At 46.3% G+C, this 141,114-nt stretch overlaps 4 protein-coding genes and 2 long non-coding RNA genes across 19 annotated transcripts; 2 read left to right on the top strand and 4 right to left on the bottom strand.

Moving 5' to 3' along the window:
• Positions 1-2,685: 2,685 nt before the first annotated feature.
• Positions 2,686-29,509, bottom strand: Pcdh1 (protocadherin 1). 3 transcript variants are annotated; one of them, XM_004854306.4, is made up of 6 exons: positions 29,340-29,509; positions 20,215-21,077; positions 15,116-17,311; positions 8,845-9,064; positions 7,829-7,867; positions 6,546-6,711 (listed from the first exon to the last, which is right to left on the bottom strand). In XM_004854306.4, exons 1-5 carry the CDS (start codon positions 29,377-29,379, stop codon positions 7,842-7,844), a joined length of 3,345 nt encoding a protein of 1,114 aa, XP_004854363.2. In that variant the 5' UTR covers positions 29,380-29,509; the 3' UTR covers positions 6,546-6,711; positions 7,829-7,841. The 3 variants fall into 3 exon arrangements, with proteins under 3 accessions (XP_004854362.2, XP_004854363.2, XP_087036762.1); XM_004854305.3 differs by lacking the exon at positions 7,829-7,867 and having other exon boundaries at positions 2,686-6,711; XM_087180636.1 differs by lacking the exons at positions 6,546-6,711; positions 7,829-7,867; positions 8,845-9,064 and having other exon boundaries at positions 14,500-17,311.
• Positions 29,510-57,247: 27,738 nt separating this feature from the next.
• Positions 57,248-66,744, bottom strand: LOC106010174 (uncharacterized). The gene is made up of 2 exons (XR_015438867.1): positions 66,614-66,744; positions 57,248-57,363 (listed from the first exon to the last, which is right to left on the bottom strand). It is a non-coding gene; the product is annotated as an uncharacterized LOC106010174 (long non-coding RNA).
• Positions 66,745-66,807: 63 nt separating this feature from the next.
• Dele1 (DAP3 binding cell death enhancer 1) lies at positions 66,808-85,750 on the top strand. 4 transcript variants are annotated; one of them, XM_013075724.3, is made up of 13 exons: positions 66,808-66,979; positions 67,864-67,978; positions 68,061-68,178; positions 70,959-71,106; positions 73,176-73,361; positions 73,603-73,691; positions 73,785-73,881; positions 77,133-77,275; positions 77,996-78,154; positions 78,245-78,337; positions 80,843-81,002; positions 81,518-81,745; positions 83,073-85,750. In XM_013075724.3, the coding sequence occupies exons 1-12, from the start codon at positions 66,949-66,951 to the stop codon at positions 81,742-81,744; spliced, it is 1,566 nt and encodes a 521-aa protein (XP_012931178.2). In that variant the 5' UTR covers positions 66,808-66,948; the 3' UTR covers position 81,745; positions 83,073-85,750. The 4 variants fall into 4 exon arrangements, with proteins under 4 accessions (XP_012931178.2, XP_087036758.1, XP_087036760.1 ...); XM_087180632.1 differs by having other exon boundaries at positions 73,588-73,691; XM_087180633.1 differs by lacking the exons at positions 66,808-66,979; positions 67,864-67,978 and adding an exon at positions 69,752-69,831 and having other exon boundaries at positions 73,588-73,691.
• Positions 85,751-87,889: 2,139 nt separating this feature from the next.
• Positions 87,890-102,123, bottom strand: Pcdh12 (protocadherin 12). 2 transcript variants are annotated; one of them, XM_087180631.1, is made up of 4 exons: positions 98,932-102,123; positions 95,344-95,441; positions 92,380-92,531; positions 87,890-88,652 (listed from the first exon to the last, which is right to left on the bottom strand). In XM_087180631.1, the coding sequence occupies exons 1-4, from the start codon at positions 101,800-101,802 to the stop codon at positions 88,330-88,332; spliced, it is 3,444 nt and encodes a 1,147-aa protein (XP_087036757.1). In that variant the 5' UTR covers positions 101,803-102,123; the 3' UTR covers positions 87,890-88,329. The 2 variants fall into 2 exon arrangements, with proteins under 2 accessions (XP_087036757.1, XP_004854364.2); XM_004854307.4 differs by having other exon boundaries at positions 87,890-88,751; positions 98,932-102,121.
• Positions 102,124-104,953: 2,830 nt separating this feature from the next.
• LOC110351091 (uncharacterized) lies at positions 104,954-114,530 on the bottom strand. 3 transcript variants are annotated; one of them, XR_002398125.2, is made up of 4 exons: positions 114,357-114,530; positions 108,574-108,625; positions 106,479-106,595; positions 104,954-106,290 (listed from the first exon to the last, which is right to left on the bottom strand). It is a non-coding gene; the product is annotated as an uncharacterized LOC110351091 (long non-coding RNA). The 3 variants fall into 3 exon arrangements; XR_002398126.2 differs by lacking the exon at positions 114,357-114,530 and adding an exon at positions 113,482-113,665; XR_015438866.1 differs by lacking the exon at positions 106,479-106,595.
• Positions 113,733-140,348, top strand: Rnf14 (ring finger protein 14). 6 transcript variants are annotated; one of them, XM_004921124.4, is made up of 9 exons: positions 113,733-113,912; positions 117,216-117,374; positions 118,546-118,707; positions 119,688-119,839; positions 125,422-125,949; positions 126,986-127,214; positions 128,849-129,021; positions 136,530-136,660; positions 138,713-140,348. In XM_004921124.4, the coding sequence occupies exons 3-9, from the start codon at positions 118,554-118,556 to the stop codon at positions 138,747-138,749; spliced, it is 1,404 nt and encodes a 467-aa protein (XP_004921181.2). In that variant the 5' UTR covers positions 113,733-113,912; positions 117,216-117,374; positions 118,546-118,553; the 3' UTR covers positions 138,750-140,348. The 6 variants fall into 6 exon arrangements, with proteins under 6 accessions (XP_004921181.2, XP_021121788.1, XP_021121789.1 ...); XM_013075759.3 differs by having other exon boundaries at positions 113,804-114,149; XM_021266129.2 differs by lacking the exons at positions 136,530-136,660; positions 138,713-140,348 and adding an exon at positions 132,923-133,211.
• Positions 140,349-141,114: the final 766 nt, after the last annotated feature.

The following is a 141,114-nucleotide window of genomic DNA, read 5'->3' as shown; positions in this document are numbered from 1 at the left end:
ATCCTCCTTCAAGTCCCACTGTTCCCTTTCCTTCACAGCACTTTAACACCACCTATAATTATCTCATTTGTTTGTTTGTTTATTGTCTTGTCTTTGCCACTGAAATGTAAGTTCTGAGAGAGAGAGAGAGAGAGAGAGAGAAACTGCATTCTCGTGCTCTCCCCTGGCTAAAAAAAAGAGAGAGAGATGGGGCAAATCCTGTCTTATTAAGTGCCTTAAGGCTAGTACTTGGCACAGGGCTTGCCACATGGTGTTAGTTTTTTTGGGTTTTTTTTTGGTACCGGGGATCGAACTTGGGACCTTGCACTTTCAAGGCAGGCATAGTGCCACTGAGCTACATCCCCAGCCCTCCACATGGTGTTAAATAATGTAAGAGTGAACTGACAGTTTCATTGTAGTCTCACAATAACTTTTACTAGTACAACCATTTTACAGATGTAGAAACTGAGTCTCAGTAACCTGCCCAAGGTCATGGCACAAGATGTGGTAGAGCTAGGTTTTCTTTTTCTTTTCTTTTCTTTCTTTTTCTGGTTTTTGTTTTTTGAGTCTCCCTTTGCAGGACATGCTGGCCTCAAACTCACTGCCTCAGCCTCCCAAGTGCTAAGCCCGGTTTCTGATGCAGGCCTCTGTGACTCCAGATGTGATGGAAAGCGACAGGGCACATCCTAACTAACCAGCAGCGTTCCTGGTTCCTCTTTCTGTCTACCTGTGTATGTCTCCACCACCAGCCCAGGCATAGCCAGGGAAACAGAAACAGGGGGCAGGGAAGGGACAAGACAGAAATCTGTAAAGGATGTAAATTCTTTTCTTTTAGAGGCTTGGGACCCACCCAATCCTTTGGTTAACCAGTAGGTTCCCTTAGTTCTGGACCCTGCCTTCCTCTCCAAATTTCTTGCCCTCCTGAACCTCCCCTCCTGAACCTCCCCTCCTCCCCCTCCTCCCCCTTGCACACAGCAGACTCTCCATCTGCACTGTTGATCTCTTACTCTGTGATTTTTTTTCCTCCGTGTTGTGCCCTCGAAACTCAACTCCGGCACCACCCCTTCCAGGAAGCCTTCTGGACTCTTCAGCCTGAATTTCCGGTGGCTCAAGGCAGGGCAGAACACAGGATGTGGTCACTGTTTACCTGTCTGCCTTTCCCTTAGACATTATGTGTCATTCTTGAGGTGTCCCTGTGCTGGCATGGCATGAGGGAGGGGCTCAGGAAATGTTTGCAGAATGAGGAAATGATCCAAGGTTAGGATTCTTTTTTTTTTTTTTTTTTTTCGTACGGGGAATTGAACTCTGGTCCTTGCGCCTGCGCAGCAGGCGGAGAAACCACTGAGCTAAATCCCGGGCCCTCAAGGTTAGGATTCTAGTACCCAGCGGGCCACCCCCTTCCCCCCAACTCTCTTGACACCTGACATATTTCCTGGACTCGCCTCAACAGGAGGGGCTCCTCATCCTCCACTGCCTGATCAAGTCTGGAGTGGGATGATGTGGACTCTCCCTGCTGATTCACCACCTCCCATTAAGGAGGTAAAAGGCAGCTAGGCCTCAGGGTTAGTCCATGATTTGTGACTTTTGATAGCGGACTGGTGTGTGTGTGGGGGGGTGTTACAGATTAAGCCAAGGTGCTCATCTAACACTTGTGGATTCAGAGGCTTCCACAGGCCTTTGTCCTTCCTTCCCTCCACCTTCCTCCCAATGCCAAGGTGTGCCTGACCCCGCAGTGCCTTCTTCACCACCCCTCCACCCCGCTCGTTCCCCGCTGCAACCCAACCACACTTTCCTCCAAATGTACCAAGGAGATCTAGGGTGGGCTCCAGGCCCCGCGAAGCCTCAAGTCGGGGAATGGATGAAGGGGCGCCAGCGACCCTCACAGTCCCAGCAGTCTATCCGGGTTTACATGGAAGCTCATCCGAGATTAGTCCTGCGCTTCGCTAATCCCAGAGGCTGGATCGACCCCGCAGGCCGGGAGGAGAGCGCGCGGCCTGGCGGAAGCTCGCCGGGAGCGGGCGGGGCTCGGGGCGGAGGAGCGCGGGGGGAGGAGGGGCACCGGGGAAGGCGGGGCCCGGGCCCGGCTAATCCGGTCTCCCTTCTTCGACCTCTCCCGGAGCTGGTGTTTATCCCAGAGCCGAGCGGAGGAGGTAGAAGCCGCTCGAGCGCAGTCGGAGACCCGGACTGAGACCTTTTCGGTCCCCTTCCCCGAAGTCGACTTCCAACCCACGCTCCTGAGCGTGGGAGGAAGCGACAGACAGACAGATGTCTCCCGCGCCTTCTCCTATCCTAGTTCGCAGCTCTACTTGTTGCCAAAGGAGCAGGGAGTGATACACCAGGCAAGAACAGCAGCGCCCTGGTTCCCTCCAGAACGTCCTGGGGGGCGCCCGGTGGAAAGGCAGCAGCGCAGCGTAATCCTTGCGGCGCCCACCCAATCCATCCCCGGCTGGCACCTGAACTCCATGCGGGTAGGGTGCACAGAGCGGGCCGGGCCCAGCACACCCGGCGGGCTACTCCTTGAGCTGTACGGAGTAGGCGTCTGTTAGTCTGTGTTCTCTCCCCCATCCCCCTGAGTCACCCATCACTCCGTGTGGGTCAGTTTCTCCTTTCTCTCACGGCCCCCAGTCCTCTCCAAGGTTGCCACCCAAGACTCTGCTCCATTCTCCTCGGTACGCAGACCCGGGGCTTGGAAGAAGCGGAGTGGGGTCCGGTTTTCACACTTTTATTGTAAAGCTCGGGAATAATTACACGGGTCTTTCATTGACAGCTCAGCAAACAAACCGGAAACGAACCGAACCGGAGGGGTTAGGGGCGGTGCCTGCGCATGCTCGCGGCGAGGGGGGAGGTCAGAGAAAGAGAAAGACAGAAAGAGACAGAAATCATTACAAATCAACGGGATTGTGCTCGCAGCGCCAGGGATGGGGATGGAGCGGGGGTGGGGTGGGGCCCTTCCCGGGAGGAGCGAGGCGGTGGGAAGTGGCACGAACCAAGAGAAACACGACCCCAAAGTGGGCACGACGCGCCCAAAAACCCCCTCCCCGACCCCACCCCCCGACACACGAGAGAGACACGGCCCCCCTCCCCACTCAGATAACCCGAGGAGACCCAGTCTCCTCTTCCCCATGGGCAGACATACGCCTCGCCTCGGAGGCGAGACACAGTCCCCCCTCCCAGAGAAGGCCCTTACGGAGATGCCCCCAAGAGACCTTCTCTCGGCCAACACAAGCCCTCCCCAGCACCCGGAGACAGCCCCCATCTAGGGAAGAAATGGCTCCGGAGGCCCTGCCCTCAGGAGAGAGGGATCCCAGAGCCCCTAGGAGAAAAGACAACTCAAGAGACCCCAGCCTCATCCCAAAGTGCTTCAGGGAAGACACCACCGGTAGGAGAGATGGGGGAGGGCCAGAAACATCCCTTCCAGGACAGCTTCAGAGATAGCCCCTTCCCTGGGAAGAGAGATGGCCCAAGACTGACTTGTCTTAGGTACTCCCAGGAATCCTGGGAGGAAAACAGGCTCCCCAGAGAGCCTGGGTAGGGAGGGGAGACATGCTCCCATGGTTCCCTATCGGGAATACATGTTCCCCAGAGATTCCCAAGAGGAGACATAGGGGCTAGAGAGCCCCCAGAGGTCACGGATGCCCAGAGACACCCCCAGGTGAGGAGGTGCTTCTGGGACCCTAGGAGAAAAATATGTCCCCATACACCCTCCACCTATCAAGAGACATGCTCTAAAGTAGGGGGATTGGGGCGAACAAGGTCCCCTCTAGGAAGACACTGACTGGGTCAGGCTGGGTTTGGGGGGGTCTCCTCTGGCCAAATGTCGCCTATTGGTACATAAAACTGTACGCGACACAAGGCATTGGGAAGGGGCTTCACAGACCTAGGACCAACAGGGGTAGTCCCCAGTGCTGTCACCAATCCCCTGCCCACCTTTGGTTTCACCTCACGAGTGCCCAGGTGGTGACAGACTCAGCACCCTGACCCCAACCAGGGGGCCAGGGGGGGCTCTGCCTTTGTCTGGGGGAAGGACTTCTGCTCTGTGCTTCTCAGCCCTCCCAGCCACCTGGGCTACCCCCTTCCCTCTGGCTTCTCCATTGTGCAAAATGCTCCTCTGCCCTTCCACTCAGTGCTCAGGAGTCTCCAAGGCCAGGGCAGGGTACCCAGGCCATCAGAGGCTTCCTGCAGGGGTCCACCAACCCCAGGGATGCCTCTCATCCGGACCACCTTCACCAAGCAAACGGGCCTCATACAATCTTTTTACCCCAATCCTGACCTCCAGGACCCAGGACAGCTCTCGAGGCCACTGCCCCACCAGCTGGGCACCTTATGCTACCAACTCCACCACTATTGCACCTGCCCTGTAAGTGCGGGGTGGGAGGGGGCTGTCTCTTTAACAGGCCCCCAGCCCACTTCTTGGGCTTCCCGCAGGGAAAGGAGCCTTTGGCCAACCCCCTGACCTGGCTGCTGCCACCCAGCCCACTCTGCCTACTGCCCATTATGGAAGGGCTGTGGGTGCTGGGGCCACCAACCTAACAATGCTCTCCTTCCCAGCACTGTTACCCCAAACCAAATCAGGGGTAAGGGAGCAGAGACTAGAGTGATTCTACAGCACCCCCTGGCTTTTCTAGGGTGGGGATGGGGGTCTCTGGGGTTACAGGAGACAAAACCCCATCAGCACAGCTCCCAAAGGCACCAGACAACCCAGCAGCCTGTACCCCCCCTCCCACACTTGGGCCACTCCCCCCCAAGCTTAGACTAAGTCAAGCAAGGGCCATACCCTGAGTCTCCAGCCTCCTAGCCTGGGCCCTTGGGGAGCTGGAGAGGTATGGGCCAAGGCAATGGGGGTTTCTGGAAGGAAGAGAGGCTGAGGCTTTGCGATGGCCACAGTGGGAGATGGAGGCTCAGCAGGATGCCCCTCACACCCTGGCCCCCTGAGGTGAATGAAAGAACTTCACCTCATCATGGCTGACTGGGCTTCTCTGCCCCCAATCTCCCTCCCCCCTCCCCCATCGGACCCCTGACCCTGGCAAAGGGAAGCCCAACTGGAAGAAGGGGACCTGGAGCCCAGGGTGCCCTGAGGCAGCCCTTCCCACCCCCTGAGATCAAGGCAATGGTGGTTTTACAGGCTGAAGGGTCAGTCATGGCAGGGGTTGGGGGCTGGGGGGCAGGGAGGGGGAAGGGTGCCGTCCCCCATACCGGAGGCAGCCACCAGCCACCCCCTGAGCAAACCTTCCTGCTCCCAACTCACCCAACCAGGCCAGAGGCACAGTCATCCCACCCCTGTCCAGCTGCCCCCCACAGCCTCAGGGCCCCTCTGTGATGCTCATGTGGATGTGGGAGGCCAGCCTGAGCTGAGCGGGGATCCCCCCCCCCCCAGGGCACAGCGCAACAGTTCCAAAAAAATAGAGATTTGTATTTTTAAAAAAAATTAAATAAAAGCCCAGCTCTGCTGATAGGCGAATGTTACCCCATCCCCACCCCACCCACCCACTGTTTCCCTGGCCTGCACCCTCATCCCACCGCGGCCCCAGGGTTATTTACAACATGGAACAATAGAGGCCTGGGGTGGGGGGCACTGCAGCAGGGCAGAGGGGCACAGGGCAGGTCCCCCCCAGAGGGGTCCTCCAAGACAACACAACATCAACGAGAAAAGTTGCAAATCAGGCAGAAATGGGGACATCATTCCAAGGTCCTTATATACAGACACTGCATGACCAGCAGGGAAGGGGCAGCCCAGATGGGACCGAGCATGGGCCTGTGGCAGGCAGGTGGGCCAGCCAGGGAGCAGTATGGAAGACAAGGCCTCCGCCCCACTCCCACCCCATCCCCACCCCACCTTTGGTAACAAAAGCCCTTCAGGGAGCCCCCGGTGGTCAAGAGTTTCCTCTGGGAGTTCCCAGGGAGAGGGGCTCCCCAGTTCAGCCCTGCTTCCGGACTGAAATGGGGCACGCTATCCCCACCCTGGTCGGCCATGCGGAAAACAATGAGTTGAGAGTGTGCTGTCCACCCTGACTCCGCCATCTGCCCAAAGTGAGGGGTGCTCCCTGGAAGCTGACAGAAGGGAGCCCAGTCATTGTAGAGGAGCCCTCTTGGGCATCAGCTGGGAGGAGCCCTATAAAGGGGAAGAAGGGGCTCCTGGGAGCTGGGGGGTGGAAACAGGGAGAGGACCTGGACCCTGCATGGGGGAAGGGCCAGCGTGGCTGTGAGGCCAGTACTCCCCCCACTCGGGAGCCTGGCCACAGAGTCCACACTGGACGGTCAAGAGTTGGGCCCTGGAATGGGCCCATTTGGGAGCCGGCCGGAGGCTGGGGAAAGGAGTGGCCAGTGGCCAGGAGGGGGCTCACAGGTAGATCTCGCGCTTGGCCGTCTGGGCAGATGCCGGTGTGGCTGCAGGTGGGAAGTCCGAGGTCTGGGTCAGGGGGATTTCCTCCAAGGTGGCCGAGTCCTTGCAGGAATCATGGCTACTGTGGGAGAAGGCACTGTAGGAGGGCAGGAGGCGCACGGGGGCCGTTTTGGTGTTCCGGTCTTCCGGGGGGCTGGGGCTGCCGGCGCCCGCAGGCTCCTGCCCTCCTCGGTCCTGGTAAGGCACGAAGGTGGAGAGTTTGAGGGCGTTGCTCTTGGTCCGGCGACTGGGAGACGACTGGCCAGGCATCCAGCATGTGTCAGAGTGGCCAAACTCACTGCACTCCCGGGTACATGTGCCCGTCATAGCGACATCAGGCAAAGGGCGGAGGTCTGCAGAAGAGAGCAGGAGGACAGTCATCAAGAATGGCAGCCTCGAAAAGTTCTGCTCCATGGCCTCCCACTGGCATCTGCATCCTGACTCAGAACAGGTGCACAGCTGTCCTGCCCAATAGACCTGGACCCTCCTACCACCCACCCACTGGCCCACTGTGCTCTCTCTCCCTCTCTCCTTAAATGGACACTTTCCTTCAAGCCCCACCCACTCTCTAGCACTGTTCTACACACACACACACCCACAAAATCTGCCATCCGACAGGTGCACAGACACACAACTCATCCACACAATCCGTAGTCTGTCTTAACAGGCTTAAACATGCAATTCCACCCTCAGATAAGGCTGAGAAAACTCCCATCCTCCTTGAAGGACCCAACTGGCTCTGTTTCTGTCACACACACACACACTCACACACACACACACAGACACACAGACACACAGATTGGTGTGGACACATGAGCTCACTTCACTGGGCAACAAAGATGGGCACGTACCTTACTTCTACACCCCTCAAACCTCACATGCTTGCAGCTGTCCTGAACCGTGACACAGTACAGCAACACCTTGCTTCAAAGCCAGGGTGAGGGGCAAGCATCTATGCGGGTGTTCGCACACGAGTACACTCACATTCATGCACCCCCTGCCCACCTCACTCCAGCCCCCTCACCAGCCACCACTTCTGGCCTTGCCCCGGCTCCCTGCCCAGAATACCCCCGGGAACAGGAGTTGGCCCCCCGACACCAGCAGTAGCCGATATGGTTGCTGGGCAGCAGGGGTCTCCATGGGAACAGCTGGGTCATGAACGCTTCCTGTCACAGCTGTCCCTGTCCCGCCCTCGCTCAGGGACAGCACCCGGCGGTGACCCCCCTTCAGGGACATGATGGAGCAGCACTGCCTGGGGCAGGGGCTCCCCTGGCACCACCCACCCTGGATTGGCCTCCTGCCAGTGCAAGGTGAGGAGGGGACAGCTCTGTTGTTAACCCTCAAAATGCCAAGGCTCTTCAGCTCAGGGCAGAATTGGGGGACCCAGTGTGGCACGGAGCACTGGGTGGCTGGGGCTGGGTGCTGGGCTGAGTCCCACAGACCCCAGACCCCAGAGCAGTTCCCACATACCTGGCACTCCGCCTCAGGGCCTGCTCCGGCCAGCCGGCTCTGCGCGGGCACAAAAAGGACGAGATGGGCATGAGATCACAGGTGGAGGGGCAGGGGTGGGGGCAGAGGGCACGCTGAGACCTAGGGCCTGGGAGTTTAAACAGGGCCTCCTCTGACTGAGGGGTGGGGAGCGGAGCTTCTCGTCTTTTAGGGATAGGACACCTGGACAGAGGAAGGAGTGAGACCCCAGGGTAGTGCCAAGTCAGTTTTTCCACCCCAAGGACTAGCTGACTCAGGCCCCCTCTCTCCACAGGCTGCCATGGACACCTTCTTGCCTATACACACACACACACACACACACACACACACACACACACGTACATCCTGACAGTACACCTCACCATCCATTCACATGCTGACCTCTGCTCCAGCTCAGACTTCCATCATTCCATCACCCTCAAACTCCTCCCAGCCAGGCCTTCCCCTTCCAGACCTCCCCACAGCACCTCCCTGGCACGTCTTCCCCCACTCTCTCCCCGCAGGTCACCACACCCTTCTCTGAGCTCCTCAGAGAAGGGCCCCAGTCTCTATTTACAAGGCCCTCCTGCCCCACTAGGGGACCACCATCCACCTCTCAAGGTTTCCTCAGCATTACCTGAGCCTCTGGCCACCATTCTCAGGGCCCTGTTCCCAGGAAGGCAGTCTAAGATCATGCTGAATGCAAGGGCTCTGGACTCAGAGAAACCTGCGTTGGAACCTCTCCCAAGTCTGTAGCTTCCTCGATGTGCGACTTTGGGCTAGTGACTTTACCTCTCTGAGCCTCAGTCTCCTCTACTTTAAAGAGGCACAATAAAGTTCTCAGATCAGAGAGTGGTTGTGAGGAATAAACAAATATATATACCTGAAGACTCAGCATGGTAATTACTACCAAACACACAAGAAGAACTCAATAAATGGAGGATATTTTTAAGGTCTTGTCACTGTTCTCAGGCTTTTACACATTCCTGGGTTGCCTGAACCATGCTGACACTCCTCACCATTCTCGGGGTGCTCCATCTCTCCTATGCTGCCATCAGGGGTGGTGCGTTCATAATGATCTTCAGGCAGGGCCAAAGGACCAAGTCGGGGTCCCGAGGATGACTTGCTGGATGGTGTCTCAGACTCCTCCAGACCGCTATCATAGTAACTGTGCTGGGATGGGTCCTGCAGCTCCTGGGCCTGGCTAGTGGCCGAAAAGGTGACACGGCGGTGAGGTAACTGCAGGGAGAGAGAGTGTCACTGTTGGCTGGCCAGCTTGCTGAACTGGGCCCAGCACCATCCCAGGCCCAGCCCCAGCAAGGACCCCCCAGCTCTTAGCAACAACCAAGAAGAGGCCCAGCCTGCTAGCACTGCATAGACTCCCAAAAGTACAAGCTCCAATAGAGAACTCCCCCTTAATCCTAGGACAGCTCCCAGTACAGCTAAGTCCACACGCTGAAAGTTCCAACATGGCACAGGCCCCAGTGTTATTACAGCCCCCAGGCCACCACAGTAATCTGAATTCAGCACAACCATGTGTTAGAGCATAGCCCTTCCAGTTCTAGCCCAGCTTTCCCTCTCTCCCTTTAATTTCAGAACAGCCCCTGATACAGAGTAGAGCCCAGCACCAAAATAGTACAATACTAGCTAACCCCAAGCGCCAGCATGGCCTCTAAACACCAGTACAGCCTCCAATTTCTAGAATAGCTTCCTAAAAGCAGCACAGTCCTAACTCCCAAACAGCTCTCCAATGCCAGTCCCCTAATTTCCCAAAAGAATCCTCCAAACTCCAGCTCCTCACCTGCTCACTGCTCTGTAACTTCCCATGGCCTCCATCCAATGAAGTGGTAACCTCTTTCTCATCCTGTTTCTCATCCCTGGTTTGCAGCACTGAGATAGCCTCAGGACTCCCTGCTGAATGCCCTCCCACCCAGCCCCCAGTCCCACTCATTGCCCTCCAGAGAGGGCTCCAAGTAGAAAAAGATGGGACAAGCCAGGACACCTGGGATTGGGGAACAGAACAATGAAAACTCCGCAGTCCTCCAGATCAGGAAACAGAACACTGATTGTAGAGGGCAGGGTCCTGGATGAGCCAGGCATGGCATCCACCAAGGATTAGGAAAGCTGGCCTCAAAGGAGACTCCTTCTAGGAAATAGGAAGGAGCTTTTAGGAGGGCCCGACAACTTGGTGGAGCCAGACTTGAAGCTTAGATTGGGTGGCAGGGGTCAGGAGAGTGGAACAGTGATGGGCTCAGGGCTGGGGATTTAGCTCAGTGGTTCTGGCGCCTGCCTCGCAAGCACAAGGTCCCGAGTTCGATTCCCGGTCCCCCCCCAAAAAAACCCCAATGATGGGCTCTTCCAGCCAGCAGCCCTGTCTTGACTGCCATGGGTTAATGATCAGTGCAGGAACCTGGCAACCTCAGCTTGGCACTTGGCACAATCAACCAGCCACCCAAACACCCACCTGGGACTGCCACTGGTTTTCCTGCCAACCAGAAATTAGGAGTTATTGAGGGTGCAGACCCAGGGCCCCTGGAGGCCAGAGGTGGGAGCAGCAAGGCCCAAGCCCTGCTGATGAGTCCCCAGGCTCCTCTAACTCTCCATGCCTTTGCCAGTGCTTTGTCTTTACAAACCTTGATAAGAAGTTATGACAATGAATGGCCAAGGAGGTGGTCCCAGATTTGTAGACCATCCCCTGGTACCCCTCCCCTCACAATCTCTGCCCACCACAGGGAGCTGGGGTAGCTCCAAAGCTCTAAGCACAGGGTTTTGAGCTCATGGAAGGCAACCTAGACCCACCTCCCCACAGCTTCAGGAGTCACGTTGTGATCCCAAACACTGAAGAGTCTGGATGATAAAAAAAAGGTCCCCAGAGCTGACGTGTATGTTTGGGGTTGAGAGGTTACAAAGGAAAATAGTCCATCTGGAATTGGGGTAAACAAGCTCCAGGAGGGTTGTGGAAGGCACAGGGCAGCAGGGCTGTTGGTGCTTTGCTTTTCAGTTTTGGGGTTTTTTTTTGGTATCGACAATTGAACTCAGGACCTTATGCTAGCGAGGCAGATGCTGGAACCACTGAGCTAAATCCCCAGCCCTTGGTTTTCTTTTAAGACTTTTTAGCAGCCCTCCTTCCCTACAGAACCCACACCTAGCAACAGAGGGCTTGCCCCCAGGGAAGTCACCTAGGCTCTTTGCCTATGATTCTTTTCTGTGAAATGGAGCATTGGGTTATACTTGATGTTCCCCATTATTGTATGACTATCAAATCTTAAAAGCCAAGATCCAAATCACTGTTAGACCCTACTCCTGAAGTTCTAAGCACTTGCTGAATATTTCAAATTGGCTGCCCCTACTGATTTTCATTCTTTTTTTTTTTTTTTGTACCAGGGATCCAACTCAGGTCTTTCCACTTGCAAGGCAGGCGGCGGAAGCACTGAGCTAAATACCTGGCTCCTACTGATTTTTCAGAAGCAACATGTCTGAAACCAAATTCTTTTTTTTTTTTTTCTTTTTGGTACCTGGGATCGAAATCGGGTCTTTGCGCTTGCGAGGCAGGTGGCGGAACCACTGAGCCAAATTCCTGGCTGAGACCAAATTCTTTCCTGTGCATCAACTTCTCATAAGCAATGATCTTATCAATATCCCATCACCCATATTCAGAAGGCTGATGCCTACCTGGGAATCTTCCGAGCTCTCCTTTCCTTCCCCATACTCAATTACCCTTTGATCCAGTAGGTCCTTTCTCCCTAAAGTCAGCCAAAGCTTCCACCTATTATCTATCCCCTTTGCTACCTTCTTTTAATTTTTTATAACTTTTTGGTACTGGGGAGTGAACCCAGGGCTTCATGCACGCTAGTCAAGTACTCTATCACTGAGATACATTTCCATCCCTTTTTAAGACAGGGTCTCATTAAATTGCTCAGGCTGGCCTTGCACTTATAATCTCCTCCTGCCTCATCATTACATCTTGTTAGTCCTAACCTTAGAGGTTCAGTCTTTTTTGTTGTTGTTACCAGGGATCGAACTCGGGTCTTTCCGCTTGCAAGGCAGGCGTCGGAACCACTGAGCTACATCCCTGGCCCAGTCTTTTTTTTTTTTTTTTTGAGACACTACATAGTCCAGGCTGCCCTTGAACTCTCCATGTTATATGTCCCATGCTAGTCTTGAATTTGTGATCCTTCTGCCGAAGGCTTCAGAGAGCTGGGATTACAGGCATGCACCACTATGCCTGGCCCTGGGGATTCAATCTCGTAACTTTATCTTCAACCCCCCCCCCCCCCGCCACCGCTTTTGTTTGGTACCAGGGATTGAACTCAGAACCTTACGCTTTTGAGGCAGGCGACAGTGGAACCATTGAGCTAAATCCCCGGCCCGATCCTCACCCCTTTTTAAGTCTACCATACAGTCCAGTGAACTTTCTAAAACTCAGTTCATCTAAAAAAACTCCTAAGCTTTCAGGGACTTCCATTTCCTCTTGAGCTTTTGGCACAGCATCTGAGTCCTCTAAAACCTACAGTTCGAGGGCCGGGGATTTAGCTCAGTGGTTTCGCCACCTGCTGCGCAAGCACAAGGACCCAAGTTCGATCCCCAGTACCAGAAAAAAAATAAAACCTACAGTTCCTCTAATCTCACTGCTCACCTCACTCCTATACCTTCCATGCCATCCAGGAAACTCCCATTTCTGCCCTTTTCCTGTCTCCAGTGCACTCACAAGGTGACCCCAGGCAAGAATACTCAAGTCAGCTCAAACTTCATATTCTCCTCCCAGAAGCCATTCCCATGTCACATGCACATTTCCCCACACTGTGTTCCTCCAAGAAAGGGAGGGGCACTATGGTCAAATAAATTTGGAGACTCAAGAGTTATACAAGTTTAATAAGGTCCCCCTTTCTTGCAGGGCTTTGCAGAACCTTTAATAGGCAAATATCATAGTGACTCTTACTACTATTACTAACTTAATCGTGGAACCCTTTAAAAAATAGCATAATGGATAATGGCAGACTCTGGAAATGAGATTTCCTAATGCTTTGTGTTCAGATTCTGGCTCTATCATTAACTATTTTTCCCTTCTGTGAAATGAGTAAAATGACCCGTATCACAAAGTGTTATGATCAACGAAGGAACTAAAAGTACTTGGCATGGTACCTTGCATTTAGCAAAGACTTAAAAAAAGAAATGAGTAGCAGCAATAGCAGTTTCACGGAACAAGCTGGGAAAAACTTTCCTTTGGCACTTTTCACTTGACTTGTAAGATTCATTTCACTTGTGTCTTGGACAAATATGACCATTCTTTCATTAGGATTGGTACTATGCTGAGCTTGCAGTAAGAAAGTAGCCAATGTGTTTTAATGATAATACATGATATTGTATTGGTCGGTTGTATCCAAATGTTGGCAAAGTATTCAGTGCAGCTTCATGCGGGGTTGGATTGTACTACAACCAAGTAAGGGACAATTCCTTGGATGCTGCTGGGGGGTGGCGTGAAGAGGTAAAGGAATAGGAGAATGGAAGGCTGTAAGCATAGAAACGGAAGAGAATGGAAGGTCAATACGGGTTCCATGGTGTCACAGTGAGCACTCTGAGAGGTCAGAAGTTAGTAGAGGTCACCCTACAGATACTTGATTTGTCCAGGAGAAATGAGAAGTAACTACATCTTACTTCCCCATGCCCTACTCTTCCAAAGCCCCCAGGAACTTGCACTTTGGGGTTGTCCAGGGCGCTGGGGAGTTTCGGATCAAAGAGAGCTGGCGCCTTGGACCTCTTGGGAGTGTCTCAGGACTCTCTGGTCACCATGGAGATAGGTTGCCTCTGGCCTCAGAGACTCCTTCAGGACTTGAGGCCCCTTATCCACACTTTAGCCTCCCTCAGGCACAACTAGACACAGGGCAGACCCAGGAGAGTGAGAAGTGAGAGACGGAGAGAGAGAGAGTGAAAGCCAGTAGCCCCGTGCTGGCCAGAGCAGGAGCTGAAGAAAGGGGAGGGAGGTGGCCTTACAGGAAGGAAACAGAGCTTGGAAGTCTGTGAGCATGAGACCCCCAGGAGCCAGGGAGCACAGCAAGTCACTGCAGAAGGCTGGAGAAGCCCCTCACCTCTCCTCAGGTCCTCCCTCCCTGTATCGCCAGGACAGAGATCCCAGTGGGGAGAGACAGGCAGGGTTGGCTAATTGCCGGGTGTTGGCAGGTGTTGCAGGGCCTTGGTGAAAGATCTTATCTTGAGGGAAGGTGGCTGGTGTAATCTAAAGGCTCTTGTGGCTTCACCTGAGGCAGACAGGATAATTCCCACCCCATACAGGTGTTTTGGTCTGAGGTCGTCAGGGGCTACTCAATTTGGGCGACCTGGATAGGCTGTCTCAGGCCATGGACTCAGGGAAGAACTTGAGTGCATCTCTACATACCCTTTCTTGTTGAAGGGTGTCATTAATAAGAAGGCCTTGCAACATGCAGGAGGCTGTCAGGATGTCAGGTCAGGAGGAAACTTTCTCCAGACATGGATATGGGCGTGGGGGTGGACGGGGAGGTAGTGTGCTGAGATAGGGTTGGAGTAGAGCAGGTGGGTCTAGAATGTAGGAAGGGGCAAAGAGTAGGGATGGGAAAACTGAGGCAGGATCTGAGGACAAAGGGCGGCTTCCAGTCTCTCTCCCTTCTTCTCTCAGTTCCCGAAAAATAAGAAACCAAAACTCCAAAAATAGAGAACTTTATTGTCAGGGACAAGGATATAGGGAGGGGTATGGGATGTGGGGCCCAGCCCCAGGAGCCTGGGGGTGAGGAAGAGGTTAATGTACAGTATATATAGAAGGCACAAGTGGGGAGCCCCTCCTCCCTGGCAGATTCCCGAGGTCTCCCTGTTTCCCCTCCAGAGAAGTATCTATGGCTGGTCTCAGATAGAGACCCAGGTCTGGAATAAACTTCTTCCCAATTTCCCCACCTGCTTTGGTCTCCAAACACTCTGCTCCCCTGGCCATCAGTCCCCACCTGCAAGACTCAGCAGCTGGTTCAGCATTCCGGGATCTGTCAAGTCACAGGCCTCTCCCCAGTGACGAGGGGTCAGGGGGAAGATCACAGAACATACCTTCTCTCAGTTTCCGCTCTGCCTAACTCCCATGCCTGGCAAGGGTCATTACCAAGGCCTCAGCAGCCCCAGATCCATGCCTCCCCTCCCACTGCTTGGGGTGGCCCCCGAATGGGCTGATGTGACAGGAATCCTGCTCTGTCACTCCCACACCTCAGTCCAGATGGCCCCTTGGTAGGGGTGGGAAGGGGGCTTGGGTGTGCTGAGCCGAAAGGGCTGGCCTACCTGCTTGCTGGGGTATTTTGGGGGGTTGGTGCGGTAGCTGTAGTCGGAGTACTGCTCGGAGCCCGTGGACGTGGTGTCCCCGGTGCCCACAAATGTGTTTGCAGGCGGCAGGTCCTGTACCACCTGGTGCTTCTTGGAGGCTGAGGGTGACTGGGGCTGCAGCTGGATGGAAGGCAGAGGGGAGTTAGAGCGGTAGTGGCGGCCCAGGTCCGGGCTGCCGGGTGGGTAGTTGAGGGGCAGGTGGATTCGGGGACTGTCCCCAGGTGCATCACTCATCAGGTTGAACTTGAGGGACTTCTGCAGCCCAGCCTCATCTTCATCCTCCACTGGCTTCACTGGCTTCGGGGACTTGCTCTTCTTGCCCTTGCTTTTGTTTCCCTTGGAGGCTTTGCCACTGGGCTTGGGGGCATACAGGTCCTTGGTCTCCTTCTTGCCAGCCTGGTAGCCGCTCTTGGCCTCCCGCTGCCGGCAGTAGCGCACAAGTACTGCTAGGGCGATGAGCAAGGCCACAGCCACAACACCAGCCACTACACCGAAGAGGATGTTACCACGCTGCTTGGAGCGCTCGTATTCTGGGTCCCCAGCAATGTCGATATCCAGGGGCGTGTCCAGGCTGTGGCCCAGGAGGGTCTCCAGCAGTGTGCGGTTGGCTAGCGTCTCATTGACATAAAGGTGGACCAGGGCTGTGCCATAGCGTGGTGGTTTGCCACGGTCACTGACCTTCACCACAAGGCGGTGTAGCCCATGGTGGCGCCGCTCAATCTCCTTCTCCAGGGTGATGGCACCTGAATGTGACCCAATCTGAAAGAGTCCATAAGGGTTGCCACCAGCAATGCTATAGATCAGCTCAGCATTAACACCAGAGTCAATGTCCTCAGCTGTCACCTGGCTCACTGTCTCACCAAGACGTGTCTGGGGGGTCAGCAGCCGGTGGGACGTGTTGGATGGGGCAGTGATAAAAGGTGCATTGTCGTTCTCATCCAGGACATTGATGGTGACACCAACATAAGCTGAGCGAGGTGGGACACCACCATCGACTGCCTTCAGCTGAAAGGTGTAGGTGCTCTGTTGCTCTCGATCAAAGCTCAGGCTGGACAGGATGGTGCCTGTGCCATTCTGGATAACAAAGTCACCATTGTCCTGTTCAACCGAGAGCTGCACCCGGGCATTCTCCCCCTTGTCCCCATCAATGACAGTCACCATGCCCACTGGACTCAGCGCAGGCATGTTCTCCATCACTGAGAAGTTGTAGCCACTCAGCATAAATTTGGGGTCATTGTCATTGCAGTCTAGCACATTGATGAGGACAGTGGCTGTGCCCTTGAGGCTGGGGCTGCCCCGGTCAGCTGCTACCACCTTCAACTCGTAACTGTCCCTCTGTTCCCGATCAAGGGATGTCTTCACCCGGATCTCTCCATTTTCAGGTGAGATACTAAAGAGACCCTGGGCAGCCGGCTCAGGCTCCAGAGAGTACACCAGCTCTGCATTAGAGCCAGAGTCAGCATCAGTGGCAGTGACCTCTGCCACCACTTCACCTGGCTTGTTGTTTTCTGGGAAGGCGACCTCAGTGATGCTCTGGGTAAAGACGGGCGCATTGTCATTGATGTCCACCACCTGCACCTTAAGGGAGTTGGTGCTGGAGAGTGGGGGGTTGCCAGAGTCCACAGCCACAATCTCAATAGTGTAGTCTTTGACCTTCTCGTAGTCCAGCGGGGTGGTGGTCTGCAGGAAGTACTTCTTCTTGCTGTCACTGCCTGTCTCGCTGGCTTGGCGTAGCTGGAAGGGCACATCACCTGCTACCACACAGGTGACAGCTGCATTTTCTCCCTCATCTCGGTCAGATACCTGTACCAGGGCCACAGCTGTCTCCTCTGCCACATCCTCTGAAATGTTAGCCATCCCATCTTGATGGGTCACAAGCCCTATGCCTCGGATCTCAATGGTTGGGGCATTGTCATTCATGTCCTTCACAGTCACGACCACCTGGGCACGGGCACTCTTCGGGTTGGCACCTCGGTCCTTGGCGAGAACTGAGAAGCGGAGGGTGCTTAGGTCCTCACGGTCCACGGGACCCTGGACAGTGATAAGTCCAGTGTTTCTGTCCAGTCGCAAAAGACGCCTCACCACTTCGGGTGCCTGGTGGAACGTGTAGTCGATCTCAGCATTGGCACCTTGGTCTGAGTCATTGGCCTTCACCTAAAGGGTAGGAGGGAGAAACAAGGAGAACAAGGAAGAGTTAGACCAGGGATAGCAAGTGAAAAGGTGCATGTGCTTTCCAACAAGCATGTCAGACACAACACATCCAACTTACACCCTTTCCAAAAGCAAAACATGTACTGTCTTTTCCTCAGTCTGGACACTCTAGCAGGCCTTCCTAACCTATTTTCCTGGACAGCCCAGATGCAGCTTGCAAATCCTCAGCAGTGATACAGAGATGGGACAGAGCAGGGTTAAAGTCCACATCACATGGCTGTACTAGTCCAACCAAGCATGGGGATGAGGCTACAACTAGCAACTAGGTAAACTCTCATTCAATCAAACTGGCCTTCAACCCTCTAATGGTGGACACTAGTGCAAGCAGTAGAGATGGTGCGTATGTGCACATATACATATGTGTATGGCTGTGTCTTTAGGTATTTGCGTGCATGCATGGAGACCCACAGCTGAGGGGATTTCTTTTGAAAGCAGCCAGGTAGGGATATGGGTCAGAGGGAGCACTCCCAGTCAGGCCCAGCCATTGCTCTGTCAAACTGGGGAAACCTGTTTTAGCAGCTCCTTCAACTGCTGGCTGGCAGAGACACCAGTGTGAAGAATCTGGCCTGAGCCTGAGGCCAGGAGGGAGGAGTTGGTGCAGGCCACAGAGACTGCTGGCAGCAGGCTGGGCTCTCAGTATCAAACAATGAACTGTCTGTCCCTTTGCAGTGGGCACGCCCTCCCACGCTAATGCCAACGAGCACTGGCCCTAGTCTATACAAACATGGGTGGTATAGGGCAACAGGAACCAGGTGCAACCAGCCATAAGCTACAATAGGTCAGAAAGAAATGTAAAGGTTGGAGTGAGGTAGCTGCCAGAAAGAATGTCTTGCAGGGTAAGGGTGAAAGATAGGCATAATTTGGCAGTCTTTGGGGAACAAAACAGAATCTTGGGTCCAAATGCCAGCTCAATGACCACGTGACCTTGGGTCAAGTATTTAACCCAAGCCTCAGTTTATAAATGTATAAAAAAGAGATTAATAATAGAATTTATTTCACAGGATTATGGTGAAGATTAAATGGGATTAATACATGGAAAAATGCCTACCACTGCCTGGCACACGGAAAAGTGCTCCCTTTCTCTTTTTGTCTGTTCATCCACCTGTCCCTTCCATCTACCTACCCATCCATCCATATATACATTGTCCTGTATGAAAAATCCGAGCTGGGCACAGTGGCTAGTTGTCCCATAAACCAAAGCTTGTCTTCTTTCCTTCCTCTTGCCAGGAATTTCTTCTACTCGCTAGGGCTTTTTCCACAGAGGAGACTCCTGGGCAGGGTCTCCCAGGTACCAATGCCGGTGTTCACTCACATCTGTGAGGGCCAAACCCTCACTATTTCTCCTACCCAACTTCAATTTCTGTCACTAGCTATACGGCTGCAACCCACTGTCTTTGTCTCTAGATTGCCTTCTTATCTGCCTCTTGCCATCTGTCTTTGTCTCTTTTTCTCTATGACTCTTGGTTTCTGTTTGTCTATTTCCCATCCTTGCTCAATTCTGATCCTGCTTCTTTCCCACTGCCAGTTCTCTCCTATCCTTTCTTTTCAGCCCTGTTCACCTCTCAACCTATTCTCCACCTTCTTCTGCTGCATCTCCCTGGAGAATATAGTCATTTCATGCACAGGCTCTGAAGTCAGGCTGTGGGATATGTGCAAAGGTAGACTCTGAGCCTATAGGTATGGAATCAGGCAAATTTCTTAATCTCTATGGGCTCAGATTCTCATCTGTAAGTGGGGATAATACATACTTACCTTGTACTGCAGGGACTAAATGATATAATACACATAGTGTGTTTAGAACAGTGCCTGGCACCTAGGTTATTATTATTCATCATCCTTGACTATCTGTCTCCCTTTCCTTTCTCAGCTTCTTTTCCAGATTCCAATCCACCAACTTCTAAAAAAGATAGAAACACCCACCCACCTTTGCCCCAGGACCCAGGACAAAAGGGTCTCCCAGGCAGAGCGAAGGAGTCCAAGGCTGCTTAGCTCTTCTCAGCTCCCTCACATCAAAGACAGAGGCAGCTTCAGCCCATGGGGAAGGAGAAAGGAGTGGGGCTGGCCTGAGGCCAGGGCTGAGATGACAGTGGGAGATACACCTACTTGTCTGCAAGGATGCTTTCTCTGCTCCCTCCCAGGCCCCAGCCCCATCAAGATGTCCAGCCCCTAGGGCAGTTCCCATGAAGATAGGTGCTGAGAATTCCTCAGAACCAAGTGATCCCTCTCCCCCCACCCCCGCACTGTGCCAAGCACCCCACACCCATGGGTTCCCCATGCCTAGTGGAGGAGGGAGGCGCCAACACCCTAGTGTGGCTTTTTAGAACTTGGAGGGCTCACCTGGCTAAAATGATCTCATTTGACTCTGGTGGTGAGGAACAGTGTGAACCTATGCCCCCAGTGCCAGGAAAATCCATCTGATAGAGGGAGCCCGCCACTTGTCGGGAGGATATTACATCTCAGGAGAGCTCTACCAGACAAAAAGGTAGCTCTCTTGCTCCACCTCAGCTTCCCTGGCTGGGGGAGAAGGTGCTCCTTGGACTTGGGCAGGGGCATGTTTTCACTCAGAGGTTTCCCTGCCATGAGTTGGCTGGAGTATAGTATGGCGGGATACTTATTCAGGAGCTATGTCACTGTCACTTAAGTAGCTTGATAGAGGAAAATAATATCACCTATTAGGGGGGAGGTGGTAGGAAGGTCTCACCTGGCTGGGGCTGGGGAGAAGGGTGTCTTACCACAGTATTCTGGCATTTTCTCCCCTAAGTGAAAGGAACTCACGCTTGTTTGGGCTGGGATCCTGTTTCTAAATTTGGGTCACCCTGACAGATAGATAGAGGGGGATCTCTCACCTGGATGACTGAGTGGCCTATGGGACTGTTCTCAGACAGCTCGGCCTCATAAGAGGGCCGCTCGAACTTGGGAGCGTTGTCATTGGTGTCGAGCACAGTGACACGCAGCAGGGCACTGCTGGCTCGTGGGGGGCTGCCGCCATCCTGCACCTTGATGTTGAGGTCATAGGAATCCCGGCGCTCTCGGTCCAGGTTGCCCATCACAATGAGCTGTGGCTGCTTCTCTTCCTGGTCCTCAGCTACCTGCAGCCCAAATAGCTCCTGGGCCTCAGGTTTGGCTTGCAGTTCATATGATGCCACACCGTTGGGGCCAGCATCACGATCTGTAGCCAGTGGGATTGGGAAGAGCGAGCCGATGTTCGTATTCTCGGGGATGGACAGAGTGATGACTGGTGAGGAGAAGTTGGGCGTGTTGTCATTGATGTCCTGTACCTCTATCTGGCCCTCTAGCAACCGGGGGCTGCCATTCTGCATAAGGTCTGTGATAGACACCTCAAACTCCAGGATGCAGGGCTCACCAGGCAGCTGGTTTTGGCATTCACGGAGCCCCTCACGGTCAATGGAGGTCTCAGTGGTGAAAATGTCACCTGTCTTGCCTTCCACTCGAAGATATGGGGCACCTACCTCTAGTTTGTACAGGTGGCCCACGTCTGGAAAACCATAGTCAGCTGCGAGGCTCCCAATGAGGGTGTTGGGTGGCTGTTCCTCAGGCACCTTGTATACCACCCGAGTGGCCTGGCCTGCAGATGGAGCCAACAGGAGCACCAGGGCCAGCATCAAGGGGGGCAGCAGCAAACGCTGGCCCCCAGGGCCTGGGCTGGGCCTCAGGAGCCCCATCCTGGCAGGTTTCAGAATCAGGAGGGCTGGAAGGAGAAGAAGCAGAACAGAAACCATCAGCTAGAAGGAGGAAGCTGGCCCTAAGCTAGTCCCTCACTTTCCCTCTACCACCTATACACTATTATTCCACAAAGAGAGTCAATCTCAGTCCAGAAACCAATTCCAGAACCCAAAGCCCAGCTCCCCAAGTCTCACTGCAGGGTGTAGCAGCTGTGTCTGGCCCAGCTGGAGGAGCTGGTAGGAGGCCTGTCAGGTCTAGAGCAGCTCCCGCCCATGGAACGCCCTTAGCCACCTGACTTTCCTGGGTCCAGCCCTTCCTCTTTCCCTCCCTCTTCTCTCAGCTCTGTGCTTCACCCAACACCTCCTTCTCACCAGCATCCTGCCTTAGTCACTCATGGTAATTACCCCGATACTGAGATAGAGAGAGGGAGCAAGGGAAGGGTTAGGCCTTTCATATCCCCGACAGGAGCCCCTGTCATCCCATCATAGTAGGAAAAGAGGGGCAGGTATCCGTAGATGTCCCAGACCCACACTGTCATTACTGCTCACACTGGGTCCACTCAGATCGGCTGGACAGAGAAGGTATCATTTCTTTCTCTCCCTGCCTTCTGTTTTTCTTTTGAGAGAAGGTCTCAATATGTAGTCCAGGCTGGTCCTGAACTCATTAGGTGGCTCAGGCTGGCTTCCAACTAGTGGTGATCTTCTTGCTTCAGCCTCCCGAGTGCTGGGATTACAGGCGTGTGCTACCACTCCTGGCTTTCTTCCTCTTCTGAGATGACAAGGCAGTGTATGTAGATGAGGTATGGCATCTCAAATCCCCTCTTTCTGACAATAATCACCCTTAGTGTCCCATGTTCCCTACCCCCATGAAGAGCCAGCTTGAACTGGACACCAGTCAAGGCTTATGAAAATGGCTGGGGTTGAGGAGTAGGTGTCAGCCCTCCCCAACTTCCCCCACAAAAACGTGTCTCAGAGCACATGTGGCCATGCGCGTGCACACACATGCACATGGACAGTTCCCAGGGCTCCTCTCTTCTCTGCCTGTTGCCGTGGGCAGGTGCATGGAAGAAGGGAGCAGAGGTCAAGACTGGGGTCAGGACCGTGGTCAGGGCTGGCTCTCAAACTGGCTTTGGGAACTGCCCTGGCCCGTCCTTAGCAACTAGGAACCCAACAGGTCTAACTAGGACACAGCTGGGATGACACCACCAGCCTTTCCCTGACCCCTCCCCAAACCCCACACACAGGTCTGCTGGTCTCTGGATGATCATCTGGCCCCCGTTTGACCTCTATCCCTACATACAGCCCCTCCTCCTGCACTCCTGCTTCTCCCTTCCCACCCCTAAATTCTCCCAGGTAGAGCTCTGCATGACTGAACTACCCACAAGATGCGCCCACAATAACCCTCTTCATCCACCCCTTCTTCAGGCTGCCTACTTGCTAGCCCTAGCCAGACCTGTCACCTATGTCCCAGTAGTGGCTACCCCTCCTCTCCCACAAAACCACAGTCAGCCCTTCCTCTATTCAGATCCAAAGTCTCTGGCCCAGCATTTCCTGTGGAGGGCTCAGGTTCAGCCTCCTTTCCATACTTCCCCTCGGTGGACCTGAAATACCTGCCCCACCCCAGGAATTTCCACACAAGACCTGCCACCGACCACACCCATCCCACTAAAGGGAGGTTCTGCTCCCTCCCCAAAGTCTCCCCAGCCTCTCCAGCCCACAGTGACCTCTCCTTTCTCCAACTCACAGCCACTTATTGTCTGCTCCAAACCTAAGGCAATGAATCATGGGCTGCCTGGGACACCACCCACCCGTGTTGTTCAGCTCACCTACTCTGTCTCTCCAGGCAGATGCTGAGCATCTTGATGGAAGAGGCAGGACTTTGTAAACACACTCACTCCCCTCCCATGCAGCTTCACAAAGCCAGGCACATAGTAGGTGCTCACTCATGCATTCAATGAATGCTTACTAGGCACTAACAATGTGCCAGGCTCTGTCCTGAGCACCAGGACACAGCAGTAAAGACTGGCCCCATCTGTCATGACAATGGCTTTAGCTCAATGGCCAGCTGTCAAGTTTTGTTGGGTCGCCTCCGGAACCTATTTGGTACATGTAAGGCAGTAGAGTGGAGAAAAGCGAGGGTTGCAGCTTTACACCATCTGAGGCAAAACTCAACTGTCCACTTCCTGGCTGCATGATTGGAGCAAATGGTTTAGAGCCTCAGTTTTCCTATCTGTAAAGTGGAGATAATACTATCTATGTCCTAGAAGGCTTAAGATAATTTAGGCTAAACAACTAACACAATTCAGGCATTTAACAAATATTCCCTCAAAGCACTCAGCACAATTACAGCTAGAGACCTGATTGGAAAATTTGCTGTTTATCTTTTTTACAAGACAGCAAGCAAAGAGTGGAAGGACTTCTACTTTGTTGGCATTTTCAGGATCTAACACTGGACCTGGCACACAGTAGTCAGTCAATAAATTTTCTTTTTTCTTTTGGGACATGGTCTTGCTATGTAGTTTAGGCTGGCCTTGAGCTCTTGGTAATCCTCCTTCCTCAGCCTCCCAAGTGCTGGGATTACAAGTGTGAACCACCAGGCCCAACAATAAATAGTCCTTGAATAACTGTGATTTTAGCTCCCTGAGGTTAGCCCACTTGGCATTTGCTGTGCCTTAATTGCTTGTTTACTTATCTACTTCTCCAACTCCACTAGAACTAGCTGGGTAAAGTGTAAGCCATCACTGGGTGTGTGGTGCATGCCTGTTATCCCAGCACTCAGGAGGCTGAGGCAAGAGGATTGGTGAAGTTCAAGGCCAGCCTGGGCTATATAGTGAATTCAAAGCCATCCTGAACTACATAGCAGGACCCTGTCTCAACAGCTCCCACCCCTAGACAAAAGTAAGCTTTCTCCATTTAGGCTGCAGAGTAGACCCTCAGCAAATGCTCATTGAACGTGGAGAATCCTTATACAAACTAAATACTTCACCTTCTCTGGGGAGCCTTCTCCAAGACCAGGCTCCTCCCTGGCCACTCCTCGGCACTATAGTACTCAGTGTGTATGTGGCCCTTATCAGATTAGTGAGTGTGTTTATTCTCAGCCACTGCCCTCATCTCTTTAAAGGAAGAATTTATCTGATGTTCCATTTGGATCCCTCCTCCAGCCACCTCCCCTCCTCTGCAGGGGCCTGGCAGGGCACATCTCACCACTCCAACCCCAAACTCAAACACATCCCAAGGGACTGTCTCTAAAGAACCGCATTTCCTTCTGGACACCTGATAAGCCACTACCCTCCTCTACACACACGTGAGGTCATTGTGCACCCCAAATCTCTGCATAAAGTTTTGCAGGGTAAAAGTTACACGGGAAGATAATGGGATTACCCCAAACTTGGCAAAAAAAGGAGAAATACAGCGGTAACTGCTGCCCTCCAGTAACTACTTCCCCCTTCTAGATCAAGGATAGTTTTGCTTTTGGGGGCACATTTTTGTTGAAGAAATTTACAAAACTATTGTGCGGATTTTTCCCAGAAAAAAGGTCTGCTCACAAATTTTGGCTTTGAATTTAGGGTTCATGGTCTGGCAAAGTCAAGATGACTTTGATTTTTGTTGCCACTCCAAGAGCTACAGATGAAACCCTCACGTTGGGGTTTCAACCCCATCTCAGGGTCACAACCTGAGATTCTAACCCCTCAGATCTCCTAGGCACCAACCCCCCGCCCCTATCTCCCCACAGACACACCAGCACCCTTTCCTAGTCACCCTTAGGCAGGCCTTACCTCCAGCCAGCAAAGTCATGAAGGATTATGGTATTCAGCTTCTAAATTGGAAGGACCAAAGGGTAAAATTCAAGACAAAAAGATATGGCAGTGGAGGGGGTGTTCGTGGGGGATAAGAGGAGTAGGGAGATAGGGCTGTGCAAAGTGAAGACAAGAGTTGAGGAAGGGTTAGGGCCTTCGAGCACCAGGAGAACTCCTTCCAAAGAAGGATTATCTTACATCTTAATCGCACACAAAGAAGGATTATCTGGCCCCACCCTTAGGATGTTTGATGGGAAAGAGGAATCCCCAGGTCAATTGTGACACAAAGGTCCCAGTCAATCTGGGAAAGAATTTAAAATAAACCAGGTCCACTGTGGTAAGGGCCTGAGGCCCTGCAAACCATCATCACCTTCACCACCATCACTACTCATTGCTATCCCCATCACTTTCCCGGCAAAGGTTTTACCTACATACCAGTTTTACATGCATGATCTCATTTAATCCTTCTGAGCCTCTGAAACAGATGCTATTTATTACTACAGCCCCTCCTCATATTATAGATGATCAAATTGATAAATGCATTTATCGGCTTAGGTCAAAGAGGTAGTATGAAGATGAGCCAGGATCTCAGAAATGGAGTGCCCCTTCCTATTCAGGAAGGGAATCCAGTGGAAATCCCTCGGGCTGGCCAGGAAAGAAAGAGAAGGCCTTGGCTTCCAGGGCTAAACTGGGGCATCCCAGACTGCTGCAGCTCACCCAGAGGCCCATGGAAAGCCATGTGGCCAGGAGGCAGGAGCAGCAGTAAAGGGGCCCCTCCTCATCCCTGCCCCCACATTTCTGAACTTTGTCCCCAGCAGTTGGTACTGGGAGTTGTTAGTCTCAGGCAGCTGCCTGCCTTTGAGAGATCACAAACCTTATCTGCTCTTCTCCAGGTAACGCTACCTTCTTGGGCAAAGGTGCTTTACCTCCACCCAGTGACATGGGTTCCTACACCCTGAAAAGCGAGAGCCTACCCTGAGAGGCACAACCACCCATCTCCCTTGGTCCAAGGAGCAAAAGAACCATCAGGGGTAGAGGAGTGAGAGATGAAGGGGACAGAGTTCAAGGGAAGAGATGAGGACAGAAGTGAGGGTTTGCCTGGAACCTTCATTTCCCGACTGCGTGTGTGCGTGTGTGTGTGTGTGTGCGTGTGTGTGTCAAGGTCCACTTCTTGCTGACTGCCATTTCAGGAGAGCTCCCACTGTCCTAGTGACCAGGTCTATTTTGATGCCCCACCCTCACCCCAGCACTAGTACACAACAGCCACTGCTGCCAGGGGACAGAACACCAAGGGACAAAGGGACTGTCTGGTTTCTGAGCCTGAGAATGGAGGGGAAGTCGGTGGGGCTGTGGACGGGGTGGAGCTGTTCAGAGGCCTCCAGAGCAGAAGGGCGAAGTCCTCAGCTCCCCTTCCTTCTCTTCCACAACCCTCTATTTGCCTCCATCCGCTTCTAGGAACTGTATTTTTGAGCCAGATTGCTCTCTCCATCAGTCCCTAGCTGTATGACTTTAGTCACGTTAATTCATTTTTCTGAACCTATTTCCCCACTACAAAATGGAAATAAAAAATCCTGCTTAAAGTTATTTGGGACAATTAAATGAGGTCTGATGCATCTAAGGTTTACACTTTACATGGTAAAGTATATGTTTAAGAGTCTTCCAACCCTGGAATAGAGCACTTTATTTAGCACATAGTAGGTGCTGGTTGGTTTAATGATCAAATGAACTAATCCCCTGGCAGTTAGAAAGTCCCATGAAGGCAAAGATGGTATGTACCTTACTACTGCATTCTCACCACCCACCATGAGTCCTGGCAGCCAGAAGCTGCTCAATACCCTGTTGAACAGAATCCTTCTCTGCAGCACCAACTGTCCTTGCTCACTGTAGGGGCAGCACTCACCCCATACCATAGGGGCCCTCCTTCCCCATCTCCCCTCACTCTGCCTTGATCTCCTCTCTGAGGAAGCTCCTCCTCATCCTGGTAGGCCCCTCTACCCCATTCTTCCCCCCAGGGCTCACGGTCTCTTGCTCAGCTCTCTGAAGAAGTACCTACAGCAGCAACCCCTCTGCTAGGAGGACAGCAAGACAACCCTTCCCAGCTAAAGTCCCTCCTGGAATTGGGAATTAGGGGGAGGAGGGGGATGGGGGAGGACTCAATCCAGCCAGACTGGAGGCCTCTTCTCACACCTCTCCCCGGATTCTGCCCCGTGCCCTACTCTAGTTATTTTATTACACGTTTCAATTCCCTCAGACTCCAACGTCAAGAAACCGTCACTTTTGGGTGGCTCCTTTCCTGGCCGCTCCAGAGGGCTGACCCAGAGCAGGTGCTGGAAGGCACCCTGCGTCTTCTGGCACGAAGTCCTGGCTACTGCCGGCACACTCAGCCCCAGTCTGCACCGCCTTGGTCAGCGGGCGCTCCCCAGCACACACCCAGCGCACAGTCTCCTTCGAGAGGACGCCGAGAGTGTGTGTATGGTGGGGGACCACGGCCGCTCCTAAGGCTTGGCTGGCGCCACCCCCACTCCAGTCGCGTCCAGGAGCCCCAGGCAAGGCTAGACTAACGCTAAGCGCAGTAAGAAAGCGCCTAGGCCAGCCGGCTACTTGCGTCCCCCGCCTCCCGGACCGCCGCGGGGAATCCCTGCTCCTCAGCCTCTCCAGTCCGGCCGAGGGTCCTCCTCGAGCCGGCGCCAGCGAGAGCCACGCAGCGGGCGCCGGGAGGGGGTTGGGGAGGAAGTCGGCGCCGGATTCACAAAGCCGCGAGCCCGGCCGGGCGGGGACGTTCTCTTAAAACCGATCCTCCCGCGGCCAGAGGAAAGGGGTCCTTGCCCTGTACTCAATCCTCATTGGCCACGGCGTCGCCCCCAAGCTCTCCGGCAAAAAGGCACAGTCGCCGGCCACTGCTGGGGAAACTGAGACCAGAAGTCTGATCCACGAGAGGGCAGGTGGGGAAAGGGGTGCGAGTCCAGCTCACCCACAAATTTTGCTTCTGCGAACGCCACTAACCCTTCTCTGGCCCCGGGGCCTTGTCCGCGCACGAGACTGGCCTGCGGTAGGGACCGGGCCCCCAGGTCTGAGACGGACCCAGGTGTGCAAGGGATCTAGCTGTCTAGGGAAACTCAGCTAAATGGCCCAAACAAGGGTCGCAAACACCGGCCTAGGCTCGCACTCTGCAAAGGACCTAGGGCTCGGAAGCCCGGGGAGGCGGTATGGCGCGGCCTGCCGGGTCCAGCTAGTTCCCGGAATACCCGGCCAGTACGGCCCCGGAGTGAAGGTGGGGGAGGCGCAGGCCGGGAAGCCGGTCCGGCCGGCCCGGGGCTCCCGCTGAGCGTATTATTTACAATAACAGTGTGGCCGATTAGGGTGACCCGGCACTTGGGAGCTCGCTAGTTCGGCGACCCGGCGGCTTCCCCCAACTGAATCTGGGAGAGAGGCAATGTATTTGTGCGAATGCTCCTCAGGGTGTAATGTGACATTGTTGGTGTAAGGTGTGTGACACCCAATGTTAATATGTGTGAAGCAGTGGATTCTGTTTGTGACCGTAAGGCGCTGCTGTAGGTGTGTATTACTGTGTTAGGGTGTGTGCCATCAATGCTTGTGCTCAGACACTAGGTTGTGTGTCTGTGCCTGTGCAGTCCAGGAGAGCAAGCAAGACCCCTGCTGTGTTCTGGCCAAGGAGTGGGCAACATAATTTATGTCAGGGTGTGTTACTTAAAGGAGTATGTGCAGGGGGCTAGGTTTTGAATGTTCTTTTGGCAACTGTGGCCGTGACACTTGTATACGAGGACACAAGATTGTTTTTGTGGGTCTACATTGCCTAGTGTCACACCCGGTTGTGTTGCTGCTCTTTATGGCCATGAGTTGTGGGTCCCTGCTGCTGATTGTGCAGACGCTGAAGCAGATTCTGAGCTGGTGACGGAGCCCCAGTGGGCGCTGGTGTGCGGGAGGTATGTCTGTCTTCACACATGTACGGATGTATGTATGTGTGTGCATCTGTCGGTGGGGCGGCCCTCCAGGTGCCCGTGGAGAGCTGGAAGCGCCTGAGTGAGCTGAGCTATTCGCCCAACAAGTGTGTGTGTGTGTGTGTGTGTGTGTGTGTGTGTTGGTGTGGGTAAGGTTCCTTGCTTGCTTCGCCCTCGGGGAGCCCCCACTAAACTGAGGGCCACGCTTCCCCCAAATCATCTCCCTTCCGCGCGCTCCTGGGGTCTCCTCATCTCCGCTGCTCCGGGCGCGCTCCGGTGCACGACACGGGGGCTAGGGTCCGGCTCGGCACCCCCTCCCCTCGGGGCTTCTTGCCGTGGACCTTGGAGGCCAGCGTGCCCCGGTCACAGCCCCCACTTGGTATCCCAGAGGCCCCCACCTCAGTCCCCACGCACCGGGCACGGGCTGGGCCCCCGCGGCCTCGCTCCACTGAGCGCCCCTCCCTCAGCTCCCGCCGGCCATGGCCGCTCAGGGCCCCGAGCCGCTGCAGCCTCCACCGCCACCGATCCTTACCCGCCTCGGGGCTGCACCGGCCGCCGGCCTCGCTGTCCATGAGCCACCGCTGGCCCCGGCCCGGGCTGCGGCTCGGCGCGGCTGGGGCTGGCGCTGCGGTTCGGCTCCGGCGGCTCTAGGCGCAGCAGCCCGGCGGCTTAGCGTCCGCGCCGCGCTCCCGCTCCCCGAGTGTGTGAGGCGGCGGCGGCGGAGCCAGCAGCGAGCGGAGCGCACAGCCCGGCCCGCCCCCTCCCTCTCCCTCCCCCTCCCTCCTGGCCCGCACGCCCGCCTCCCGCCCGCCTCCCCGCCCCCTCCGGCCGGGAGGTGGAGCTCGGGACCGCTCGGGTCCCGCGGGGAGGGGACCCTGGGCACAGCTCCCCAAGCCGGGACCCCTCCCTTCTGCCGTCTTCCCAGGGCACGAGGCCGGAATACGCAGACCCTCTCCTCTGCTCGTCACCTTACACTAATCCCCCACCAGCCTCCATCTAGCACCCCTCCCGAATCCCCTCTTGCTCCACTCAAACACCTGTCCCCCCTCTGCCCCCCGGAAAGTGGAGGCCAGGGAAGTGTCCCCCTTACAGCGTTCTTCCTTGCCCACCTAGCCCTCGGATCCACCCTCTTCCCGCCCAAACCCTCGAGTCCCCCGGTGCGGCCCTCCCTCCGCCCTGCGCTCAGGGGGAAGTCACCCCTCCCCCCACCCCCGGCCGAAGCCGCAGAGCGGTCAGCCTCGGTGGCCGCAGCGAGCCTTGGGGGTGGGGTCTGTGGGAGAAGGAGAGTGATGGAACCCAGGGGCTCTAGAGTAAGATGGGAAGATATACAAGTATGAGGATGAAGTGACGGCGACTGAGCTCAGGCTTCTCCAGGGTCCCCTCATCACCTGTCCTCAGGCTGATGTAGTGCTGTGGCCACCCACATTTACCGGTGACATACACGCATTCACACAGGGCCACACGAGTCCCTGCCCCGCGAGGCCGCGCAGTGTCACGGCCTGTGTCACACACCCTCCCAATGCCACACGCTCCCAGTCACACTCACACTCAGCGAGTCACACACGGTGTCACACGCAGTGTCTCACACTCCAGCACTCGGTTTCTCTCCCTCAGCTCTGGCTCTCTGGCACCATCTAGAGGTAGCTGAGCAGCTTGGGAACTTCCTCCTGCGCTCTGGGTTTGGTACCGCAGGCTGTCAAGTGCCCTAGTTCAGTAGGACCCCCTGCCTGCTGTCTATGGGCCCAGGGGGTGTTCTAGGTCAGAAGAATGAGGAAAATTGTCTGTAGCAAGGCCTGGTGCTGGGTAGGGGAAAGCCGTCATTACAGATGACTGCCGTGGCCTCTGACTTCTCCTCCCTGTTCTCCATTTCCTCATTCCTGCCACTCCTTTCTTCCCCTTTGCTTTTCTTCTGCTTCCTCCTCTTCCCAGCCCTGGTATCTCCTCATGGGGCACTCTTCAGGGTAAGAGTGAGATTTGTGTCCAGCTAAGGGGAACTGCCCAAGATCTCTCCCAAAGCAGTACCCCCCTCCCCAACCTGGACTCCTTTTCTGGCCTGGACCTTGTTCTGGCCCTCAACACCAGGAGCCCAAGTGAGAGGGCTCTGGCTGGGAGACCAAACAAGCTGGTCAAAGGAGAATGTGACCTATAAGTGGCTTCCCACTGTCCTCTGCAACGCTCATACTTGCCCCATCATGGAGCACAGCTCCAAGAAGGGAATGAATCAGTGGTCCAGAGAGAGGAAATCTTCCACATAGGAGCTGGCCCAGTCTCCCTGCCCCCAGTTTGTGCCTGCTGCCCACTGCAGCAAACCCTCCCCAGGCTGCTTGCTGGGAGCCATTCAAAGGCTCCTCTGTTCTCTCTTCCCTTGCTCAGGGCTGAGCAAGATCGGCAGCCAGCCGCAGAGCTGGGCAGGAAATGCTAATCTCCCAGATGTTCTCCTCCATCCTCCCTGCTCCACGACCATCAAATTCTACACCAAGTGGTCGGAGCAGAACTGGGCCAGGGCAGCAACACCAGTGTGCCTACCCTTCCTCCATGCTTCCCATCCCTTCCTACCCCAGCTGCCAGGCTGGGCTCTATGGCGACCTGAGTTGGGGCAATGTAGGTATGGGTGTTGGGGCCTGTTTTCCTTAGGAAAGAGAGCAAGCAAAAGGGCTGGAACTGGGAGGATGGTTGGGGATTAAGGGAGATGGCAAATAAAGAGGAGAGAAGCCAGGCTCTTGGTCCTGTACTAAACTAGAAGGAGAACCAGTTGGCAACTGGAACATTGGGGGAGGCTCGTGAAACTGACAGTGACTAAGATTCCAGCTGAGACTGTGTCTAGAGAATGGAGCCCGGGAGATGATAGGTATGGGAGTTGTGGGGATGATGCTTGCTGTGATATGTTGTAATTAAGATGGACTGTAGGCAAGAGGACTGGGATACTGTAGGGCCTGGAACTGTAACAGAAAGGCTGTTGCTTCAGATTGCATCTGGGACACGGGTTGTGATGCTGTGTGGCTGGTATGCGGAGGATATAGCTGGATAATCTGATTACCTAAGACACTGTTGCCAAGCCATGAATTGTGTGCACATATATGTGTATGTGCATGTGAACATGTTAAGGCGGGGCTTAACTGAAATACCACTGAGCCTGAAGCTATGGGTATAAGGCTGGCACACTTGAGGTTGCTTATAGCTGAGAAGCTATACTCTGTTATGATGTAGTCGGGGCTGTAGCTGAATCTGTTGCTTAGGTCCTAGGAGATAAGAAGCTGTTGCCAGGAGCCTGTACCTGGGAAGCAGGCTGTTACCTGGCATAAGAGTGGAGCTACTGTTGCATTTTGGACTGTAGCTGGACTGCTATTGGTCCTGAAGCTATAGCTGTGATGACAGCATACTGGGGATTGGCTATAGCTAAGATGCTATTGCCCAGGATTGTGGCCGGGCTGTTCTGATGTGCAGGACTCTGACTGGGATGCTGTTACGCCTGCAGCTATGGCTCTGAAGCTCTGGTGTAGCTGGGAAGCCATTTCCTGGTAATATAGCTGGACCACTGTTGTATGGGGGTGTAGCTGAGACTCTGTTGTCTAGGAGATGAGAAGCTGTTCTCTGAGATGCTGTTCTGGGAGGCAGGATGTTACCTGAGATAGGCACTGATCTGCTGTTGGAGCTGATCTACAGTTGTGCTTAGGATGGTCCCTGAGTGGCTGCTGCTGGGTCTGTGACTGGCTGGGTGGGGGAAAGCAAGTGAGTCCTGCCTTGAGGTCTGGGAGATGCCAGGAGCCCCAGGCTGGGCGGGGGCTGCTGCACTGGGGAGACCTCAGCAGCTGCTGTGCTGTGGAGCTGGGAAGCCTGTTTTCATTACTGTTTTAACTCTTTTTTTAACCTTGTTTTTCTCTCGGCTGCACTTTCGCTCACTCATTAATTTTGGTATTTTTCTCACGGTGCCTCAGCCCCTGTCACGGCTGCCATGGTAACAGGAGGCAGTGTGCACAGTGCCAAAATATCTGATCAAAAAATAACCAAAATAAGCAAACACCAAGACGGCAGTGCTGGGGGCTATGGCTGAAGGAGAGCCAATGGCTCAGATCCAAGAAAACCTAGGCTCCCAGGGGACCCCTTTATTCCCCTTCTCCCAGGGAAGCTTTGCTGAACCTTTTCTAATAACCTGGAAGGCCCCTTCCCAAGGGACCCCCACAGCAGATTCTCCCAGGACTCTGACATTTTCACTAGTCCCCGGCCAAGAGGCAGCTTTGCCTAAGGTGGAAGCATGAGGAGGGGCTTGATGGCTAGGGCTCACTTCCCAGGAGCTGACAGCTGAAGCTTCTGAGAAATTCCCCAACTGCTTTAGCCATACACATCTGCACTCATCCACCCCCCCACCCCATCCCCCACCCCATCTGGAATTTGTTCCCCTGTCTCTGCCCCAACCCCCACTTGGCCACCTCCGTTTCCTTCTTTTCAAAGCCCAGCATCCTTGATGCGGTGGACAGAGGGGAAGAAGGTGCCAACCTCCAGCCCTCCCGGCCTCCACTCCTCATGGAGATGTGAGGGAGGGATGCCGTAAGAGTACTTGGTACTCCTAGGCCTCTGGCCACCTCTAATTCCACCTGCCCAAGGAGACTCCCAAACATCCCCAACACCCACCCCTCCTCACTTCCCCTCCCATTTCTTACACACGCACATCCTGGTTCCCTGGAGGCCTCTCATGTGGCATGTCCCCAGGAGGGGTGAGAGGAATAGTGCCTCATGTGAGGAAGGGTCAGAGGTCTTGGCACCGCCTATTCCTTTCCTTCTTCACCCACTAATTTCCCCTCTGAGGGATGTTTGGGGCCCTGGGAATTGGGGAAATACGAAGGAACCCCTCAACTGTCTCAGCCATAACACTTGGTTACACCTCTGTTCCCGGCACCATCTGCCTCCCTTCCCCCCCAGCAGTGAAAATCTCACTCCCAACACACCTCCAACCCCTTTTGGAATTGCTAGAACCCACCTTCTGGTCCTCGCTTTCAATTCCTACCGCCCCCCCCCCCCAGCAGTCTTGGCCTTGGCCTCTTGGCAGAGCCTTCCTTGCTGGTTTCCATAGAAACCTATTAGGCTGGGCAGTGCAGGAAGGGGAGGGAGACAGAGCAGGAGAAGGAGACCAGGCCTCAGGGGTAGCCCCAGATAAAGGGACTTGGGCCCTGAGAGTAGGGTGAGGGGAGCTGCTCTATCCAAACGGAAGGTGGGAAGTGATTTGGAGAGGGGAGAACAGAGGTAGCAAAGCTCTCCCCATGCTGTTTGTTCTCCTGCTTCTGGAGGAGAGGACACAGAACTGTTCCTTCCCTGGCAAGGCAGGGGAGTTTGCTCCCTTCCCACCCCCTTAAGATGCCTCTTTATGCAGAACTGCCTGATGGGGCTGAATTTCTTTCCAGAACCCACGAGCCTACGCCTGGGACCATGCAACACCTTCTTTGCCCAACAAGTTCCCCGCCCTCTTCAACCCCGGAGAGCCTGGGCAGCCCCAGGATCTGGTGGCCGCCACTGACCCCGTGGCGTGCAGCTCTCAAAGGCCCCATTCATTTCTGGGGGCTGAAGGCACCATTGTCCCCCATGGGGGTGGTGTGAGGAATGAGGGGGTCTCGACTCAGAAGGAAGGAATGCGTCTGGAGAAGTTGCCCCCGGGCTCCAGTCTCAAGGTCCCCACCAGATCTCCATTGGGACCCTTTTAGGACCCGGAGCCCTTTCCCCAGTAGCTCCCAGCAGCCTTCGCGCTTCTCCTGAGGGTGTGTGTTGCGGGGAAGCCTCGCCCCAGCCTCCGTTGCAAACGGGAGAACCTTCACGGAGCCGGGAGCTGTCCAGCACCTTGAGTCCTGAAAGACCACTGCTTTGCTTAGTTGCTATAGGACAAGGGGGCGCCCACGGGCAATCCTGGTGGTTAAAAAACTCTTCCCCACCCAGGCTAACACCTCAAACCACACCTGGCTTGGGTGGGCTTGAATGCAGCTCTGAGGAAATCCATCGGTGCCAAGAACTCCCCAGGGAGCACTCTGTCCTCTGCCCCATATGAGCAAAACAGAAAGATCAAGAGCACCAGACCACTCCCCTGGAGCCTGCCTCAGACCCGGCAGGGAAAAGAATCCTGAGAGGTCAGGCTCTGCCTCTTCCCCCTGCCCCTGTCTCTCTTTGTGCCTCTGTGTCTGTTTCCCTCACTCTCTCCTCCCTCCTTCTCCTCTCTTTCCCTCCCTGCTGGGTTGGGGGCTGCTGAATTATCATTTCTCAGCTCTGCTAATGTGCTCCCTGCTGCGGGGAGGGATCATAATTCTGGGAGATGATTAAGTTTCAAATTGTTTTTCTTTGTGTTGTTGAAGATGAGGCTTTAATATGGTCCCTCCTCAGTTGGGGGGCCTTACCCCATCCCTCCTCTCTTAATACTCTCCTCATTGATAAGGCCTAGCCGAGACCATATCTCCTGGGTTCTTCTCTAAACTTCCATGAGTATAGGGTTATAAGGGAGGCAGGGGCCATACTCCCCTTGACTCAAAGGGGAATACATACAATGCATTGGTGAGAAACACTGGTTTTGAAGTCAGACAAGTCAGAATTCAAATCTTGACTCTGACTATCTGAGTTACTTACACTGTCTGAGCTTCAGCTTCTTCATCTGTTAAATGGGGACACTAATGATTATCTCACAGAATATTGTTGAGGTTTCAAAATGATAATACACTTTAAATGCCCAGCAGAGTGTTGGGTTTATGGTAAAACTCAGTAAATTCGAGTGGCTATTACCACACACATTTCTCACCCTGTGTCATCCTGCCTCCCCTATCCTCCCTGACATTGTTCTTCAGTTCAATAAATGTGTATCTAATGTCTACTATTTTCTGACCACAGAGATTAAGTTATCCAAGAGTGTGGAAGTTGGCTTTGTTGCTTACCTGCCCCTCAAACACCTCCTTATTTACCTCCTTTCCTCCTTTCAATTTAAATTCATTCCTATTCTACACACCCGTCTACTCTCAGCTCTCCTTTATTATTCCTGCTCCATTCTCCCTGCTTTCACCAAGGCTTATCATTTCGCCTTGATTCTTATCCTCCTAACCCACATGCATTTTTTTACCTTCTATGTCATTCTGTAATCCCTTTGGGGCCAGTGAAAAAAGGCCAGTTTTCAAACTGAGAGAGACTTCTAAGTCATTCTGTGTCTATAGGTAATACACACATGGATTTACACTCAACATTGCATGTATAGCAGAATTATGAACTCTCATGTTTGAACTGTGGGCTTGTTTGCCTATTCTCTCTACATAAGCCATAAACCTTTGAGATGTAAGTCTATTTCTTTGCCTACCTATCTATCTGCTCTGTTCCTACCTGTATCTTTTTTGTTTTTGTTTTGTTTTTAGAAACAATGTCTCGCTATATAGTGTATGCTGGCCTTGAATTCACTCACTGTGTAGCCCAAGGTGGCCTCAAACTGTCAGCAATCCTGCCTGAGCCTCCAGAGTGCTGAGGTTACAGGTGTGCACCACCATGCTTGGCACCTGTATTTTTGGTGGATTTATTGTTTTATTTATTGTTTGTTGTTTTAAACATATTTAATTGAGATGTAACTGATATATAAAGAACTATAGACATTTAGTATGTGTGATTTGAAGAGTTGGCTGTCATTTCTACCCTCTGAATGAGGAAGCTTACAAGTTGGTGAGAGAGGCTGGTTAATAATAATGTATTTTTTTGTCTATTCCACTGGCCTATATCTTTCACTTACTAGTGGTAGGGTTTACAATGCACTACTCCCAAATAGGGCACCCTGGCAAAAACAGAAAGGCCACTTTCACCTGCCCTCTCCCTTCTCGCCCTGAAGCAGGCCACTATGTTGCTGACCATATCCCTCCCTTTCTCCCTGAAATAAGCTATAAAACCCTCATTGTAGAAGTAGTCCTGGAGAAAAGGAACATTCTTGTTCTCAAAGATGAGTACAAGAAGAATCCAGACAAATAGGCCTGGCTAAGTTCCCCCTATTTTGTGACCACTAGGCCATCCCTCCTTTGTCTAAACACACTTCTGCATGCCTGTTCACTCTTCATCAAGCACAAGCATAAAAAAAAATAGCTTTTCCTCTTTCTTTGGGTCTTCTTTTCTTTTTTTTTCCTTTCTGGTGGTTGTTGTGTTTTTAAATTTTTATTATTTTTATAATTTTCTTTTTCTGGAACTGGGGATCAAACTCAGAACCTGGCACTTGTGAGGCAGGTGTGGTGCCACTGAGCTAAATCCCTGGTCTTTACTCTAGGTATTTTAAATTGAAGGACATTTGAGATAGGGAATTAATGATTACAGTCATTGAAAAGATTTGTGGGGTAGACTCCAGATGCCTCACCAGAAGAGATAATATGTTTGCCATGATTGGTAAGGTATGGAATCAAAAGGCTATCCCTAGAACTATTGATTTAAAGAACACTTTATTAGATATTTGCCATACAGAATTAGGGAGTAGAGATCACAAGTTCCAAAGTCTGTTTCAGGAGAACCTCACTTCTTTGGGATCCTTCTTGCCAGCAAAGAGCCCAAACTGGCAAAAGGAGGCCTTCTCCCTCCTTTCTCCCTCTAGTCACATATGGTCACCTGATGGGAAGGGAGTCTGGGAGGTGCAGGCTGGCTCTCTAGTCTCTGTAACATACTGAACAGAAAATGCATGCCAACTGACCACATTCAACACTAACGTGGACCCTGTCCGGTAGAAGCCCACCAGCTAGAGGGGTAACATCAGGATCAATGCAGGTTGAAAGGAAGATCCAGAACGTGTCTTCTTCAGACCATGTTTCATTGGCCTAAGTCTGGGATCACAGTAATCTCAAGTGACTCCAGATCTAATTTGGAGCTACGGAGGCCAGCCTCAGAAGCATTGGAGGAATGAAGCTGAAATCAGTGCACTGGGGAGAAAAGGGAACAGAAGAGACCATGACCCAGTGTCAAAGATATGAAGTTCTCACTTCCTGCAAAGAGTTGTACACAGTAATCCAAGGTGTGGCTCCAAGAGAACAGACCCCACTTAAAATTGTGGCTTCTCTCAAATACAGACTGATTTTGGTTTGTGTGGCCCTATGTGCCTCACTTGTCACCTGCTTCAAGACCATAATTCTGAAATGAGCCCTTGGAATCACCACTGGGAGAACAGAAGAAAAAGATTCAAAGTGGGCCCATCTTCTAAGAAGGAGGCCCAGGAGCCTAGGAGCATTTTGCTGGAGAACATTAAGGAACTGGCACTTTCCAGCTGTTGATATCTGCAATTCCAGATGTTTTGACATCTCTCCTCTTCTCTGACTCCGGGACTCAGGAGCCAGGCCATGGGGTTCTAAGACAGAGGAATAGTAGTATCTCCCAAGATCCCAGATATATCCTAGGTCCATTAAATAGTACCAGTTTGTACCTGTTGAGTGTGAGAGTGTAGGGACAAGGGGTGGTCTGCACTTTCTAGAGGCCTTAACTGGAAGGTAGCATATCCGGGTGCTTAAAAACTTACCCTTAGAGTTCTGCCCTGGCTCAGCTGCTTCCCAGTTGTGTGGCCTTAGGCCAATTACTTACTCTCTCTGAGTTTCTCCTACCATCTTATTGTTTAAAATTTTTTGTTGTTGTTGTTTGTTTTTCAAGACAAGGTCTCACTATGTAGTTCAGACTGACGTTGGACTCACTCTGTAGCCCAGGCTGGCCTTGAAATCATCACAGCTATTCTCCTGCCTCAGCCTTCCAAGTGCTGGGATTACAGGTGTGAGCCATCACTCCTGGCTCTTCTTCTATCTTTAAAATAGGAATAACCGGGATGGGGATTTAGCTCAGTGGTTTCGCTGCTTGCTGCGCAAGCGCAAGGACCTGAGTTTGATCCCCGGTACCCCCAAAAAAGAGGAATAGCTGTGTACTTATCTCACAATATGGTTGAGATTAATTGAGATAATTATATAATTATATAAGATTAAGATAATTATATATAGGTATAAAATGCTCACCCAGTGCCTGGCATATAGTAAGCTCTCAATAAATGATAGCTGATAGTATTTTGTAATTATTACCAATACCATATGTCTTCAGCAAAAAACTTCCATCTTAATTATCATAAAATATCTTGAAGAAAGAGTTCATCACACAAGAATTGCTCTAGAACTATGAGCTCTTAATCAATTTTGGAAAAGTTCAGAGCCAGACCAAGAAATCCCTCAGGCCTGTTCCCTCTACCTGAGAAATCTCTGGGCCGAGGATTTAGCTCAGTGGCTTAGCCACCTGCTGCGCAAGCTCAAGGACCCAAGTTCGATCCCCGGTACCAAAAAAAAAAAGAAAAGAAATCTCTGCCTCTTTACATCCTAGTGCAATCTCTTGTGGTTCCACTGGCCATCTTCACATGAGATGACATGGTGCCACTATGACAGATGAGGAAGGGAGACACTGGTGGCATTTGAAGGTTATGTTAGTCAGCTTTTTATCATTGTAATAAATGCCTGAGAAGAAACTTGAAGAAAAATTTATTTTGGTCATGGTTTCAGAAGTTTTAGTCCTCGATGGGCTGCTTCCAAGGACACCAGAAGGGCATGGTGGAGAAAAGCTGCTCATCTCATTGCCACCAGAAAACAGAAGGAGCACAAGAGAACCAGAGAGAAAGTCTCCAAGTTCTCACTCCCACAATCTACTCCCTCCAGCTAGGCTCCACTTCTTGTTTCTACCAACTCCCAGTAAAGCCTCAAGTTCTGACCTCCCCAAAGGGTCAGCCCACTGACAGTCGGAGCCGTCATGATCCAATAATTACTTCCCAGAAGCCCATCAGCAACCAAGCCTCAACACAATGAGCTTTTTGGGGAGACATTTTAAAATTTTTTATGCCGGGCCGGGGATTTAGCTCAGTGGTGGTGCCACCTACCTCACAAGTGGAAGGTCCTGAGTTTGATCCCTGGTACCACACACACACACAAAAATATATATATATCATAAAAAAATTTTATGCAAAAATAAAACAAAATAACAGAATAAATAATAGTTAATATACTTGGTATCATTATCTTCAAAGTCATTACTCAGAGTATGAGACATAGACCAAAATGATTTTTACAAAGAAGAGACAGATAATAACACAAAACTTTCAATGAACTAACATAAGCTAGTAGTATAATTGAAACAAATTAGCATACATATTAAAATATTTTTGAAATAATGGAATGGATAATTTGGGGAAGCATTTAAACTCTCCCTACTTCCTACTTATCTTTCTTCTATTTTGCTCTTTATTTGTGTATATATATATATGTATATATATATGTGTATATATATATATGTATATATATATGTATATATATATATATATTGCGTTTCTCATATAAGAGAAACTATGTGATATTTAAGCTTGTGTGTCTGACTTATTTCATTTGATATTAAGTTTTCAAGTTGCAACCATTTGCCTACAAATGCCTCAAGTTTATCTTTCTTTATGGCAGCATAGTACTCTATTGTGTATCAGTACCACATTTTCCTTATCCATTCATCTGTTGATGGACATATATTTAGCTATTATAAATTTTGCTGCTATAAACATGAGTATGCATATATCCCTGTAATATGATGATTTTAACTCTTTGGGAAGATACCTAGAAAGAGGATAGCTGGGTCAAATGGAACTTCTAGTTTTAGCTTTTTGAGAAATCTGAATCTCCACATTGATTTCTATGGTGGTTGTACTAGGTTACATTCCCACCAACAATGTAGAAAGTTCCTTTTTTCTCATATCCTTAGCAGCTTTTATTATTGTTAGATTTTTGGATGATACCCATTCTTTCTGGGATAAGATGGTATCTCAGTGTAGTTTTAATTTGCATTTCTCCGATGGCCATGGATGATTTTTTTTTGGTTATTGAGACAGGGTGTTACTATGTAGTTCAGATTGGCCTTGAACTCACTATGTAGCCCAGGCTGGCCTTGAATCGTCCTGCCTCAGCCTCTCTAGTGCTGGGATTACAGGTGTGCATTATCATGTCTGGCTGGGGAGACATTTTGGATCCCAACAATAATAGAGGCCTAAGATCAGAAAGCTGGAACCATCTGCCTTGACCTTTGTGTCCCTTTTCTGGTTTCTTTCTCCTCTCTGAAAACCCTCCAAACTTCACACAAACTTAATAAATGTCTACTCTACCAGGCACTGTGCTAGCACTAGGGGTACAGTGAAGACTAGACAAGAAGGCATCCCTCACCAACTGGAGCTCTCCAGCCATGGAAGTCACTAACTGTACAAAGAAAACCACACAAACAATCATTACCATTATAATAGGTGCATCTAAGGAAGATGATGGAGAATAATGAGAGTGGATAATGAGAGAACTTACCTTCCTTCAGGATCGGGGTAGGGGCTGGGTAGGGAAGACTGGATCAGACTTGAAGAATGAGTAAGAGTCAGCCAGCCAAGGAGAAGGAAGTTCCCTGGGCAGAAGTAAGTTCCTGCCAAAATGTTAGATGATAACTTATGGTGTGTTGCCTTGACCAAAGGATTCCCAAAGGGTTGAATATGTAGTGGTGGGATTTTTGAGAGGTATGTGACCACCTGGTAGAATCAGGCCTTCTTATCAGCCTTCCAATCAGCCTATGTGGCTATCCCTGGGTATGGGGTGTGTGTGTGTGGGGGGGGAGAAATTGTATTTGTGACTGTGAACATCAGTGCAGGTGTGCATGCATAAATTCAGATCTATAGTTAATAATTTTGGCATCTGGGCCAAGCAGCAGAAACATATTTGAAATTCAGGACCACACCAGCTCATAGGGAAGATAGGGGAGAGCAAAGAAGAAAGACTATTGCCCTACATGCACACAGGAAGCTCAGCAATTGGTTCCCTATGCTTGACCTTAGGCATTTCAGGTCATCCATCCTTGCCAATATGGGCAACAAACTAGCCAGGACTTCAGAAAAGAATGAATGTAGCAGGAAGAGAAGGTTTTAAAATTTGCAGTCATTTGGAAAAATCATCATTCTTTAAAATATAAGCCCCCTTCATAATTTTGCTGCTGAGCTCAGGGTGAATGTAGCTTTCTTCAGACTCTCTGAGTGTAAACATGCATATATGTGTCTTTGTGTGTGTGTGTGTGTGTGTGTGTGTGTGTGGTTGCCCTTTGCTTGTGTGTGTATCAGCTGATGTTGAGACTACTGTGTAACTGAGAGACCCTATGAATTAGGGGCCAGTGCCTGGGTTCCTATGCTCCTCCAATCCCACTGACTGGCTTGGCCTTCCTACTGTACCTATCTCTGCTGCTTTCATCAGAAGCAGAGGCTGGGATGATCTGCCCATCTGGGTCAGTCCCTTCATATCAACAACAGGCTGAAATGTACTGACTGCAACAAGACAAACAGAAATAATATGCCCACATTCACCTTCATTCCATAAAGTGAGTGAAACCTGGGCCCATTGCAGTGAATGAGATTCAATAATTCATCCTAGCTGCCAATGTGGTATTGACATAAAGCTAATTTAACACTGGGGGAGCCAGAGGAAGTAAAGAGCAATTATGCCTTCACCTGCAACGCGGTCACTCTGCTAGCTCTCTGGTGCTGTGTTGGAAATCTGAATCCCAGAATAGGAAAAGGGCTAGGGAGGTCTCTGGCCCCTTCCCTCCTTGAAGGCAATTGACTTTCTGAAGTTGTGTTCTATTTTCTTCTTGATGATATTTTTGAATAGAGACTTCCCACCCTACCTCTGGTCTGAACTTTTCCACAATCAAAGAGATGATTCTTAGGTCAGTTAGACCAAGGTCTTTCCTGTATCTGTCTTTATATAATCAAAACCACTGGTCTGTCTGTCTCTCTCTCTCTGTCTCTCTCTCTCTGTCTCCCTCCCTCCCTCTCTCCCTCCTTCCCTCTCCCTCTCCCTCCTTCCCTCTCCCTCTCCCTCTTTTCCTCTCCCTCTCCCTCTCCCTTCCTTCCTTCCCTCCTTCCTTTTTTTTGGTACTTGGGTTTGAACCCAAGCCCTTTATACTGAGTCACATCCTCAGCCCTTTATTTATTTATTTATTTATTTATTTATTTATTTATTTTATTTTTCCCAGCCCTTTTTATCTTTTATTTTGAGACAGAGTCTAAGTCACTAATTGCCCGGGCTGGGCTCAAACTTGCCATGCTCCCGCCTTAGCCCCTGAGAGTGTTCCGATTGCAGCTGTGTGCCACTGCACCCAGCTACCACTGGCACTTTCCAGATGGGCATGTGAGGCCAAAGTTTTTGCTAAAGAGAGAGGGAAACTATGACTGTTATCTTAAATAATATCCAGAAACCATTGGTTTTCTCCTTTCTCAAAAATAAAAATCATTTATTCAATGTCCAAAAGAATCTTTGGGTTCCTATCTTCATTTATTCAACAAATATTTAGTACACATTTACTGATATCAGGTGAACCAAACAGACCTGATCTTTGCTGTTATAGGATTGACAGTACTGTGGGAGAGACAAACATTAAGCAGATGAACACACAAATGAATATATAATGGCAGATTGTTGCTAATGCTCTTTGTTTCTATTCATTCATCCAACTGTCAATTCAATAATAGAAAAAGGAAGGAACAGCTTTCAAATGGGGAGGACTCTCAAAGCCCTGAAAGATGAATAGTTTGGGCAGAGAGTGAGGGAGCAGACCGGGGGAAGGAAGGCCATTTATTTAACACGTTTATGACAGGCCTGCACATGCACAACTGTCCTGAGGGGCCACTTGTTCCATGTAATAAGACTGTCCCCTGCCACCCAATGGGACAGTCATGCATGTGCCACCATTGGTTCAAGCTGGCAGGAACGTGTTAATGTTTTGCTTCTTGCTGTAAGCAGGTAAATAAACATTACTGGGACCTAATGGGAGAAAAGGAATTGGAAAAGAAGACTCCTGAGTTCAAATCCTGCCTTTGTACTTTTACAGTCAGGTGGCCTTGGGCAAGTTATTTCTTTCAACTCTTGATTGCCTTGTCTATAAAATCGAAATGATAGTATTTCCCACTTTATAAAGTTGTGGTGAAGAATTAAGTGAAATAATGTTCTAAAGCACTTGACATATGGTAAGCATCAGTAAATTACTATTATTATTGCTGTTATGATCATCTTCAAATGCTCTAAGTTCTTTATCACCCTTCGGCTTTGACACAGTTGGTCCCATCTGCCTAGATCACACCCTGTTCCATTTACAGTACTCACTTATGCTTGTCCTTCAAGTAACAGCTGAAACGTATTTCCCTGGAAAAACTTTTCTGACTATTAGATCAGTGGCTCCTTAACACATGTAAGAATCACTGTGTGCGGGCTGGGGAGAAAGCTCATGGTAGAGCACTTGCCTAGCATGTGTGAGGCTCTGGATTTAGTCTCCAGCACCACTGAAACAAACAAATGAATGAACAAATAAATAGTATCACACACGTGTAGAATTATGAGTGCGTGTTTATCACGAAGATGATTCCTAGTTTTTGTTTGTTTGTTTGCTTGCTTGCTTGGCTTTCAGGCTTATTTTATTTTTTTAGACAGAATCTCCTTAACTTTCCCAGGCTGGCCTTGAACTTGCAATTCTCCCACCTCAGCCTACCAAGTAGTTAGGATTACAGGCATGTAACCATGTCTGGCAGATTCTCAGTTTTGATAAAATACCATGGTAAGATAACATTAGGAGAAATGGATACTGACTGAAAGATACACAGCAGCTGTCTATACTATATTTCTAATATTTTTCTGTAAATCTAAAATTATTCCAAAATAAAAAAGTTTATGTCTTAGTTACTTTCCTCATTGCTGGGACAGAATATCTGACACCCACAATTTAAAGGAGGAGAGGTTTATTTTGGCTCACAGTCTGTAGAGGTTTCCCTCTGTCCCTAAGGGCCATCTGGGTCACACCCACAGTGACTGCCTCTTCCAACCAGGCCCCACCTCCTAACAGCAAGTCAGCTATAAGCCCTCACAATCTAGTCACCTCCCCAAAGCCCCAACTAGAAGCACATGAGGCTCTTGGGGGACATCTAGATTTAAGCAATAACAGCTTTTTTTTTCAGTAGTGGGAATCCAACTCAGGACCTTTCACTTGCCAGGCAGGTGTGATGCCTCTGAGCTACATCCCCAGGCCCCATAACAGTTTTTTTTTTTAAATGCAGATTCCTATGCAAATCAGAACCTCTAATAGATATCACCTCATACTATCAAAAAAATTAAAAACAACAACAAAACATGATAAAACAAAAACCTCAGAAACTAACAAGTATAGGCCAGCATATGAAGAAATTGGAAACTTTGCACTCCGTTGGTGGGAATGTAAAATGATACAGCTTCTACAGAAAATAGTATAATGGTTCATCAAAAACTTACAAGTAGAATTACTATTGACCTAGCAATTTAATTCTGAGTATAAATCCAAAGGAATTGAAAGTATGGTCTTTTTGTTTTGTTTTGTTGTTGTTGCTTTTATTTTTATTTTTATTTATTTTATTTTATTTTATTTTATTTTTTGTTGTTGTTTTTGTTGCTTTTTGAGAGAAGAGCTCACTATATAATTCAGGCTGGCCTTGAACTCACTACGTAGCCCAGGGTGGTCTTGAACTTGAGGCAATTCTCCTGCCTCAGCCAGCAAGCTGGTTTCACAGGCATGTGCCACCAAGCCCAGCCTGAAAGCATAGTCTTGAAGAGATATTTGTACACCCATCTTCATAGCAGCTTTCATGACAGCTAAAGGTGGAATGGCTGAATGGATAAACAAATATGGTATATACATAAAATGGAATATTATTTAGCCTTTAAAAATAAATTTGAACATATGCTGCAACATGTGATGAACCTAAGAACATTATACTAAGTGAAATAAACCAGTCACCAAAAAAGGCAAATACTGTAAAGTCTCACATACATGATGTATTTAGAGTAGTCAAACTCAGAGATAGGATGTACTATGGCAGTTGCCAGGGCTAAGGAGTGAGGACAAAGAGCTATAGTTTATGAGAACAGAATTTCAGTTGCGCAAGATGAAAAATTTCTGAGGCCTAATTGCATGACAATGTGAACATAGTTAACATTACTGACTATATACTTAAAATAGCTAAGATGGTAAATTTGATATTAAGTACATGTTACTCTCAATTTAACTGGGCTTTGTTTGTTTGTTTGTTTTTGGCACTGGGGATCTAACTCAGGCCCTTTCCCTTGTGAGGCAGGTGGCAGAACCACTGAGCTAAATCCCCAACCTTTTGGTTGGTTTTTTGAGGAAGGGTCTCACTATGCACTTCAGGCTGACCTCAAATTCGCAGTGATTGTCTTACCTTGGCCTCCTGAGTGCTGAGATTACAGGTGTGTGCCACCATGTCCAGGGCAACGTTTTGTTTTTGTTTTTTTTTAAAGAGCAGATTCCTGAGGCCCAATTTCAGAGCTTTTGACTCAGTGCAAAAATGGAAAAGCTGATTCTAAAATTCACATGGAATTGTAAGGGATCCTGAAAAGCCAAAACAATGTTTTGGGACAAAAACAGTTGGAAAACTCATACATTCTGATTACAGAAGTACAGTAATCAAAATAGTGTGACATTGACATAAGGATAGTCATATATATCAAGAGAATAGAATTAAGAGCTCTGAAATAAACTCATATGTCTATGATCAATAGATTTTGACAAAGGTTCCGGGATCATTCAATGGGTGAAAGAATAGTCCCTTCAATAAATGGTGCCCGGACAACTAGATATCCATATAGAAAAGAATAAAATAAAATAAAAAGCTGGACCCCCTACCTTGCACTTTACATACAAAAATAAACTCACTAAAGAGTTTCCAGATACTTGAATGCATGAAGATCCCTAAACAGTGACACACCTTCATCTTTAAATGTTCTTTGTGAGGCTGGGTATGGTGACACACACCTGTAATCCCAGCTACTTGGAAAGCTAAAGCAGGAGGATCCAAAGTTTAAGGCCAGCCCAAGCAATTTAGAAAGAACCTGACTGAAAAATAAAAAGCGCTGGGGATGTAGCTCAGTGGCAGATTGGTTGGCTAGTATGCCTGGGCATTGGGTTCAATCCCCATTATAATAAATGTTACATGTTCATGTAGCATTATATGTCAGGCATTTGGATTTTACCAGAGCCCAGGAGCTGTTTTTGTTTTGTTTTGTTTTTTCTCCAAAGTGTAAGTTATTTGTATAGGAAGCCATAGCTACAATAAAAAATTCTAGGAGTCTAGATTAGAATTCTCCTATCAGGGATTCCCAGATGGTCCATCAGCATTCCTATCAGCAATAGACTTTTTTGTGTGTGTGTGTGTGGTACCAGGGATCAGACTTGGGTCCTTCTGCTTGCAAGGAAGGCAGTAGAGCCACTGAGCTAAATCCTAGGCCCTGCATTAGATATTTGAAGTACTGTTGAATTTGCTGGGTCACAAGGCCCAAGAAGGAAAGCAGTTTGCACCATACCTACACTAGTTTCAGAACCTTTTTCTTGCTCTGGTCCTGTATTACCTTCCTATTGCTATGTAACAAATTACCACAGACTCAGTGACTAAACCAAACATCAACAATCCCCTCCCCCAAATTACATGAGATCTGTAAAAAACATCCTGAATAAAAAATGAACTCTAAAATATAAGATTTGAAACTTTGAAACTGCTAGAAGAAAACATAGGAGACACCCTTCAGGATATAGGTACAGGCAACAACTTATTAAATAAGACCTAAGTATCTTAGGAAATAGCAGCAAGAATCAAAAATAAGACTGCATCAAATTAAAAAGTTCTTCACGGGCCAGGGATTTAGCTCAGTGGCTCCGCCTCCTGCTTCGCAAGTGCAAGGACCCAAGTTCGATCCACGGTACCGGAAAAAAAAAAAAAAGTTCTTCACAGCAAAAGAAACTACTAACAGAATGAAGAGACAGTCTACAGAATTGGAGAAAATCTTTGCCAGCTACTGTACTGTTCTGATAGGGGATTAATATCCAAAATATATAAAGAACTCAAAAAACTCCAAAAGAACAAATAGTCCAATCAAAAAATGTCCAAATGAACTGAACAGACACTTCTCAAAAGAAGAAATACAAACAGCCAATAATTACATGAAAAACATTCAACATCTTTAGTCATCAGGGAAATGTAAATCAAAACTACATTGGGCCGGGGATTTAGCTCAGTGGTTCCACCGCCTGCCTCGAAAGTGCAAGGTCCCGAGTTCGATCTCCAGTACCAAAACCAAACCAAACCAAAACAAAAAACCCAAACTACATTGAAATTCCATCTCACCCCAGTCAGAATGGCTATCATCAAGAATACATAAAACAGGGCTGGGGATTTGGCTCCATTTTTCTGCCACCTGCCTCACAAGTGCAAGGTCCCGAGTTTGATCCCTGGTTCAAAAAAAAAAAAAAAAAAGAATACATAAAACACTAAATGCTCATGAAGATGGAGGGGGAGAATAAACCTTATACACTGTTGGTGGAATGTAAATTAGTATAGTCATTGTGGAAATCAGCATGGATTTTCCTCAAAAAACTAAGAAAAGAACTTCCATATGATCTAGCCAAATCACTCCTTGGTGTATATCTGAAGGAATTAAAGTCAGCATACTATAGAGGTACCAGCTTAGTTACTTTTCTTGTGGATACAATACCTGACATCCACAATTTAAAGAAGGAGAGACTTGTTTTGGCTCACATTTACAGTCCATGGTAGGCTGGCTCTAAGGCAGGGCAGCATGGCAGAAGGTCAGGGTAGCTGGGAAGCAGAGTCAAGGAGAGAGCTAGGGAGGGATATAAACCCTTCCAGGCCACACCATCAGTGACCCACCTCTTCCCAACAGACCCCAGCTCCTAACAGCAAGTCAGCTATATGCTCTCAAAATCCAATCATCTTCCGAAAGGCCCACTTAGAAGCACCTGAGGCTCTTGGTAAATATCTAGATATAAATTATAACATTCTGCCGCTGACCCCCAAAAGACTCATGAGCAACCTTTTATGCAAAATGCATTTAGGCCAACTCTGAGAGTTGTCAAAGTCCTAAAAGTTTCAGCATTGCTGAAAAGTCCAAGTCCAGGGTCTCCTCTGGGACCTGAGCCAAACTCTTAGCTATGAGTCCCTGCGAAAATCAAAAAGAAAAACACTGTTCATATACAAGGGTACAGGGTAGATTCCCATTCAAAAAAAGAGGAATAGTTGGGCATGGTGACCCATGCCTGTGATCCCAGTACTGTGAGGCTGAGGCAGGGCAATCACCATGAGTTCAAGGCCAGTCTGAATGCATAGTAAGACCCCATCTCAAAACAACCAAACCGAAAAAACCCAAAAAAGTAGGAATAGAGGTGTAGAAACCAATGGGAGCAGAGCAAGGCCAAAATCCAGCAGGGAAAACACTAAATCCTATAATTTTGTGTCCAACACCCAGAGCAAGTTGTGGCGAAATTTGAATTCCAAAGAACTTTGATGGTCCTGCCCCTACAGCATTGCCAGTGATTGTACTCTCATGGCCTCTCTCTTGAGCTGGCTTTGCTCACTCCTTGCATCTTTCCTCAGATATTTCATGTCCCTGGCTTCTCCAACTTCTGGCTGTCTCCACTGCACTGGAGGTTTCATTTTCACAATTTCACACATTGTCCTTTCAGGGGTACACTGTCTGGCCTCCTGGGTCTTTTCCTGAAATTTGAGTGAAACCCTTCCTGACCCACAATTCTTGTATTCTGCATGCCTGTACAACTGGAATCACACGGATGACACCAAGGTCTGCCACCAGTTTATGCAGTAGCCAGGTTCCTTTGCATAATGGCTATAGCAGTCTTCAAGTGCCCAGATGACTGAGCACTATGAGCTGAATCCAAAGGAGCAAATTCCCTATGAGGCTGTTTTCTGGCACTTTGCCCTGGAACTCTTTTCTCAAAGCAAACTTCTTCACTTCTGCAATTTTGAACCTGTAAAGAGCCTTGATGGCTCCTCACATGCCATTAAGCCATTTTTCCTATTGTCCTGATCCAAAGTACTTGGCTTCTTTTCTTTTCTCAGTACCTGCTAACCTTCTCAGCAACCAAGCTCTCCTCTGCTCCATCTTCAAGGATGTCAACTTTACCGGAACTTCTTTTCTGATGAAACTCAAAAATTTTAAAATTACTTAGCTCTGCTATTGCTCTTGATTTTCAATGTAGAGCTGGCTAAAAGCCCCCAACAGTACCCATGCTACAGCCTGCATGTTAGGCTGCCTTGAAATTTCCTCTGCCACATTAATCAGTCCACCACCCTTAATCTTAGTCTTACACAGCCTTGGGAAAAGCCAGGCATGGCTCAGGATGTGAGCAAAATTTAGACAAATTTTATTGCACAGCATAACACATATGGCTTGGAGTCCAACAGTCAATGGAGTCCTGTTCCCAACTGAAACTTCCTGAGCCTGACATTTACCTCTGCTTTTTTATCAGCATTCTGATCTTCTGAGATCCAACCAGAATCTTCCATCAAACTCAGCTTTACAGTATTTTAGGGCTGCTTCTCCAGCCAGCATCTCCAAATCTTTCCAAACTCCTCCAGTGAGTCACTTCTAAAGACTTCTAAACCACATGATCAGGTAGCATCACAGCAATGACCTCACTCCTGGTACCAAAGTCATTTTTCTCATTGCTGGGACACAATACCTGACACTCACAGCTTATAGGAGGAGAAGCTTATTTTGGCTCATGGTTACACCCCATGCTTGGCTGGCTCCAAAGCAGGACAGCATGCCAGAGGAGAAACGACTTATATTGTGGCAGCTGGGAAGCAGAGAGAGTCAAGAGAGGAGCCAGGGAGGGAGATAAACCCTTCCAGCATTCCCCCAGGGACCTACTTTTTCTGATCAGACCCCACCACCTAACAGCTAGTCAAACATAAGCCCTCATAATCTCATTGTCATCTTAAAGGCCCACTTATGAGCACCTGAGGCTCATGAGGGATGTCTAGATATAAACCATAACACCTATGTAGCCATATATACTGTGACACAATTTACAATAGTCAAGATATAGAATCAGCCTAGGTTCCTGTCTGCAGATGGATAAAGAAAATGTGACATATATATATTATTCAGCTATAAATAAGAACAAAATTACATCATTTGGAATATCATTATATTAAGTGAAATAAGCCAGTCTCATAGAAAGACAAGTATTGCATGTTTTCCCTAATAGGTACTATAGAAGAAGGAGGAGGAAGAGGAGAAGGGGGTGGGAGAGGAGGAGAAGAAAAGGAAGAGGAAGAACAAGAATAAGGGAAATTACAAGGGAGACTATTAGGCCAAAGGAAGAGAATAAGGGGGAAAAAGAAGAGGGAATGTAAGGAAGGGTAGTAGGGGGATAAATATGATCGAAATGTTATATGCATGTATGAAAATGCCACAATGAAATGCAACACAGTACTTTGTAAAGTTAATGTGCGCTAATAAAATATGTATACTGAAAAAAAATCAACTCATTATGTGTCAAAGACCCAACAATAAGAACAAAAACTATAAAAATTTTGGAAGAAAACCTAAATTGTGACCGTGGATGTGGCAGTGCTTTCTTAAATATGACACCAAGAATACAAGCAAAGAAGAAAAATAGAGGGCCAGGGATTTAGCTCAGAGGTTCTGCCTCCTGCCTCGCAAGTACAAGGTCCCGAGTTCGATCCCTGGTACCAAAAATAAATAAATAAATAAAAATTTTAAAAAATAAAACTTTTTTGCATTAAAGAATACCATCAATAAATGAAAAGACATTTTCCATTTTATTTATTTATCAGCAAATCATGTGTCTAATATGCTTCTAGTATTTAAAGACATAAAGAACTGTTCTAAGAACAATAGATAACCCAACTTTTAAAATGGGTAAAGGACTTGGATAGACAGTTCTCCAAAGAAGGTACACAAACAGCCAATAAATACATGAAAAGTTGCTCATCATAAGTCATTAGGTAACTGCAAATCAAAATCACAATGACATAGCCCTTTACATCTAATATGGCAGCTATAGCTAAGAAAATCAATAAGTGCTGGCAAGAATGTGTAGATATTGGAACTCTTCTACAGTCCTGGTGGAAATGGAAAATGGTGCACACAGCTGTGGAAAACAGTTTGTGGCTACTTAACAAGCTAAACAGAATTATCATATTGCCCAGGAACTCCATTCTTCAGTGTATATCCAGGAGAACTGATGTACTTTTTTTTTTTTGTACCAGGAATTGAACTCGAGGCCTCAAACTTGCCAAGCCAGTGCATCCCTGGCCCCCAAGAGAACTGAAAACAAATACTCAAACACATACTTGTATATGAATGATCATAGTAGCAATATTCACAATAGCTGAAAGGAAGAAACTACTCAAATGTTTATCAAAGAACAAATGGATAAACAAAATTCAGCAATAGAAATAAACAAAATACTAATATAGGTTAGAACCTGGATGAATCTCACAAACATTAAGTTAAATGGAAAAAGTCAGACACAAAAGATCACATAGTACATGATTTCATTTACATGAAATGTCCAGCATATATGAACCCATAGAAAGCAGGTTATGGCAGCTGAGAGATGGAGGTAAGGGAGTTACTGCTTAGTGAGTATGGAGTTTCTTTGGGAGATGGTGCAAATATTTTGGAACTAAACAGAGGTGGTGATTGCACAATACTGTGAATGTACTAAATGCCACTGAAGTATACACTTTAAAGTGTCTGCTTTTTGTTATGTAAGTTTACCTAATTTTTAAAAAAGATTCTTTGGGATCCATTTTCAGAACTTTTGACTCAGTACATCTGGCATGAGCCCAGGATGTGAATTGTCAACAAGCACCTTGGATGCCTCTGATGTAGATGGTCCATATTTGAGAAACCTCACAAGGCTATGTTAAACCTCCTGTAAATTCTCTTCCATAGATTACTGAGAGTCTTTTTTGCAAATGCACATCATAATTGTAATTACTTATGCTGTACCTCTTTCTCCTGGACTCCAAACTCTATGGGGGTAGTCTTATGTCTTCCTTACTCATCATAATATCCTCAGCATCTTGAAATAGCATCTGGACCTTACACGTGCTCAATAGACATGAAGTGAATTGAGTAACTGAATTGGATTAAGTAGGATGGATCAGAGTAGAAGGGAAAAATCCAAAGGGGTCTCAGGCCCAAGAATTCACAGTCCTAGTGATGGGTCCAAGGCTTAAAAGTCCTTATCTATGATTTTCACTCCACGAGGAAATGTGTCAGTCCACAGGCTGGAAATCATTTGATGCAATGGTTTGCATGTCCCCTCTAAAACACAAGTTGAAATTTAATTGCCATTGTAACAGTTGAAGTGGTTGTTGAGACAAGAGGGCATGGTGAAAGTGGGATTATAATACCATGGGCTCATCTTCTCTGTCTCATGCATGCTTGCTTGCCCTTCCATCATGTTATGGTATAGCAAGAAGGCAGTCGTCAGATGCAGCCCTTCAGTCTTGGATTTCCCATGGTAACCATCAATCAAATAAACCTCTACTCTTTGTAATTTTCCCAGTCTGTGCTATGGTCTGTTATAGCAGCAGAAAACAGACTGAGACAGTTGGGAAAAGAGCCTTCCCCAGTATCCCAAACTGGGCTCCCCTTGAGGAAGCATCTAAGAGCCCGTGGCCAAGCCTGGGTGGGGCAGTCTTGCTTTTGAGACCCTCGAGGCTCACATCCAGAGGTACACAACTCTACTGGCATCTCCTAGCTCGTTGACTCCGGCCAACTTTTTCTGGCCTGTCTGGCTGATCACAGTGCCTTTTGGCTGGGTGATTGCTCTTACTCTTGGCTGCTTCTACATTGCCTTAGAGCACAAAGTCAGCAGAATGGCTTCCCTCCCCATTCCTGAGCCTGGCCCGGGCCAACCCACTGTAGCCTGTGCTGGCTTCTGAGGCCTCATCCACACTGCAGAGAGCATGATGCAGCCAAGAGGGTGAGGGTGGAGATGGCTGGAGCCTCAGACCTGGTTCCAGCACAAATGTGATTTCTCCTCATTGCTCTTACCTGTCTCATCCAGGCTTGGTAGGACCCCCCCCCCCGCCCCCACCCCGCCACTTCCCTCTGTCTCCTCTTGGAAGCAGAGTAGTTTTTCAATTCTACTTAAGTTTGTGACCATCAATTAACACTAAATCAATCAATATTTCCCACCCCTGTACAAGTGTACCTTCACCCAGGATCCACAAAAATAGAGTCAATGTGCTTCAAAGAAAAGAAAGTACCTTTTCTTAATTAATTTTATCATTGGCTAATTATGCTGCCTTCTCCAAGGCCTCAAATCTTTCCCTCAACATGAAAAGAGTCACTTCCGTTGAGTACCTGCTATGCACCTGCTCTCTTAGAACTGTGCATCACCTCATTCAATTATCATGCAATCTTACCAGGTAAGTTATGTCTTTTTTTTTTTTTTTTTTGAGACAGGGTCTCGCTTTCTAGTTCAGGCTGGCCCTGAACTCACTGTGTAGCCCTGGCTGGCCTTGAAATTGCAGTGATCCTCCTGCCTCAGCCTCCCAAGTTCTGGGATTACAGCCATGTACCACCGTGCCTGGCTAAGTTATGTCTTAAGAATTTAACTGTGAAATATGTAAACAGAAGTTATCTAAAACATGTATATGTACAGTTTAATAAATAATTTCTACTATAATGTACTTATATTAAATATATGAAATATATCTGTGATGAAAATGTCCCCCCCCTTTTGGTGCCAGAGATTGAACCTGGGGCTTCATGCATGCTAGGCAAACACTCTTCCACTGAGCTACACCCCTGGGCCACCTTGCTTTCTTTTTAGAAATATAAATGATGAAATCATACTGTATATACTATATTCTTTTGAGTTTTTAAAACTTACTCTCATTTTTGTGAAATGTATTCATCTATGTCATTTCATGTATCTGAAGTTAATTGATGTTCATTACTGTACATCCCTTTGTGGAAAATACCACAATTGACCTTTCCACTCACAATAGATGGGCATTTGGCTTCTTTCCCTCTTTTGGACATTAAGGACATTCTGTACATGAGTTGATGTGTTGGGGTCCAGAATTCTCTAGGGGTATATAATTAATAGTAGAACTCCCATGGACTACTAATATCTTCAGTTTAATGACCAAGTCTGAAGACTATTTCCCCAAGTGGTTATGATAAATGTTATATTAATCCCTCTCATTTTACTGACAAGGAAACTGAGGCTCAGCAATGTCCATCAGTGGCTCATGGTCACAAGTTACAACAGGAGGAGTTGGGATATAAATCAAGCCCATCTGATTTCAAAACCCGTGCTCTTGAGCAACTCACTATCTGCCTTCTGTTTTAATTAAGGTATATTCAACCAGAAAGCCAGTAATAATTCAGTTAAAATATGTACGTGGTCATTTCTTGCTCACATAATGATCTGCAGAGAGTGTTTCTTCAGTTCTGCAGGAGTCCTGTTCCACAGGAATCATTAGAAATCAAGGTTACATTATCACTTTGTTGTAGGGTACATGGTTGTGGCCTGATTGCTGCTAGGTCTGAGACCCAGCTAATAAAAGAATGGGAGTATGTCCAAGACTTCACTTATATGTAAGGATTTGTTTTGTTTTGTTTTGTTTTGGTACCTGGGATCAAAGTCGGGACCTTACACTTGTGAGGCAGGCAACAGAACCACTGAGCTAAATCCCCAGCCCACTTATGTGCTAGTTTTCATGGGCATGAGCTGGTCCCATACCACTCCTTCACTAACTCCTGTGGCCCTATCTAGCTGCAGGGCAGTCTAGACAATGTAGTCCCTGGCTGGATACCCACACTCCAGTTCAATTTCTCTTAGAAAAGGTTGAAATAGATTTTGGTGGATAATTAGCCACTTTACTATATTACTCACCTATCCACTCTTCATTATTTTTGAGCTTATTTCTTCCCTGTTTACTTTGACTAAACATTTTTCTCTTCTAGCTCATGGCAATCTCAAGGGTAAGTCATGGAACTAATGAGCAGGATTTAGTTCTAGAAAAAGTCAATGGTTTCATCCTAGATGTTTGTCAAGTAAAGTAAACAGAAGTGCCCTTTACATCATCTAGTTTTCTTCACTAAACATATTTTGAGGGTTTACTTCCCATAAGGTACCAAACACACACAAAGGCATCGTGCCTGCTTATCATGTTTAGGGGTTCCAGAAAAGAGCTGCATGGATGATGGCTAAGGCCACAGGCACAGAAGGGATGAGATTAGAACCAACTGGACTCAGCTATCCAGCTATCTTCCACCCAACAAGGAGATCCACATAATACAGGCAGAGAAAGTTGGATGGGGTGGAATAGACAGATAAAAGGAAGTAATGTAGCCCACAAAGGGTAGTGCTATGGACTAGCTTCACACTTCAGGTGATGTCTGGAAACTCCATTCCACTCAGGACTGGACATAACAGCCCTAGGCCTTGGTAATTAAAATCCTAGGCCTTGACATGGATAGGTAGGTCTTAAGGGCCTTGGTTTGTGGAAAGTATAGTTTCTTACATTCCACTAGTCTTATTGGAGAGTCTGGATCTCCAAAGACCTACAGGCATCCTCAATAGAAAAGGCTGTCACTGTGCCTGTGGGTGAGGCCTGCATAGATTAGGTAAGAAACTGGGTAACACGACCTCTAGCTTCCTTTCAAGCCCAAGTCTATAATCTAAGGTCAGATGGATATAGTTCTAAAGAGCAGAGCGTTCTGAACCATTAACTTTTCTCTGTTTCTTCTGCGACCTGGAAAAGAAGGCCTCCCTCTCTGGCCTGCAGATGGTCTATCCGGAAAACCTGGGGTGGTGGGCTGGCCGGTTGACGGGATTGAGTGAGGAGCAGCTGGGCAGGCTCTTAACTAGTCTCAGCCTGTTCCTCATCTGTAAAATGTACCTGTAGCTGGAAAGCAGTAATTATCTCCACTTTACAGATACAGAATGCCAGGCTCCGAGCAGCTCACTTGCTCAGGAATCCACTATAAAAAGCAGAGTCAGGATTCAAGCCCAGAAGTCTGACTCCAGAGCTGGTTGGTGTTTGTCACTAAGAGTGGATCGGGGTATTGGGGCCGAGGGATGTGGGACAAGTAGGGGAGGAGATAGAGCTATCGCAATGAATAGGGACATCCACCGTTAGATATTTCCTGGTTTCCAAACTGTTAAAACGAGAGTAGGGTTTTAGCACGAAGGAAACGCGTTATTGTGGATGAGAGGGAAGGACATGAAGCAGATACACGGCGTAATCTGTCTCTCGCTTGCTTTCTTCCTTGGTTTACAGCCTCTGGCAGACCCCAAGTAACCAAGCGGTCGCGCCTGCCACCCAGCGAGGGCGCAGAGCCGCGCTCCCCTCTGGACACCACCGACCCCCCTCCCCCAGCCGAGGTTGGCAGGAGGGAGGAGGGGTGCAGCGGTTGCCACGGTTTATGCCCCTCCAGAGCTTCGGAGCAAGATTTCCCCAAAAAGCCATATTAAATAAATAAAAGGAAATTCAGCAGATGGGAACATGAATCAATGAAAACTCCCACATGAGTGCAAAGATTTATGTCAAAAAACAAAGCATCAACATCTGGGAGCTGCCTCGTCTCCTCTTGGCTGCTCGTTTGGAATGGATTCTCGGTGTCGCTTTCCGCCTCTATCTGGCCCTGGGAGAGGACAGAAAGAAATAAAGAATGAAACCCATTTTAAAATAGTCGTTTTTAATCAGAAATGATGGCTGCTTTCCCCCTCAAGGCTGCAGGGTACGTGATGCAGGCAGCGAGGTTGCAGGCTGGGCCCCGGGAGCGCGAGGACAGAGAGCCCCCTGCCGGACACGAAGGGGGCCCTCCCTGCCCACCCTCAGGTGGATTTGCCACCGGATTCACAGCTGCTGCGGCACCGCCTGAGCGCACACAGGCGCCCACCGCGCTGCAGCCGTGCTGGGTGGCTCCGCGGCGCCAGCGTCCCGGAGGCCACGTGGTTGGGGACCCGGCCATGGTAATCTGTGGCCACTCCCGAAGGCGGTCAAGCCCGGGGAGCCCAACTGGCCACAGGGAACCTGTGTACGGGTTCTCCCAATCTGGAGGAAAGGGAGTGGCGACGAAAGGCAGAGGAGAAATGTGCATTACAACTTGAAGTCTACCTTAATTCTCAGCCTGGGCCACGCAGGGGTTAAGAGGTCAGACTTTGGATGCTGGTGTCTGGGTTCAAGTCCTGACTCTGCCACAACTGTGTGACCTTGAGCAAGTTTACCTTTCTGAGTCAGGATTTCATCATCTGTAAAATGGGAATAATAGCACCAGGGGCCAGGAGGAAAAGTAAATGGAAACACACACACAAAATACTTAGTACAGTGCACATGTGCACACTATTGAATTAATGTTAGCTTCTTTTGGGGGAGGTTACTAGGGGTTGAACTCAGAACTTTGCACTTGCAAGGCAGGTGCAGCACCACTGAGCTAAATCCCCAGCCCAATATTAGCTTCTACCATTAGAACAAAAGCTTAAATTTCCACCAGAGCCCATAAGGCTCTGTATAACCCATACTCCCAGCTCCCCTCCTTATAGGGCTACTGATTCCATTCATTACTGGGCTCCAGCTGCATCAACCTTGACTTCTACCAGGTAACCATGTTCCCTTCTGCTTTAGGTCCTTTGTGTGTTCCTTCTACCTGGAAGGCCCTTTTTCGTCTTCTGCTCAACCCACTCTGCTCTTTCTTTGGGCCTCAGCATATTTGTTACATCATTTGGGAACTTTTCCTGATTCCTCCCTCCCCAAAGTGTGGTCCCTCTGCCCTGTGCTGTCATAGCAATCTGGCTATTCCTCCCCTGCAAGGTTTCCAATTGAGATACATCATCAGTTCTATTATAATCTTACTGTCCATCACCTGGACAGTTCACTCCATGAGACCAGGAGCCCAGCCTGTTATGTACACTGCAATATGCCCAATCCAGGACAGTGACTGCCCAGGTTGTCCATTTGTGGTGAGTGACCAGAGTGGATGGTGGGACTCTGAGGCCAGTGGGAATCCTGGGTCTTCTGTATGGTTTCACCAGTTCCTCTTAACGGTAAACATTCAATAAGATGGTCTGTGTGCCAGGTCCCATGCTTGGCACTAAGAACACAGACCTACACAATTCTGTGATCTCATAGAGCTCATAATCCCAAGGTCAGGACAGACATGTGAACAGAGGACAATAGAGATAGGGTAATAATCAGGCTGTGTGTGCATGCGCACTCGTGTGTGTGTGTGTGTGTGTGAGTGTGTAATGGGGATGGCCATTCCTACAAGGACAGGGCCCTTGGCACCAAGTGGTGTATGTGGACTAAGCTGAGTGCTTTCCTATATTACTAAAACTCACAACTGTCAGACAGGCCTATCATTGCCCCTACTGTACTATGAGCCATAAAGCAATGAAGCAACTCACTGAGGGCTGAAAAAGCAGGATTCAAATGGCCCACTCTGAGTCAGAGCCAGACCCCTGAACTATCTGGCCACACTGCCTCAAAGCAAATGGCTGTGAGGTAACCCTGCATGCCCCCTCTCCCAGCTCGGTGATGGTAGCAGTGAGGCACTGCCCCCTCTGAGGTCCCTGTCACAGGAATGCCACCACCCAGGACCAGAGAATGGGTGTAGACAGCAGGACAGAGAGGCCAGGGAAAGCTGTATATCCCACTCCACACATGGAGCCTAATGAGGAGTGTTCACAAGGGTGCAAAGGAGACCTGCAGGAGCCCAGCTAAAAACGGGAGCAATTCTGGATCCTGTGTGCCAAATTCCCAGCTCTTGAGGGAGGCCCAGCCTGAGCCTAACAGACAGCCCTAGGTGTCTTCTCGCCCTTCACACCCTACCCAAGCACTGCAGCTGCTGTTATATCTCACCTCAGGGAGCTGCTGCTTCTTTTTTTGTTTTGATTTTTCCTAAAATGAAAATTTTTTACTTAAAACTTTTATTAGTGTATGTTTGCAGTACATAATGATTACATTCATCATTGGGAGCTGATACATGTACATAACACATTTTCATTCTTTTTTTGTCCCCCTCCTCCCCTCTTATCACTCGGTGGGCTTCTTTTTTTGAGGCAGGGATCTGGTAAGTCTCTGAATTGGCCAAGCTGGGCTTGAACTTGTAATCCTCCTGCCTTAGCCTCCCAGAATGCTGGAATTATAAATGTGTATCACCACACCCAGCTATGGGTAGCTTTTTAAAAGGTTGGATTCTCATTCCTCATATGCTCTCTAATGCCAGTCCTGTCTGCCTATCTGGGTGGAAGACTTGGCCAGGGTTTGAGAGTTTACAGGAGAACTGCTCTTCAGGATCTCCTCCACTGAGGCCTGTGGTCAGGAGGGGGTGCTCCTGCATCATTCCCCCAGTATCTGGAGAATTCTGACAAATAGATGGGACGTCACAGCAGAATATCTAGTAAAAAAATCTAGCAGGTAGTATAGGACTGGAACTCAGGAAAGAGTACAAAGGTAAGGCTAATCATTGTCACCATATATTGAGTCCTTTCTGTGTTCCAGGGATCATACCAAGCCCTTTATATGCACCCCATTTCACAGATGAAGAATTACTCAAAAACTCATAACTCTCCCAAGTTCACACAATTAGAAATTAGTGGAGTCAAACTCAGGCCATTAGAATTCCAGAACCCAAGCATCTAATCACTCTACTCTCACTTAGGAGTTAATAGAACAGAAGTGAGATCCAGAAGAGAGCAAACGACATAGAAAGGAAATGTGGGCAATGCTTGCATTCGGGGTCAGAGGATGAAGCAGTGACAGAAGCAGAAAGATGATCAGGAGGTAAACAAATGAGGGAAATGCAATACAAAGGAAGCTGGAGAAGAGACACATCCAAGGGTCTGACGCAAGATGGTGATTTTTACAGACCTGGTAACTGGCTGTGGGTGGGGGTGTCTGACACCTTTGGAGTGTCTGTGCAGATCATAAGAAATCCGGAAGATAGGCCAGAGGAGGGGAGGGGCTCATTTTGTTGGCCAGAGTCTATAGTTCTGGTCTTTCCTGGATTCTGGCTACTTCTTGCCCTTGAGGTCCATTAGATGGACCATGTCATTCCTCTGTAGCCCACTTAAACTTTTTCAAAGACTAGCTCCAATGAATTTCTAGCATTTGCAGTAAGAGTCAAAACTAATATTGGGGGAGGACAGGGAGGGCTGTTGAGCTACCCCTGAGTTCGAGATTTCTTTCCTGATGGCTTGGGGGAAAGGGTACAATAGATGGAAATAAGGAAATGGGATGATGAGGATGGTTTTATGTGTAAGATTTAAGGTGTGAATGGTCAACTGAGTCAAGTCCTCTGGGTCCAAAGGCCCCCGAGTGATTATTTAGGTGGGCTCTGATTATCCTACTGACTCCTGCATCAGAAAAACAGGTCTAAAAGCTGGGAGACAAGACCAGAAAGCAGGGAAGTTATGCAGAAATGGGAGGCAGAGTGTGTGTTAATTAAGAAATCTGGGCTGGGGATTTAGCTCAGTGGTTCTGCCGCCTGCCTCGCAAGCGCAAAGACCCGAGTTCGATCCCTGGTACCAAAAAAAGAAAAAGAGTAAAGAGATGCAAGCTTTCACATGAGGGTCAGGATAATTATAGTGACAAAGTTTTAGAAAAGACAGGAAGGGAATGGGACTGATAACAAACAGAGTTTGGCCTTAGAACAAAGGGAAGACTCAGACCTCTCCAACTGAGTCTACGTTCTTTTCATTTCCTCCAAAACATAATCACGCCTTACATTTGTTTGTATAGTGTGCAACTAACATCCAAGGGTATTTGGAGCTGCTTTCAAGTTAGATTCTGTACCATCATCATCACATCATCATCACCACATGTAGCTACTGTTCATTAACTATGCACCTGGAAATTTAAACATGTGATCTCATGAGAAGGGTACAATTATCATTAGTCCCATCTTATGGATGAGAAAGCTGAGGTGGAAAATGTTCTAATCAACTTGACCAAGATAACCTGGACAGTGAGTGGGAGAGCGGTATTGGATGTCAAACAATCCAATTCCAGAAGCCCTGCCCTTGTGTGCCACTTCTTGACACTTTAGAGAGTTGAAAATAGTCACCTCTAAGAAATAGGACTAGAGGGTACAGAGACAGGTAGCAGAGGTCTGCTGTTTTTTGAAATAAACCTTTAGGACTATTTGACTTTTTACTAGAGTAGGAGATCTTTCAATGACCTTCCCTGCCCTCCTTTACATTATCTTTTCATTAGCAATGAAGAGATAATTTCAATTTCATACATCTTTTTATCTGAGGGGGTCAAATCCATTGAGCTTGGCATGCTCTCCACTCCCTATCAGCAGGCTTTTTTTTTTTTACACACTTCACACTTAAGTATAAATTGTTTGACCACCTGACCAACCTCAGGTCCAGATCCTTATCAGGTAGCAGATTTTCTACATGTTCTTCAAAAAATAAAAAATTTATCCAGGGATTTGGCTAAGTGGTGCTGCTGCCTGCCTCGAAAGCGCAAGGTCCCAAGTTCGATCCCCCGTACCACCCCCCAAAAAAACCTTACATAAGGGAGTTTGCATTCTTTTATTATTTTTCTTTCAACTTTTAATTTTTATTAGTATATGTTTGCAGTACATAATGATTACATTTATCGTGGTGAGTTGGTACATGTGCATAGCATCTTAATTCGTTTTACATTTCCTGTCTCTTACATCCCCTCTCCATCTCTTTGTATTCTTTTACAATAAAAACTCTCACTAATAAAAAGCAAAAAGAACTACTATCAGTGCTCAGGTGATGACCCAGCCTCCTCAATGACAAAGGTGAGGTCACTGGCCTAGAAGGGACAAGGTGAAAATGAGGACTTAACCTTCTTTAATCCATCTCCCACTCGGCAATCTTTCTTGGATTCTCTGACCTACTTGGTCACTCTCCTGCTGAAATCTTTCCCCGATATGCCCAGCCCCATTTACCTCTCTCCAAATTAAAGGCCAGTCACTATCCTGTCTATGCTTACCCCAGCTACAGTGATCTTGGCTTGTGTGTCCTTTGCTAAATTGCGCTTTCTTGCCTCTCTGTGACTCTGTACCAACTGTGTTCCCCTGACTGAACTGTGCTTTTCCTCTTCATCTTCTAGCTAGTTCCTAATCCTCACCATTCAGGTTGGTCAGTTTTAGACACTGCTGCTTCCAAAAAGCCTTCAAGACTTCCATGCCTAGGCCTCCCCTGGGGTTCCCATAGCATCCTGTATATCCCCCATTATAGAACTTGCTGATCTCTGAAGAACCACATTTCCCAGTATTCACCTCCCATACCAATTTGGGGCTGGCCTTGTAAAATGCTTTAACCAACAGGGTGCAGGAGAGGTGGTGCTGTGTGGGTTGCAGGCTTAAGCCTTAAGAATCCTGGCAGCTTCCGCTTTTGTATTTTGGAAGCTCTGAACCATCATAAAGCTCAGCTACCCAGCTGGAGAAGCCATGTGGCACAGAGAGCCCGTGAGGTCACGTGGAGGAGAAAGGCCCAGCCTTTGCAGTGTCCCACTTGCTGCCATCTGACTGCTGCCTCACGAGAGACCATAAGTGAGGCCAGCAGAATTGCCCTGCTGAGCCCAGTCAATTCACAGAACTGTGAGAGATCAGATGATTGTTTTAGGCCAAAGTTGAAGTGGTTGTTATGCTGCAATATATAACTAAAACAACATTCTGTATTTTAATTGCCTATTGACTGTTTGCCCGGCTATACTTTTTTGTTGTTTTGTTTTCGTTTTTTTTTTCGGTACCAAGGATCAAACTCGGGACCTTGAGCTTTCGAGGCAGGCAGCAGAACCACTGAGCTAAATCCCTGGCCCTCGTTTTTAGAGACAGGGTCTCACTACGTAGCCCAGGCTGGCCTCGAACTCATGGCAATCCTCCTGGCTCAGCCTCCCAAGTGCTGGGATTACATACATGGGCCACCATGCCCAGCTCCACTATACTATTTTCTCTGTGAGGTCAGAGACCACATCCAGTTTTTTGTTTTTGGTACTGAGGATCAAACTTGAGACCTTGTGCTTGTGAAGCAGGCAGTGGAACCACTGAGCTAAATCCCCAGCCCGCCACACCCAGTTTTTAAAATTGTCATATACTCTGGACATTCTTAAACACCAATATAGTTTTCACATGTTTCATTAATGCAAATTAAGAATGCCTACAAATGGCCGGGGATTTAGCTCAGTGGTTTCGACACCTGCTGCACAAGCCCAAGGACCCAAGTTCGATCCCTGGTACCAAAAAAAAAAAATGCTTACAAAAACCAAGGCAACAACTAATGTCTCGAAGACTCCCTGTGGCGGGCTTGTGTACACATTTTAAGAGGTGATTGGGCCGGGGATTTAGCTCAGTGGTTCCGCCGCCTGCCTTGCAAGTGCAAGGACCCGAGTTCGATCCCCAGTACCAAAAAAAAAAAAAAAAAAAAAGAGGTGATTAACTGGGCGGGCCCCTGTACAATAGGCTCCCAGTGTAAGGCAGCTTACTTTTGCAGAGGGATTGAATCAACTTGACTTTAGGCCACAACCCACCAACACAGAGCAGGAGAAAAGAATGTGTGGTGGTTTAGCCAAAACTAGAAGTAAACAGGTTGTTATTCCTGAGTGCTGTGGGCAACACTGAACAAGTGATTTGACTTAGCAATGAGAGATCCGGCTGCCTTCATCATCTACCCCTCACTCAAGTAGTCTGTTGAGTCATTTATGCATAGGGACAGTGCTTTATCCTCTCCTTCAAAACCTTTTTTGGGGGTATGGTACTAGGGATTGAATTCAGTCCAGTCCTTTTTATTTTTTGAGACAGGGTCTTGATAATTTGCCCAAGTAGGACTTAAACTTGTGATCCTCCTGCCTCAGCATCCCAAAGTGCTAGAATTACAGGCAAGTGGCACAGCATCTTTTTTTTTTTTTTAGTATGGGAATTGAACTCAGGGCCTCACACTTGCCAGGCAGGTGCTGTGGCACTGAGCTACATTCTCAACTCTCACACCATCTTCAAAACCCTTTAACTTCAAACAGGGAGGGCCCTCAATTCCCACTCCAGTCAGTAAATCCTATGCTGGCTCTGGTGTTCTTGGCTGCAATCATGATCAGCACAAGGTGTTAGGTCAAGTCAACCTGTATTACTTGAACATATTCTATGGCCTGACAGTTATGTCAAGCCCCATGAGGGACACAAAGTAGGAAAATGCTATCCCTGCCCTGCGGGAGACAACTAGGGAGACAACTAGGGAGACTAACACAAATAAGACAATTAAATAACGGGGCAACATATAATTACTGCTAAAATGTGGAGTAAGAAATTGAGCGCTAGGCCCGGGATTTAGCTCAGTGGTTTTGCCACCTGCTGCACAAGTGCAAGGACCTGAGTTTGATCCCTGGTACCAAAAAAAAAAAAAAAAAAAAAAGAAAGAAAGAAAGAAAGAAAAAGAAATTAAGTGTTACAGAAATTAGGAAAAGTAGACAGCAGTAAAGGCTCAAGCAGTTTGGGGGTCTTCACTGCAGAGTTGGGATTGGGCTAAGCCCTGAAGTAGGAAGCAAAATACAGACAAGCTCCTGCTGTGCAAGCGCAAGGACCCAAGTTCGATCCCCAGTACCAAAAAACAAAACAAAATACAGACAGGCTAAAAGAGAGAAGGGTACGGAAGTCCCAGGAGGAACAGAGCCAAATCCAGCATATTTCTCATTTTATTTGGAGGGAGTAACATAAACAGTGTGAAGGTGGCTGTCCCAAATCCCAAAACAAGGGTTTTTTTTGGAATAGTTTGCCAATATTCAAAGTCTTGGGCTCTTTTTATTGTTTTTGCTACCTGTGATGTCTTTCTCTCTTCCCCATCTGGAAAACTCTTATTCATATTTAAAGGCCCAGCTCAAATGTAATCTGAATCCTTCCACAACCCAGTGCTCCTGCTTCTATAAGAACATTATCTCTTACATGTCTACTCCACTATTGTAATTGATAGCAATTACATTTATTGGGTGTGTACTATGTGTCAGAAACTAAGCTAAACATTTTAAATGTATTATTTTATTTAAGCTTCACCGTTGCATGAAGTCCCTGCAATTTTCCCTCTTATAGATGAAGAGGCTTAGTGTGGTTAAGGAACCTTCACAAGATAACATACCTAGAAAATTAGAAAGCTGGGATTCAAACCCAGATTTGTGAGACTCCAGAGTCCACTCATAATCCACTGGACCACGCATTCCTGGAAGCCACAAATGCTCTTTACTCATCTGTCTTCTCAGATGGTGGCTGACACGGCTCAAAACTCGTTTGACAAATTAATACAACTTTCACAGGACATGCCTGTGCCTAAAAGTAGGTGAAACCGTTACTCCTTTACCCCTTTTAGGCACTTTCACCCACCTAAGTCACATATCTGGGGGAAGAGGAAGGGAGGAAGTCTGTACATCCTACATTTGAATTTGAGTGTTTTTATTTCATGGATTCAAGTGTGGTGAAAGGGGAACTATTCTTTTCCACAAAAGAATACACATGTAACACTGGCTGGGTCTGAAGATGAGGGCTCTGATTAACAGGGTGTGTGTCGTCTCTCTGGTATTTTGAAAGGAGCACCTTAGGAGTTTCAACCTGTTAGGTTTTCCCATGTGATCCCAACACCACACAAACTGAGCCCGGATGAAAGACGGGATCGGCCTGAGGCTACAGAATGAGCCAACGCTGAGCCAGAGCTAGAACCCAGGAATACAACCCTACCCTGTGCAGTTTTCATCGTCTACACAGGCCAGGCAGGGCATCTCGAAGCAGACGGCCCTGGGCGGGAAGCTCGGATAACTGGCTACCTCCAGGAGCGAAAGGCCCCTCTCCTCGAGCCAACGAGCTCTGGGGCCTAGGGAGCCTTCTCCCCTCCGCACGTCCAGGGTGTCTGTAGGTCCTCTCGAGCCCCACTTGCCTTGGGCAGTTAGGCTTCGCCACCTGCGGGTCCCCTCTGCGCGCTCTCCCGACTCGGGTGAAGCGTTCATGGCTGCGTCTTCTCCGGCTTCCACTCCACGCCGGGGAACAGTTCACACCACCACCACCCCGCCCCGCCCCGCCCCGCGAGCCCCAACTCCGCCCCACGCCCTCTTCCTGTTGGGGCGCGCGTCCTTCCGGCGGGGCTTCTCCCTCATTGGGTGGCCCAGGGCTTGCGTGGGCAGTCAGCCGCGCAGCACCCCCGCGGCCGCTCTAGCCGCTGGTCCAAGCTCTGGCCTAGTCATTTTGGCTCGAGCTCTCTATGGTGCTGGCGACATGTGGCGCCTGTCGGGACTCCTGGGCCGAGGTAGGAAGCATCTGAACCTCGAGCCTCTGAAGGCCGCTGGGACTCTGAGCCGGAGGGAGCGTGGGGAGGGGGCACCGCGCGAGGAAACAGCCCGAGCGACAGTAGGCAGTGTTAGAGCGGGTGGGCGGGGACTTAGGGGCGGGGCTACCTAATCAAGAGGCAGGGGGTGCTGGAATTGGAGATGTGGTGGGGAGAAGAAAGTGTTGAGTTTAAATCCAAGGAGGTGGGCGCAGCTCTAAGAAGGGGAGGAGTCAGCGAAGGGAGGCAACGGAGTAGGCGGAGCCAGCGAATAGAGGAGGGATTTAGAAACAAGTGCTCTGAACATTGGACCATAGTGTTTGTGGATATGTGGTCATAGAAGGAAGGTTGTCATCGATTGGAGGGCATGAGAATCACATGGGGGAACTCTTGCAAAATGTAGATGCTTCACTCAGAAATACTACTTTATTGGTTCTGCTGTGATCCCTTAGAATCTTTATTAGGCTAAAGATTTCCATGTGTATCCTTAAGAACTACTGCACCTGTAATTCCAGCCCTCAAGAGGCTGAGGCAAGAGGATCGCTGAGAGTTTGAGGACAGCCTGGGCTACATACTGAGATCAGGGCCAACCTGAACTACATAATGTGACCCTGTCTCAAAAAACAAACCAAAACAACAACAACAACAAAAAGATTGAGGCTGTTGCTGAGTGGTACAACACTCGCCTAGCATGCACAAAGGGTTCAATTTCCCAGCACCACAAAAACAAGAAACACCACAGAGGCAGATGCCAGTGATTCCTGGGTTCCTAGGGTAAAGTGCCATCTCAGGTTAGAGGCAAGATTATTGGTCTAGCTTTGTCTCAGTCCTCTTCCTGTTAAGAGTCATCTTTGTTTTCTATGCAGCTCTTCCCCGGCTGCTGGGACCTGACTTACGGGTGGTGACCCCCAAGCCCACCAGCCCAGATGGGCCCCAGACAACCTCCTCCTCCTTGCTGGTCTCTGTGCCCACTATTGACAGGTGAGTCAGTGCCATTTCGTCACCCATTTTCCCTTGCCAGCATTTTGGACAGAACCCTATAACCTCTAATTGCATTATCTAGGTCAGGCTCTCACGGCCCAAGTACAAGCAGGGGCCCAAAGTCCCACGGATGGAAGGATGCCTTCCAGTGGATTTCTGCTTGCATCTCCCCACATACCTTGTGGGATGCTGTCTCATGGGTAAGGCTTCCCCAGCCCTGTCCTTTATCTTCAGCGTAGATGAGAATGGTCATGTGTGGAGAAATAACCTAGTCTAAAAACCAGAGCAAGGTTTTGTCCACATAATGAGGAACTGTGTATTTATTCTTTCTTTTTTTTTTTTTGGTGTAGGGGATCGAATTCAGGACCTTGTGCTTGTGAGGCAGGTGGCAGCACCACTGAGCTAAATCCCCAGCCCTGCTGTATATTTATTCTTTATTTCATTTGATAAATATTTATTTATACCTTCTCTCAGCCAGGCATTTTTGCTAGGACCTAAGGGCGATAGCAGAGAACAAATAGATATAATTCCTGCCTTCATGGAGCTTACAGTGACTATTAAGAAATAGCTAATAAGTAGCATTACTTGTTTTTTTATGTTTTTGTTTTTGGTACTGGGGATCAAATTCAGGACCCCGTGCTTTCGAGGCGGCATGGTGCCACTGAGCTAAATCCCTGGCCCTAGCATTACTTGTTAATGTAAACTGTGATAGTGCATTGTCATAGTTAATCCCTACAAAAATCTTGCAAGAGAAATGTAACTCATTTTGAACATGAAGAAACTCAGGCTCTGACTTATCAAGTAACATGTTTAAAAGTCACAGCTATTGAGTGAGAAGCCAGATTTAACTCTGGAATTAAGGCTGTATCACTTGGTTGTATTGCCTAGATGACTTGTGAAAGCACTTACTGCAGAGCCTAGCCCATAATAGTTGCTCAATAAATATTTGTTGAATCTGATCCACAAAGTCACATTCCTAGTAGTGAACACTAGGTTTAATAGGACAGAGTTTTGCCGGGGATTTAGCTCAGTGGTTTCGCCGCCTGCTGTGCAAGCGCAAGGACCCGAGTTCAATCCCCGGTACCAAAAAAAAAAAAAAAAAAAGAAAGGACAGAGTTTGTACCTTTTAGGCAAAGACCCAGATCAAATATATTGTGAATGAAGTTGCCACATACAGTGGACTTGAATTACAAACTCAATTCATTCCCAAGGGCAGTTGTAACTCACCTTGGTCAGTGAAGGCTCAGGCTCCTCTACATAGCCTTCAAAGTCTCTCTCCTGTGTACAGGCAGATCTCAGTGTCCTTAGAGAGACATTGGTCCAGGATTTCTCAGTTAACCCCACATAGGAAAGGATGTTGTAATGTTCCTTCCAGAACTCTTTAAGGGTTAAATCTGTGTCTGAGATCATCTGGAAGCACAAGAAGCCAGCGTTTGAGTCATAACTCAAGACTTTGATCCTAAGTTAAAAACTAAAATTCCAGTCATAACCCATGTTTGTTTATATGTCAGATTGGTTGTAACTCAAGGGTACCATGTATATCACTCTTATGTCTGTCACATCCCATTCTTGCTACTATCATGCTGTGTACTTTAGGCAGATGACTTCATCTCTCTGAGCCTCACTTTGGGGAGGAGGGTAAGGGATTGAACCCCAGGCCTTCTCCCTGAGCTGCATCCCAGTCCTTTTTATTTTTTTTTTATTGTGAGACAAGGTCTTGCTGAGCTGCTAGATTTCCCAGGTTGGGCTCAACTTTTGATCCTCTTGCCTCAGTCTCCTAGGGTGCGTGGATTACATGCATGCCTTGCTCAGCCTCACTTGCTTTTACCTGGAAATTGTTGTCATCAGCAGAGGTGAGTCTGGGGTGTCTCCATGACAGGGACTCCACTTTCGGGGTTTCTGTGGACATACCCTGGAGAGGGGAATGTTTTTCCATTTTCCCAGGGATCTAAGCCCTGGGGCAGAGTCCCACACTGGTTTCTCTGGGGAACTGGACCTGTATTCCAGAGGTCCTGATGCTACCCTGGGCTTTGTCCCACTGCCCATATGAAAGGGGCTGTACACAAGCTGTCCCCAGTGCTATGGATACTTGTCCCTTCCCTCACAGTGCTGGCGCCTTCTCTTGTTCTGGCCTTAGCTCACGCACAAGGGGCTTTTCCTCATTCCTCGTCATGTCAGATCTCCCGCTTAGGCTCTGTGTAACCTGCTGATTATTAATTACAGCATTTATTTTTCTGCATACTTGGGTTTTGTCCTTCTCAACATGACATAAATGTCATGAGGACCGAGACTGTGACTGTCTTTTATTTGCCATTGTAAATAGTGCCTGTTGGCACTATTTATCTAAATAAGTATCTAAATGTCCCTTCTCGAGCACAGCGCAAGAGACAGGAAAGCAGGGAGTCACTGGAGTAAGAGTTGGCTCAGGTGTTCTGCACCTCTGCATACCTGTCAGAAGAAAGACACCTTCAATAAGGCCACACCTGGAAGTGTGTGTGCTGGGTGGCTCTGCGGGAGGAAAGGGAGGCTTGCGCCAGGCTGGAGAGTGTGCCTGGTGGGGAACTCTGACTTGTCCCTGCGTTTGTGCTAGCCCCATCTTACCACATCACCTTTTTGCCTGCCTGCATTTTGTGTATTCAGTTGCTTGTAATGGGTTTATTCAGTCAGTGTTTACTGGGCTCCTACTCCAACTTAGCACCATGCTGGGCACCAGGATCCGTTGGTCAGCAAAATGTGCATGGTCCCTACCTTTGTTGTGCTTACAGACAGGAGCAGGAGACCTAAAATGAATAATTACAGTGATGATTATTAATTATCAGAGGAGAAATTTGGGTTCTGTGAGCCTGTAGGAAGCTGCTCCATCCGGAGACAGGAAAGGCTTCCCAAGGAAATGATGATTGTGTTGAGGGCCAAGTCTGGAGCAGTGACTGGAGCAGATGAGGGGAGGGTTCCACGTCCCCAGTATGCTGTCTTTTTCCAGGGCACTCTGGCCGTGCTGGCCCTGCAGGTGGCAAGACAGATCCACTTCCAGGAGTTCCTGCCCACAGGGCCTCGGCAAGCAGAACGCTGCTCTTGGCGCAGTCCCCTGGACCGTTTCCTCTCATCTCCCTGGTGGCACCCGGACTCCTGTGAGTTCTCAGTCCTGGGGTAGGGGGGCTGGGTGGGAGCTGCTCTGGGTCAGGAAGCATCTCCGGACACACCTCAGGAAAAGAGCCATCAGGAGCTCCTTGCCTTTCCTATCTGAAGTCAGAGGAAAGGGAATGTGGCGAAGTTCTCCCGACCCAGGGTGTGGTGTGGGCCACACCTACCCCTTGTGTTCCTGTGTCCTCCTGTCACCCTCTGTGGGGGGAGCCCCATAGGTCTGTCACCAGCTAGCGTGGGTCCTTGCATTAATGACAGTGGGACATAAAAAGTAAGCAACAGTATGAATTTACAAGTGAAAACTTTACTCAGAAAGTAAGAGAGAAGACAGGAAAAGGACTCCAGCTCCAGTAGTAGCTGGAAGGGGCGCACTCTGATGAAAAGGGTCGGATTGGCCAGCTTTCAGGGGTTAACTGAGGTCCTGCTGATCATTATCTCAGGCCTGGTTTCAGAACTTTGGAGGAATCCTTGTGGCTTGAGAGGCTGTTCTGAAATCGGTGCTTTTGTTTGCAGTACTTTTCTTGGGACCCAGGTGACTACCAGTTCAGGACAGTGAAGGAGACTTTTAGGAGTTGGTGCAGGGGGAAGGGTCTGACACTGCACTTGATCTTAGCCAAAAGGCCGAGAAGCAATAAGGGTCTGACACTGGATGTCGTAAAGGGTGATAATCAGATGTCCCTGTGAATCCTGAAAACTAGTTTCTACTCTTACCTTGGTGTCCTCTATCTTGAAGGGAGATGAGGTAGTTAGAGTTTAGGGCTAATAAACTTTGTTCTGTTGACTTTAAAAATGAGTAACCGAGCTGGGGATTTAGCTCAGTGGTTCTGCCGCCAGCCTTGCGAGCGCAAGGACCCAAGTTCGATCCCTGGTACCAAAAAAACCAAAAAAACCCACAAAAAACTTTGAATACATATGTTACTCGTTTTATTTTATTTATTTATTTATGTTTTGGTACTGGGGATCGAACTTGGGACCTTGTGCTTTCAAGGCAGGCAGCAGATCCACTGAGCTAAATCCCCAGCCCTGTATTCAAAGTTTTAAGGTAGTGTGGGATACAGAACTGACGGTCAAGCTTTGTTCTATTCTTAGTTGCCTATTGGTAGGCCCAAGTGAAGAGTCATGGTTCCCCCTCCCCATATGGGGACTTGAACTCAGGACCTTGTGGTTGCCAGGCAGGCACACCGCCACTAAGCTAAATCCTCAGCCCTGAGTGATGGATTTTAGCAAAAACTGCTTATAAGTCCCTGACTGCCTCGAAAGAAAACACCAATTGTGCCTTTAACGAGTAACAGGTTAAGGCCCCAGCAGTTTGTCCTTTGTCCCTATAGTGGTCCCTGACTACCTCAGACGCAGGCCACTTTAGATCCTACATGTGGCTTCCTGCTCAGCTCTTAACCAGTTAGGCCATTTTCTGGTCATTCAGTCATGCATCAGTAAGTGAGTCTGTATTTTGTATGTATTATGTGCCATGGTCCAGAAGCCATATAGACTAGTAGTTGAGGTTCTGGAGTCAGATTGGATTGTGAAAGTTCAAGCCCCAGAAGTGCTAATCTTATATCCTTTAATAACTTCCCTGTGCCTCAGTTTCTTCATCTATAAAATGGGATAATACCAAAACTGTACAGATTTCTTGGGGAGACTGAATGAGTTAATATATGTCGAGGACTTGGAACAGTGCCCAGTGCATGCCAAATGCTTGGTAATTACTAGTTGAAGTATTAGTTCTTGTCCTTATCATTATGATTATAATCTTATCAATATTACCATTAAATAAAGCGCCAGCAGCTGAAGCTACAACAGTGAATAAGGTAGATGCTTTGCTCTGGAAGAATTCCAGCAAAGAAGTGATTTATGCTTAGGATGGGAGATCAGCATAAATGTGGGCCCCGAGAGAGGCTAGCAGAGGAAGTGGAGGAGGAAGCGTGGGAGGAAGGCCTCCCAGGAATTTCAGAGTTCTTCCTCTGTTCTCCAAACCCTCAAGGCGGGGACTCAGGTCAAGTGCCTCAGGGTGAACTGACTCCCGTCTGACCTGACTGCTGTTTCTGGCTCTTCTCAGCTCTGAGGAGGCATGTTCTCCCTGGCCCCAAAGGCCCAGCCCCCAGGCACATTGGCCTCAGAGAACCCAGGCTGGGCCAGGAAGAGCCCTCAGCTCAGCCTAGGAGCTTCTCGAATAGCTCCTTGAGAATAGCTGGTCCTCAGGAGCCCTCTCACGAAGTACGTCCTCTCCTGGAATCTGCAGAAGGTAGGGTTGGGTGGGGTGAAGGGGAGAGTAAAGGGGCTGGGCAGATGGACATTGTTGCTGTATGTTCTCAGATAAGAGAATTGTCATTCCTGTGAGGCTCCGTGCTTTCTGGGTGATTCAGAGTTAGTTTGGCTCCTGGCAGGGGTGCTGGATGGAGAAGCTGGGCAGACTGGGAGAGGAGGGAAAATGAAATAATACCCTTCTCCCTTGCCCTGGCTGGGTGAAGGCTTTTCCTTTGCAGGTCCCGGTAATTTTGGCTTCCTGGATGCCGGCAGTAGCTTTGAGTCCAGGGCAAAGCCAGTCCAGCCTCAGCACCCTGGTGAAAAGAAGGTATTAGCCAGATTTTGCCACCATATCATCCCCTGGATTGGGTAGCAATCCCAATGAACCATCCTTTGATGTGTCTTTGTATTTCTTCCCCAGGAACAAGATAAGTCAAAAACTCTTTCCCTCGAGGAGGCAGTAACTTCCATTCAGCAGCTCTTCCAGCTCAGTGTTTCCATTGCTTTCAACTTCCTAGGTAACTGGGGGACCCTGCCTGAAGGCAGGGCGATAAGAAAGGAAGGAGAATGTAGGGTAGGTAGAATACAGTCAAGCTAGAGTGATTTAAACTAGAGAGATTTTATTTTCTCCCAGGTAGATGGACCAAATCTGGCATGTAGCTCAGTGGTGTCAAGGACCCATTCTTATTCATGTACATTCTACCATTCTAAAACTGGCCTTGCATACTTGTAATTCCAGTATCTGTGAGGCTGAGGCAGGAAGATCACAAGTTCAAGCCCAGCCTGGGCAACCTAGCAACTTAGTGAGACCCTCCCTCAAAATAATTTTTTTTAAAAAGACACCGGGGATGTAGCTTAGTGTGAAGGCCGTGGGTCAAATCCCCAGTACTGCAAAAACAAACAAACACATTAACCACCACCCCCAAAAGTGGCTTTCATTTTGAGATCCAGTTTGGCTCTTTCAGCTCCTATTCTCCTATCCTCCTATCCATGTTCTAGCCAGCTGGAAGGGGGCAGGTGGGGGCAGCTAAAGGATGACCCCTCCCCTTTAAGGACCTGACCTAGAACTTGGACTTCGAGCAAGTCACATAAGCCAAAATGTGGGCTTAGGACCACACCTATCTCTGGGGATGCTGAGAAGTGTAGTCTTCATCTGGATGGCCAGGTACTTACCTGAAAATTGTATTACTGTGTAGGTAAGAGAAAATAAGTCCTAGAGGACACTTACTGTTCTCTGCCATGCTTAGTAAAGATAGATGCCTAAGGTTTGGAGCAGGTACTCAAGTGCATGAATAAGAAACTCTTGAGCTATGTCTGGAAACTTCGCATGCCCTCCCCAGTTTGCCCTGGTTCTACAGTGACTTGACTCGTGTTTCAAGCCTTCTAATTGTGGAGACCCATATTTCCAGCAGCATCTAATGGGGTCTAGTTGGAAGGTGGGTGAGAAGCTACGATTCATTTAGAACAAGTTTACTGAGCATTCACTTTTTTCTAGGCCCTATGTTAGGTGCTAGAGATACAGTGATTCACAGGACAACATCCTGAGCCAGGCATGGTGGCACACATCTATAATCCAGCACTTGGGAGGCTGAGGCAGGAAGATTGCTGTGAGTTCAAGGGCAGCCTGGGCTACATAAAAAGACCCTCTCAAAAAAACAAAAAGAAAATAAATAAAACAAGGGAATGTTTTAGAACTTGGGCAATGAATAGCTTTGCAATTGGAAGTCTTTGCTGAAAGGAAAATTCTAAAGCTAAGAACTGATGACAAAAGCAAGCCACTTTTGTTACTGTCTGGAGAAAGAGCTTTCTAAACAGAAGAAACTGAGTGCAAAGGTCCTGAGGCAGGATTCAGTTTACTTGCCAAGGGAACAAAAGACTACTGAGTGTAGCTGGAGCTTAGAAATCACAGGAAGAAAAGGAGATGAAGTTAGAGAAACATGCAAGGTCCAGACAAGGTGAGAGCTGAACCAGGGTAGAGTATGGCTTTTCTAAGCGAGATAGGAGGCTATCAGATGGTTTTAAACTGGAGCAGTAAGAGGGCTAGACATATGATCTGATTTACTCTTCCCAAGATCACTCTGGCTGTTGTGTAGACCAGTGTGGATTATAGGGAGGCCAGAGGGGAAATAGACCAAATAGGAGCTGTTACTGACAGCTAAGCAAAATGTGATGGTGGCTTGGTTGAGGTTAGAGGGAGAGGAGATGAAAATAAAGTGATTAGGGTGGAGCCAGTGTGGGGCATAGGAGGGTGGGATCCTTTGACCTCTGAAGTCTCCCAAGGACAGAAGGCTCTGTGAAACCTGAAAGTTTTCCGGCAGCGTGGAGGTGATTTTAATTCACTGCTGGCTGAATGGAACTTGGTTTCTCCTTCATTAGCTTTTTGTGATCTTGATGGGGAGCTTCTTCTGAGAATTTTCTTGCCCATTCCTTCATTCATATATTCATTTATTCAGCAAGTGCTAAGCACTGTGGCAGAACACAAATCCAGCATAAGCTATAATCATATTTTGCATTTGTATAGAGCTTTCACCCTATGCTAAGTTATTTCTCCTGCATTCTTCCTTCCGCTCTGTCTCTGGGATTTTACAGTCTAATTGAGGAGACAGGGCCTGTACTTGTGAAACAGTTTAGTTCATAGAAAAAGATTTGGTATATTAGGAAAATGCCAAAAAAGTGAATAAAGCTTGAGTGTGGTCTAAAGTTTTCAGAACAGAAACAGGACGTTAACAGTGGAGGGAGAAAGAGAGGTTGCAGGCAGGAACCAGTCTGAGTAGAGTTGAGAAGTGTCTATGTTGGGTTCCTTTCCTATTTCCTTTTTGTTTGGGCAATGTAGAGTCTCGGCTTTGGATCTGGGTGCTCTTTGGACAAATTTTTGTTGTTGTTTTGTTTTTGTTTTTGTTTTTTGGTACCGGGGATTGAACTCAGGACCTTGTGTTTTTGAGGCAGGCAGTGGCACCACTGAGCTACACCCCTGGCCCTTAAGAAGATATGGGTTGGGCCAGGGATGTAGCTCAGTGGTCCTGGCGCCTGGCTCGAAAGCACAAGGTCCCGAGTTTGATCCCCGGTACCAAAAAAAACAAAGACGATATGGGTTTTTTGTTTTGTTTTCTTTGGTACTGGGATCGAACTCCGGTCCTTGTGCTTGCGAGGCAGGTGGCAGAACCACTGAGCTAAATACCCGGCCCTTGGAGCTCGGTGCTCTTGCATTCTGGTCTCAGTATCCTCAGACAACAAGAGTGACAGTAGCACCTGTGTCAGGTAGGGTTTGTGGGTTATAAGCCACCTTAAACTCATTCTGACTAACTAAAGCCAGAATCTATTGGGATCTCTTAACCTTCCAAGCTTCAGAAAGGACGGGAATCAGTGAAGTTGCAGAGCCCCAGGGGACCACAACTGATAGACATTATCGCCAGACTGCTGCTGTCAGAATAAACTTATAAGAGCTGTTTTCCCCTCCTTGTTCAACCTGATGAAGAGTCAGATTCCTGAGAGTCACTGGTTGGGAAGAGCACAGGTACTCTGATTGACAACACAGGGGGTGGGGTTGTTCCCAAAGGGTAGTGAGTGCCTCGTGTGGGTATGAATCCGGGGTAGGAGGTAATGGGAGGCCAGAGCCCACTAAGATCTATGGCAAATCAGTGAGATATTTAGACAATGGAAGTAAACACCAGTGTCTAGCACAAAGAAGAGACACGGAGCCTGTGTGTGTCTAGCTGAGGCTGTGGCCTGTTCACAGAGGAAGCTGTTTCCACCCTGTGCTTTCTTACAGGGACAGAGAACATGAGGAATGGGGACTACAAGGCAGCCTTTTCTTACTTCCAGAAAGCTGCAGACCGTGGCTACAGCAAAGCACAATACAACATGGGCTTGTGTCACGAGCATGGCAGAGGCACCCACAGGGACCTCAGCAAGGTACTGTCCCTTCTGCCCTGTTCCCAGACCCATACCCTGTGCCAAGGTGACCAGAATGAACTCCAGAACTTAGCAGTGTGCAGGGGCAGAGGAAAGTCTGGCTTCTCTGACTTGGTTGCAGCCTAGCTATGAGGTAAAACTAAGAAAGAAGTTCCTAACTTACAGGAATTCAGACTCAAAACTCAGGGAGAGCAAACATCTTACCTTTTTCTTCGCAGCTATATCCCCAGAGTGTGGAGCAGCACCTTGATAAATGGATCAATTCTTTAAACGTAGGATAAGTACACAGAGATGTTATACATAAGAATCTCGAGTTGTTTATGAAGGTGAAAACCAAACAAAAAAGGAACAGCAACTTAGCATTCCTTCAGTACAGAACTGGCTAATTATGTCTATGTAGACCTTAAGTGATGTGCTGGATCTCTCTTTATTGGCAGGGAAAGTCATACATAGTGAATCAGTCTCTCTCTCTCTCTCTCTCTCTCTGTATGTAACATATCTATGAGAATAAATTTGCGAGCCTGTACGCTAAAATTTTCATAGAGCATGATCTTAGGAGACAAGATTTCTTGCAATTTTATGTTTGTATCTTTAAATTTTGTCTTAATCTGTATTTCTTGACTAATCTGTAGTAACTGTGTATTATTTTTTCAAATTCTGCTTGGAGAAAAAGTGCTTAGAGAGCTACCAGCAGACTGGGTGTTTCTTCTTTTGCCCTAGGCAATCTTTTATTACCAGTTGGCTGCCAGCCAGGGCCACAGCCTTGCTCAGTACCGCTATGCCAGGTGTCTGCTGCAAGCCCCAGCCTCCTCTGGGGACCCTGAGTGGCAGAAAGCACTGTCCATGCTGAAACAGGCTGCAGACTCCGGCCTGAGAGAGGTGCGTGCCATTGGCAGGGTCTGTCCTGGGTTATCGGGGGCATACGGAGCTGGAAGTCAGGACACCTTTGTCCTTCCTCTCTGCCCACAGGCCCAAGCCTTCCTCGGGGTGCTTTTCACCAAGGAGCCACACCTGGATGAGCAGAGAGCAGTGAAGTATCTTTGGCTTGCAGCCAGCAATGGGGTACGTGATCTGTGGTATCCAGGCATGTTGAAGATCAAGTCTGACCAGAGAAGGGATTTGGGAACTGGTACAGAGTTCTGTGCTTAGGCTGCTGTTTGCTAGGAGCCTTGGGCTGGCTTCAAAATTTAGTTCCTACTGAGTTACTGTGCAACTCTTGGGCAGGTCCAGTGGCCTATCAGTGCTTAAACTCAGCTGTGGTAGGAGCATTTGCTTATAGATATTGTCAAATTCTGCATAGCCGGGTTCCTCTCTACCTGTTCAGTTGTTAAACATTTACCAGCCCACTATTGGACTGGTCACTTCTTGTTTAAATCTGTTTCCTTATCTTTCAAATCAACATAATTGGGGCTGGGGATGTAGCTCAGTAGCAGAGCTCTTGCCCAGCATGTGTGAGGCCCTGGATTTGATGCCTAGTACCGCAAGAAAGCAAAAAAGAAACAAAATTGCTCAATAAAGTCAACATATAGGCAGGGTTTGGTGGTGCATGCCTGCAATCCCAGCTACTCGGGAGGCTGAGGCAAAGGATTATAAATTCAAGACAGTCTGGGCAATTTAGCAAGACCTTGTCTCAAAATAAAAAGGTCTGAGTTGCAGCTCAGTGCTTCCTGAGTTCAGTTGTTCAATCCTCAGTAAAACACACACACACACACACACACACACACACACACCCCAATATAATAATTCCTGTCTACTACTTCCCAGGATTTTTGGAAGACTCAAAATCTAACAGGTAACAGGTATGAGAGTACTTTATAAGCTGAAGCCACAGTTGGTAAGTGTCATTGTAAGGAGTGCTAGTCTGGAGAAGTCAGACATATGAGGTGGGTACACTGACTGAGCAGTTATGGGGGAAAGGGATGTCCGATTGTGTATGAAATGCAGCCTGCATAGCCCAGTTTGTTCCACTAGCATTAAGGGAAATATGGTTAGTTGGATTTCGGAAGTTCTGAGTTAAACAGCTCTCTTTAATTATTTATTTAATTTATTTATTTTGGGTATTTTGAGACAGAATCTCACAATATCATTCAGGCTATCCTTGAACTTGCAGTGATCCTCCTGCCTCAGCCTTCCACATACTGGAATTATAGGCAAAACAGCTATCTTTAATGCAGGGAGTCTTAGAGCTTTATATCACTGAGAAACATCAGGAAGGTGACCTGTGGTTTGCTGAATTCCTCAAGTGTATTCGACCAGTGTCTGGTTTCATTTGTAGCTTGAAGGGCCAGGAGTCCTGGATTAGAACAAGCAGTGCACCTGCTCTGTAATTTCCTGCCTAGCAACTGCTGCCGCTCTTTGTTTTCTGGCTTTATTGAAGTCTTGGGCACCAGAATACCGTGCCTCATCTACTCTGTTGTCCAGAGTGTCGTGATAGCTGTCAGAAGGGGACCAATGTCACTTACCAGTACCTGATAACTATGTCTGTTTTTCCTTCAAGAGCCCCCCAGAGCCTTCCTCAGGTGGGATGGGCCTGCAGTCCATGTCTGGGCACACCTGGGGGTTGCCTGGCCTGTTAGCATCAGATCAGCATGCTGAGAGGGGAGGAGCACAAAGGGATACCTGTCACCCATGACGTGTTGGCACCCAGGCCTCGCACTCTTCCACCTCCAGGGAACCGTGTCTCCCGGGGCTTTTAATGAGCAGCACTGTATTCCAGGGGTGGCCTTCCTTCTGCTATGTCCTAACCTGGGTGTATACCTGATTCCACTGTGTTTACTGCAGAGTCTTTGGTCTGTGTAGCTCGGAAGTAGAGGCAGAATTGGAGCAGAAATTGGATTGTGGAGGGTAGAAGAGAAATGGGACCATGATCAGGAGTCCACAGAGTGGGTTGCTTTTTTTTTCAGTTGGGAGATTTCATATGAAAATATTTCAGTAGAGATTAACTAATGGAGATGATAATAGCACTATATTGTAACACAAAAACCTAGTGAGATAGTGCTATTATTATCAGCATGGTATAGATGAGGAAACTGAGGCACTGAGATGTAGGTAACATGTATGAGGTTAGCCAGCTGATAAGCGGCAGAGCCAAGATTAGAACCAGGCTATATAGAGCCTGGGCTCCTACCCCTGCCTGTTCTCCTCTCAGAGCAGTGAGGACCCAGAGCTCAGGGCCAAAGGCTCAGTCTTTAAGGGAGGAGAAACACTTGCTCTGTTATTCCTGCTTCTCAGCCCTCTCCTGCAGAGACTCATGGAGGCATAGAGGCCTCTGAGGTGGACCTTCCTCCACTGTGGCCTCACTGTGTCTCTTGAAATATGCAGACTCTGTACTGGGCTAAGTAGTTCTGTAGCCTTCTTTCAGCCCCAGGAGAGGAACCACCACACTGCTCTGGCTGAGTGGGTGAGCTCTGGGGCTGTGGCATCTCATGGTTGAGATCCCTTGGAATGGGGTGTGCCCGGGCTGGGCCTTTACCCTGCATGGATGAAGTCCCAGCATGCCTGACCCACCTTGATCCTGGCTATTTCCCTTCCTCATTCCTTTTTGTGGCTGTCCATTTTCTCCTTTAGGACTCACAGAGCAGATACCACTTGGGAATTTGCTACGAGAAAGGCCTTGGTGTGCAGAGGAATCTGGGAGAGGCCGTGAGGTGTTACCAGCAGGCAGAAGCTCTCGGAAATGAGCCTGCCCAGGAGAGGCTGCGGACCCTCTTTTCCACAGAGGCAGCAGGTACAGATGCAAGTCCACGCCACCTGGTTCCTCTCCTGAGCTCCGTGCCCTGTGAGACAGTGGGGTGGAAGAAGCCCATGGTCTCCTTGTAATTTCTGGCCCCAATGATGGTCAGGAGCACAACCTTTAGAGTCACACCACCCTGTCGCTGCTGTCACCGACCTGGGACTGCATATCCTTGAGCCTCAGTTTCATCTCTCAAAATCAGGGCTACAGTAGCACCGAGCTCATTAGCTTGTTGTAAGAATTAAGTGAGATGATGATTATGAACTCAGCCCAGCCTGACACACACCAGATACTGCAAAAGGTGGCCACTGCAGTGACTTCTTAGGGTCAGTGCCCTGAGGCCCTCTAAGTGACCCTTCCAGGGCTCCAAGGTCCACCTACTTATGTGTCTGTGGCGCTAGGCTGGGTTAACAGTACCAGGGGAACCAAGACTTTTGAGAACTTTTTGCTCCAAAATAGAAGTCTGAGAATCCCACCTGAGTAAGCATTGCTTTCACCCCCTCTCATAGCCCCCAGGCCCAGCCACCTGGCAGTTACAGGACCGAAGTCTTTCTCCAGCCCCTCCCTCTGCAGCCTGAACTCCCTGCTGGCTGGCCCCTCAGGCGTCCCTCATGCATCGAGCACTGGGAACCTCGGCCTCCTGTGCAGAAGCCGGCATCTCAGGGCCAGCCCAGGAGCCCCCAGCAGTGCTATCCCCCACTTGGAAAGAAGTCTTGTAAGACTGGGTTTTGGCTAAGGTGAGATAAAACAGTCACTGGGGCCAGAGGGGAGGGCGCAGCAGGTTGGATAACAAAAGGCAGTGTCAGTAACCCTTTCCTGGGTAGAAAGTCCAGCAGGAGCCATTTCAAGTGTGTGGCTAATCAAAGACTTTGACCATTTCCCCATTTGGGAGCCTCTCAGACGAGCCTTGGTACATTCTTGGCTATTTCTAGTCTATGCACCAAAAGGATTTATTTGGTGGCCTATGAAAAACTGCAGGAGGGTACAGAGACCCTGTTCTTTACTTGCCCTTTGTCTTTGAGCAAGTCACCTACTTTCTCCATTCCCATGCCTCGGTTTCCTCACCCTAAGACTACACTACCATTTCCCAGCCCTTGATGGGTGTACCTCTGGAGGTTCACAGGAAGATTTTAGATGGTCTGCAAGTTAATATTTTTTATTTTAGTGATTATATATTTACTATATAATATGAAATATGACTACCATATTGATCTGTTAAGATATTTACAAAGCTCACTTATAAAAAAATTGAGAATCAACTTAAAGAAAAACAGTGTATAGCCAATGCAGTGTCACATGCCTCTAAACCCAGCTTATTTGGGAGGCTGAGATAGAAGGATCACAAATTTGAGGCCACCATGGGCAACTTAGTGAGACCCTGTCTCAAATGATTAAAAAGGGCTAGGAGCTAGGCATGGTGGTACACACCTGTCATCTCAGTGCCATGGAAGGCTGAGTCAGGAGAAATACAAGTTTGAGCCCAATCTGGACAGCTTAGTGACTTAGCAAGACCCTGTCTCAAAATAAAAAAACAAAGAGCTGGGGTTATAGCTCAACGTGAAAGCCCAGGGTTCAATTCTCAGTACCACCGGAAAAAAAAGTAAAAGGCTGAGGATGCAACTCATTGGTAGAGCATTTGCCAAGCATGTATGAGGCCCTGGCAGGCCAGGGATTTAGCTCAGTGGCACTGGGCCTGCCTCAAAACCACAAGGTCCTGAGTTCAATCCCTGGTACCAAAAAAAAAAAAAAAAAAAAAATCGGGCCCTGGGTTCAATCCCCAGTAGCAGGGGAAAAAAAAAAAAGTAAAAGAAAAAATTGAAAAACACTGTACAAAGAGAACAGATCCAGGGAGACGAGATCTAGAGAGATGGCAGAAGATGCGGGGGTGGTTCTTTGAGTGGCTGAAACTTGGGAAACTGAATTGACTTGTCCCTGAGACTAGCTCCAACATTCACATGTGTTTGTCCCAATGGATTCACGATGGTTTTCATTTCATCTTTGGTTTAAGTAAGAAGAAGGGGTTTCCTGCCTGAATGCCTGTGTGTATCTCCTTGACTTTTTCAGACCTCTCCTCAGCTCTAACGATGGAGCCTTTGAATTCTCAGGATATCACAACTTGAATCCCAAAGAAGCCAGTTATCCACTCACCATCCCAAAAACCTTTAGTATCCCCCACACACCATAAAGAGGAGGAGGTTTGTGGAGATCTGGTTCTGGTTCCACCACTTGCCTGGCCATGTTACCTTGCAACAGTGACCTGATTCACTAACATCATTTCCTCAGTTATAGACCCAGGGCAGTGGTGTGTGCCCTCCTCCTTCACAAGACTGACACTGGGCATTTCATGGCAGAAAGGACCTCGGTGCTTGCTTAGGCTCCTGGAGGCAGAGTGATGTCAGAGATCGTGTGGCCTCATGAGACTCCAGGCCATTATGTGAACCCAGGCTTCCTGCCTCCCAGCTCAGGCCTCTGTTCTACTGCTCCCACTGTCGTTTTATGTGAAAGCATCAATATCCTACCAATAAGGGAGGAAATGGAGATTGGGCAGCTGGAGTCTTGGAGATGGAGAGTGTAGATTGTGAGTCCTCATTTGGGAAAGGTGAGCCAGAAATACACGGGCATTTAATAAAACAGATAGTGGATTATCTCATCACTCTTGCCCTTGAGTGTGTTAGTGAGAGCCAGGCGAGCAGGGGGAGCTGAAAGGCAAGGCTCCATCCTCATCTCTAAACTCTCCATTAACCAATTTAAGGGGTCTTAAAAGCTTCTCCAGGAGAGAGACTTTGGAAAAAAATGATTTCTGAGTCAACGCTAATGACTCCAATTACTGAATTTGTGAATAGCTGTTCCCCTGGCTTCTGGATGTTATCCCAAGTTCAATAGTGTAGCTATGGTTGAGGGGAGAGGAGGGAGGGACTGAGGACCAGCCCCTTGGGTGACTGAGTGGAAGAAGCAGCCAGCTTGGCCAGTTCAGAGTGGGAAGATTTGGGGGAATGTTGTCCCCTTTCCCTCTCTGCTGCCAGCCCCTCCTGTCCCAGTCCTGAAGGAGGTGCTTTCTACACTTTCCTAGCACCTTCCTCACACCGGAGCCCCAGGGCCTCCTCTGCCTTTGTCCCAGGGCCACCCTGCACACTGTGCTCACCCTCACCGTTTGCTCACTCAGCCACCTCCCACCGATGGTACTCCTTGTAGCAGGAACCCCATCTATGTATTCCAGGATCTCAGCACCTAGCACAGTGTCCTGGGCAGTGTAGGGGCTCGGTGCTGTTTTAAACTATGCAGGGCACTAATCTCTTAGCCAAAAAAAAAAAGGTTTCTGTGGTCAAATTAGTTTGGGAAACACTGCACTAGATATCCCCTTTTTATAGATTCACAGAGCATGTCAGCATATTCCAGGTTCCAAGAAGTCCTGCAGTAAGAACATGGTTAACCCAGCGTGTTCCTCACTGGTCTGAGATAGAGCCTGCCTCCTTCCTGGGCACCCTTGGAAATGTCCACTTCCTGTCCTGGTGGCACCACACTTATCAGTCGCCTCACCACCTGGGCATTTTGGGCTCTGATTCCTGCTTCCACACACTCCGGACAGTGGACTTGCACGCCTGTGGTGATGGCCCTGTACCACTGTCCCTCCTGTTCAGCCACTGCCGGGTTGAACATGCCCTCAGTCTAGGGAGCCTGAGGTAGAATGGAATATTTCTAAGCAATCCAAGCTAAGGAAGAAGAGCCTCTCCCTGTGGAGAGGGAAGGGTGGAAGTTGAAAAGATATGTTGTCAGGGCCAAAAAACTCATGGCTGTGCAGTCACTGTGGTCTTGATTCAGCCAAAGGGGACTGGCCTGTGGGCAGACCGGGGCACTGCTGTGCTTCTGCCATTAAAATTCTTTTATTAACAACCTCCCATTAGTTCCCTGAGGGGAGATGTGGGAGGAGGACAGGAGGTGGCCCCACATCGGGCCAGCCTAGCTCAGGATTCTGGCAGACCTAAGGAACAGGGCGTGGGCCTTTATCCATGAGACCTTTGAACCAAGCTCTATTGCCTCAGTTTCCCTATCTGGAGAAGTTCTTTCCAGGGACTTGACGCCATGGTGGAAACAAGGCCATTTCATTCATTAGATTTCCAAGCCAGTACATTGCTGGGCACTTAGCAGATGTTCAGTAAATACTTGTTTAACAAATGAGAGATTATGTGTACCACATATATCGACCCAATGCCCAGCACCAAGCCTACCCAGAACATAGTAAGTGCTTTAAATAATTCTGAATGAATGACTCTGAATACCCCTCCCTCTCCCCCCAATTTTGATCCTTATACTTTGGCACTTAGCAGTTATTCCATAAATAATAAACATAAAACGTTTGTTGAATGTTTATGATGATCCCCTTCCATTATATCAATACCTAGTAGGGGCTGGAAAGCCCTGAGCTACTTTCTAGGTACACACTGTGCCAGGCTGAGCCTATGCTAAGACTCGCTCTTCCCCCATCTTATCCTTTTGGGATTTGGTTCTCTCTAGAGTCCCAAGGGTAGTAGCTGCCATCTCATTCTTGTTTCAGCAGAGGAAAGGTAGGGTCAGTGAGCTGCCAAGCTGAAGTTGGGTGACAGACAAGGAAGCTGCCTGTCAATCTCCTAGCTGCCCCCAGGCTTGGAGTAAGCTCTGCATTGCACTACTGTTGCTGAAGAATGGCTGACTATTGATAAGAAATGTCTCTCTGTGCTTTCCAAATGAAGACGACATTTAACTGAGTACTTGCTGGCTCGCCTGCTCTCTCCAGTCTCCCAGGAGACAGCCCGTCTTGGTGGAAACTGTTTTGAATGTGTCCAAAGTCCCAGCTTTGACATCTTGGCTGATGTCAAGAAGTTTCTATAACCTTCCTGTTCAGCACACCCAGTTCTGTCACCATATGTAGTGTCTCCTTCTCAGCCTGTTACTGGGGAAAGTGTCAGCGCACTAGGAGGGGGTGCATGATGCAGGAGAGAGCACCGGTCCTCACAGCACACCACCAACCCTGACTGAAGGTCATTTGCCTCAGACCAGGACAACTCTGCGAAGTTCTCCAGGTTCCATGGGAAAGGGAAGACAGGGTCAACTTTGAGGACTGAGGTGGCCCTAAATCTTACTATGGCACTGACCCCTTGTGACTACAATGACCCATATCTGTGGAGGTTTAGACAGTGTCTTGGAGCAGTACTGATAACCTTTTATAGATCACATATTCCCTTGGGAATCTGATGAGAACTTTGTACCCTCTGTGCAGAAAAATATCTATACACAAAATTGTACTTGCCATTCAGGAAGTTTAAGGACTGTGGTTTTAAGACTTGAGTGAGAGTGACACAGTGGTCCAGTGTATCCAGTGACCCAGCTGCAGCCATGGTTCCAGCGTCCTCTACCCCTCATTTCTTCTCTCCACCCTCTCAACATCAGCTCTGCATTGCAAATCCACTAAAGGTGGAAAGGCAGTGGTCAGCATGGTCCACTTTGGTACTGTAGTTTTTGGGCTTTGCTTTTACATAATGTGACCATTTTTTCCCCAATGTAGTCCTACCTTGAGCTTCATACAGATTCAAGGGACTCTGACACCTTTGTCTACACGTTTATTCATTCACACATCTATTCAACAGATACTCAAGTCCCTTTCTGTACAAGGTATCTGCCAAGGCAGGCTGGACACCCTGTCTGCTTGGTTTCCTTTATCTTTTCTCAGTGAACCACACAACCCAGCTTTGTGAACCAGCTTGAAAATCACAGATCTTTAAGATCATGTTCACTCTCAGAGTGAGGTGATCAGAAATCCTAAAGTGCTTAACTTTGGGCAGGGGGCTCATTTTCCTCATCTGTAAATGGAATAATGGAATACTGATGCCACACTGCACCACAAATACATGACTTTCACTGTTCCTAGTTGAGGGGTATGTTTGATGAGCACTGAGCTCCAGCACTGGCAGGGAGCAAGCAGAGGAACTTCTGTCTTCAGCATCCATGAGAGCTCCATGCTATTCATGAGCTATGACTCCTTGGAAATTTCCAGGAAAATGACAAGGCTGAACCTTGGGAAAATATTTGCTGTTTTTTCACTCCCTCTTCCCTGGAAGGTTGGGTGCTGTCAGTGTCAATTTCATAGACCCAGTTCATGTACTGTCCTCCGGGGCCTATATTCACAGGGCCCAAGCTGCTGTGGCAGAGGAAGATTTACATGTAAACAGGGTTTGGGAATGATGACTTCTGTGACAAACAGGCAACTCTGAGGAAGGGCAAAGCCTGTGGGAGGTCAGATCCAGGTCCCTCTCAGTCTGTGCTTTACAAGTGCAGAGTTGTATGAACCTGAATGGCTTTGGAGAAGGTCAACAGCATTTCTGCGGGAGCTCAGCAAGTCCACTGCTGTTTCACTGGCAAAACTCACCCATGGGGCTTTTCTTTTTCCATTTCTTGGCTGGCAGTCTAATCCCAAGGTTGAGGCCGTGGGTTCTGGTGTCGGGCCAGCCTGGGTCCAGATCTTAGCTCTGAGTCTGTTCCTTATTCAATCTTGGGAATGACACTCAATTTTCCCAAGCTTCATATGCCTGTCTGTGAAGTGGGGATAAGAATACCTCTCTCCTAGGATTGTGGGAAAATCAAATCTATTGTAAAGCCTGGTTCTTGGCTCATATAGATGTAGAGCATTTATATGAACTTTTTTTTGTCCTGGTTTTCCAGCTGAGAAGCAGATTACTTGATAACATAGGGGAGTGGGGCTGAGAGCACACATGTCCATCACCCACATGCCTGTCGCTGCACCGGACTGTGCCACTCCTCTCAAGCCCAGCATGACTTTCTTGCCAGGGAAGGAATAACAACTCTCACTGTGTTACAGTTCCCTCCTCGACAGGTCCAAACAGGAGAACAAGAGTTTGCTATTCCTTTATTTGTAGGACAGAGAGCACTGCCTGGTGTCCCCAGAATCTAGCCCTCCGACTCCAGTATCCAACAAAGCTACCCTCCCTGTTCTCAGTCCTCTGAGGCATCTGTTTTCCCTGAGGACTGGCCCTTTGCACTCTGTGTTTTCCCAGCAAACACCTCTATCCACACTGTGCCACACTGTCCCTGTTTTCCAAAAAATTCCCAGAGCCCCTTTCAAGGGGCTGTTCTGCTCAGGTAGCTGTTAGTCTGGGGGTCCTGCCTCCTCTGCTGGCCAGAAGTAGTCACACTAAAGTTCTGGGGCCAGCTCTGGTCGATGAGCTTTAAGATTTTAGAAAACAGCTCATATCCCCCTGATCCTCAGGGCCTGGGCTTTCCAGCATGTCCCAGGAGCCTCCTTCTTGCATCCAGAGGCCTTCAGCTGTGTTCACAGGTACCTGCTGCTGCCACTTCCGCTCCTGTCCTCAGCCCCCTTCTTTCCAGCTGGGCCCCCCTGCACCTCAGTCCCTGATGCTGCGCTGGTGGCCAGGTCCAGACTGAGGGTCCTGCCACAGACCGAGAGCCGCCGCAGCGCTTCAGAGGCAGCCTCCACAGGCACTCCGGACCGCTGCTCCAGCAGCATCTCCAGCAGCGAGCTCATCTCTGAGAGGAAGGTGCTGGCCAGCCTCGTGCCCGTTGGGCTCAGCTCAGGTGCTGCTGCTGCCTTCCCGAAGGTCTGGAAGGTCCTTGGCTCCTCCGAGACTGCAGCATCTGGAGACATCACATTATCTCTGTAATTGGTGGTGAGTGGCAGAGACAGCCTTGCCATCCAGGCCGGGTCAGGGGCGCTGAGCCGGTCCAGAGCCAGGCCTGCAGGGGACAGAGGGACATAGTGAGGGTCTGGCCTCAGGGGAGCACCAGATGGGCAGGGTGGGGCTATGGGTAGGCCAAGGGAAGGGGACAAAGGAGGGAAGGGAAATGGCAGAGGACAGAGGGGGTGGCGAGGCAGGGACAGGAAAAGGCCCTGACAGGGAAGCTTGCTGACAGGAAGGCTGCTGCCAAAGTGACAAAGGGCCAAGTGCCTGGTGGGGCCACGTGGGAGGTGGTGCCAGGAGGAAGACATTGAATTAAGGAACTATTCAGTGTGTCTGAAGAGCTTCCCTGCTCACAGTGTGTTTCAGGTCTAGGGGTCTTCCTCTCACTTGAGCATGGCCAGGAGGTTCATGCCTTGGAGAAACTTCTCCCTTTGCAGTACCCGATGAAGATTGGGGGGTGTGGATCCCCTTCCTTAGCCAAAGCTGGAGTTCCTCGCTTGGCACTGCCTTCTGTTCATATCCATCGAAACACTGACCACTTACTAGGTTCTTGTGTGTCACACCACTTACAAAATTATCTCATTTAAGGTCTGCACAGGGCTTGGAGGTCAAGAGTGTTATCTCCCTTTAACGGATGAGGAAACTGAATCTCAAAGCAGTTAAGTCACACATCTAATAGGCAAGCAAACCCGGATTTGCCCCCAGATCTGTTAACTCTGTAGGATTTGACCCCAGACACAATAACCTGAAGGCACTGGACTGGACCCTCTGGCACTGTCTGAAGAGTCGGCCCTTCGTTCCCCTGGATCCTCCAGGCCTGTTAGGGGCTGCACCGCCAACTGGCCCACATCCTCAACTCCTCACCCTTCACCTCTCAAGCAGCAGGAAACCCTGGCCTGGAGTCAGACTGGGAAGGGGCTGCCTGCCTGGGGCCTACCCTGGGAAAAGGACTCTGGCAGCAGCAGTGGCAAAGCAGTTTGGTGCCTAGGAATTTTTTAAATTGTCCCCTAATTCCCAATGCCACCTTCACACTTCTTTTCCTATTTCTTCAGCAGACCTGATAACAGAGGTGGAGCCAGAGGAAAGAAAGGAACGTATAAGTTTTATGGTTAAGAAACACTATCTTTAGGGAAAAAGAGGCCACACATCTAATTTAACATGTATTTAATGTTTGCTTCAGGTGAGCAGCTTTAAAATCTGTACAAGATTAAAAGTCTGAAAGGAGGCCAGGCATGGTAGCACACACCTATAATCTCATCACTCTAGGAGGATGAGGCAGAAGTATCAAAAGTTTAAACCCAGACCGGGGATTTAGCTCAATGGTGCCACCACCTGCCTTGTAACCGCAAGGTCCTGAGTTCGATCCCTGGTACAAAAATAAACACACAAAAAAGTTTAAGCCCAGCCTGAGCAATTTAGTGAGAGCCTGTCTCAAAAAAGGTCTGGGGGGCCGGGGATTTAGCTCAGTGGCACTGTACCGCTGTACCTGGTAAGCACAAGGCCCTGAGTTCAGTCCCCAGAACCAGGGGAAAAAAACACTGGCAGGAGATAGGTCAAAGTGTTAGCTGAAATTAATCCTGGCCAGAAGTGACTTTTTCCCTCTCTTGTTTATCTATATTTTTCTACATTAAATGAATACTGCTTATGTAATTTGAAAAAAATTATTCCAAAGTATAGCTAATCATTTTTTAATATTGATAAATGATTCTCTGTCTCTCATTTGGTTCTGGATGGTGGAGGCTGTGAGGCAGGCTTGAGTCCTTGCCCTGCTGGATCCTGGGGTCTGGCCTCACGCCTGGGACTTAGTGAATGTCTGTTGAATGATTAATGAACATAAATATTGATCCTCGACATTTGGGAACTGTAAACCTTAGTTCCATGAGACTCTGAGGTGATGAGCTTGGACAGAACTCTGGGTGGTACAGAATCAGACCTTTCCTTACATGGGTACAAGGGTCCACTTCAGGAGTGAAGTTTAGAGTGGGAAATCGCTGGGGTGAATGAGAACAGCTGAAAAGTGATGTTGACCTCAGCTGGCATCATCCTCTGAGCCCAGCTGCAGGGGGACTTTGAGCCCCCCTGGGTTTAACTTCTCGGCTTTGCCAGCTAGAAGCACTGTGACCTTCGGAAAATGGCTTAACCCCTCTGAGCTTCCTTTTCCCCTCACTAGTGCTGAGAAAGTAACACTCATCATTGTGAAAATTCAATGAGCTCATCCAGCCCTAAAATACTGCCATCATCCCAACCCCACGTGGGGCTTTTGTCTGATCACCATGACCCAGCTCCACCCCAGGCTTCAAGCCTGTGAGCAGCAAAAGGGCTTTCCTATCCTCACTTCCTCCCTGTCCCCCATCCAGTCCCTCATTGCCAAGGCAGGACAGCTTGGGGCTGACCCTCAGGTTTCATTCCAGAGCTGAGATAGAGATGAGACAGAACCCAAAGCTATACCTGCTAACCCTGTGTGGGTCCTCAGCACTTGAAATGTGGCTGGTGTGACTGAGAAACCAAATATTTCATTTTAATTCATTTAAATTTAAAGAGCCACACGTGGCCAGTGGCTACTGTATTGAACAGCACAGCACTGTAAAATTTAGTCACACTCCCTGTGCTAATAACCATTTGCTGCACAACCATAGGCAAATTATTAAACACCCTTGACCCTCAGTTTTTTTTCCTTTATGAAATGGGGATAATGAATAGCCCCTCTCACAAGATTTTCTCATGAGAAACTTAGAAAAAGGACTAGCATATAAAAAGCACTCAGTAAATGTGAGTTGTATTTTTTAACCAAGAGGAGAGCCATCCCTGCCATGCCTTCTGGACACTTGCAAGCGGATGGAGCACAGGAGAAATAGCTTGTTAACTACAGAAACAGAAGCCACAGCATAGGGCAGTCAGGTGCAAGGTGTGCTGCCAAAAGGGGCCTGATCTGTGTGTCCTCACAGGGGTGGGGTGGCTGGCAGAATCTTGAATTAAAGTTCACTTTATGTCCTAATTGTCCCAATTGTTTCTCTACCAAAAAAAATTTTTTTTGAGCTAAATCCCTGTCCCTTCCCCCTAAATTGTTTTGTTTCAATTAGAAGTGTTAGCACATTAAAGAGTTGGCTCAGTTGCCAAGGTGAAGGGCATTTACACACCACAGCACTGCAAATATGTAGTTTAAGAATTAAGACTGGGGGCCTGGGATTTAGCTCAGTGGGTTCGCCGCCTGCTGTGCAGGCACAAGGACCCGATTTCGATCCCTGGTACCAAAAAAAAAAAAAAAAAGAATTAAGACTGGCCCCACTTTGGCTTCCCTTCACTCACAGAGGAGCTAGGTGACTCTGAGCCTCTTTAGAGCTTAAGTTTTCTCCTCTGTAAATGGGAGCTAATAATATCCACCCCTGAGGTTTAAATGAGATAAGTGTATAAGGTGCTTCCTAGTGCCTGGCACACACAAAGAGCTCAGTAATTGTTCACAATTCTTAACATGATTTTTAAAATTAATAACCAAGGTAAAACTTGGTCTTTAGACAAAAGAATTCTTCCTGAGGCCCCAGGGGAAGTAAAATGTTGCTGATGTTCCTCCCCAGAAATAGAATGGCTGCTTCCCTGGGGTGGATTGGAGCAGAACTCTGAAGCCTCAGCACCTGAGAGAACTTCGAGGACAGAGGCAGGATTGGGTCGAGCTGTTGAGTCCCTACCTGTGTAGGGGTCCAGCAGGCTTGACAGCTCTTCTTCTAGCAGCCGCTTCACGGAGAGGTCCTCCTCCTGGTCTAAGGGCCCTTCCTCCAGGTCTGGTTCTGCCTGGCCACCAGCCCTAGCCCCTGGGCCATCCGTATCCGGGACTGCACTCCTGTGAAGGAAACCAGCCATTCACAAGTGGGGAATTCCCACATGGGTTTGCTCATTCATGCCAGCATTCATTTGTCCATATAGGGAACTGGACACATAACCTGGTCAAGACAGACCAACCTGGATTATGATTCTGGCCTTCCCACATACTCTTTCCTCATCTGTAAAATGGGAATAATACATAACATGCACCTCACAGGGTATTGTAAAATGAGACTGTGTAGGTACGGGGATTAGCATGGTGCCTGGCATGATGTAAGGACTCAGCAAGCAGAAGTGAACATGAATTCACGGGCATTGTCACTCACCTTTGTTCCTCCCATGCCTTTGCACAGCATTGAGCAAGAGTTCAGTAAACTTCTTGAGCCAATGCAAGGCATCCACCCATCATCAGCCAGGCTGATATCTGTCCCGTTCTCTGCTCTCTCACCAGTGCTGTGCACACAGTAGGTATTTAATAAACACTGTGGAACAAGTAACTGAACATTTCTTCCTTGCCATTTAAGCCAAATCTCACACCAGAAGAGGGGGCCTATGGAGGATTCTGCTGGGTGGGGCACCCTACAGATGCTCATATCTACCACCTATCTCCTGCTGGCTCCACCCTGGCCCCTCTATCCCATGGAGCCTCATCACAACAGATGCAAAGGCTCCCTGAAGGGCTTTAAGGCTTAGGAGTCTGTCCTGGTTGTAGCCCCCCCCCCCCAACCACATGGCCATTTCTGCTGCTAGGAAGAGGCTAGTGGGAGGTGACAACTAGGGTTTATTGAGCTATGATTCTTAGCCCTCATGCCACACAAGGTACATGTGCTGTCTCACTCTAACCTTTCACACATGTGAGGGATTCTCTTGTCACCAAATAAGAAAACTAAGATTTCGGAAGATTTTGCAGCTTCCCCAAGGACCTCATGGATTACACAAAAAGCAAGAATTCAAATCCAGGCCAATGTGACTCTAAAATGTGTACTGTTCAGGCTCAGAAAAGGATACTCCAAAATGAAGGCCTCAGAAGCAAAGTTTCTCTCTGACCTTCTCTGCCCTTGGCTTGTTCTTTATTTCCTCTAAGGCAAGCCATAGAAACTAGAGTTCCTCTTAGAGGTTTCCCCAAGGTAGGTAATAGAAATCAGACCCCTTTTCCTCAAAGGTAGCCATAAAAGCCAAAAACATTAGCCTGAATTTTCCCTCACCTTTCAGTGCAAGAGTTGGCCATAAAGAAATTCTCTGACCTACCTTGTTTTATTGTAGGTCATAAGATCCCCCTTCCAGAAAGGTCCTGCCCCACACTTGGAAGGAAGGAATGCTACACAGAGAGGCCAAGAAAAATCTGAATATATAAACCTTGTTGAGTTTCCCCCTTAGTCTATTTCCATTAGCTCATTCCCTTGCTGTCCAATCATATTTCACACAGCCGTCCCTGCTTCATTGAATGTAAGCATAAAAATAGTTCACCTGCATCTTTGGGTCTTCAATCCGAAGGCTCCTATATCACATAAAACTATAATCAAAAACTTGTTCTATAGTTTTTCTTCTGTTAATCTATGGCCAGTTTATATCAGCAGACTCAAATATTGAAACTTCCGAGAAAATGTGAAGTTCCCTACAGTACTCACCCTTGCTGTACGCTACCTCTCACCATCCTTGCCAAAAAGAAGCTGTAAATTATCAGGACAAAAGCACTGAAGAGGAATCAGGAGTGCTGAGAGCTGGTCCTAGCTTTGCCATTTACTTGCTATGTGACCTTGAGCAAAGTCACTTGAAGGGGAAAGGACTTAGAATTGCTTGTGTACCTGCTAGGTGCCAGGAACTGGGATATTTAGAAAACATTTGATCATTAAATTCTTACCCCATCACTATAAGAGAGACGGCATGGCCTCCATTTTACAAATGGAGAAACTGAGTCCTAAGAGATTATCTAAGTAGCTCAAGGTTACATAGCTTGGTTGGATCAAACTTGGAGCCTCCATTTATCCATTTGTATTGAGAAAGTAGATTTGATGTCCTCTAGAGTTCTCTGAAAGTCTACAACTCGCAGCCATGTCAGCTATATGCTCAAACATGCACATGATGATGGAGAATAATTTCAAAACCTTACAAAGCTGAACATTCAAGGAGTTATGGAAAACTGCCTTCATGGTCTTTGGCAGAGGACTGGCATGGTTGCTAAAGCCATTCACTTCACTTCACTTCACTGTTTTCAGAATGTTGTCTCCATGTTGCCACAAGTATTGCAGGTAATACAGTACATTCATATGAAGAGCAATCTTGGGGCTAAAATGCCTTCATTCTTTGCACCTCTTTTATGAGAATTACATTTAATTACTAATTGATAAGTAGCAGCTTCCTATATAAAGTAGGAGACTACCACATTTTTGCTATCATGATTGGCTGGGCCTGCTGCTGTTCCTAATAAGATATTCTGAATTCCATTTTATCAATAAAGTTTGATTTAACAAATAAGAAAAAGAAAAAAAAATAAAGTCTACAACTGCCTAAAGAGGCACACCCACAGGTCCACATCCGAATATATTATGTTTGTGGGTCAAGAGAAAGCAAGGTGAAAGTTACTGATTCTAAGCTAAGCTTTAGCACTTCAGTAATCAGGGAACAGATAATCAGAGCTCAGGATGAAATAATTTCCTTCGAGACTCTGGGTCCTGTAAATACTACAAATACAGTAGCCCCAGGACCCAGGACGCTGCCTGCTACACTCAACCAGGGACCAGTGTCAAGGATATACATGCCCTTCCTCCCTCATTGAGGCTGCAGGGGTGCGGGGCGGCCCCAAACATGTGTGGGGGCTACGTGCTGCTTACCTGCCGCCGCCAGACTTGGCCAAGTACTTATTTCCCCGGTGGTTCGGTTTGGGCTGGAATTGGCCCTGATGCAGCAAGGACAGCAGCTGGGAGATTTGCTACAAGACAGGAAAAATCTGTTGACTCCACACAATTCCGACCCAGCACACTTCCTCGCCGGATGTTTCTCTCAACACTGGTGCTTTCTTTTTATAGTCTTTCCTCTGGCTTCAGATGTCTGTGTGATCAGATGGGGGATGGTTCCTTGTGATGGAGACAGGGACCTGGGGCGCAGGGCCCCCACCTTGCCATGTCGCTCAGGACCCAGTTGTCTGAGGGACAGTGTGGGGACCCTCTGAGCCCATCCCCTCACGCTCGTTCCCCTGAGTGACCTGCTCCTAGTTGACTCTGTGGATGGGGTAAAAAAGGCATTTCCTGATCATAAAGGCATTATTACTTAGATAAGGATTGTCCTCAAGAGTTATTTTCCCCTTTTTGCAGTATTTGAACACTCCAGCCAATTTATGTGGGCCAGATGTAACACTTTGCAAGAGAAAGCTAAACAGTGTCATTTAATCATTCATTTGTTCACCCTTTCATTCATCGAACAAGGATTTAATAAGTGGTTGTTTGGGCCAGGCATGATGCTTGCTGTAGGAATAAGAATGAGAAAGAGATTCTATTTGCTGCGCTCTGGGAGCTCCCGGCCCACCCATCAGGAAAGCAGGGAAGTGTGGTTACAACAGGGGCCTGCATCTGAGTGTTGGGAAAGGATGGGGTGCATAGGAGCAGAGGGGGGCCTCTTGAAAGCAACTTAGAACAGGGAGGAAGTGTGTGGCGGTGAGTGGTACTGGGGAAGTTTATTCATTTCTTTTATTTATTTTCTTTTGAAACAAGGCTCTTACTCTGTTGCCAGGCTGGCCTTGAACTCCTGGGCTCAAGTGTCCTCCTGCCTTAGCCTCCCACATAGCTGGGACTGCAGCCACACCACTGTGACGACCTGCTCTCATTTATTTCAACAAATGTTTCTTGGGTTCCTACCACATGCCAAGTAGCTCTGCTCAGACTCAAGACTGACCAGGAGCTGGGCAGGTAGGAGAGTGAGGTCTGGCTGAGGGGCGAGAGGGCTGCAGCAGGAGTGCTGCAAACTGAAAGGCTGGAGAAGGGGGTGAAGTGGTCTGTCAGTGCCAGACCCTTCAGGGCCTTGGGAGAAAGAGGCAACGGACCAGGTCCTGAAAGACTGAGTTCTAGTTCAAGGTCATTTCTAGCCTGTTGGAAAACACCAGGCAGGGTTCTAGACCTACTCAGGCCTTAGTCTCGTCATCTCTTATCTCTAAGTGAAGCTGATTTTCTTCATAGCATTGTCAGTGCTAATTAGATGCTTTTAAATAGTTAAACCTTTGCGAATGCAGAGTTTAGGTTGATACTCTTAGAAATGCTTCTTTCACCTCTGGGGCCCAATCTCATTCTTCCTTGGGGAGGCCCAGGAGGGCCAACCTCTGAGGAGAGTTGGAAGAGGAAGGTGCTGGGGACTGGAGTTTTACTGGGACTTGGGAGGGTCAGGGCCCCCTTGCTGGCCTCAGCAGATCCCACCTGCCACCCTAGGCCCAGAAGTCCTCATAAGGCAACTGCTACCCTTTGCCCAAGTGACACTCTACATGCCAAGCTCTGTGCTGAATGTGCCAGTCAGGGTCACTTCAGAGGAAAAACACAGACTCTAGGTTCAGTCATTTTCAGGTTCATGTTCTAAATCTGTTCCTGTCCTAGTTCTTATCTATGTGGCCTTGAGTAATTACATACACGTTCTAAGCCTCAGTTTCCTTAACAGTAAAAAAAAAAAGAAAAAAGTAAACAGTAATGAGACCCAGATCCTGTGACAGACACCCAGGAACTGTCTGGTGGTGTATAATCTTCACAGCAGCCCAAGAGACAAGATTGGTGACACTCATTTTGCACAGGTGGAACCTGAAGCTCACAGGCTGCATAGCAATTAAGGCTGGAACTTGAACTCAGATGAGATTCTGCTGGGTGCTGTGCTGCTGCCAAAACATGAGCATTGGGCATCTTAGTCTCTTACCTTCAAGCTGACTCCAAATGGACACCTCTCCTTCCATCACCCAGTGCTATCACCCACACTGCCTGCTCCCTGCTGTCCTGTGCTCCAGCACCCAGCACAGTGTTTGGCACAAAGAGTTCATCCAGAAGGGCGGGGGATTTAGCTCAGCGGTTCCGCCGCCTGCCTTGAAAGTGAAAGGTCCCGAGTTTGATCCCCGGTACCAAACAAAAAAGATTTCATCTAGAAATAAGGGATGAATGATGAGGGGATAGAGGGCTCTGGGCCTCAGGGAGCCCAGGGCATGATTCCTAAGAGAGCAGTCGGGCCCTCTCCAGGTGGCTTCCTGGGAAGGGGGCATGGGAAGGAAACTGTCCTTGCTCCACAGGAAACCTGAGCTGGTGGCCTGGCCAAACAGAAGAGTGCTGTGAGCAGACAGCCTGGCACAGTGAAAGCACTCTTGAGTTCAGAGGACCAGATAAGAGTATGATATCAGGCACTGTCCCTGAAAGGATTCCCCATTTGTGTCTGGTAAATTCCGAGTCACACACTTGGCAGCTTGCCATTCATCATCCTATTTTGCCTTTTTTTTGGTACCAGGGATCGAACTTGGGACCTTTTTCTTGCAAGGGAGCCAGTGGAACCACTGAGCTAAATCCCTGGTCCTCATCATCCTATTTAATCCTCACCCTGCAGAGAGATAGACACAGGGTAAGTTTGGCATTGTAATCCTTACTTTATAGATGAAAAAAATGAGGATCTGCTGTTGAAGGATTTGCCCAAGGTTGCCTGGCTCCTAAGAGGCTGTGTTGAAAGTTGAACTCAGATCTGTCTAATTCCAAAGTTAAAAAGTTCTTTCTGTTGTTGATCCTACAGCACCAGCTAGTAAGCATTTGGGGTCATATGCAGTCCTGGAGCCTGGGGTCAGTGGTACCCAGGCTGGCCTGTTTCATAAGGAGTCAGCCCAGAGGCAGTGAGGGCAGATAAAGAGCAGAGATGCAGGAGTAAAGTAGCCTTTTGCTGAGCACTCACCATATGCCAGATGCACCATTCTACTGGCATTAAGTGCATTGACTCATTTTATCTTTAAGCAAACTTGGGAGATAGGTGCTGTAAACATGGACATCTTCAACAAAGAAGCTGCGTAACAGCTGTGAGTAACAGCTAGGAAGAGGTAGAGCCAGGATTCAGACCCAGGCAACCTGCTCCTAAGCTTGTATTCATAATCACTACATTTTGTGTCTACTTGTGCCAGGCTTTATAAAAATTAACTGATCAAATCCTCAGGACAACTCTATGAGGCAGAAACTCTTACTATCATTTCTAATTTAACATTAAGGAAATGAAGGCTCAGAGACAGTAAGTAATTTGCTCAGGATCACACAGTGAAGATCTGTTGACCCTGGAATCATTGCTACTCAAAGAAAGCATTCATTATAAAGTGCTGGGTGAGCCTAAGGAATAAATATAAGGAATATGAGGGGAGTAGGGGTGTCTGATGCTGCTGGAAGTAATCCAGGGGTGACCAGAGAAAGAGCTGCCCGTGCCCAAGGTACCTGAACAGGAGGAGAATCCACAGTGATCTCCTCCACAGGGTTCCGCTCTGCAAAGGCAGCCACAGACAACCGGACCAGGCTCCGCAGAATCTGATGGGGGCTTGATTCTTTCTCAGGGGACACTTTGCTGTTGAGATGCCGCTGCCGCCTCAGGGTTGCAGAGGAGGCTGGTGGGCTCTGTGGCACCGCCTCGCTGCTCTGCTCTCCAGCCAGCCTTCCAGTGGGGCAGCCCTTCAGGGGCCTTGCCCTGGCCTGGCCCGGCGTGGGTGGGGACTCCAGAAGATTCAGGTTCTCCCGGGAGGCATTCCTCTGCCTGGGGTGGTTGAAAAGGAGGTTGACAGTGTCCTGCAGCTCTCTGCTCTCCGCCAGGGCTCCCTGGTTGCCTTGGTTACGAAGGGTCCGATACAGGGTTGGTGTGAGGTGAAAGGGAGCCTGCAGGCAAGGGTCCCAGCCTGCTTCAACCGTGGCTTCCTTGCCTGCATCCTTGTGGGACTCCTCGACTTGTCCAGGTTCGTCTGCCTGGCCCCTGAGCATAGGCACCAAATGTATGTCTGCCTTCTGAATGTGTTTCTGGGGCCTCCTGGGTTGCTGGCGGTAGGTGGACTCAGCTTCCCGACAGTTGTAGGCCCTGTTGTCTTTCTTCTCTGTCCGGCAGATGGACATGAACAGAACCAAGATCAACCCAAAGATGGCCAGCAGTACAGCCAGGCAAATCACCATTAGCACGGACGTGCTCAGGACCCTGGGGTCATGAACAGCATCCCTCAGGTGGTCAACACTAGTGACAAACATGACCCTCAAAAGGACTTGGGTCTGCAAGGAAGGGCTGCCCCGGTCTTCTACCACTATCTCTAGCTCCCACTGACTCCCAATGAGGCTGCTGCCATTGGTGATATTGATGAATAGCTGCCCCAGGTCTGGGCTAAGGCCAAAGAGATGGGCCTCATTCCCACTTCGAATGCTGTAATGGAGCTCTCCATTTGCCCCTGAGTCTGCATCTTTTGCCACAATCGTCACCAACAGGAATGGCCGGGAACTGTGAGGGGCCAGTGGTAGTGTATCAGCACCTACTGGATCCAAGCCATTGGGAGTCTCAATGGGCACCAGAAGGTGGCCTGTGGAGGCATTTACAAGCACCACGAGGCTGGCCTTTCCATTGCTGAGCACAGGATGACTCACCTCTGGGGCGTTATCATTGGCGTCCAAGAGGCTGATCCACACAGAGATGCTGGATGCAAGCTGGGGTTGACCTCTGTCCTCTGCTATCACCTGGAGCTCAAAGCTGGCCATCTCTTCATAATCCAGTGACCTCTGAGCAGTGAGCTCTCCTGTGTCTGGGTCAATGGCTACTAAGTGAGAAAGTGGGGAGTCCTGGATGCGGTATGAGATTTCTCCGTTAATGCCCAAGTCTGCATCATGGGCCTTGATGGTGATGAGGTGAAGAGAGGGTAGGTTGTTTTCCCGAGTGGAGACCTCATACCAGCTCTTCTCAAACACAGGTGCATTGTCATTGGCATCACTGATCTGAATGTTGAGCTGTTTCTCGGCTGATAAGGGGTGGGCTCCTTGGTCCTGGGCTAACAGAGTAAGGGTGTATTTGGGCCATTGTTCTCTGTCCAGTGTGGCATTGGTTAGCAGCATGTATGTGTTCCCATTAGTCCTTTTCAGCCTGAAATGGTCCAAATCTTGATTCAGCCAACAGTGGACTAGACCATTCTTTCCTGAGTCCAAGTCATCTGCCATGACAAGAGCAATAAAACTATCCTTGGGAAGAGCTTCAGATACCAGTGACGACTGGGAGGCCCATGTGATGTGGATGCTTGGGGCATTGTCATTGACATCCAGAACCTTGATGAAGACTTTGCAATAGGCTGGGATGGAATTGGGACCCAGGTCTCGTGCCTGGACATCCACCTCATAGGCAGGATTCTTCTCATAGTCTAGGGGTTGACGCAGAGTGACCTGGCCTGTCTTAGCATCGATGCTGAAGGTGTGCAACACCTCCAGAGGTATGTGCTTGCCAAGGAAGAACTCTACCTCCCCATTGGGGCCTTGGTCAGGGTCTGTGGCAGTCAGGTTTATGAGGAAAGTGCCAGGGGCAGCATCTTCTCGAATTTGTAGTTCCAGGGAACTCTCAGCAAACACAGGGCTATTGTCATTGGAATCCAGGACATTGACCTTGATCAAGCTGGTGCCTGACCTGGGGGGGTTCCCACTGTCATAGGCAGTCAACACCAGATCAAAAAATGAGCGGACTTCCCGGTCCAAAGCCTTCACCACCACAAGTTCTGCATGTTTGGTCTCATTAGGCCCCACAATGACATCCAGGGCAAAGTGCTCACTGGGGGCCAGGCTGTAGGAGTACACAGTGTTAGGGCCAGTGTCTGGGTCAAAGGCTCTGTCCAGGGGGATCCGAGTGTGTAGAGAGGCACTCTCAGAGATTTCCAGCTCCTGCTCCCCTTTAGGAAACTGTGGCTGGTGGTCATTGATGTCCACCACTTGGATATCCACATGGATCAGAGCCAGCTCCTCTTTTACAAGCACGTCAAAGGAAACCAGGCAGGGATCCTGCTGCTGGCATAGGTACTCTCTATCCAGCCGCCTCACAGTGCTGATCAAGCCATCCTCAGTGCCCACCAGAATGGGGAGTGCCTGAGGCAGCTGCAAGACCTGGAAGGTAGCTCTCACTGGCCCAGACCTCTCATCCCAAGCCAGTTCCCAGGACAGCTTCCCTATCACTGTGCCAGATGGCACTTCCTCTCTCACTTGGTATTTCACTGTGAGAGTGGCCACCTCCTGACAGTCCCCTGAAAGGAACAAGTAGCTACCTGGCCCCAAAAGCCCCAGCAGAAACTGCAGAAGTGGCTTCATGCTTACCACCGATTCAGAAACCGCTAGAGCTCTTCAATGTCTGGGCAAGTCCTCCAGTGTTTCCTGGATGGCTTAATTAGCCCCGTTCTCCGGCCCCCAGACCGGCAGACACAACCTCGTCCCATAATTAGAAGATGGTGGAACAAATAGGATTCCCAGGCAAGGCCATCTTCATTGGAAGCAATCTGAGAGGTATAAGTACCGATGAAATAAAATCACCAGTCCACAGGAACAGTGATGGGTGAGAGCTGGTCCAAGAGCGACTTGACCCAGAAGAGCAGGATGTGAGGATCTAATTTCCAAATAGTTACTATGGGGGGAAACAGAGAAGCAGCTTTTTCCTATGGAAACCCCACCTACAGGAAAAGGGAGGGCTGTGAATTTCAATGCCAATTAGAGAAAGAGCATTTCCTGTGAAGCTGAGTGGCCTGTCGCTGAGGAGGATGAGGGGAGGATGAGTCCGGGGCCTCCGGGGACAGGCTGGATGGGAAGGTGCTGTCCACACAGCAAGGCTGCTGCTGAGGGTCAAGGGAGCCTCTCCACAGCCAGTGAGCAGAGAACTTGAGCTGCTGCCTGTCTCTTCCCTTCCTCATCTCTGTTTCTGTCTTTTCACCATATTCTTCTACCCACTCTGGTCTTTTCCCTACACTTATTTGTCTCTCAGTCTTAACTTTGCCCTAAATACCCAAGTTTGTCTCTCTAGGAAGCAGCTGTCATTAAGAGCAGCCATCAGAGCTAAACTGCATGGGTTCAAATCCTGACTTTGCCTATTATTAGTAGCTGGACCATTTGGGACCAGTCACTTAACCTCTCTGGACCTCCATTACCTCATTTTCAGAGTGGGCCTGAGGATAAGAATAGCAGACCTCTCAGCAGGAAATTGTGAGGATTAAATGAAATGATGTATGAAGGGCCTTGGCCTAAGCCTGACCCTGAATCAGAAGCAGTGATGTTATTGTTGGGGTCGGTGTTGTCATCTGCACACCTTGCGGCTGCAGATAGCTCTTGCTCTGGCCTGGAGCAGCCCTTGCCCACATTGACCCACAAGCATGCCCATGGCCTTGGCTCCAGAAGCTATGAGGACCTGTCTGACCCAACTTGTAAACCCCCTCTCCCTTCTCTTCCTGCCCTATCCCCGAGGCCTATTGTTCTCTGCATCTGGTCCAGCCTGAGTCCCTGTCTGGGGAACCCCCGGCTTCTGTTTCTCTAGCTTGGAGACTTTTATACATTTCCTGTTCCCACACCTTCCTCTCCCTTTCATCTAAGTCTTTCCCTCCCTTCCTCCAATTCTTCTCTCCCTACTTCTATTCATAACAGAGTCCCATGAAAAGCAATTCCCTTGCTGCTCCCTGGCACAGCCCTAGATGTTTCAAAGTGTGCCTTCCTCACAGAGGTGAGGTCCGGGGAGGAGGTGAGTGGCCAGTTTGCTTGGGTGGCCCTTGAGGTGGCCTTGTTGCCTCTCATTCTTCTCTTCAGTTTATTGCCCCCAATATCCTTCCAGGCTTACACACCATTTCGAGGGGGATTCTAGAGGTTGTAAAGTATTTGAGGGGCTGGGAATTAAGGCCAGCTTCTCCAGATGGGTGTTTGCAATTGGCCCCAGGGCCATAAGTTGTAGCAGTCAGGGCTTGTTGGCATGGAGGCCCACGGCACCAGGACTGGAGGGTCTGAAGAATGGCCATCTGTCTTCCCTCCAGCTCCCTCTGTCTGTCATCCTATATTTTCTTTCGTCCTCTGTTTCCTTTCATCCTATATCTATCCTACATTCCACCCTTTCCCAACCATTTCACTGAAACCACTGAATCATAGCAAGAGGTCTGAATCCAAGGAATGTGAAGCTTGGGTGGCTTTGGGGACCAACAAGCCCTCACAAGCTTTGCAATACTGCACCGATGGCTTGACCTCTGAGGGCCTTAGTCTCCTCTGGAGTGTGAGTGTCACCCATCCCATAAGTTTAAGGTAAAGATAAATGAGACTTGGGCCGGGGATTTAGCTCAGTGGTTTCACCGCCCGGTATGTAAGCGCAAGGACCCAAGTTCGATCCCTGCTACAAAAGAAAAAAAAAAGATGAAACGAGACTTACACATAAAGGGCCCAGTGCAGGTCCTGGCATAGAGAAAGCATGTCAGGACTATGATTTGACCTTTCTTCATCTTCTAGGTAATGCCCCATATGCAAGCAGCAATGATGGCCATGCATTTGCCCTCTCATTTTCTTATTTGCTTTGGCCAGGAGTCATGTTTCCCAGGTTTCCCTCTTCTCAAGTTTGACAAGGGGCTCCCTGTGCTATGAGGGGAGCTTGGTGGCCCCTTGGAGAACAGGGCTGCAGTGGGAGCTCATTGCCCTCTAGTGACAGACAGCGTGACAGCCTCATTGTCTGGTCCTCATTTATCCTCTGTACCAGGCAGGGACCTCTGTACCTAACCCTAACCCTAACCCCAAACCCCTAAGGGGCTTCTGGTCTCAGATGGGGGTGGGGGAAATGAAATGAAAGAAACAAGCCCAGTGCAGCTTCTCTGGCTTCCAGTCTGGAGGTCTGGGAGGCTTCTCCTTGAGGGTGCATGCTGAATCCTGGTGGACATGGAGGAGTCAGCCAGGGAAGAGGCAAAACAGGTGGAGGGAGCAGAATGGGCAAAGGCCTGAGGTGGGTGATCTAGTTCCTTGCAGTCTGGGGAGAAGGAAGGTGGGACTGGGGACAAAACCAGGGGTCATCAGATGATGGCGGGCCTGGCTTCCATGCTAAGAATTTAGAACTTGTCCTGAAGGCCATGCAGGAGCTTTTGAAAGACTCAAAGCAGGCTAGGAGAACACCATCAACATGCCAGGCCTTGCCCTGAGTGTTTTACCTATGTTCTCTTAGAACCAACCCATCAGGTTGAAGAAGCTGAGCCCAGAGGGTAAGTAACTTGTTCAAGATCATGTAGAGTTGCCCGCCGGAAAGCTGTTCAGCTGCGCTCTGGAAAATGGATTGGAAAGAAGCCAATGAGAGGGAGAGAGGCCAGTTGAGCTCTGCAGAGAAGCTTTGATGCAGAAAGCTCTAGTGATGGGAATGTTTTCAGAATGCCATCTGGTGGCCAAAGGCAGAGAAAAGGGCACAGAGGTACAGAAAGTACAGATGGGGGACAGCCACTTAAGCAGGGAGGGTTCATAGACCAGTGCTGTGCAGAAGGATACAACAGAGGGAGTTACACATGGATGACAACAGTTATCTCTTAATGGTAAGCCTAATGTGGACCAGTGCCCCAGAAGGAAAAAAAGGACAGCATGATTTTATTCTTGATAAGACAATGTTATATATGTATGTGTATATGATAATTATATGTAACAAAATGTTACCTTTGTCACATACAATATGTGTGTATATGGATGCATATGTGTTGCGTTGTCTTGACTGGGAACATGGATACAAAAAATGGACTCAACTCAGAAGAAAGTGTGAATTTGGACTTCATGAGTCGTTTTTATTGTTGTGTGTGTGTTTTAGTCAAGTTAAGAAGTTGAGACAGGATTCTGAGACTTCAAAGCTAGAAAACAAGGCACTCGTTTTCTTTTTTTTTTTTACAGGTGATCACCTCTGGGAACAAGGTCTCCATTTAGTCATTTTTCTCTCCTCTCTTCTGGCTACAGGGCTCTGCTGACCTTCAGCTGCCACATGTCACAGGGTAAGTGGAGCTGTCACTAGAGTTTGTCTGGAAAGGCTTCATTTCCCTGAGTTTGAAAGACAAGTTTGAAGGAGGAGAGGTGCTACTCTGAAACAGGTTTAAAACAACTGAGGAGAGCCTCGCACAAGTCCAAAGTTTGTTTTAAAAGAGGCAGAATTGGCATTGGTGCTTTAAGCCCTTTCTCTCACCCCAACCTTCAGATTGCTGACATGCTAATCCTTAGCCATAGGGAAGGACTGAAAGGTGAAGTGGGAAGGATGAGGTCAATGGACCTTTTCAAAAGATCTTGGCTGGTCTCGGACTGGGGATGTGCCTCAGTGCTTGTCTAGCACACAGGAGACCCTGGGTTCCATCCCTAGCAATAAAAAAACAAAAACAAGAAAATGCTTGTAGATTTGAGGTGCCTTGTGGGGTCAGATAAGTAGGATGTGATTCTGTCCCTTGTGGGACTCTTAGACCCCCTGGATAAAGGTTAAGATCACTGTTCCTCTCCTGTGAATGTCCTGCTGGGCTGGCTACCCACTCTCAGGGCTCAGGGGTCATGGGCTGGCTCCTCATGAATCTGCCCAGCAGCTGCCACAGCACCACACCAAGGCAGCCCCAAGAAGCAGCATCCTCAGGATATTTCCAGTCGGGAAGGTGGCAGGACCATCCAAGCTCAGCCTCTTTTTCCAACAAGACTATGTTGATGTTAGAGCCAGTGTGTCTGGGAATCTTGACTGGGACATTTGGCTAAATGCTCTGGGTTACCCGCATAGCACTTTGTGAACTTTTTTGAGACAGGTGACAGATGTCCACTTCCTTGCAATGACATCTCTTTCTTGGCCTGGTGCAGAAAGAAGAACAAAATTCACAAGGAAAAACTTGCCATGAACTTTTAGAACTTTTAGAACTTTTCAAGATATAAAAACACTTTCTGTCTTGGTTAAGAGTGGTAGTTCTCAAAACAGGCCAGGTATCAGAATCACTTGGAAAGCTTTGCAAAATACCAAGCTCAGGGGCTTGAAAACTCACATTCATTCCTTCCTCCTCTGCCAAAGGGCATTCTGAAATGTGCTGTTCAAACCTCTCCAGCTCCTAAAAGGCTTCATCTTTCAGATCATTTGGGTGCAGGGTTGAAGTTAGTTGAATCTTTTTGTTGGAAAGAAGATAACCAGATATACACAATAAAATTAAAAGTAGATGGGAGGAGGGAATGTCGAAAGTTGAAAAAACTATGAAGAAGGGTACACAAGAAAACAACAGAGGCTTTGAAGGAAGTAGAGTGGAGATAAGACTTTTGAATGAGTTGTTGCAAACTATATTCTTCATGACTTTCAACAAATGCAAGAGAAGATTGATATTTTTATTTTTTTTAATTTTATTTTTATTTTTTGGTACTGGGGATCAAACTCAGGTCCTTGCACTTGCGAGGCAGGTGGCAGAACCACTGAGCTAAATCCCCGGCCCCAAGATTGATATTTTTAAAGTTTTACTTTGTGCTTTGGTAACCATAACACAGTCCCCAGACTGGACCATGTGAGTGAGTAGATGAATGTTACCCACACAGCTCTCCCCGCAGCCCTCAAAGGGAAAGGGTGCTATCTCTGTTATACGAATTTAAAGTTGTATATACTATTGCAATTCTGATATGCACCCTATCTCTACCCCAACCTCACTGGGAACCCTGATAAAAACTTCTCAGAAGCACCAGGAACCTTACAAGGGGCCAACTCGAGAGCCAACTCCACAGTGTGGAAAGGAAGCTGGGATGCTTTCCTGCTCAGCATCCTCCTGGTCCCCACCTCTCCCTGACACCTGTGTCATGGTCATCGGAGCTCGGTCCTCACCTCGCTCTCTCTTTGTGTTTCTGCACACTTCTCTGTCTGCTTCAAAGACATCTCCTCTGGTTTTCCTACCTTCTGACTCTCAGGTGTGGGAATGCTCCCCACACCTCAGCTCTCTGCTTACAGTTATTAGCCTAGATAGTGGTTGCCAGATTTGGCAAATAAAAAGACAGGGTGCCCAGTTAAATTTGAATTCTAGAAAAACAATGAAGACCCTTTTGGTATAAGTATTTTTATCTGACCACCCTGTTCAGAAATAACGTATGCTTTCAACAGAATTTTCTTTCCTTCCCCCCCTCAGAATTTTAGTTTGCACAGTGAATTTGAAAATGTACCAGTAAACACAAAAATCAAACATATTGACTGGGTGCATCATCTGTGCATGAATATTCAAAAGCTGACTCTGGTGATTGGCCTTGCTATGTACTCAGCATTTCTGGGTCACTCCAGGATTGAACTGTTCTCACACTGAAAGAACCACCCTAGAGGAAGCCTGGATTGCACTCAGTCAAATCATGCGGTCATCCAGCCACTCACTTATTTGGTTGAATTCAGCATGTTCTTCTCTGTATACAAGGTCAATTTTTTCCACAAGGGAAGGAAGTAGCTCAAGTTGACCCACATTTCCCTTCCTCTAAACCATTGGTTTGGGTTTTTTTTTTCCTCTTCATATAGAATCTAATAAGCCTAATTCTCTCCTTGTTTCAGAAAGGCTCCTACAGGAAGGAAAATGAGTCCTCCCATCGTCACATAAATTCTCATGGGGCTTCCCTCTTCAAGTTTATGACAGTCAGGAGTTGAGCCTGGAGCTCTGAGAGAAACAGCCACACACTGATTTATGATGGCAGCTGCTGCTAAATTTCACCCCTCTTTCCTTCTTACAGAGCCATGTTACCTTGGGGTTACAAAATTCTTTTCACTGTTATTCAGGGGAATAATAATAAAGTGCCAGGTTGCAAGTATAAACATGATCATTCTGTGCCCATTATTGTAAATCAAATTTTACCTTGCATCAGAAGCACAAAAAATATCTTACACTGTCAGCAACCTCAAGCCTGGGTAGGAGTCTGTCTTTAGGTAACCCTGGGATGACCTATGGTATTGTTTGGGCTGCTCTGACCAGGGAAACTGAGCACACAGGTCACCTGGCTATTTCTCCTTACACACCCAACTGACCACTGTCCTTGAGAAAAGTGTCAACTTGGCCCAAGCACACCACTGGGCTCAATGACATGGGCTCAGGACTCCAATTGCCTAGGCTTAAAGTGGACTCTGTGACTTACCATCTGTGTGACAATGGCAGGCCAGTTCATTCACCGTGTTCAGTGTCCTTACCTGTATAAGAAGGAGGGTGATGATGATGAGAACAGCAGCTATGCTGTAAGGTTTTGCTTAGTAAATACACGTTTAGAGGAATATAAATGTTAGCCATTTATAATTGTGCTTCCAGTGTAGTAGTGCCCAGATTTTTTTTTTTTAAAGCATGAAGCCTCAACTTGAAAAACCAACAGCCAATCCAAGGTTTCAGATTCCCATGTTATAATAGATTTTTAAGATCTATATGATGAGCACACTTAAAAGGTATGGTAGAAAACTATGGTTTGTGTTTAAGTTAAAAATTCTTGGGGGGTGGGGATTTAGTTCAGTGGTTTTACTGCCTGCTGCACAAGCACAAGGACCCGAGTTTGATCCCAGGAACCAAAAAAAAAAAATTATTGGGCCGGGGATTTAGCTCAGTGATTCTGCCGCCTGCCTCCCAAACACAAGGAGCTGAGTTCAATCCCCAGTACAAAAAAAGAAAAAAAAAATCTTATTGCAGTAAAAAACACATTGCTATTAATACCCCTCAAAGCATCCCCTCTTATTTTATTTTATTTTTTTCTTTTTTGAGTCAGGGGCTCACTATGTAGCTCAGGATAACCTTGAACTCATTATGTAGCCCAGGCTGGCCTCAAACTTGTGGCAATCCTCCTGTCTCAGCCTCCCTAGTGCTGGGATTACAAGTATGCACCACCATGCCTGGCTGCCCCCTTATTTTAAACACATTTATCCCATTCCTTTTGCCACTTTCTGAAGCAGTCCTGAAAGTCCTTTTTCATGAATATCTTTAGTCTTTTTCTTCTGGCTGCCTGGATGTCCTAAGTCAATTCAAAACATTTGCCTATCATGGTCATTTTAACTTTGGGGAAGAGTCAGAAGTCCCACAGTACCAGATCTGAAGAATAAGGTAGATGAGACCACATTTATTATTTTTACAAGCCTGCCTTTTCATTGGAAGGCACATGGTGCCTTCACTGTATTTTTGACCATCCCTCATAAAAACACTCATAAAGGAGGACTTCCAGACATGCTTCAGAAAGTAGCAAAAACAACTGGATAAGTATGTTTGGAGCAAGGGAGAGTATTATGAGGGAGGTTAATGACAATGTGTCTTTTATAGTAATAAATTTTTTCAAATTTAAACACTATATTTTTCAATCACCCCTTGTACAATGACAAGGAAAAAGGGAGAAGTCAGTGGTATTTCTGTACTGGTTGAGGCTCGCCACCAACCACCCAGTTTTATCCATGAGCTGGCCAGAGCCTGTGTCTCCCCATTGCTACCCCTCTATGTGTCAAGGGCTTGGTTCAGGAGTGCTTGTGAGACATAGCCATTGAGAAAAAGCCTGGCCCGCTGGGAAGGTCTAGAGCTCAGCAGTCTCTGGACACCCACTGGATACCCACGGCAGTTGGAAGCACTGAAGGGAGGCCTGCCAAACTCTGCGGTAACACACCTTACTTTGTAGCTGGCTCCTGCTCTCTTACTCTATTGCCTGGGTCTGGACTTGTGGTCCAGATCACACACTCCATCCTCTCCTCGCCCTCAGCTCCGTCATCTGAGAACAAGGGATGGAGTTGACTCTCTCTCTCTCTCTTCTCATTCTCGCCTATCATTATGGCATGGACTCTAATATTCACTTCCCTAGGGCCTTCCCACTTACTTTTTCAGGTCAGAACTATTTGAATCTCTCTGTCTTTGTTACAGCAAACTCAAATTCTCTTACAGGATTCTGGAGAGGGTTAGACTGATGAGGAACTGGCCCTAACCCTAACCTAACCCCACCACTACAGGACACAATTACTTCATCCTTAGTGCCTCAGTTTCTTCTCCTGTAAGACAGGCATAAAAGTTATCCAAGTATTGGAGTCCCAAGCATTTAAATGAGACAACTCATGTGAAATGCCTAATAATGGTGGGTTGAGCAAAAGCTCAATATAAGAGGCTAACCAGGGTGTAAGAAAGCAAAGGCACAGAAGTCTGTTATTTTCTTGGAGTCTAGAGAGAAAAGTTGGCCAGGTATGGTGGCACATGCTTGCAATCCCAGCACTCAGGAGGTTGAGGAAAAAAATCACCTCAAATTAGAGGCCAGCCTGGGGTACACAGTGAGTTCAAGACCAGCCTGAACTACATGGCAAGATCCTGTCTCAAAAAAGCAAAAGGAGAGTGAGAGAGAGAGAGAGAGAGAGAGAGAGAGAGAGAGAGAGAGAGAGAGAGAGAGAGAGAGAGATCAAAGAACTTCTTTATCTAATCCTTTCCTCAAAAACAGACCCTAAAATTTTAATTCACTTTTAACATTCACCAAATTATTAACACTGCTTTGAAATTCTCTCTTCTCTCTGTCCTGTGACCTGTGACATGAGGTCATGACATGATGTCATAATTCACCCCCTGCTCCAACTTTATGAGAATTTTCCGAGCTGGTTCCAGGGCTTCCTCACTTTTTGAGACTGAGAGATTTCTGGCATATGTCTGGCCTTACCTCTTGCACATCCTAAGGCAGGACTGCTATGTATTTTGCTCTTGGTTTTATTCCTTTGGCTAAGCATGAATAATGACATTGATGAATGACTTTGGAGATCCTTCTTCCTTCCTCTCTGCACTTTTAAGGGATATGTTTCTGGCTCTGGGATAGTTTTCTGTTCTGTTACAATTAAGATTTATAATATATACAGTGGGGCACCATGGTGCATGTCTGTAATCCCAGCTACTTGGGAGGCTGAGGGAGGAGGATGGCAAATTCAAGCCCAGCCTGGGCAACTCAGTGAGACCCTGTTCCAAAATAAAAAATAAAAAGGGCTGCGGATGTAATTCAGCGGTAGGGCACTTGGTTAGCATGTGTGAGGCCCTGGGTTCAATTCCTAGTGCCACAAACACACACACAGATTTATAGTACAGAAAATTAGTAACAATTATTGGTATGGAAGGTGGATAAGAGCTTTAGAATCCCGTAGGCTTGGGCAGAATCTTAGCTCTGCAGATTGTGTTTTTGGGGGAAGTAATATACGATGAAGAAGATACAGGCCCAGAAGCATAAAACCAATATTTTTTCCATTTAAATGCTGAAAACAGTGCTTTGTACCTAAGAAAATTTAATTATGATATAACTCACATATAATAAAATTAACCCTTAAAAATATACAATCCAGCAGTATCTAGTATATTTATAAAGTTCCGCAACCATCATTCTCTAATTCCACAAAGTTTTCATCCTTCCCCACAGTATCCATTAATAGTCACTTCCTATTCCTTCCTGCTTCAGCCCCCAGCAACTAATCTACTTTCTGTCTCTATAGATTTGCTTTTTCTGTACATTTAACATAAATGGAAAAATTTAATACGTGGTCTTTTGCTTCTGAAATCGTTCACTTGGCATAATGTTTTCAAGGTTCATCCACGTTGAAACGTGTATCAGTAATTTACTCCTTTTTATTGCTGAATAATACTCCATTGTATGGATATGCCATATTTTGTTCATTCATTCATTGATAAAGGGTTTGGGTTGTTTCTACTTTTTAGCTCTTGTCAATATTGTTGATGTGAATATTCGTGTAAAAGTTTTTGTGCAAACATGTTTTCAATTCACTTGGGTATATCAAAGCATAGAACTGTTGATACTTAACATAACTCTAACTTTTTGAGGACTCATTAAACTTTTTCAAAGTGGCTGTACCATTTTACAATCCAATTAGCAGTATGTGAAGTTTCCAATTTCTTTACTTCCTTACCAATTCTTTCTATTCTCCTACACACACACACACACACGCACACGGGATTGAACCCAAGGCCTTTGCACTAAGCTATATCCTGAAACCTTAAATATTTTAGTTTGAAACAAAGTCTCACCAAGTAGTTGCTGAGTCCCAAGCTGGGCTTGAACTTTTGATCCTCTTGCCTTAGCCTCCCAGAGTAATGGATTATAGGCCTGCACAATCATGCCTAGCCATAGTCTTTTTTACTACAACCATCTTAGTGGGTGTGAAGTGGATTTTTATGGTAATTTTGATTTGCATTTCCTTCATAACTTTTGCTTACAAACCATTTATATATCGTTTTTGAAGAACTATCTAGTCAGATCCTTTGCCTGGTTTTTGTTGAGTTGCAAGAGTCCTTTATAGCTTTTGGACAACAGGTCTTTATTAGGCACATGATTTACAAATATTGTCTATTCTATGGGATGTCTTCACTTTCTTGATAGTGTCTTCTGAGGCACAATTTAAAATTTTTTGATAAATCCAATGTATTCTTTTGTTACTTGTACTTTTAGTGTCGTATTAGAAACTACTGCCTAACCCACTTTCAAGAAGATATTTGTACATTTTCTTCTAAGGAGTTTATAGCTTTTGTTCTCACATTTACATCTTTGATTCACTTTTAGTTAATTTTTGTATTTTGCTGTAAACTCGGGGACATATAATTTTAACTCCTGTTCAGTATCTCAGTAATCATGTGAACTCTGGTCCATTCTTAGTCAATTCAGTCTCAATTTTGTCCTTTGTGAATTGAGAATAACAAATGGTACCTAAATCAAAGTTTTGGTTTAGAGAAAATGTACAAAAAGCACTTAGCGCCTGAAGCACCCCACTGCTCAATAAAGTGGTAGTTAAGAGTTACGACAGGAGCAGCAGGGTGTGTAATTCCAGCACATGGGAGGCAGAGGCAGGGGGATCATTGCAAGTTCGAGGCCAGCCTGGGCTACACAGTGAGTTCAAGGCCGGCCTGAATTACATAGTGAGACCCTGTCGCAAAAAAACAGGAGAAAAAAGCTATGATAGGAGCAATGAGTTAATGCTTTCACAGTGGAGACGCTAGAAGAATGAGCAGCTTTTCTAAGACTGGAGTTGGAGTTGGGGAGAAGCATTGCTTAGCTCACCTGGAGGAAGAGGTCTGGCATGGTTGCCGGAGCCTTTCACCTCTAGGGACTGGTAAAAATTCTAATTGCTGGGGCCCATGTAGAACCACTGAAAGGAGCCCCCTGAGCTTAACGCCTGCACTTGCATGAAATTCTCTAGAAATACACTGAAGCTTGCCGGCCTCACTGGAGGTGACGGTAGTCGCGCCTGCAGCCCCACCCGTGTTCTGCGGAGGGCGCCCCGTAAACCCGGGCCTCACAGCGGCTGCGCAGATGCTTCTCCCCGCCAGCTGCGGCCTGCGCCCAGCTCAGCTGACCGGTGTGAAGACGGAAGAGGCGGTACGCGGGTTGACCCGAGCTCTCTAGGCTGGGCTGGCGAGTTGAGGAACAGGGCCCCGGGGCACTGGCAGAGTGCGGAACTTTCGGGCTTGGCACGGCGGGGCGGCCGGAAGGTATGGCGGGGACCGCCGTGTGGGTGCGCGGGGCAGAGAAAGGCGGCCAGAGCGTGCTTGCCCTGTGGACCCCAGGTTCCAACACCCGGGACCGCTTTCCCCCGGTGCTCTGGGGGACGAGGGAGGTCGAGGTCCTGCTGCTGCGGGACGCCCCGGTCCGGCCACTCCTTACTTAGCTGCAGAGCGCCTCTCTTCCCGCCTGGCGGGTGGCTAGGCCTGGGCCCGCCCCGGCTTTTGGTGAGTCGTACCATCCTCTCTGCACGCCTAGCGGCGGCGTGCTGAACCTCGACTAGGGCTGATCCCAGGCCCGGAGTCCACAGATAGGCCTGGAAGAACAAGTAGGACTTTCCGGGCCACAAGAAACAAAACCTGGTGGAGGCGGGGCTTCCCTCCCTCGTGTAGCTGTTTCCGGTTTGCTACAAACTAATATGAAACTTGAATTACCTCTTGTCTGATGATGCCAGAGTTAAATCTTGGTTCAGTATTAGTGATGAAGAGACCGGGCGTTGTAAATCCAGATTTAGTTATATTTTAGCTATGTGACCTTCAGTCAGAAAGGGTACTTTAAACTCCTTTTTCTCATTTGTGTAATGGACACAACCTGCTTCGTGTGATTGTAGGAATCTAGCAACAGTTAATGCATTGAAAGGGCTTAGCACGAAACCTGACACAACGGTTAAGAGCTCACCAGTTGTTACTGTTGTTAATGTTCTTGTGATGACCCTCACAACATTCTCTTATCTAGCGGGAGGTGGCAGAGAGCTCACTGAACTCTGCTCGTGGTCCCCCATTGTAGCCACTGAAATTTCACCACAGTTCCGTTGTCATTTTCCCAGTGTGTAATGGGTGGCACTGCTAGATGCTAAGAATGATACACAGATGACATTTGGTCCCTGTCTTTGAGGAATTAATGCAGGTTAGTAGGAGAGGAAGTGTAAGTTCATAAACTACTGTAATGTGGGTTGTGATAATGTCAGGGAAGTTAAAGTTCAACTGGATTTTAAAGGAAGACGTCTAATTGGGAAAGTGCTAGGAGAAAGAAGAGCAATGGTGGTGAGCTTCAGAGACTGAATGGGTTGAATCAGAAGGAAGTGGAGGTTAGCAATGGAGGAAGTAAGGCACTGGGCCCTCTGGAAGCTTTAGAACCTGGGGTCTGAGGTGTTACCCATCCTGAGGAACTGTTGAAGAGAAACTGCTTGAGTACAGGTTCTCAGCTCTGGCTCCCCATGTGAGCACTGAAAACTACAGGCCTGATTTAATTGCTCTGGGATGTGGCCTGGGAACTGGGATTTTTAAAAGCCTCAGGAGATCCTAATGTGCTAACAAGGTAGAGATGGCTAACCTAAAACCATAAGTTCTATAAATTCAGTGTTTTAAAAGATGCAAAAAGCTTACTCCTGTTATCAACACCATGTGTTTACCACCTGGCAAAAGTGTTGAAGATCAAATAAGGTAATGTGAAAGGATCTAATACAGTACAGGAGAAGTGCCCAATAAATGCAAGTTGATTTTGCATATCATTCTTAGCTTATTTGGGAGTCACATAATCTGAGAATTTAGTTTAAATATTATCGGTTCATATAATATTTTTCCATTTAATTTTCCAAATAATTCATGGAACTTTCCATAACCTGTATGTGGACCACACTTCCCTTCTCTCATGAACCCAACTTTATTTTTTTTCTTTAAATTCTTTTATTAGTACATTGTAGGTATACAGTACATTTACATTTATCATTGGGTACTTGTACCTGTACATGATGTATCTTGGTTCTTATTTTTTCCCCATTCCCTGTCCTCCCTTCACCCCTCTACCATTCCCTATTTACAAAGACTGTTAACATTTTTTCCTTTTCTCATAAATTTTTCTTTCCCTTCTTTCCTTTCCCCTTCCCCTCCCACTTCCCCTACCCCTTTGGACCTTTTCTTCCTATTTCAAATGATCAATTATTCATTTTAATCATTTTAATCCTTATTTATACTTTCAGTTTTTCATGCCACAGAAACTATTCGGTAATTACACATGTGTGTTCTATTTATTTCACTTAAGATTATGGCCTCAGTATGCATCCATTTAGCTATAAATGTCCTTAGTTTCTCATTCTTTATGGCTGAGTAGTACTCCATTTTATAAAAAAACCCACATCTTCCTTATCCAGTTTCCAGTTGATGGGCACTTGGGCTGTTTCCAAGCTTTCTCTATTACAAACTGTGCTGCTGTAAACATGGGTGCACATATATCACTGTGGTATGATTCTTTTAATTCTTTTGGGAAGATACCCAGCAGAGGAATAGCTGGGTTAAATGGGACCTCTCGTTCTAGTTCTTTGAGGTATGTCCATACTGATTTCCACAGTGGTTGCACCAGTCTGCATGAACCCCACTTTAGAAACCTGGGTCTAGCGGGGCATAGTGGCATAGGCCTGTAATCCTGGCACTTGAGAGGCTGAGGTGGGAGGATCGCCACAAGTTCTAGGCCAGCTTGGGCTACATAGTGAGAGACTGACCCTGTCTGCACTTGATCTTAGCCAAAAGGCCGAGAACTGATGTGAGACCCTGTCTGAAAACAAAATAACAAGGGCCAGGGATTTAGCTCAGTGGTTCCACCACCTGCCTTTCCTCGAAAGCGCAAGGTCCTGAGTTCAATCCCCAGTACCAAAAAAAAAAATCTAAAAGCTAAAAAAAAGCAAAACAACAACAACAAAAGTCTGGTTCTAAAGCATTTATAATGAAACTTAAATGTTTGTGTGTGTGTGTGTGTGTGTGCGCGCGCGTGCGTGCGTGTGTTCTTGTTTTGTTTTAAAATATTTTCCTGGGCTGGGGATGTAGCTTACCTAGCTTGCATGAAGCCCTGGGTTCAATCCTGAGCACTACCCCCACTCCCAAAAAGTAAAATATCCTTCTATCAGTTAACCTAACCTTGAGTTTCTCTGGCAAGGTTAATTCATGAGGATGATAGACAAAAAACTGGAGGCACGTGGGCAATGAAAGACTCTTAAGAAGAGAAAAGGAGAAACTTCAGATGTATGTTGCAGGATGTAGGATCCTGTCTTGACATACAACCTTGGTGTTCTCCCTAGGCTGAGGGCAGTCAGATGAGGTCCCTGTCATGACTGGGGAATATGCTCTTTGCCCCTTTAACCACATAACTCGTTCTGTCCTAAGAGAACCATACCCATGATGTGTAGCTGTAGATAAGGATTGGCCAGATGTTAAGATGTGTTTCAGTTCAGCATTGATAATGGAAATTTGGAATTTAAATTTCATATTTCTAACACCATCTTTAATATTTCTTTTCTGCAGATGGCAGGATTTTCATAATATATCTAATATGAGTCTCGCATCTTGGCGTCGTTCTCAGCTCCACTTGCTGGAGAATAAATGGGATTTGCACAAATTACAAACGGAACTGAAATACAGACTGCAGTGTTAATATCCTTTCCTTCTGGTTGTTCTTAACAGGTACTAACTGACCTCAAACAGGACATGTCACTATGTCTTAGAGGTGCAGCTTAAGCAGAGCCATGACATTGCTGGGGGAAAAATAGGTTTTAGAAAATGGAATCATTTTAAATGGATTTGTTTAAATTTTATGTTACCTTTCACAGCAAGAAAACTGTGATACATCCTAACCTTTCGATTTCATACATTTCAATTTTTTAAAAAGTTTGTAGTTGAGGACCAGGTATTTAGCTCAGTGGTTCCGCTGCCTGTCTTGCAAGAGCAAGGTCGCGAGTTCAATCCCCGGTACCAAAAAAAAAAGTTTGTAGTTGACAGGAGAGCAACTGCAGTTATGCGCAACATTTTAATTAACAGAGTGGTAATTTTTTAAATTTCTGTGGATCTTCATTGCATATTTTTCCCTTTAAAAGTAGCTGAAATTGTGCTGTACCATTCAGTCATTGCAATTGAAAAAGCATTGATTTATGCTTTAACTGTAGGGTATTTTGATTGTTAATGTTACCTAAAATAATAGTAACTCTTACAGTTAATGGTTTTGTACATTTGACAAAATCTGGTGTTTTTTCAAAATTTTAATATTACTTTGTTGCTTGTTTAGTTATCTAACTTTCCTATATGGTATCTTGTCTGTAACATCCTCTAAAATAGGATTTTCTCAATTGGGAACAATTTTGCTGCCCATCTAGACATATTTTTTAGTGTCACAACTGTTTACTAGGGGCCCCATTTAGCATTCAGTGAGTACGAGTCAGGAGATGCTGTTAATCATCCTTCTATGCACAGCATAGTTCCCCCACATGTCAGAAATTTAAGATGTATATCAAATTACTTCCTTTTTTTTTTTTTTTTTGCAAATAAGCTACTTAACTAAGTGGACAAGTCAAAGTAATATGTGATTTGACCTCTTTAAAAATTATTTTAAATTGTGCTTTTAAAGAAAATCAATCAGCAATTTAAAGCACCACAACCACTCTTTTTGGAAAAGACCATTACTACTGCAAAGCTAATAGAAAGGTAGGCATGGCTGTTGTTTTTAGTTTAGCAGAAAATTGAGAATATTAATCCCTTGCAGTTGTTAGTGAGGAACATTTGTTTTATATACCATTAAACTTTCCCCAACACTGCATTTTCTATTCTTAACTGATATGAATGATTATTTTCAATTCCTCAGACAAGTAAATGTCGTCAGAAGACCGAGAAGCTCAGGAGGATGAATTGCTGGCGCTGGCAAGTATTTATGATGGAGATGAATTTAGAAAAGCAGAATCTGTCCAAGGTGGAGAAACCAGAATTTATTTGGATTTGCCACAAAATTTCAAGATATTTGTGAGGGGTTAGTTGATAATATTCTCTTACATAGATTTTTCCTAATAAATGTTTTCAGTTCTTTAATGTATATAGATGGTGCTATTACAGATTTTATCTGTGTTTGCTTAAAAAAAATTAGAATGAGAGGTAAATAGTTTGCAGTTTAATTCCTCCTTTTAACTACTGAATTGGGGTGTTTTCCCGCATATTTTATGCATCCATTCTTCTAACTAGCAGTTTATCAATAATTAAGAGAGGATAATCAAAGAGAAAACAAAGTACATCTGTGAAAACACTTGGACTGCAAGTACTGTGGTGGTTGTTAATACTATTTGGTTTCCAGAATCATTTCAAATACCATAAACAAGTGGCACATGCTGTTACTCTGTGACCTTTTGCTTCAGCAAAAACAAAACTGCTTTTGATATATTCACAGAAGACCTTGATATACCTTTTTTCAAAATGTTTCTATTCTAGAGGCATTGAGTAAGAACACTGATCATTTAAATGAAACTGAATGTGAGAGTGTTGTGTATTGTATCTTGTCCTCAAGCCTGAGATCATTGTGCTGGACACAAATTTTCCTGGCTATGATTCATGGGTAGTTGGCACATCCTCATCTAAGTAAGTTGTGGTTGGTTGATAGAAGTAAACATCCTTTTTTCTATGCTGTGTCTTTTAATCACCTACTGTAAACCAATAACAAAATAAACATTGTGTATTACTTGGTCATTAGTGTTAGGAATTGTACTGAGGAGTGTATACAAGACTACATTGTGTGTCTTCATTATACATTTCATAGTGCCTTGTAGATTTTTCCAGGGTTAGATTTATTTTCTTAAGGTGGTGGTTATGAAGTCAAAATTAGGGATTAGAAAGTGCTTTGGGGGAGGGTTTTATCCCCTCAACTAAAGCATTAAGTCTTTTTTTGAGAGCATTGCTCATCAGTAATGGACACTCAAGTGTTGACCAACTGATCCATTCTAATCTTTGTTTTTGGTTCAGGCAATTCAAATGAGTGTCTCCAGAATAGTGGCTTTGAATACACCATTTGCTTTCTGCCTCCACTTGTGCTGAACTTTGAACTGCCACCAGATTATCCATCCTCCTCCCCACCTTCATTCACACTTAGTGGCAAATGGCTGTCACCAACTCAGGTAGACCCAAAACTTAATTTCTCCTATCCATTTTTAGAAACTTACAAAATCATCTTTAATTGTAGACTACCTTGATGATCTTTTCACTGCATGAAAAACAAATGGCTTTGATTTTGTAATTTTTCCCCTTGCCTTCATGAATCCTAATGTTAATGAATTGAAAATGTTTGTTGATTTTAAAAGAGTGGCAATAACTAAATGATTAATCATTATGATTGACCTATGAATTGTAATAGTAATTTTCAATCAAGTATATTGTTTCTTGTCTTACTATTTTCCCGTTCAATCTCTATTGTAATGGAGACCATGAGGTCTTCCTCATTTTCTTTAGATGTTGATAAACTTTCCCCTTAGTTTCTTATCCATTTCTTAAATAAGAGATTTAGTTGTAATTAGGACTGAAAATTGAGCTAATATACCTATAATAAGCAGATTGCCTGAATAAATATAAGTACTTCATAAAATCCATATATTAGTAAATAATTGTTGATTATTGTCACTTAGAATTTAATGTACACAGAGGTGTATACAGTTGTTATAGATATTTCATTAAGATTTGTGACCTTGTATTGAAAGCCTTCATTCCCTCTGGGCTATGTACCATTTCTAGTAACACCCTTAACTCTTTTTATTAGCATGTAATAATAGTGTATATTTATGCAGTACAGTGTGATTTCAACAAATACAGCATGTACTGGTCAAATCAGGGTAATTAGCATTTCCATCTCTTTACTCATACTTGGAACCTTCAGGCGCTTCTCTTCAACTTCATCTCTTGATTGAGACATAAATATGACTTGAAGCTAATTGGAAGTATTCTAGGATGCAGTGGATCGATAGCAGCTACTTTTCTAGAAGTCATGATGAAGATTGATAGGCTGATGTACACTAAGACAAAAGCTGTCTTGAGTGACCTCAAGGAATAGCTCATTATCTTTTCCTTTTAATCCATATAATTTTTTAGCTTTTTTTTTTTTTGTTACTGGGGCTCGAACTTGGGACCTGGCACTTGCGAGGCAGGCGATGGAACCACTGAGCTAAATCCCTGGCCCTAATCCATAGTTTTTATTCCTCCCACTCACTAATCTAATCTTTTAAATGAGAGTGTTTTTCTATGATTGAGATTATGTTTTAGATAGAAAAACTTTAAAAAAGGGTAATACTTGTAGAGTGAAAAGGAGTATTACTTTATATTGTATCTCTGCTGGAGAAAACAGGTGCAAGATAGTTCATCACTTGCCCAGGAATATCAAAACTGTTTGAATTTTTCTTTTCTTTTTTTGCTAGTACAATGGACCCTCACATTACAACTGATCTAGCGTAAGAACAACTTGGGTTATGACCAGAATTTTAGTTTTTACTTATGACCAAAGTCTTGGGTTATGAACCAAATGTTGGTAGCTTGTGCTACCAGATGGTCTCAGATATAGATTTAACCCTTAAAGAATTCTGGAAGGAACATTACAACATCCTTTCCTGTGTGGAGTTGAGAAATCCTGGGCCAGTGTACTAAGGACATTGAAATCTGAGGACACTGAGATCTCTGCCTGTGTACAGAAGAGAGACTTTGAAAGCTCTGTAGGGGAGCCTCAGCCTTCAGCTGACCAACTTGAGTTACAAACAGCCCTTGCAAACCAGTTGAGTTTGTAAGTCAAGGGTCCACTGTACTGGGTATTTAACCTAAGACCTCACATGTGCTAGGCAAGTGATCCATCACTGAGTTTTTTTATTTTGAGACAGAGTCTCACAAATTTGCCCATGCTGGCCTTGAACTTGTTTCTTAGCATCCCAGGTAGCTGGGATTAGAGGTGTGCACCACTGCATCCTGCTAAGACTGTTTGACATTTAGGCCACTGATAGGTGACTAAAGTATTTAGATATTTATAGTCCTATTTCTCTGAGAGCTCTTTATTTTACCATGTATGTACGCATGCACACGTAAGCCACAAATGTAGGTCAGCTTAACTGGATGTGTGGTTACAGTTTTAGATTCTAGCATCTACTCTGCTGGCTTTTGGGGGTTTATGTGGTGGAGAAGGGTTGTTCAATATTTTATGTTTTACAGCTAAAATTATAGCAGGATTATTTATCAAATAAATTCTTATGCACAGAATTGACATTTTAATGGTCTTTTATGTTCTTGCCCCCCTTTTTTGGTTACTGCATCCTGACTTCATGGTATTGCTCCTGCTGATAGTGAAATTGATACATGGACCTGTTATTCACTGAATTGGGTTGGGTAGATAGATTTAGGATGTGGATTTAGCTTTCTAGTATTTGCCATTATTCCTTCCCTGATACACATACATACTCAGGATCTCTCTTGCTCTTTGCCTCTATCTTCCCCATTCCCTTTAACATTTGTGTGCATTCCCGCTGCCTCTTGGAAAGGACTGGAGAAGAGGATGGAGGAGAATGGCTTCTTCATTGGACACGGTGGTTTATACAGCCTGCAGAAATTCTCTTTTAAGTATTTGTTACTTTTTACAGATTTTAGCACATTTTTCAAAAACATGGTGATATATGCCTCATTAAGCAAATGTGAAAAAAAGCATTTGTTGTCTAATCATGTTAATAAGTCTTTAAGTTAGTGCCTATGTAGGGTTTAGTCAGTAGCACAATGCAGAGCGAGAAATAGAAAATGCGGTCTTTTTTCACTTGTTATTTAAATTTACAAATTTCTTTGCCATCTGGAAGACTTTATTTTTGGTTGTTTACCTAAAACAGAAAATCAGCTTATAATTCCTGAGCTCTGTTACAAATATTCTACGTTTCTAATGGAAAATCTTCTTACATTTGCCTTTCAAATTGTGCAGACTTATAATTTATATCATTTACTTATTTTGTATGGTATGGGGTTTTAAAGTCAGGGCCTTCGCACTGAGCTATACCTCCCCTTTATTTAAAATTTTGATACAGGGTCTTGCTAAATTGTCCAGGCTGGGCTTGAACTCTCAGTCGTTCTTCCTCAGCCTCCCAGAGGGCTGGGATTACAGGCATGCTCCACCACACTCTGCTGAATAGACCACTTTTAAAGAGGAAATGTCAAAATAGTTTAGCTTTGGTCACTTAGTTTAGGAAGTACGACCTTTCTCCATGGCAGCTGAACCCTGTTGAGGGCTTGTAATTAATGTTCCGGTTCGGTATCAATCTGTTTTCCTTAATCAGGATCTGATATAACTTCATATTGCATGATTAAAAAGTAGCTTACAAGGACCCAGATTGAATTCTGCTTGTGATCCCTTCAGATGAGTTGGCTTTTTGATAGGGCTGAAAGTTAGAATTAATTTTAAAATTTGGATGGTATTTTAATTTTTTATCTAATATGTAAAAACATAAAAAGTATACATATCTGTAGGATACATGGAATATTTGATGCTTCAGTATATGTTGTCTAATATTTAAAGCATTGTAAACATACACATCATTTTTTTACAGTAAAAATATTTAAAATCTTTTCTTACACTTTTTTTCTTTTAACTTTTTGAAATATACAATATATTATTGTTATCTATAATCACCTTACAGGGCAATAGCATACCATAACTACTTGCTTCTATCTGACTAATTAGCTTTCCCCTGTTCTTTCCTTCCCCCAACTTCTGGTAGCAACCATTCTACTCTGAACATCCATGAGATTAACTTTCTTATATTTCACATATGAGTGAGATCATGCACAATCTTTCTGTGCCTGGCTCATTTCACTTAAGATAATTATCTTCAGTTCATCCATGTTATATTGTAAATGACAGGATTTTGTCCTTTTTTATGGCTGAATAGTATTCTGCTGTATTATGTACTCCATTTTTCATTCATCCTTAAATGAACATTTAGGTTATTTCTTGCAGTAATCATGGGAGTGCAGACTTAGTGAGTTCATTTTCTATGGATATGTACCCAGTAATGGAATGGTTGGATCATATTGTAGTTCTGTTTTTAATTTTGTAAGGCACTGCTATACTGTTTTGCATAACAGCTATAGGAATTTTACATTCCCACTAATACTGTACAAAAGTTTTCTTTACATCCTTGCCTTGCCAGCACTTGTGTTTTGATCACAGCCATTCTTTCTGGAGTGAAGTGATATCTCATTGTGGTTTTGATTTGCATAGCATTGATAAGTGAGGTTGAGCATTTTTACATGCACTTTGTGGGCCATGTGTATGTCGTGACAAATATTTAGGTCTGTAAACCCTTCCCACGCATACACTTTGGCAGAGGCTAAAACCCAGGACCTTGAAGATGGTATGCAAGTACTCCATCACTTAGCCGCATACCCCAGCCTCCTATTGCTTTTTTTTTTTCCCTTGAAGTCCCTTATATATTCTGGATAGCAAACCCCTTGTCAGATGTATACATTCTCTTATTCTGTAGGTTGTGTCTGAACTATGTTGTTTGCTTTGCCATGCAGAAGCTTTTTTAGTTTGATGGAATCCTGTTTGTTTATATTTGCTTGTGTTTTTTACAGTTTTGAAATCTTTGAAATCCAAAAAGTCCATGCCTATTCCAATATCTCGAAGTATTTCCACTATGTTTTCTTGTATAGTTATATAGTTTCAGGTTTTACATTTAAGTCTTTAATTTGAATTGATTTTTGTAATTGATGAAAAATAAAGGGTATGATCTTATTCTTCTTCATGTGGATATCCAATTTTCCCAGCACCACTTATTGAAAATATTTCTCTTTTCTGAATTTTATTGACTATATGTATGTATGTATGTTTTTTATGGTGCTGGGATCTAACCTAGGGCCTCATGCATGGTAGGCAAGTATTCTACCACTGAGCTACATCTCTAGCCCTGGATGACGTTTTTTAAATGTTTTCTAATCATTATTCTAGGGTACCTACAGAGCTAGGACTCCTGAAGAAAGAGACATAATTCATTTTAGAGGTAGATCTTAGCTGGGCGTGGTGGCACATGCCTATAATCCCAGCATTTGGGAGGCTGAGGCAGGAGGAGTGCTGCAATTTCAAAGTCAGCCTGGGCTGCACAATGAGTTCAAGTCCAGCCTGAACTACATAGCAAGATCCTGTCTCAAACAAAACAAAACAAAACAAATTAAAAAATAAAAAGGTTAAAAAAAATAAATAAAAATAAAAAACAAAGAGGTAAATCTCTTTCTCCTACATGAGCTACAGAGCAAAGATAGGAAAACAAAACAAATGAGAGCATCCTCCATTTCAGAGGCTTACATGTAAATATTTCTGTGTCTTATGGAGTTTTGCCATTTCTCCTGTTTGTGTGGTACTTGTGTTCTCTGGTTTATGTTGCTGAATAGTTTATGAAGTGCTTTGATGAGAATGTTGGTTATGTTTTGTACCATTTTTTAGCCATACAATAGTATGTTAAGAATTATAAGGAGCCGGGCTGGGGATTTAGCTCAGTGGTTCCACCACCTGCCCCGAAAGCGCAAGGACCCGAGTTCGATCTCCGGTACCAAAAAAAAAAAGTATAAGGAGGTAATTTAACAAGTTTAAAAGATTTGAAGGGAAAATAAGTAAAAAAAGATTTGAAGGGAGGTGAGGAATTCGTAGCTTCATTTTCCCTAACTCACAGTATCTTCGTGTGCTTTTTCCTAGCTCTCTGCTCTCTGCAAGCACTTAGACAACCTGTGGGAAGAACACCGAGGCAGCGTGGTCCTATTTGCCTGGATGCAGTTTCTTAAGGAGGAGACCCTAGCATATCTGAATATTGTCTCTCCTTTTGAGCTCAAGATGGGCTTTCAGAAAAAAGTGCAGAGAAGGACAGCTCAAGCCTCTCCCAATACAGAAGTAGATTTTGGAGGAGCTGTTGGACCTGATGCAGACCAAGAGGAAGTAGTAGATGAGAGAGCTGTGCAGGATGTGGAATCACTGTCAAGTCTAATCCAAGAAATCTTGGACTTCGATCAAGCTCAGCAGACCAAATGCTTTAATAGTAAATTATTCCTGTGCAATATCTGTTTCTGTGAGAAGCTGGGTAGTGAATGCATGTACTTCTTGGAGTGCAGGCACGTGTACTGCAAAGCTTGTCTGAAGGACTACTTTGAAATCCAGATCAAAGATGGCCAAGTTCAGTGTCTCAACTGCCCAGAACCAAAGTGCACTTCAGTGGCCACTCCTGGTCAGGTAATTTACTCTGTTAAGGATTGCTTCCTGTGCCTCCTAATTCACTTTCACAAAGAGAGGCATCTTCTCAGGAATTAGGGTTCATAGGGGAGTCTAAGATCTTAGAGCCAGCCTACAAATTGTTTCATCATATCCATGAATAATGCTGTAGTCTGGTGGTACACACTTGCAATCCCAGCACTTTGGAAGGCTGAGGTAGAAGGATCACAAATTTGAGCTCAGCCTGGGCAACTTAGTGAGACTGTGAAATGCTGGAGATGCATCTCACTGCAAAGGCCCTGGGTTGAATCCCCACTCCCACCAAAAAACAAAAATGTTGTGGCCTTTCTCATTTAAGCAAGTATAAATGCCTCTTTGGTGGTCTTTGAGGAGTGATAAAAATGTAATTATGAAATCTGGTGAGTGACTTTGTATATCTTTTAGCATAAGTACAGCCTACTTGTTTTTATTTTTGTTTCTTTATCTTAACTTTATTGAGGCATGATTTTGCTTACAACAAACTATACCCATTTAATTTGTATAGTTTGCTTAGTTTTGACGGATGTGTAGACCTATGCAACTACCACTTCAGTCACCAAGGGTGTCCAGCCTTAGCCTGCTGAGTTTTTTTTTTCTTTTCTTTTTAATGTTATAATACATTTTAAAAAGGAAGGTTTTAGCCAGGCATGGTGGCGCATGTCTGTAATCCCTGCACTTGGGAGGCTGAGGCAGAGGATTGCCGAGAGTTCAAGGCCAGCCTGAACTGCATAGTGAGACCATGTCTCAAAGAAAAAGGAAGTTTTTATATATGTTAACTACATTAACTGTTATATACCTTCACTAGATTATGTATTTTATATGTGGCTCAAGATGATTTGTCTTCACTCAAAACAATGGTGGGCCACAGGATAGACATGCCTAAATATTGTCGTACCTGGTTTGATTCTGAAGTGAGATAGAGGTTTTTAATTTCTGGACCACCTGGTTTACACCAGCATCCTGAGATGCTCCTCAGGATCAGGAATCATCAGATCTATGGTGTTTTGTATCTCTCCAGGTCAAAGAGCTAGTGGAAGCAGAGTTATTTGCCCGGTATGACCGCCTTCTCCTCCAGTCCACCTTGGACCTGATGGCAGATGTGGTGTACTGCCCCCGCCCATGCTGCCGGCTGCCTGTGATGCAGGAGCCTGGTGGCACCATGGGCATCTGCTCCAGCTGCAATTTTGCCTTCTGTACCTTGTGCAGATTAACCTACCATGGGGTCTCTCCATGTAAGGTAACTGCAGGTATGTTGTAACTGTATAAACCCCAAACCCCTGTCCTTTCCTTTTCCCTGATGATAATAGCTACCATCTGTTATCCCTATACCTAGTGTTATTGGAAGAAAACTTAATACAGTGCTACTCCAATTTGTTACATTTGTGATGCTAGTCTAAAGTAAGAAACTTTCATGGAAATTTCAGAGTATTTAGGCTTGAACTTCTTTTTTTCTTTTTTTTTTTTTGGTACGGGGGTTCGAACTTGGGACCTTGTGCTTGAGAGACAGGCACCGGAACCACTGAGCTAAATCCCCAGCCCTAGGCTTGAACTTCTTGTCTTTATTTTTCCTAATTCATTTCCTCAGGTGATGTCCATTGCTTAAAAAGGAAACAAGCCTCTAAATAATATGAGGAAAGTAGACAAAAAATAATTAGAAGTGTTGAGAGAGGTCTTTAATTGTGTTGAAAATTTAAGGCAATAGAATTATGAACAAAAATACTTTTCTACAGGTAGAGCTTTTGTCAATGGTTTCCTGTTTCATTTGAGTTAAATTTTAGAGCAATAGAAGCCAGATGAAGAGTATGAAAGAAAAAAGCTACCAGGAAGAACTGCTCAATGCCTGTAACAAAGGATATTATAGGATGAGGCTGAGGATAGTGAATTCCACTCACTGATATTGTATATGCAGAATTGAATGGTTAATTTTTGCCCTTAAGTCAAAGGTGCCTTGTGTATTTGTTAAGCCTTTGTTCATTATGAAAAGGTGAGTGATGCTAGCTTAGTGAAAAATCACTTTCAACCTTTGTGTCTTTTATATGCTGGTCTTTAACCGTGCCAGGTGCATAATATATCAACATTAAGAAATCAAAATTGGGCCCAGGGATTTAGCTCAGTGGTTTCGCCGCCTGCTGTCCAGGTGCAAGGACTTGAGTTCGATCCCCGGTACCAAAAAGAAAAAAAAAAAAAGAAATTAAAATTGGGCCAGGGATTTTAGCTCAGTGGTTCCACTGCCTGCCTCGCAGGTGCAAGGACCCAAGTTTGATCCCTGGTACCAGAAAAGAAAAGAAAAAATCAAAAGAAAGAAATAACTTAGCACCTTTAGTAAGTCCACTTTTTCTAGTTGGGGGATTCTTTACTCCTTTGTCATTTATGCCTAGGTAATTTTTATGTAGTTATAACATAAATATACTTTTTTCTGGATCCTTTTTTTTTTTTGGTACCGCGGATCAAACTCAGGACCTTGTGGTTGTGTGGCAGGTGGCAGAGCCACTGAGCTAAATCCCCGGCCTGGATTCTTTTTTCAAATTAATTTCATTGGTACATTTTAGGTATACAGTATAATGACATTCATCATTGGGAATTTGCACCTTTACATAATCTATTGGATTCTATAATAAGTGTTTGAATTGGGTAATAACCATCACTGAATATCGTGTCATTTGAATGGCTCTTTTACATTTATTTCCTTGGAAGTTTAATTTGTTTGCCATTATTATTTGCATCTTTATGGATATCTTTATATGGTATTACTTTGGATTACCTCCTTTTCATAAAGTCCCAGGAATAGCATTATCAAGTAGTCAAAGATTATGGGCATTTTGAATGATTTTTACTCAGTTTTGCAGTTGTGTAAAAATTAATTCCCTATTCCACTTTCTAGAAAAATTAATAGAGTTACAAAATGAATACCTACAAGCAGATGAAGCCACTAGAAGATTTTTGGAACAGAGGTATGGGAAGAGGGTGATTCAGAAGGCCCTGGAAGAGATGGAGAGTAAGGAGTGGTTGGAAAAGAACTCAAAGAGCTGCCCATGTTGTGGAACTCCCATACAGGTGAACCCTTTGGAACAGACCTGGAGGCAAACAGATTTGAAAGCATGTCATGTTTACCTTAAGAAGCCTATAGTCAGCTTTATAACCTACTAAGAAAAACACTTGTGAATTTCACTATTAAATATTGTTATTGACTTTAAATATACTGTACGTAGACTTCCCTTTTCAAAGTGCTTTCATGGGCCAGGATTTAGCTCAGTGGTTCCGCCGCCTGCCTTGCAAGCGCAAGGTCCCAAGTTTGATCCCCGGTACCAAAAAAAAAAAATAAATCAAAGTGCTTTCATGCATAGCTATCTGCCTCAAAAAGTGCTTTCATACAGAGACAATTATTCTCACATTATTTCCACCTCAAAATATGGGTTAGGCTTTAATCCATTTTCTATTACCAATAACATGGCTTTATTTTGGCTCATGGTTGTGGTCCAAGGTTGAGAGTCACATCTGTTGATGGGCTTCTTGCTGGCAGAGCCCTGAGGAAGTACAGAGCATAACATATGCAGAAATAGGGAGTACATGGCTCTGGTCTCTCTCCTTATAAAGCCATCAGTTTCCAGTCATGGAGGCTCCACACTGATTACTTTATCTAACCCTAATCTCCTAACCCTATCTAACCCTAATTTTGGGAGTATGGCCATTTTCACTATATTGGTTCTTGCTACCCAAGAACAGAGGATATCTTTCATTTTTTGATATCCTCTTTGAACTCCTTTTTCAGACTATTGTAGTTTTTAATGTAAAGGTCTTTTACTTCCTTCATTAGATTGATTCCTAAGCTGAGTGTGATGTTGCCTGCCTGTAATCCCAGCACTTGGGAGGCTGAGGCAGGAGGATCTCTGTGAGTTCAAGGCCAGCCTCATCTACATAGTGAGTTCAGGGTGGCCAGGTTGTCTCAAAAAAACAAAATAAAAATAAGGAGTATAGAATGATTCCTAAGCATTTCATTTTTTTGGATGCTATTGGGAAAGGTATGGTTTCCCTAATTTCTCTCTCAGTGAGTTTGTTATTTAAGTACAGGAATGCTATTGATTTTTAAGTGCTGATTTTGTATCCAGCTATGCTACTGAATTTAGTTATTAAATCTAGGAATCTTGGTGGAATTTTTGGGGTCTTCTATATAGAGTATCATATCATTTGCAAATAATGATAATTTAGCTTCTTCCTTTCCTGTATTCCTTTTATTTCTTTCTCTTGTCTAATTGCTCTGGCTAATATTTTCAGAACTATATTGAATAAGTGATGACAGTGGACATCCTTGTCATGTTCCTGATTTTATTTTATTTATTAATTTGTTTCCCCCCCCGGTACTAGAGATCGAACTCGGGACCTTGCGCTTGTGAGGCAGGTATGTCACCACTGCACTGAATTCGGCCCATCTTGTTTCTGATTTTAGAGTGAAAGCTTTCAGTTTTTGACCATTTAGTATGATGTTGGCTGTTGGTTTGTCATAGATGGCTTTTATCATATTGAGATAAAGACCATCTATTCTAATTTTCTGTAGGGTTTTATCATGAAAGACTATTAGACTTTTTTTTGTTTTTGTTTTGTTTTGTTTTTGGTACCGGGGATCGAACTCGGGTCCTTGCGCTTGCGAGGCAGGCAGCAGAACCACTGAGCTAAATCCCCGGCCCACTATTAGACTTTTTAAAATGCTTTTTCTGCATCTATTGAGATGATCCTGTGGCTTTTGTCCTTGGCTCTGTTAATATGGTGTATTACATTTATTGATTGCATAAGTTGAAACATCCCTGCATCCCTGGGATGAATCCTACTTGGTCATGTTGTATAATTTTCTTGATGATTTGCTGCATTCTGTTTGCCAGTATCTTTTTGAGGAGTTTTGTGTCTATGTTCATTGGGGAGATTGGCGTGTAGTTCTCTTTTTTGGTTAGATCCTTCTCTGGTTTTGGTATCAGGGTGAGGCTTGCTTCCAGGAATGAGTTTGGGAGTATTGCTTCCTTTACAATTTCATTAAAGAGTATAAAAAGTAGTGGCATTAGATCTTCTCTAAATTCCTTGTAGAATTCATCGAGAATCCATCAGGACCTGGGCTTTTCTTTGTTGGCAGATTTTCCATTTTTGACTTATATTGACTTATTTATCTTTATATCATCTTGATTCAGCTTTGGTAATTTATACATATCTAGTATAATCTGTCCATTTCTTCTGTATTTCCATCTTATTAGAATATGAGTTCTCAAAGTAGGTATTAATGATCTGGATTTCTACAGGATCTGTTCTGATTTCACCCTTTACATTCCTAATTGCATGGATTTGAGTCTTTTTTTTTTCTTTTTTTGATAAAATTGGCCAAGAGTTTGTCAATTTTATTTAATCTTTCAAAGAACCAACTTTTTTTTTTTGTTACCGGGGATTGAACTCGGGACTTTGTGCTTGCAAGGCAGGCGCCAGAACCACTGAGCTAAATCCCTGGCCCAAAGAACCAACTTTTTGATTCATTAATTTTTTGTATTGTTTTCCTAGTCTTAGTTGCATTAATTTCTGCTCTAATCATAATTTCCTCCCTTGTACAAGCTTTGGGCTTGACTTGGTCTTCTTTTTCTAAATGTTTGAGGTTCAACATTAGGTTATTTATTTGAGCTTGTTCTGTTTTTCTGATGTGGGAATTTATTGCTATAAATTTCCCTTGTATGATTACTTTTATTACATTCCATAAGTTCCATAAAGTTGTATTGGCATTATTTGATTATAGAAACTGTCTAATTTCTTCTTAAATTTCATCTGTGTTCCATTGGTTGTTCAAGAGGGTGTAATTCAGTTTCCACATATTTATGACATTTTTGTGATTTCTTTGCCATTGATTTCCAGTTTCATTGTACTGTGCTCTGATAATATGCATGGGATAATTTTAGTTTCTTTGCATTTACTTAAGCATGTTCTATGAGCTAGTATGTGGATTGTTTTGGAGAACATCCCATGTGCAGCTGAAAAGAATGTATATTCTGATGTTGTAGGATGGAATACTCTGTAGACATCTGCTAAGTCCATTTCTTTAAAAATTTGGTTCAGTTCTGGTATTTCTTTGTTGATTTTTTTGTCTAGTTGATCTGTTTGTGACAGCGGGGTTTTGAGGTCCCTCATTATAGTTGTATTAGTGCTTATTTGATTTTTCATGTCCATTAATATTTGTTTTATATAGTTAGCTGTGCTGGTATTTGGTGCATATATATTTAAGATTGTTATCTCTTCCTTTTGGATTGTTCCCTTAACAAGGATATAGCGACCTTCTTTGTCTGTTAATCAGTCTTGGCTTGAAATCCACTTTTGTCTGCAAATACAATAGCTACCCCTGCTTCTTTCCAGTTTCCTCTTGCATAGAGTATTGTTTTCCATCCTTTGACTTTCACTCTGTGAATTTCTTTTTGAGTAAAATGTGTTTCTGGTATGCAGCATATTGTTGGATGTTGTTTTTTGATCCATTCTGCCAGTCTCTTTCTTTTGATTGTGAATTGAGACCATTTACCTTAATGGTTATAACTGATATGTATTGACTTATCTTTGCCATGTTATTTCCCTGTTGTTGGTTCCCATTCTTTTCCCCTCTGTTTAATTACTTGTCTTGCCTGTTAGATTCATTCTGTTGGGGTTCACAGAGTTGTAGTCTTTGTTACCTCTTTGTAGAACGTCCTTTAGAACATTTTGAAGTCCTGGTTTGGTGGTCATGAATTTCTTCAGGTGTTCTTTGTCATGAAAGTATCTTATTTCTCCATTAATTTTGAAAGATAGTTTTGTGCTGTACGTCAGTCTGGGTTAGAGGTTGTTTTCTTTTAGGGCTTGAAATACCTCACTCTAAGGTCTCCTTGACTTGAGGGTTTGTGTTGAGAAGTCTGCAGTGATTCTGATGGACTTTCCTTTGTAAGTGATTGTTTCTTTTCTCTAACAGCTTCTAAAATTCTGTTCTTCAACTAAAGCTAAAGAAGCCAAAAAGTTAGCTTGGAACAGCGGACTGGGCAGTGAATCTGGCTGAGGGGAGCTGGATTCAGTGGCGCTGTTTGGCTCCCCCGGTGGAGAAGATGCATGTCGCCTCCTTGTTGGGTTGGGTGGAACTTTGCTTTGGCTTCAGTTTGAGTACTTTTATTGCTACCTAAAAAGTGTCTAGACTGACAAATGAAGAATAAAGTGTATTTATATCCAAAAAAAAATAAATAAATAAAATAAAATTCTGTTCTTGTGTTGAATTTCTGGATTCCTATTATATGCCTTATGGTAGTTTTTTTTTTATCATGGTTAATTGGAGTTCTACATGTCTCACTTATGTGTATGTCAAATTCTTTTTCCATGCTTAGGAAGTTTTCATCATTACTTCTGTGAACGGGTTTTTTATGTCATTTGCACTGTCTCCTGCTTTTTCATTAACTTTGATCAATCTTATGTTGTTATTCTTTGCATCATCTAGCAGCTGTTGGATTGATGTTTTGTGTTCCCTTGCTATTTTTAAGAAATCTTTCTTTTCATGATCACTAACTGCAGTCCTGTCTTCTGGATCTGATATTCTGTTCTCACATTGGTTCAATTTTCAGTAGAAGTTTTAATGTCCTGGATATCTGATTGAATCTGTTTCATGGGTTTCATTTCTTTCCTATATTGGGCATTTATAGTTTCCATCATTTTCCTAAGCTGTATTTTTTTTTTATCTGTATCTTCCTCTAGATTCACTGATCATGCCCTTCATTATTGCCATCATGTCTGAAGTTATCTGAGAAATTATTTCTGATTTGATTTTTTTCTAGATCTTCATTCATTTGCTTTGTTACTTCCACTTTTATCACTTCACAGAGTCCAGGTGGGTGGGTTTCAAATTGTTACACCTCATTGCTCCCTGGGTTTGCCTTTGGCGAGCTGGAAGTCTAGGGTTACATCTTGCTTCTGTCTTCTCATTTTGTATTTTTTCTTTATTAGTTTAATTCCTGTGTTGATGCTTGTAAATTGTTTATGGTAGGTATCTTTATTGCTAGTATTGAGAACCTTTAGGAAATGACTACTTCTCAGAGATGTCTTCCAGGTGTAGCTGGCTTTTGTGTTTTGAGTCTATTGCAAGATCCATGGGGATGAGAAATTGCTGCGTATTTGGCCTACCCCCTGGTTTTTTGCCACTGGCCAGTAGTATTGTTTATGACCTTCAGGCAATCTCAGTCTTGGCTTACCAGGAAGAACAACTGATTAGAACAGTTATGTCACCTTGGGTAAAGTAGTACAGTCAGTAATAACAATAGCATCAAACACACCCTAGAAAATGACAAACTGTAGTAAATATTTTTTTTTTTTGGTACCAAGGATCAAACTCGGGTCCTTGCGCTTGTGCAGCAGGTGGCAAAACCACTAAATTCCCAGCCCCTGTAGTAACTATTAGTTTGCTACCTTTAACCATATGAACAGGATTTGTAGTTATGTAACCAAATCTAAACAAACTAGAAAATTGTGTACTGTAAATATCCCCTCAATATGGCAATATTACCCTCGGGAGAAAATTTAAAAGGGAATGGGGAAAAAAAATAGAGAAATAGAAGAAGAGAAAGGGATTAGAAGCAAGGCTGGAGGATAAAGGAAGATTACACAAGCTTTGGGGACTGGTGATGAAGAGAGGAGGGAAAGAAGGAAGGAAGAAACAAGAACAGAACCAAACAAAAAAAACAAACATTGTCACTCATATAAAAACAAGAACTATCAAGAAAAAGAGAAAAAATACATACATACATACATACATATATATATATATATATATATATATATATATGAAAAACAGAAAAAAGATGTCCACTTCAGGGCATGTCTCTTTTGTCACTGGTTGACAGGGGGCAGAGAGACTCCAGATTCATTTTGATTGATCCCAGCAAGCTAGCAGTAGAATCATGGTGGTGGTGGATAATCCCAGCAAACCTGGGCCTTTAGTTCCACTGGTTATGGTTTCTGGCTGTGAGGCTGGGACCTGAGTTCTTCAGCCCTCAAGATTCTTGAGTGACTCTTGCCAACGTGAACTTGGCTTCCTACCAGCTTGAACTTGACTCCCTGACCTCCTCCTGGCTTGAACTTGGTTGTGCCTTACCTTGACACTTGGAGCCACTAGATGGACAGCCAACCCACAGCTGCTCTGAGTTCTGACTTCTCTTGGCCCCTTTCCAAAATGGCTACTGGCCAATCGTCCTCTGCTGGGGGCATCTGAACTTGAGTAACTCACTAGCCGTTGCAGTCCACAGCATCCACTGCACCATTTGACTGGTGTGTTTCTCCATGGAGGCCTCTGGGGTCACCAGTAGTCACTGTACCTCTGCAGGTTTGAGCCGCCCCTCCCATGTCTTGAGCTAGGGCTCAGAGAGAAATCACCACTTGCCATCTCTCTCCTCCACATTTTGGTCCCTCTCTTCACTCTCCCTGTGGGCTCCAATTCTTGCTTCGCATCCTTGTTGGATCCTAAGGACCCATTTCCCCCCTCCTCTTTCTCACATTGCTATATTCCAGTGTCTGGATTCCAAATATCAGAGAGGCTTCTCTGTTGCGCACCATTCTGCCATCTTCCCAGAAATTTCCAATATGAGTTTCAAAGACGACAAATCATATTCACACTACAGCATATTAGGGGAAGGGCACACCAAAATTATGTTCAAATCTTTTTCATTTGTTTGGATTTTTGAGACAGGGTCTTGCTTTGTAGGCTGGCTTGGAACTCACAGTGCTCCTCCTGCCTAGGCCCCTGAGGGCTGGGATTGCTGGTGTACGCCACCACATCCAACTACTACCAAGTCATAACTCATCTTTGTGATTTAAAAAAATCATACCTGACCTCAGAACTGTTTATCCTGGAAAGTAGCATAGTCCTTTAACAAGTATACACTCAAGAAGTAGAGACATTTTTCCACTAATGTGAGCCAAATAATTGGATTTACTGTTCTGTATCAAAATCTTAACATGTTTTAAAATCAAAATATATTTTGCATTTGATGGTGCTATTTCAATCTGTTATAGTTAACCTATGCCCCATTACTTCATGAAGGAGACTAGCATTACATTTGACTACTTCTGACATGCCTTAGCCCCATGATAGAATGGAGGACTTCATACCAACTATTTACTTAGATCTATGTAAAAATTTAAAGTCAAAGCATATTTGATTCAAAACTTAATACCCAATCATGTGTTTGATTTTTATTTAGTGTTTATCAAGAGATTTTGCTAAGTATCTAATTGTAGGAATACCTGCTAAATATTCTCTATATTTCACTTATAAAAATAATAAGCATTAAACAGTTGTCATTATGTTACTTGTGTATTTCAATCTTTGTATATTTCAGCTAGGCGAATGTTATGCTGAATCTTTCTGTGAGTCTTTTTTTTTACGGGGGTACCGGAGATCGAACTCAGGACTTTGGGCTTGCGAGGCAGACACAGTGCTGTTGAACTAAATCCTTGGCCCCTATGCTGAATCTTTCTGAAATGTACATTTTTCTTTTGCATTAATAGCCTTGATATTTTTCTCTTTCTATCCTTCCCACCAGAAATTGGATGGATGTAACAAGATGACATGTACTGGCTGTATGCAATATTTCTGTTGGATTTGTATGGGTTCACTCTCTAGAGCAAATCCTTACAAACATTTCAATGATCCTGATTCTCCATGTTTTAACAGGTATGTATACACAATTTCCTCCACTCAATGTCAATTTTTGGTATTTGATTTGCAGACCACAAATCCAGTGCGTTACTTAAGTACTTAGACTTATTTAGAGAATTCTTCTACATATTTCCCCACATTTATAAATTTTTATATTATTTTCTTGAAAATGAGTTTTATTTTGAGAATATACACTCTTAAATTTTTAATTTTTTTATCAACTTTTTATAGGGAAAACAAACATACACAGAAGTTGAAAAGATAATAGTATGAATAAACTACTTTGCATTTTGTTTTAAGTTTTTTGCTGAACTACTTAAAGGTAAGTTGGAGTTCTAACAATACTTCAACTCTGCTTCACCATATGTCTCCTAAGAAAATGTTCCTAGGGACTAGGAGTGTAGCTCAGTGACAAGAGTACATTCTTAGCATGAACAAGGCCCTGGGTTCATCCCCAGTACAGAAGGAAGGAAAGAAGGAAGGAAGGAAAATGCTTCTATGTAATAGTAATACTTTAAAAATTTTGATGATAATGGCATACTATCTTTTTTTTTTTTGGTGCCGGGGATCGAACTCAGGACCTTGAGCTTGTGAGGCAGGCGACAGTACCACTGAGCTAAGTCCCCAGCCCGGCATACTATCTTCTAATACACCCAGCATATATAAAACTTCCCAGTTATTTCTCAAAACTAAAGTTCAGTTGAGGGCCAGGGATTTAGCTCAGTGGTTTTGCCGCCTGCTGCACAAGCGCAAGGACCTGAGTTCGATCCCCAGTACCAAAAAACTAAAGTTCAGTTATTATAATCAGTTCTGTCTCGTAATATAAAAAATGTTTGGAGCATTTTATGTTGACTTTTTGAGGCATCTAGGCCAGTTGTCCTGTATGTTTTACCTTCTAGAATTTTGTTTCTCCATGGTGTCTTGTAGCTTCTCTAGCTTTGCTAATTGCTGTCAATTTGAAATTAGGTCCAGACAGATGTTTGATTAGGTTTAGAGTAACTATTTTTGATAAGGATACAGCATGAGGAGGTGATATGTATTGCATAGTATATGACATATGGAGGCCCATAATGTCAGGCTGTCCCTCTATTAGTGTGATATTTAGATGTGTCATTTGTTTCATTACAAAAGGTAAGTTTTCCTTTTTGTTCATTAGTAAGGATGATTCCTTGGCACAGTATGAACATTCTGTTTTCCGTTAGATCTCCAATTTTAGCATCAGTCAGTGATCTCAGTAGGTTTCTGTAGAGAACCTACACTTGTAAATCTTATTAAACTACAAGAGAAATTGAAGAAATAAGCTCTGCCTATGAACAGTTAAACTTTAGAATTGGAAATTGCATAAATTTTAGGTAATATAAGAGAAGAAAGACAAACTGACAATTATACAACATTCCAGCAATGGAGGGTGCAAGAGCTGTGAAGGTGGAAGGATTAGCATATAGGAGATTTACAGTATCTTGAAAGAGTTTAGTTTCTAGACAACCTGACCTCCCCAGTCTTGGCATATTCCACATATTGTAAACATTGAGTATCAGTTTTGTGGCAACTATCCCTTATTATCATATTAGTAGTTTTTTTGGGGGGTCATTGTTTTTTTTGAGACGGAGTCTCTATTTAGTTCAGGCTGGCCTTGAACTCACTATGTAGCCCATGCTGGCCTCGAACTCTCAGCAGTCCCCCTGCCTCAGCCTCCCAAGTGCTGGGATTACAGATGTGGCCACCATAGCCAGCCTCTTATTATTTATACTTGGCCCTAGAGATCCAAAAAGGACTGTTTTTACAAATTTAAGGCTGCTTGTTCAGAAGGACCCAAATTTCAGCCTTTCTCAATGTATTATTAAGGGCCGGGGATTTAGCTCAGTGGTTCTGCTGCCTGCCTCGAAAGTTTAAGGTCCTGAGTTCGATTCCTGGTACCAGAAGCAAAAAGGAAAGACTCAACGTCTTATTAAAGGAGAAGAAAAGATATTATCAGAAGAATGCAGAAAGTATTTTTGAGAGAAAGAAAGAAAGACAGCTTAATATGCAGTTTTGTCCAAGTACATAAATACGTACTTTATGTTCCAGGTTGTTCCATGCTGTGGATGTTAATGGCGATGTTTAGGAAGATGAGATTGAAGACTAGTTCACCCCTCTTCACAATGTGGAAGTGGAATTGTTTGCCCTAATCTTTTCTCAAGTACATTAAGAAACTGGATTTTAGGGCACCATGCATTCTCTCCTCCTGAGTAGAAGATAAGAAAGAACAAGATTTATATTTTTATTTGGTACCATTTACTAAGGCATCCATTTTTCCATGTAACATAAATTGATAGAATTATAAGCCAAAGGTTCAGAAAAAGAAAACTACAGAATACTGAATATTATATAATGTGCCCAAAGCTCTAAATAGTTAAAAATAAGTATTTTCTTCTCCAAGATGTAGATGAGGGCCAAGAGCCAAACATACAGACCTGCCTCCAAGAAGCATCCCTCTGAGGCATTCTGTTGGAGCTCCTTCAGTACTACCACATACCACTGGGTGGGTAGCAATTTTATGAAAACTATTGAGAACCTTAACTCATTCACTGCATGTTACATTCTTCCCAACCTCAGTTTTTGCTAAGTTCTTTTTGGAGGAGCCTTTAGTCTATAACTGGCTGGATGGCCCAGTGTCATTTTGATCTACTGCCTTTTAGAATAGAAATTTATAATAATTTAAAAATATTTTTTAATACCACAAACACAGCTGGGTGTAGTGGTACACACCTGTAATCCCAGCACTCAGGAGGCTGAGGCAGGAGGATCGCTTCAAGTTTGAGGTCCACATGGGCTACATAGTTCAAAGCCAGCCTGAACTACAGAGCGGGACCCTGTCTCAAAAACAAAACAAGCCACACAAACACTGTAGGTCACTTAATATTTATGAGTGGTATATATAGTCCACTGGTTTTGAGCGAAATCTACAGTGTAATGATACTGGCTCAGAAGAATTTCTGCCCTATCCTACTTTCCTGAGCAGTAGAGCTTAGGGACAAACCTTTTTTAGTTCCACATTTTCTCCCTTTACTCTTCCCCTGCCTCTGTTGGTAAGGACAATGTTAATATTAATTCCAGCACCGTGTGTTTTTATTTCATCTGCTGGAATAAGAGAAAGCCTAATATAGTCCCAAGGTTAAAAATCTGAATGTTTTTAAATTAGTCTGTATTTTGAACCTGTACACAGCACTGTAGTTCTGATCTTAATTTTCTGATTTTAAAAGTCTTCTCTATGACCGATGTGGTGTGTGAGCACTCTCCTGGGCCAGGCCTAAGCTGCGCCATGCAAGGGACAGACATTCATAGAAAACAAAAAAAAGTCTTCTCTAATGAGCTATGGGAATTTGTCTTCCTACCTTTTTTTGTAACAGCAGTGTTTTGGGGGGTAATTTTGCTGTGATACCTAGGGTTCCTATTTTGGGGTTTTGTTGGCTTTTTGGAAACTCTCCTTATGGTATGGTGAGTGGCTTGATAGCAAATTAAGAATTTTTTTGAAAAAGGATGGAAGAATTCAAATGCAGCTTTTTAAACTTCTTTCTTCTACCATATCATTGAAAAGCTAGGGAATCACTTTTAACTGTGTTAAGTGTGTGTGTCCAAGAAATCAGTAAGGACTGTTTCTGGATTGTCGATGAGGATGCTTAATCTTAAAAATAAAAATTTTAAAATCATTGTATAATTAGAACAGAGCTGCTGCTGTTTGTTCTGTCACCAAGGCAACTGATAACATTTTAAAACTGTATGACTTTTTTTTTGGTACTCAGTATCGAACCCAAGATGTCAGACATGCTGAGTATGTGCTTTACCGGTGAGCTGCACCCCAGCCATGCAATATATTCTTAAAGTGAGAAGAAAACAGTCCCAGAATAGCACCTCCTCATTTACATGTGCTTGTGACTGAACTCATATTTTGTATAAACAAGAGCTCATACTTTGTTTAAACAAGTTAGTTTCATAGACATCCGTTCAGCATGTTTTATATAAGAACTGAAGTTAAAGAATGAACTGAAGACAAAAAGTGAAAGTTAAAAACATTCAGCATATATTTGAGTAACTTCTGTGATTGGAGTTCAGTTTTAATTTTTTCACAGCCACTCAGAAACTGTAGTTCATGAGTTAGTTGATATTTGCTAGAGATTTAAGTTGTTGTATTTTATGTTGATGTCGTAGAAGTAGACATTATATAATACAGTTTTATGACAAACAGGAGGCTTTTTTTTTTCAACTTATGATTTTTCAAAACCCAACACAGGTACAGTATTTAGTCTCAAAGACTTATTTAGTTACCCATTTCTTTCCTTTTTCCTTAGATATAAAACTTTACCCTTTAATCTGTATAAAGACAGTAAGGTTTGTGTAAAGCCCCATTTTTGAAGCATGGGTCATAAGCCAATTTTAAGATGGTATAGCTTTGGTAAGATATTGTTGTCTGTAAGTAAAATGAAAGATTG

The sequence above is a fragment of the Heterocephalus glaber genome, unplaced genomic scaffold (genome assembly GCF_053883595.1).
Source record: "Heterocephalus glaber isolate CG9 unplaced genomic scaffold, H.glaber_assembly_v1.0 deba00001463, whole genome shotgun sequence".
NCBI classification, from domain to species: Eukaryota; Metazoa; Chordata; class Mammalia; order Rodentia; family Bathyergidae; genus Heterocephalus; species Heterocephalus glaber.
The sequence above is the reverse complement of the archived record's forward strand: the minus strand, read 5'-3'. Positions and strand labels throughout refer to the sequence as shown.

Bases quoted from the DNA above. Each gene is read 5' to 3' on its own strand.
- Pcdh1 (XM_004854305.3), bottom strand. From the start codon at position 29,379: ATGGACAGCGAGGCCGGCGGCCGGTGCAGCCCCGAGGCGG. The intron at 21,078-29,339 runs GTAAGGATCGGT...TTCTCCTTCCAG, and splicing joins CCGGTGCAGCCCCGAGGCGG to CCCTCCTGATTCTGAAACCT. The intron at 17,312-20,214 runs GTGAGAGATCCC...CCTACCCTTTAG, and splicing joins TAGGCCACTCAGTCATCCAG to GTGAAGGCCAATGACTCAGA.
- Dele1 (XM_087180632.1), top strand. From the start codon at position 66,949: ATGTGGCGCCTGTCGGGACTCCTGGGCCGAG. The intron at 68,179-70,958 runs GTAAGGCTTCCC...GTCTTTTTCCAG, and splicing joins TGTGGGATGCTGTCTCATGG to GGCACTCTGGCCGTGCTGGC. The intron at 78,155-78,244 runs GTGCGTGCCATT...CTCTGCCCACAG, and splicing joins CAGACTCCGGCCTGAGAGAG to GCCCAAGCCTTCCTCGGGGT.
- Pcdh12 (XM_004854307.4), bottom strand. From the start codon at position 101,802: ATGAAGCCACTTCTGCAGTTTCTGCTGGGGCTTTTGGGGCCAGGTAGC. The intron at 95,442-98,931 runs GTACCTTGGGCA...CCTGTCTTGTAG, and splicing joins TGGATTCTCCTCCTGTTCAG to CAAATCTCCCAGCTGCTGTC. The intron at 88,752-92,379 runs GTAGGGACTCAA...TGTCCCCTGCAG, and splicing joins CCTGCTGGACCCCTACACAG to GCCTGGCTCTGGACCGGCTC.
- Rnf14 (XM_004921124.4), top strand. From the start codon at position 118,554: ATGTCGTCAGAAGACCGAGAAGCTCAGGAGGATGAATTGCTGGCGCTG. The intron at 119,840-125,421 runs GTAGACCCAAAA...GCTTTTTCCTAG, and splicing joins AATGGCTGTCACCAACTCAG to CTCTCTGCTCTCTGCAAGCA. The intron at 129,022-136,529 runs GTGAACCCTTTG...CCTTCCCACCAG, and splicing joins GTTGTGGAACTCCCATACAG to AAATTGGATGGATGTAACAA.